General features: G+C 35.6%; 1 pseudogene; it reads left to right on the top strand.

Annotated features, from left to right (window-relative positions):
• Window positions 1–24,164: 24,164 nt before the first annotated feature.
• On the top strand, window positions 24,165–100,555 carry LOC103560839 (small ribosomal subunit protein uS2-like; annotated as a pseudogene).
• Window positions 100,556–144,179: the final 43,624 nt, after the last annotated feature.

Here is a 144,179-nt window from a genome sequence, read left to right as displayed (position 1 = left end):
CAATATATTAAATATCGCTTCATTAATTGTGACAAACGTACCATAGTAAGATATTAACAATAGGGGAAACTGGATTTGGGGTATATGGGAACTCTATCAGCTTTCCACTCTTCTGTACATCTAAAACCATTATAAAATGAGAAGTTTATTTTAAAATACCATTTATAATAATCTCAAAAGATACAACTCACCAAGGAGCAAAAATAATAAATATGCATTGATATTTTGCCAAGACTATGGAAGAAAAAGAAGGAAAGAAGAACTAAGAAGTATCTGCATAGGAAGACTAAAAATTGTAAATTAATCCCAAATTAATCTGAATTACATGCCTAATTACAATTGCAATTTCCTTCAAAGAACTGATAGAATTTATCCCGAAATTCATATTGTAAAATAAAAACCCAAGAATAGAAGTTGACCAGGCAAACAGAATAATTTGTTCCCAACATACCTACAGCTATTTGGGTTCTTGGTATATGTCAGAAGCAGGGAGGAAAATATTGATTATTCAGTATACTGTTCTGAGATAATTGCCCATCCGCATGAGGTGGGGGTTGGGGGTGATAGGTAAAATTATATCTCTACCTCATTCCAAACTGAAAATAATTTCAGGTAAATTAAATAGTCAAATGTGGACAAGTGGATATCAAAATTGTAAAACAGGGGCTGTCCCAGTGGTGCAGCAGTTAAGTGCCCACGTTCCACTTCAGCAGCCCTGGGTTCGCTGGTTCGGATCCCGGGTGCGGACATGGCACCGTTTGGTACGCCATGCTGTGGTAGGTGTCCCACATATAAAGTAGAGGAAGATGGACTGGATGTTAGCTCAGGGCCAGTCTTCTTCAGCAAAAAGAGGAGGATTGGCAAGATGTTAGTTCAGGGCTAATGTTCCTCAAAAAAGAATTGTAAAATAAAAAGAAAATAGAATTATTTTCATCACATCAGATAATTGCCAACGCACAAAGCAGGAAAAGACTTTCTCCTGCAGGTGAAATTCAGGAAACACTGCAATGAAAACTAAAACTATCCACTCAATTAGCATTTCCTAGACATAGTCTTATATTGAGTTAGAAAAGGGAATATAACAACCTTTCACAGAACTGCATTTATAGAGGCATGTTTTAAAGTTTTGGCTTAACTTTAAGAAGATTCGATTTTCTTACGCTATTATGCCAATTTTTAAATATTGTCCCAGTTTCAAACCTACTTTTCTATACTCAGCTTTGTGATACAGAAGCAATGATTCTGTGAACTGCATTTTTTCTTTGCCAACTGCTCCTTGTTAGCTAACAGTCCGGGGTTCTGGGAGGCTGGAAGCTGCGAGAAGGAAGACACAGCCTTCTGGTTTACTTCCTTTTCCTGTTTTCTCTTCCTCTTCCTGTCAGCATCAACCTTGGAGTGTGTTTTTTGTTCATTTTTTTTCCTCTTCACCCTTACAACAGTAGTTTATTCCAATTTTCAGTTTGCCAGCAATTCCAGAACCAGCCTCAAGTGTGCTCACAGAGATGACAGCATCAGCCAGCTGGAGCCCCTTCTGTTGAGGTTGGGGTCCCAACTCCCAAGGGTCCCTCTGCAACCTTTAAATATCAATAATTCTCATACTTCCTTTTGGTATCTGCTTCCCATTGTTTCTATCTGTGTGATTTCTGTGTTCTATTTTTGCCTTTTTAATTACTCTATCGCTGGTTAATGATTGTTTATATTGAATTATTTGAGTTAAAATAAGTGGGATTGTACTTCCTTCCTTCATCTTTACTGATTCAAGGGAATTAAACTTCAAAGTTTAGTTTGGTTTTAAGAATACTTTTCTTACAGTAATATTCTTTTCTTTTACTTATTTCTAGAAAATTAGAACCACATAGGATACCTGTTTCTCTTTTCACCTTAGCAACCTAAAAAATGATCCAAATATATGGTGGACTTTTATGTACTGTATAAATAAATATCTAATAATTCTACTAAACGTACTTTTCAGAGATCTAAACGGTGGCCCATATGAAGCTTTTGTCAAAGAGGAAGCTTACAGACCCAGAAAGAGTCAGAGAAACAAGTTCAATTTTGGTACCAATATGACTTACCAATGTCTTGATTATCAGGAAGAAATCTGACCAATTATTTATTACATAGTTTGAATCCATCCAATATATTACTAGTATATTTAAGTTTTAAATTGGATGCTATTTATTTAGAGCCTTTGCAACACGCGTTTTTTTAATTAATTCGTGAAAAGATATGATTTTTTAAATTGTACAATTCAAAAGAGTTTAAAGACCTCTTGTGAAATTATTATATTGATTTCTTGATTTGCCTGCATGAATTGTGTTAATTAAATTTTAGTCTTTCAAGCATATGTTATGGTTTAATGCACTGGCATATAAAATTTTATGTAGGATTCAGTGTTCATAATACTCTCATAGGATTCACTGTACCACGGAAATTAAACTAATAATGCTGAAAAGGATGTTTACCTTCAAGATCCCTGTGGCACTTTAAAAGATCAATCAACTTGGCACTTTTGAAAATTTAAATTAAATTGATGATGTCTCATTACACTCTCTTTGATGATTATGATTGCGTAGAAGCAGAATTTAAATCTTAAGGAAACCAGCTCTCAAAGGCGAACTAACAGGAAATGTGATAGATGCTGAATGGAGGCATTGTGACTTTTATTCATCAAGGATTGAGTAATTATTTTAATTTTCTCTTCATTGCTATCTGAGGTACACCTTATGAACTAAAAAAATATTAAAAATAAGATTGAAAGAAATGCAGGTGAAACTTAAGCAAAAAATTGCATGTTTACTTACAATACTAATTTATCATTTATATAATAATTTTCAGAATAACTCCAAATTTATTTAACTTTTAAACAATAAACTATGAATTAGTATATATCCACATTGTCTATATGTCAAAGTACAAATGATGCTTCTAAAATTACTTTTTAAAACAAATGAATTTTCAGCTAATATTACAGTTTAAATAATTAATATTTTATAGATATAACTTGGTAATTTCTTCCCTTTAAGATTTTGTACTTATACAGTTTGAAGGAGAAAAAATTAATCATCCTTTTCATTAATAATTAATCATAATCAATTAATAATCATTAATCATAATCAATTGATGCAAAAGGACATTTTCTTTTTTTTTTTTTTTTTTATTTTTTTAAAGATTTTATTTTTTCCTTTTTCTCCCCAAAGCCCCCCGGTACATAGTTGTGTATTCTTCGTTGTGGGTTCTTCTAGTTGTGGCATGTGGGACGCTGCCTCAGCGTGGTCTGACGAGCAGTGCCATGTCCGCGCCCAGGACTCGAGCCGACGAAACACTGGGCCGCCTGCAGCGGAGCGCGCGAACTTAACCACTCGGCCACGGGGCCAGCCCCCTGCAAAAGGACATTTTCTAAAAGTCAATATCCATTATTGAGTTTTAAATCTTAGTAAGTTCAGATTAGAATATTTTCTTTAATTACGATGCACATTTTCAAATTCCACTCTATATTTTAGTTAGTATGAGAGAGATGATAATCCTACATTTTGAAGCTCTAACAATTTAAAAAGTAAGATAAAATTATGAAGTAAAATTAAATGAAGATGAAACAATCACTTGCATGTAATACATATTGTGCAAATTGTTTCAGTAACCAGTTAAAACTCTGTTTAAAAAGGATCATATTTAGAGCCATAACAAGAAAATATAATTTAAAAATAAATTTTAAAATAAATTTAAATATTTAAAAATAAATTCATCAGGAAATGAGCAAGACCAAAATGAAGAAATACATAATAATTTATTGATAAGTCACGAGAGATATACATATCATAGGTATGAAAATAACATAAAATCTTAAATATTAGAATCTTAACTTTTTTTATTTGGCAAAAAACACTAGAAAAATAAGTGATTCTCGCAGCACGCACAGCTTCCCCAGTGCCCAGTTCCTGTAGTGAGGTGGGCTTCCCTGGCACCAGGCTCCTAGCAGCACCCAGTAGCCAGCAGCTTCCCCCAACACTCTCCTCTTCCATCTATGCTGTTTTGTAGCAGAGTGTCTTCTGTGAGACATCATCTTTTGAACAGAATTCCCAGACACCCCAGAGCAAGTGTTGCAAGGTTATGGCCTACATGCCAAATCCAACCCACCAGTTTGTTTGTTTTTTTTGAGGAAGATTAGCCCTGAGCTAACATCTGCTGCTTATCCTCCTCTTTTTGCTGAGGAAGACTGGCCCAGAGCTAATATAGGTGCCCATATTCCTCTACTTTATACGTCAGGCACCTGCCACAGCATGACTTGATGAGCAGTGCATAAGTCCACTCCTGGGATCTGAACCGGTGTACCCCAGGCTGCCAAAACAGAGTGCACAACCTTAACCGCCGTGCCACTGGGCCACCAGGTGTTCTTTTAAAGTAAACTTTTATTGAAACCCAGCCATACCCATTTCTCTAGTTGGTTGTACTGGGAACTTTTGTACTGCAACTGCACAACTGAGTAATTATGACAGGGACTATACGGACCACAAAGCCTAAAATATTTACTATATGGCTTTTGTTGAAAAATCTGCCAACCCTTGCCCTAGAAAATGGATTCCAGCAAGATTCATAGATGAGATTTCCAACAAGTTCCACTTGCTCTGCTTTCTCTAACAAGGTCTGCATTCAACTTCTGGGAGGCAGGGCTTCATCCTTAGGAGTTCTAGCTCAGCCCATAGGAGTGGTTATTGCTCCTTAAATCTGCTCTTCATGTATTCTCTAGAGTTCTCTGTGCTCCTTACTAGCCCATCCTTCATAACTCCAATTCTCTGTTATAACTAATCATTTCTTATATTAAACTCTCCTTGTTCAAATAGTCTGTGGTGTCTCTTTTTCATTCAGCCCTGATTGATAAACAATGAATATTATTTTTCCTCCTTTCATCTTTGATCTATATGTCTTTCATTTAACATGAGCTTCCTGTAGACAGCAAAGATTGTTCTTTCTTTCTTTTCATACAGTCTAACCATCTGTGCCTTTTAAATGAGGTTTTGACCATTTATTTTTAGTGTAGTATATTGATATATTTGGATTCAAGGCTAGGATCTTGCTTCTTTTCTTCTCTTCTCTCCATGTATTTTTTCTTTCTTGTTTTCCTCTTTTTATGCTTTCTTTTGGGTTAACTGAGAATTTTTAAAATTCCTTTTGGCTTATTAAGGTTTAATAATTATTATTTTATATATTTTGTCTACTTTCCTAGATGTTTATGACAGGAAGAGAAATTTAGTCTCTATTACTACATAATGGCTAGAAGTTCAAGTCCACAATGGGTGTTTCTTTTAAATTATATTTTTGGGGTTTTTTTGGATTTGTATAAAATTACTTCAGTTTCGTGTAAAAGAATAAATGTTCAAAACAAGAAATAATGATAAACAAATGAATAAAAGCCTAAGTTATAGAAGAAGAATAGTTCTAAATCAGGCTGTCATAAAATTTATAAAACTATGTTAGAATATAGAATTAAGCTAGAAAACAAATTTGCATTAGGATAGGAACAGACTAACGTGTCATTCCATTTAACTGAATACGCAATACAGGATGAGATGACAGTATGAGAACTTGATAGATGATAAAAGCAGCAGTTTGTTAATGTGGGAGATTAATGTGTAACTGCTGGTACAACTGGTTATATAAATGGAATAAAATGAAATTAAACTTCTATCTCTATCTTACAAAAATAAATTCAAAAGACAACTTCTTGAAAATTATAGAAAAATTTTCAAGAAAATCTAAGACCTAATGTAAATTAGAGGTCAGGGGAATGTTGCTAACTCTATTAGTTCATATAGGCTAGGGTTTTCTTCTATAACAATCCCAAAACCTTAGAGGATTATTTAAAAAACCAATATCTCATCATGCTATATATCCATCACGGGTTGTCTGGGGCTGTCTGCCATGTATCACCATTCTTAAAACAAAGCTGATGTGAAAATTGCCACCATAAATGATATTGATTTCTGTGGTATGCCAACTATAAAAACTCTCCTGAAAGAGACCTGCTTTTTCTGCTCGCTTTTCATGGGCCAAAGTAAGTCAAATATCAATGCTCCACTTTAAAAAAAAAAAAACAAGTAAATGCCTAATATATGCCAAAAAAGGGAACTGGAAATATTTGTTCAATATTTCTAATGGATACCTGGAAATCTCTCAAAAAACCTGAAATCCTAAAAACTATTGAAGAAAATAAAGATATTATTGATTCTACTAATTATATATATTTGTATTGCCATAGATCCTCTAAACGAAGTCAATAGATGAATGAGGGATCTGAAAAAAAATTATAAAATAGATGACTTACCATTATTATTATCTCTTATGTATAAAAGTAATTGAAAACTGGCAAGAAAAATATGCAAATGCTCACAGCCACAGTAAAATTAGGCAAAAGGTAACAGTAGAGAATCCATAGTGATCAAATACAATATCCAATAAACAAATGCAAAGAAACTCAAATTTACTCTCAATCAGGACAATGCACAGTAGATTATCAATAAGCTATATCATCGCTTCTGGATAAAATAAATAAATGAAAAAAACTATGCACCTACGTCTGGTGGAGATATGAAGAAAATTTACTGACAGAAAAGTGCAATCTTACCATCTTATTAGAAAACAGCATTTATCTATTAAAATTAAAATAACATACCGCATATGAAGCAAATTAGAAGAGAAAGAACTTGGAGTTCCTTACTCCCAAGCACCCACTCCACAGAACTAAAAGCAATGATTGAGAAAGGCCTATTCTATGGACTAAATTGTGTCGCTTCAAAATTCATGTTGAATCCTAGCTTCCGGGATTTTAGAAGGTGACTGCATTTGGAGATAAGGCACTAATGAGGTAATTAAGGTTCAATAAGGTCATAAGGTGGGGCCCTAATCCAGTATGACTGGTATTCTTACAAGAAGATGAAGATGGTACAAGGAATGTGCCCACACAGAGGAAAGACCATGTGAGGACACAGCTGGAAGGCTGCCATCTGTAATGGCTTACAGAAGAAGAGAGGCCTCAGGAAAAACCAAACCTGCCCACATCTTGATCTTGGACTTCAGCCTCCAGATCTGTGAGAAATCCATTTCTTTTGTTTAAGCTTTAAGATGTCACTTTCAAGTTTAAAATACCACTCAGTCTGTGGCATTTTATTCAACAGCTCTAACACCTATGCACTTGTACAAAGATATTTTTAGCATTTTTCGCATTAGTAAAAACTGAAACTAAATAAAAAAAATACACATCTACAGGGAAGTCGCTAAAAATATTATGGTACTTACAAAATATGGTGAGGGACTTACAAAGAATAACTGTATATATACACCAGATGCCATGGTTAGAGTTCAACCAAGCATTTTGATGTGAGAAAATATAGGTGTAGAAAAATCCCTATAATCTGATCTCATCTGATTTTTGCAAGTTTTTGTAAAGACAAACACACTTTAAAAAGAATATAGATGGGGGGCCGGCCTGGAGGTGCAGCGGTTAAGTGCTCATGTTCTGCTTCGGTGGCCCAGGGTTCGCCGGTTCGGATCCCGGGTGCGGACATGGTGCCTCTTGACAAGTTATGCTGTGGCAGGCGTCCCACCCAGTCTTCCTCAGCAACAAGTGGAGGATTGGAGGCAGATGTTAGCTCAGGGTTAATCCTCCTAAAAAAAAAAAAACGAATATATACATAGTATATTCATTAGATGTTGCTTCCTTGGAGAAATCTTCCTTCTTCCCACAAGTCTAAGTCAGTGTCCATATTCCTATTCACATCTTTGTGGACTGCCTCATGCTAAATTAGTGGTGCAATTTCCAAAGGTTAACAAATGAGAGAATTAAGAGGTTTGAAAAAATCTGACTACAATTATTCTTCAAAGTCACTGTGGAAATATTTGTAACAGAAGCTGAATTTGTACAGCAAAGCTTTATTATTCTTGAACAACAATAAATCTGCAGATTCTATTTATCTTTCTTTGAAGGAGTCAGAAGTCAGAGGCCAAGTGACAGTAGTTACGAATTTAAAAAGATAAACTTTGACTACACAAATTAGATAATACTTGAGGAGACAATTTACTTTGTCATCTCTCAAAGCCAGTAAAATAAGTTTATCAAATTAGTTGTAGCTAGAAATCTATACACTATATTGCATAGCAAAATCATTTATGTGAGTTGGAAGAATGTCACATGAAACTAATTTTCTTACCCAGCAATTTTAATTTATGATCTTGGTAACAAACAAATAAACACACTATCAAGGAGAATCTTTTCCGAAGAATATCCTCATACAGAAATTAGATAAAACCATTTTCAGACAAGATAGTTTAAACAACAAAGAAAGAAAAAAGGGAAGAGAAAGAGGAGGAGAGAGAGAGAACAAATATTGTCTTCCTAAAATTTCAGTCCTCATATAATAAAAATACTCAGAAAAATGAAGCTGAATGATAGCACTAAGTGTACTGACTCTATCCTGCTTTAGAGGCCTTTCATTCATTTTTTTCCTAGTTATTGCATTTTTATTCTAAAATTTGCATTTGGTTCTTCTTTATATCTTCTCTTTCTTTTCATTTGTTTTTGTTTTTTAAATTTCTTTTCATTTGTTTCAAGCATTTCATAATTGCTCATTGAGGCATATCTATTATGGCTGCTTTAAAATCATCATCAGGTTATTCAAACGTGTGTCATCTCCATTTTTGAATCTCGTGTTTCAGCAGGCATCCGTCACTGCTCTTGTGGGTGAAGATCGATGCCATCTGGTTACCACGAGGCAGGTGTGGATGTCCAGGCTCCCACGGGGTCTCCACTGACACTGCTGGGGGAAGAGGAGGACAGGAGTGTCGCTTGTTCCTGCCTGGAGATGGTGAAAGTCTGGGCTCCTCTCTCTGTCTTCTCTGGCACCACCCTGGCAGGATGTTGTGTGTTGGGGCACCTCATCAGACTGCCCACTGTGGAAGTCTAGGCTCTCCTTTGCTGGCAGGGCTGGAAATGGCCACAGATTTTGTTTCTTTGTTTTCACTTGCTCATTGTGTGTGGTTAGTTGGAATAGAGTGTTTATCGTCTAAAAGTCTTCTGTCTTGCTAGGTTCTTTCTTTCCTGGATTTTTGGCCAGAGAGCCCAGGCTTTTGGGGGTCTTTTTTTGCTGGCACATGTTAGCATTTCTAGTTTCTGGCCTCTCCAATTCTGAGTCAGGATATACGAGGCGAAAAGAAAACCTAAGGAATTCAGCACTTCAGGGGTTGAGGTCCCTCACTGATATGCCTTCTTCCCTCCACCTCTGAGAGCCTCTGTATGTTTGTTTTATACATGATGTCCAAGCGTTGCAGTAGTAATTAGCTGGAAGACTAGGGAAACATATGTAGAAATTGGAATTATACTGTTTTACAAATGCTTAGCCATTCTTTTCTCTTTTTCTCCCCCCTGCTTTTTCTCCCCCAACCAACCCAGTACATAGTTGTATATTTTTAGTTGTAGATCCTTCTAGTTGTGGCATGTGGGATGCCGCCTCAACTGGTCTGATGAGCGGTGCCGTGTCCAAGCCCAGGACCCACACCGGTGAAACCCTGGACCGCCGAAGGGGGAGCGCACCAACTTAACCACTTGGCCACAGGGCCGGCCCCTCATTCTTTTCTCTTTAAGTTTGCAAGGACATATGAGGAAAAATTCATCAAGAAAATGGAGACTCTTTTATCCAGTTTTTGTTTGTTTTTCTTTCTGAGGAGGATTTGCAATTTAATTATCCTTAGAAATTATACAAGAGATTGTTCCAGAAGTTGCCTTACTGCTACTGATATATGACCACTCATTGCTGTCTCCAGCATGCCACTTCTCATATTCCACCATTGGAACAAGAGTCAAAATGAACAGATCTCATCCAGGGGCCGGGGCAGTCTAAGCCAAACTAGACAGTTGCTCACTTCTTTGGTTTTCTTTTTACTCTGTGCTAACTTTGAGCATTTGCTAGTCTCTTTTCCTTTTTGCAGACTTCTCTTCAGTGGAGATCTTAAGTCCTTCTCTGGCTGCTGCTTTCTGTGTCCTCCTATCACAGATGGTAGCCTGCCTGTGATATGTGAAAACCCTTCCACCTCTATTCTTTCCTCTGCTCAATTAGATGTGCTTAACCTATGTTTCTCTCTCCAGGGGCTCTTTTTTGACAGCTAATTATCTAATTGAAACTGATAATACACTGGGTTGTTAAACCTCCTAAGTCATATACTCCGATTTAACAAAGATTTTTCTGAAGGCTGTGTCATAACTCAGAGGAGTTTCCGCAACAGGAGTGTCAGGTGTGGTGCTGGACCTATGGGAGGAGTGGGTTTATTGAAGAGATTGATTTTGAGCTTAAAGGGTTTAGTATCTTGTAACTCACAACTTATAGGTGGTGCTCTGGCTGTGATGGAAGGAGGCTTGTCCACTGTCTCGTACCAGGTAAGCAACCCGCTTCTGGGGAAAATCAGCATCCACATCCCATCTACGTGTATTGGAAGTGCTTTGAGAGCAGAGCATCACCGACAAATAGAAATTTACCCCCGCATTCACGGTCCCTTCTCCTGTTCCCTATTTTGATCAGGACTAATGCCTATTTTAGTTTCCATAACAAGCATTCCTAACATTTTGATAGAGCACAGGAGAAGGTCTTTTTTTTTCTAATGACTGTAGTCTCTGAAAATCAGCACTATCCTCTACTCCTTTAGAATTGCTTTTGCTGGAAGGAATCATAAAGTCAGGATTCTACTAAAAATAAACAACCAACCAAAAACTGCTATTGTAAAGCAAAGACTTAAGATATGAAATGAATTAGTCAAATCATGTTTCTCTCTATTCTCACTTGCTCCCTCAGTTAATCACTCCCTCCCTCTCTTTTAATTTTCTTTCTTTCTTTTTTTGCTGAGGAAGATTTGCCCTGAGCTAACATCTGTGCCAATCTTCCCCTAATTTGTATGTGTGTTGCCACCACAGCATGGCCACCCATGAATAGTATAGGTTCATGCCCAGGAACCGAGCACAGGCCACTGAAGCAGAGCATGCCAAAGTTAACCACTAGGCCATGGGGCTGGCCCCATGATTTTCTTTTTCCTTCTTTTTTGTTCCTTTTGACTCCTTTCTCTCTCATACCTTCCCTACTCTCTCTGGCCTCCTTCTTCTCAATCTTGGCCATTGGTTATTCCCTAGTTAGTCTTATATTTACCCATAAGGGAAGAGTGAGTTATGACACATGAACTTCAGATAATTCATGGTCTGGCATTGGCATTCTAGCTCAGGACACTACTCTATCCTTCACAGACCAGGGTTGAGGTCCTGTAAGCATCACTTAACTAAATATAAATGGTTCTCAACTCTTGCACTTAGACACAATCTCGGCCTGAATTCCCTTCCATGCAACAGACATGTTTCATAGATTATACATAGATTGAAGCAGATCTATGTCAAACTATTTCCAAATAAAAGCATAGACAATAAAAATCCTTACAAACATATTTTAACAGGTTTTTGGAAAGAAGTCACTAATGCATATATTCTAGAACTGGGGAATACTTTTCTCCACTCTTTTATAATTAAGCAAATAACCCATATTGTTAAAGGAAGACCGAATTCATCTTAACTTAATCCTTCGAATACTAACTGATGCTTTTATTGGGCTCCTACTATGTCTAAGGCATCACGTTAGGAAAAGTCCATAAATTGTTGTCCAAACAATAAATTATCAAGGTAGATTTTAGAAATCCATTTTAAGTGTTGAGGAAACTGAGTTTCACTGAAGTTAAGGTGCTTGTCCTTAAGTCATAGCTGCAAATGGTAAAGCTAGAATGCAAATAGAATTCTGTCTGACTTGTTCCATTACCTTCAACTGCTTCTCCAGCTATGAAACAGAGTCAAGTACAAATTGAGGCCAGACTTTAGGGCCCATGCAAAATCTTGTGTGCATTTTGTAATTGCAAAGTGAACTTGGTGGCTAGAACTGCCTGTACGTGTCCAGCAACAGAAGAGGCAGCCATTCCAAGATGCTGGTCTAAGTATGTCTTCGTGAATGATGAAAAGACTTTGTTCTCTTTGCTTTTTGCTTTGCTGCCAGCCTTCCCCGTTTCCCCTCTTCCTCACACTGGTCTAGAGGAAAGGAAAGACAAAGGTACTCACTCCAGGCAATATGAGTGCATGATCAGCTCGCTTAGCAGGGGGGCAGAAAGAACTTAACTACAGAAATCGGATTGAGGATCATCTATGGATTTCATTTTCTATCTTCCCCCAAGAAAATAAAAAGTTGGCAATATCCGTATCAAAGGCATCACTTCTTTTAACTAATTTGCTTATTAGGATTCCTACAATACTTCCACTCTAGATATGTTGGGACATTTTAGAATGTAACATCTTTTCAATGTGGGAATTATATTATATATAAAATGTTTATTAAATGGCTCTATTTGGACTGTTTTCACATGATCATGTATAAGATGATCAAAGGACTCTAAATGTTAGCTAACAAATTTAAGAATTGAATGCTTATCTTTAGACATGACATTGTTACATTAAACAAAAGTACTTGAAGACATGTACTAGTAGTCTAAATTTAACTTTACTTTTATCTACATTATGTTATATTTCTAATTTGATAACTTTGGAATCAGTTACAGAATGCAATTTTATTGATTGACAGACCAGTTGAAAGAAATAGAAATGTATAAATGTGTATTTCTTAAAAATAATTTATAAGTACACATTCATCTATGTGATGTCCAATATTGTCACTATCACGTTATTTTTTAACACAAAGTAAGATATTTGACAGACTATAAAGACCTTTAAAATAATCACAAATGAGAGAGGTTGATTAAATTAGGAAAATAGTACTGTTGTTTTGATGAATTATTTTACATAATATTCAAGAGAACAATTCAGAAGCTGTCTTACTTTCAGTCTCAAATTTGCTCACATAAATACGTGTTAGAATAAAGCATTAGCATTTAGTTTATACATCAAATTAAATTCCAAACAGATTGCTGCCCTTGACTCCTGTCTATAAAAAAATGGACATCTGCCATGGCCCTTACCCTCTTTAAGGGCACTTTGTGGCCACAAACAGATCATTTAAACTCTCTGAACTTCTGCTTTCTCTTCTTTAAAAAACGATAATAATCACCGGTCTGGTCTATCTCAAAGGTCATTTCAGGACCAAAGATGTTGATATAAATAAAAATGCCTTGAAGAATTATGTAACACTATGCAACTGGGGGTTATTACAATGACTATGCAATGACTAACAATTCAGTTAGTCGTGGTACGAGTTATTGATGGTCACTGGAATAAAATTCCAAGTAACTGATTATACTATTTTCAGTCACTCTTCAACCATTGAAATACATCACATGTTCTCATGCACATTTATGTAGAAGAATAATAAATGGTGCTGACATTGCTTGATATGATAAGTCACAGTGTAGAATATACCTTTCTTTCTTTTTGTTTTTAAAGATTGGCAACTGAGCTAACAACTATTGTCAATCTTTTTTTTTTCTTTTCCTTCTTCTTCTCCCGAAAGGCCCCCAGTACATAGTTGTATATTCTAGTTGTAGGTCCTTTTGGTTGTGCTATCTGGGATGCCTCCTCAGCATGGCCTGATGAGCAGTGCCATGTCCACGCCCAGCATCTGCACAGTGAAACCCTGGGCCGCCAAAGCAGAGCACATGAACTTAACCACTCACCCGTGGGCTCCCCCTTTTTCTTTTATTTGTGAGTAAGACTGGCCCTGACCCAATATCCATGCCAATCTCCCTCTGTTTTTTGCATGTGGGACATCACCACAGCATGGCTTGATGAGCAGTGCATAGGTCTGTGCCCGCGACCTGAACCTGTGAACCCGGGGCTGCCGAAGCAGAGCGAACGAACTTAACCACTACTCCACCAGGCTGGCCCCTGGCTATTTCTCTTCTTAATCATACATGAAAGTATAATGTATCTTTCCATAGATAAATAGATAAATGATAAATTGATTGATTGATTAATATTAAATAAGCACATGATTTACATTATTTGTAATATTTTATTTATATCTAGTTCAAGGTTGTGACAAAGGTTTATTTCTGGTTTAAGCTTTCAAAGAGATCCACTAAGGCATACTAATTTTGTTATTTTACTTTATAGAAGTATAGGTAATATCTGTCATAGCTTATTTTTTTAAAAATCAGTAGTTATTTTATACACATATCCTTTACTTTGATGATTATGTATTACCCCTTTTATGATATACTTCTAATATGCTTTGGAAGAATTACTCCTCTCTGTTTTTATTACACATATAACATTTATCAGAGGAATGAAATTGTTTGTAAATATACCCTTCACTCCAAACGGATTGGGTTCTTTGAGAGCAAGAAACGTGATATTTTTTTTTGGATCAGCAGAATCTACCCCATTTCTTAGGTGCCTACTCACTTAAAAGTGCTTGCATGCTGTGAAATTATACAGAAGTAGCAGATAAAATTAGTATGGAATTAAATATATTTGGCATTAGAAATTGATAATTTTCAACAAGGAAATACAGAAAAATTGATAAACAGATAAAAAGAATCATAAAGGTACAGCAACTTAAAAAATCCACTCAGGCATATATTTTTTGCTACCCCAAGTATTGCTAATTTACAAGACAATATAATAAATCATGTTAGACTTTGATGACAGCAAAATGAAAAAGCTTCAAATTATTTCCAAAAATTTATTTTACATAGCCCTGAAGTGTGTAGTACAATAAAAATCCTTACAAGTATGTTATGAAAGATACATGTTCATTATTAAAGTACTGAGAATACAAATTATTTTTATTTTCCTCTTTTTAAATATTTTCCAGAGTAATTTTATCAATATGATTTATTTTTAAAATTTATCTTTATTATTGATTTTTTGCTTGTATTTTGGGAGCTTGCAAAGGATTTAATTACCTAGTAAAAGTACTTATGTGGTGCTCAAGTCCAAAAGTGTGTGTAGATGTGTGTGTGTGTGTGTGCGCACATGTGTGAAAACACTCAGTCTCTCTTGAATATGTAAATAAAGAAAGAATAGTCATTAGAAAATGTTCATACACTGAAAGAAAACTCAGAATAACAATTAAGCATCTTTTTAAAAAACGGTTTATGTATGAAAAACTAAAATATAAAAATGAGAGCTCTAAGATATTTTTCCAGACATACAAACATTTAGAAAAGTACTTTATTAGCTAATTGATATAGTTAACTGAATGGTTTCCATTCTTATTTTGTGATATCTCCATTACTATGAAAATGTGAACACTTTGAAACTTAGTTAGTGGGTTTAAAGAAAATAAAGTCACCTTTTTCATCTCAGAGTTAACTGTGAAGCAGCAGGAATGTCCTAATTACCTAAGGGGTTGAAATTATTCATGCATGGCAAAGATTTAATTGATGTAGGTGCGTCTGATAAGTAGAAGACAAAACCAGCTCTGAAGGATTCTTTTCTCTGAGGAGCTGATGGAATTCTGTGTTGACAGTAGGGAAAATAAAGAACCTTTACTTTTCTTATCATTTTTTAATTTGCTCAGTAAAGCTTAATAAGTTACATCTGTCTCGAAGGGCTGGTTCCACAGCCTCAATTTATTGGTATGAACTTAGATATTATATTTTCACACATTTAGATACGCCCTGTAGGAGAGAGCAAACTTTTTCTATAAGGAGTCAGATACCAAAAATGCAGGCTCTGCAGACCACATGGTTTCTGTTGCAACTATTCAACTTTGTGGTTGTATAGAAAGCACTTAGACAACACCTAAAGGAATGGTCTAGCTGTGTTCCAATAAAACTTTATTTACAAAGCAAGAAACTTGTCTGAAGGCCATCAGTGATGACCCCCAGATTAAAGCATTTATCTCTGCTAACATGGCTAGAATGTCTAATGTTTTGAAATAATTTTATCTTCTGCTCATCCACCTCATTCTTTTCAACATCAAAGATATAAAGTTCTAATGAAATTGTATTCATAGAATTTCAATATATTCAGCACTGAATTTATTGAATCTATTCCCACATGGCTTTTCATAATAGGAAGCATTAATTTTAAAAAGATTGGATATTTTGGTAAGATTGTTCTGTAGTCATTGTAATTTCTAAGTAAACCAGATTTTCCCAGTGCACTGCAGATTTCCAAGCCATAATTTAGAAGATATAAGCATGTTCAGTCAGTCATTCTGTTGTCACACAAAGGGCATGATCTGTTCTCCACAAGACAAAAGCCAATCAGTCAAGAGGCAAGATGGTGGTAGAGAAAGGACATTTTATTAAGTGAAAAGCCAGCTAATTGGAAGATGATGGATTCATGTCCTAAAGAACCATCTTAAAGAGAATATAGAATCTTTGAAGCAGTTTTATAGGGCTAGTGGGCTATGGAGGAGGGACCCCAGAATGTTGACCATATGGCACTACAGACTGGGGTTGCCATACCATCTGGTGTTGTACACTGGAGGGACACCACACCAGACCTTTCACCTGTCATTGATGATGTATGCCAGTATAGCATCTCTCTGCAGGGGTCATTGGAGGAGAGAGTCAAGAACGTTGTCCATCTGATGCCATAGACTGGGGGTCGCTACATTTATAAGACACTCAAAAGAACGAAGTTACTGTCTTATCACAGTTTGGAGGCATAAAGCTAAGTCGGGGTCATAAGTCATAATGCATGCAGTTTCCTTTATGTTTCAATTATTTATTATCTAGTCTGCATTCAAGTGAGTATGTCCAGCTGGCTTAATTTCTTAGAGGTTATCCATAGTTACAATATGGCTCCCTTTCTACAAAAATGATTTTCCTTATGTCAAGCTTGTGTTGAGCACTGAATTCTTGAACAAATAATGAAAGCCTTAAAAAAGTCACATAACTTCCAAAAATGTCAGATTCCATTAAGACACTGGATAAATGTGATCTGTTTTAGCTTATTGAGGGACTCAATATACAAAGAGACAGTGATCAGACCACATAGGAGAATAGAACTCTGACCCACAACCTCTGCAGCGACCAACCCTGGGAAGCCAAGCCACAACCTCTGTAGCAAATGGCACAGAAAGGTCATAACATGATCAATGATGACCAGCTTCCCTAATCTTTGCCCCTCCTTCCAATACAGGACTAACAAGAGAAAGTCAAATATGCTCCACAAGTCAATCAAATAAGATGCCTCACTTGTAATTACCCTGCCTCCAGCTTCCCCATGCCAACAACCTCCAGCTAGAACAGTACCTGAAGCCTTCTTTTTTTTTCTTTTTCCACTATAAAGCTTTTCTACTCCACTGCCTGCTTTTTAGTCTCTGACAGACATAAATGACAGGGCTGACTCCTGTGCTGTAAAAAACTCTGAATAAATAGCCTCTAGCTGGTCTTATTTGGAGGAGACTTTGTGTATTTCCACACCATAATCTTCACAAAGAAGCACAAACCTCAAGGTTGGATAGCCTGACTTCAAGTGGAAATTCTACCACTCATAACTTGGTGACATTGGGCACCCTTAAAGCGTCACGTGTGTGACACAAATTCTTATTTGAAAGCGTATTTGAAGCCAGAGAAAACATAACAATATCACCAGTATACAGGGCTAAGCTGACAAGTAACAAATAGAATGCATTGGTTGAGAGATGCGTGGTTTGATGGACGGTTCCAAGCCATCCAATCTCAAAGGATTATGTCTATCTTCTTCTAGGATGGCTCAAAAGTTATTTTTCCTATTCCTGAAATCTTTCCCCAACTCCCATCCAACCTCTGATGACACCTGAGAATATATATGCTTCTTGTTTACTCCCCATTCTGGCCTCACAGTGGAATTCTTTGAGGGTCTTTGGAAAAAAAATACCGATGCTTGGACTCCACTTTGAAACAGTTGAGTTAGAAGCTGAGGGTTAGGCTCAATACAAATCAATATTTTTTAAACATCCTTTTGAACAATAATATATATACAGATAAGATCACATATAATCAATATCTTAAAAGCTCTCCAAGTTGCTCATACTATGATATAGCCGGAGCTGAGAACCCCTAGACAAGACAATAGTAAATGTTTCCAGCTATGTACGCAAGGACACACTGTGATCAACTCACATAGGTAATCCACTTATAAATTTGCATTGTTTCATAATATTTTGTTTTGACTTATTTTTCAGTAAATGTCTTGATTATATGTTGATCAAGGTGGACATTCTTTAACATTTTAGTCAATACCAGTATGTTTCCATTTTTAATAGTGCTTGTATGAAGCAATTCCCCTGTTGACAATTTTTTTAAAACATTTTCCAATATATAACTTCTGCGTACATTACTGTGCCTACTAGGATGTGTACCAGGAAATATATTTAAATAACTACAGAAGTATGCTGATCTTATAAAAGTCTACTGTAAAAGCAGCTTGCATCAAAATTGTGGGAGAGTAAAGGGACCCTTGTTAAAAAAAAATAGCTAATCTGAGATTTGCTCTAAACATATTGAATTAGAATCTATGAATGTAAAACCTTGAAATCTGCCTATTAGAACTCCAAATGATTCTGATGCACAATAAAGTTTCATAATCCCTTAATTCACTTTCAGTCAGTTCAATATTTACTAAATTCCTAAAATGTTCAAGATAATGTGAAGGATAAGAAAAGAAATGGACATATAATCTAGCATCTCAGTAATTTTATAGTTTATATTTTAATTTCTTTCTTGGTTTAACAACATCCTTCAACCCATTAAACAAGCATATTTTGCCTACGAACTTTAATTATGGCATCCTTTACCAACCTCATTACTTGGTTTTTGGCTATACACCGATATAACTCCAAAAATATGGTTGATGGGCCATCAATAACAAAAGGTTTTGTGCATTTTTTCAACACCCCTTTCCAGTTACGAGGATATTATTTGCAAAAATAATTTATTTATATAAAGAGGTAGTGAATGTCAGGCACTTCTCAGTATTTTTATGCATTATTTAACTTATTCTGAAATTTCTCTGAATATTATTATTTCTATTTTATAGACAAAGAAGCTGGGATGTTAAAGAGTTAAAAAAATCCATCAATGCTTCACAAAGGAGCAGTAACTGGAATGATATATCACGGAAATCAATGTGCTCTAAAGGTCAGTATACTTATCTCAGTGTTCTACCGTTCAAACTGAAAGCTGGTGACTCAGCCTATGCTTTACTTTTGAAAGTGGATTTAATGAAGATACTAGAAATCATCTTTCTTATTTCTGTGTTTAATTCCAAAGAATTTATAAAGCAATATGTATTGAAAATTACCTCAAAACTCCAAATTTATTGATACTTTCTTAGTGCCCATTTCAATGTACACTCTATTTCTATTATGTCATTAATATATCCATCTTTTTATGTACATTAAATATTGAATAACTTCAGTAGAACTTCAAGGAATTATTTCACAACAAACAATTACATTAAGGGTTAGAAATTCATTGGAATTTCCTCAGAAAAGAAAGGATTACATTTTTAACCATGAGTAGCATTTTATTATATCTTTAGTGAATAATAGAGAAAGTAAGAATATTAGTGATGACAGTACATACTGATTATGTATATCATTTTATGTCTGTAATATGAAGATGAAATAAGAATACACTAGTTTCAATTTTGTCTCAGAATCTGTCCTTTAATTATATGATGTAATAAATTCACCCACTTCTTTATGTTACAAACCATAATTTCTCATGTAATTAGTTCCATTAAAGGTTATTTTTGGATGATTGCAAAATTTGTCTATCTTCAGCAAAAATAAAACTAGAGACCCTGGGACTCTTAAAATAACAAAAAGAATTTTTTCTATAAAAAAATCATTGTTTTATTTGAATAGTGTTGGAAATTTTTTATGTTCAACATTTTGAATGACCAAATCACATAAAGATTTATGCAGTTAATAAAAATCATAAAATTTTATTACTGGAGGAGACTAAAATCATTTAGTCTGACTCTGTTTTGCCAGTAATTAAACTGAAAGCTTTAGAAATGAGTGACTCGATGAAGGTCAGAAATCCTAGATGTCAGTAGACTCTAGATTAACAACCACAATTTGTACAATTTTTCTGCAATCCATTGTTCCTGAAGTAGGTCAAATAAAGAGTGTAGATGATACAATGGATCAAGTTCTATTCTTAAAAAAGAAATGAAAGCTAACCCTTATGGAGGACTTTCCTTAAGTCAGACATAATATAAAGCACTTCAACATGGACCACTTATTTAATGTTCCTCATAGCTTTATCCGATAGGCGTCATTGTTAATACCATTTTACAGATGGTGAAACTGAGACCTAGAAAGATTAATTAAACTTTCCTAGGTCACATAGCTAATAAGCATCAGACACAAAACTAGAAGCCAGGCAGTTGGAACCGAGAGGAAATACCCTTAGACCCCATCCAGTCCCGCATCCATTAGCCAACCTCTTAGTCCACTTGACAAATTAAAAGATGTATCACCCTCCTTTTAAAATGTACTAATGCCCACGTCTATCAAATGCCCCAAACTGGTAAGGCTACTTATATGTAAAGTATTGACATAGAGTACATATAAAGTAAAACTTTTTATTTTTCCAGGCAATAAGTCACTTGTGGGCCACAGTTGACCAAGGAATGGTATCTAGTATTTAATCTCCATACAGAGAGAGCAAGAATGACTTAGCGTTTCTGCCACATAAAGACTGGATATACATATAAGTATTTCTTATTATTTCTCTATTTTGGAAGTTCTCCTTCAGGATGAAGTTAAAGCATAATTAATTAGGGAGATTAACCAAAAAAAAAGTGTCCTTCCATTTCATTCTGTGAAAAAACATAAAGGACTGACAGATGATCTATCTGTACATGTTTAAGTCCATATTTCAAAAATAGCTTGTGGGAAAAGAACCAAAGATATGATTACCTCTATTCTCAAAATCGGTGATTTTTCTATTTTGAGGTCCAAGAAAATCTAGTTTCATTAAAATTTCCAAGAACAAAAAGCAGTTAGACCCTACTCCTTTCTACATGGGGGCCAGATAGCATGTGCTCAAACCCCAAAAGTTATATAATCATGGATGAGACACTTTATACCTCTACCTTGTATCCTTATTTGAAAAGCAGGGGAAAAAATGATAGCTATTTCACAGAGTGGTTCTCGAAATTAGTTGAGTTTATAAACGTGCTTAGAACAGAGGTAGATGCAGTGTGAAGTGCTACATAAATGTAACTTTCCTTGTTATATTTTTTATTTATGTTTTTAGGACTTTGAATAAAAGTTATCATTTTATGTATGTACCTATAACCCAAAATCCATCACTTCGAAAGTATATTTCCAATGTCATCAAAACCCTTGACGTATAGTTTACCTTTCAGAAACCTAACAGCTATTTTGTAACCGAAAAAGAGCAAGACCTGCTCTGACAGTCTTGGGACTATCTTCAATCTAATGTTTCGTGGCTGAAAAAGAGCTACATTTATAACTAATGGGATATCTATCCCTTGGGAGTCAGAAAACATCACTTTGGTAATAATATTGTATTTCTAGAATGAGTATCTGAACCACAATATTAACCCTTGCACATTCTACACCATGTCAGCACGGCTTTTATGCTATTACATTTGAAAAACTGAAAATTTTGAGCAAACAACTTGAGCTTATTTCTTAAAGATTCACAATATCAAATAGCTATTCGGGCTTTTTAATATAAGCTGAATTTATTTGCTGTTTGGATTTCACTTGAGCTTGAAAGACTGATTTCAGCATTTTTGAGAATGTTTATAGGAGAAAGGAGAGTGACTGACGGGGGTGGTGGTCCTAGGATTTATCTAACTTGGTGAAATGATGGCAAAAGTCCTCTGTACTAGGGTGGCTCCAGGTCTGAGTTTGTGCTGCTCACGTTGTTGTTTGGCCCTGTCCATGCCCCCAGGGGCATATACTATAAGCCTGAACAGCAAAAGCACAAACACTTTCAGAAATTGTTTTATTAAAATATTTAGGAATTTGAGGAGAAGAGCTTGCAGGTTATGTGGCCTGATTACTAAAAAGTAGAAAAATAGGAGGGAAAGATTATTCTCCTTATTGAAGTGAGGAGACTATGAGAATCAACTCAGAGGCTGTTGGAGACTCGGAGAGAAGCATTGCAAGTGGAACAGCAAAGGGGACCCTTCTTGACCAGGAAAGTGGATTAGTCTCTGCCCTTTGGATGAAGACCAAAAATAAGCAGATATTAAAGCAGAAGCTTGGGTAGCAGAGAAAGAATGGTTCATATGCATGAACCAATGCAGCCAGAGGAAATGGAAGCCTCCATATGATAGCCAAGAGATTAAATTCTCAATCACATTTAATTTCTGCTTTTTCAATCAAATGAATGGAATTAAAATGAGCTTGCTGCGAGCTTGTGTGATGTAGTGATTAAGAACCCATTCCCCGATCAAACTAGATGGGTGCAAAGCCTGACTTGGTCATTATAAATGAGTATGATGATAATACTGACTTCAAAGGATTGGAAGGGAGGCTAAATCAGTTAATTTATGTGTGCAACTGAAGTATTCAAACAACGCTGTGGGAAAGAAAATGGGACAACCCATTTGGAAACTAATCTGTCAATTTCTCATAATGGCAAATATCCATCCATTATATGAACCTTCTCAGGACTTATTCAAGAAAATTAAAACGTATGTATGCATAAAAAAATACCTGATGCTAGAATGTATCTTTCTGAAAGTGTATATAAAAATATTTAACATTAGCAGTGATTTTTCTTGAAATTGTAGAATTATGGTTGATTTTTATATTCTCCTATTAATCTAATTTGAGGAAATTAATTTTAGAAACTTTTTTAGTGTATGTAATAAGTTTCATTATGTTTCTCTAATAGTTATCTGACTTTACCACTGGAGATATGAGAAATACAGTAAAGATATGAGAAATACAAAGAGATGAGATATGGAAATATGAGATATATAGTAAAGCCCTATGCTTGTCATTGACTCGCCCCAAAATACTCTCTTGTACATTTTTCACAGTATTGTGGTGTAAGCACAAGTGTTGAGAAACTACTAGGTTGTGAGAAATCTCTGAACAGAGAAGTTATTTAACCCCCTCAAAAAACCCTGTGCCTTAAGTGCTATTATTTCATTGGAGAAACAGAAAATTCTGAAGCAAAGAAGCTCCATAACTTCCCCAGTTATGGAGTAAATGCTGGAGTCAATATTTAAAAAAAACAAAAAACAAACAAAGAAACTAAATAGCTACATGAACCCTAAAGTCTATGTTTCCTTTGTTTTTCCATACCCTTTCACTAGTTCATGCTGGTTTTTTTTTTTTTTTTTATCATAAATTGTATTTCAACTCAATTCAGAAATGGCATTAAATGAATGTCTCAGTCAGCTCTGGCTGTGATAACAATATACCATAGATTGGGTGGCTTAAGCAACAGATGTTTATTTATCACATTTCTGGGGGCTGAGAAGTCCAAAATCAAGAGGCCAGCAGATTCAGTTGAAGGTGACTGTCCTCTTCTTGGCTTGTGGAGAGCCACCACCTACCTCTGTGCTCATGTGACCTCTTGTTTGTGCCCACGTGGAGAGGCCTCGCTGTCTCTTCCTTTACTTATAAGGGCAGTAATCTTATTATGAGGGCTACACCCTCAGGACCCCATCTAAACCTAATTACCTTCCAAAGATCCCATCTGATTATTTCTGATAATTTCCAAGTTGAGTAGGAGAATTAAGTCATATATAAAAGTAAAATGTCATATAAATATATTTTTTAAATAGTCCAGATGAGAATCATAATCAACTAAAAACTGATACCATAATCAAAAAAAAGAACAGCAAAACCTTTCTATAGGCCATGCAGTCAACAAGCGGTAGAGCTAGGATTCACAGCCAGAGATGCCTATACCAAGCTTATGTTTTTCCAACTATAAGCTGATGCCTCCACAGATGCGTGTGTGTGTGTAGGAAATTAGGAAAGGAATGTCAAGATAGAGGAATGGTTGTGTGGCAATTTTAGATAGAAATGTCAGAGAAATGGCTTCCTTTGGAGCAAGACCTTGAATGTAATATATGAAATAATGGATCCATGTAAAGATCTGAGAGAACGTTATTCTAGGAAGAGGAATATGAGGTGGAAATTTTATGAGCTGCGAAAAATACCAATATGACTTGGATGGAGTGAAAAAGCTAAAATATGATAAGTGATAAGAACAGAGATGATAGAGACAAGACCGTGCAGGGGGTTACAGGTAACGTCAACTATTGGGGATTTACTCTAAGTGTAACAGGAAGCCACTGGAGGGTGAGTGTCTCTGACCCAGGAGTTAGAGAAGCTGAAAGACGGCTTTTGGTGGAAGCTGGAGGGACTGCAGGTACAGCTTCTGCTTTATACCAACAAGATGTGCCAGCAGATCTGAGACAAAGTGTGTTTCACACGCAAGCACTGACGCCACACTGATCTTCTAAGCATAAATCAACATGTCTGCTGCTTCACTTCTGCCTTCACAATCACGTGTGAATTTCTAAAAAAAATCTAGTGAGATGGATGGATGGATGGTTGAATGTATAGCTAGATTTCCTTTCAAAAGAAAAGAAAAGTGATGCAGCCAAAAAAGAAAAAAGCTTTCATCAAGGAGAAATTGATCAACTTGGTTGAATGCTGTTGTGTCATCAGTAAAATGAGGACTCAGAACTGGTCTTAGATTTTATCAGTACATTGGGGATTAGAAACCTTGACAAAGATGGATTCAGGGATGTGGATGATACTAGGTTAATAGAGACAAGTGTAACCCAGTAGAAACAATGGATATGTGTATCTCTATTGAGAAGTTTTGCAACAAAGAAACACAGACAAATAGGCATCAGAAAGTATTTCTTTTTAAGAAGGACAATATTGAAACAACTTTGTATGCTCATAATCCATTAAGGAGGTAGAAATTAATGACTCAAATAGAGAAGGCTGAGGGGACACAGTCCTGATTTGCTGAGAGGTGAGGGGATCTCCTCATCCTCATTTTGATCTTCGCTTGTCCTCTTCTGCTATTGTCTTTGTTTGTAGAAATAGTTTGGAACTTTGTCTTGTTTCTACAGCTTAGCATTATTCTCTCATACGAAAAAAGTAATTTTCCTCAACAAGATTAAAATCTCTCTTTTTCTTTCTCTTGGGAACATTTTATTTGAAAATAATAGAAAATTTGCAGAAAAGTTGCAGGAATAGGAATAGTATAGAGAAACCATGATTATAGTTTGTATAAATTTACCTAAGGTTAACGTTTCACTTAATTGGCTGTATCATTTATTATTTATTTATTTATCTTTTCTGAACCTTTTGAGAGTAAGTGGCATACATCCCAAAACTTATTCTTGAATATTCCAATGTATATTTCCTAAGAATAAGATATGCTCTTACCTGACCATGATACAGTTATCAAGTTTAGCAAATTTCACAATGGTAGAATATTTTTATCTAATCTACCATCTTAACTTCAATTTTGTCAATCAACCCTCTAATGTCCTTTACAATGCATTTTCTTTTTTCTTTTCTGCCAGTACAGGATCCAGTATAGGATTAGTCTTGGATTCAACTGTCATGTCTCCTTCAATCTGGATTAACAAAAACTGTATCTCACTGGTTATGTAATCGTTGATAAATGGTACACCTATCCATGGCTGGCTAATGCATATGTCATTCAAGAAACCAGGCAATAGAAAAACCAACTACTATTTATCTGGACATTTCAATTGCATGTAATTGCCCACAGCAACAATTATAAATTCATCTACCCAGCTTTCTGGTCCTGTATAATATATTCTCCCTCTAATTATCTATGCACTGCTCCTTCTGTGGAGGTGTCAACTTGTAGTTGGAAAAACATGAGCTTGGTACAGGCATCTCTGCCTGGGAATTGTAGCTGCACTGCTCGTTAACTGCACAGCCTATGGCAAGTTCTTTGTTTTTTTATTTTTTGATTATGCTATCAGTTTTTGCTTGGTTATGATTCTCATTTTAAAAATATATTTATATGACATTTTACTTTTTTTATACGACTTAATTCTCTCACTTGACTTGGAAATTATCAGAAATAATCAGGGCCCGATGTGTTGAACACACTGAGCTGTGAATGGTTTCCATTTTTCTTTCTTCCACATAATGCAATTTACCATCTTAGTGTCAGTCATCATTACTAACAACTAAATATTTTTCAAATATGTTAGTAGAAATACATTTCATCATCAGAATATTTGTCAAGTGACTTAAGATGGTAATGGTTGAAATAAATGTTGTGCAGGTGTTCTCTGATAAGCCTGGGAATGTCTTGATGTGAGACTCAATTTATGAAGCCAGTTGTCAGTGTTCAAATATGTGCCACAAGCTGGTTGTTCTAACAAGGACAAAGAGTTCAAATGCCTAGAACAAGTGTTTAATTACGAGTCAAAAGTAATTTAGTGGTTCCTGAGTATAGAGTTTACTAATGGCACACCAATTTGCATTTAAATACTGTCAAGCTCATTGCATGATGAGAAAGTCTATTCAAAGATAAACTTTTTGATGAAATGTGTGTGGTTGATTAACAACTGGCAATAGCCCCAATATTTTGCAGATAAGCTATTGACACTGCCATACATGAAATTACACAGAAGTTATTTTGTCAATGTAATTTTTAACCTACCAAAATATATAATTCATAAAAATTCACAAATACAATATCAAGAATTTTTAACAGAGTAGTAAAGATTTACATATGAGATCTATATCGTTGAATTCTTAAAATGACGTCATAACAAATTAAGAAGTAAATGCATGCCAATCAAAGTAGAAACATTCTGGTTTTTCATTTATTTATTTTTCACTCTTCTGGTAGACATTGCTTGTCTATGATACAGGAAAGGAAAGGACACATCACAGACCAGCCTTCAATCTTTACTAGAAATATGAAGAAATGAAGTTCTTTGTTTAAGACTGGCAAAGTGTATAAAATAAGTTACTGCACTGATCTTATAATTGATGTTTTCTACTCATTTCAGGTCTTCTGTAAGCACAATACACCTGTAATTTTCTTGAGGTCCTCCGTGACTCAGCCAATGAAAAATCATATTTAGCTCAACAAAAGCAAATAATGTGATTTTTGCAGTCCAATAATCCCCATGTTTCGAATGCAGATTTGTGAAAACACTATCTGTAGAGTCTTAAGTAGTAACAGTAAGAGTTGCTGGCTAAAAAAAAGAATCAGTATGCGGTTAAAAAAATCTCTACAATATTATAGACAAAAATCTGGTGATCTATGGCTAAGATTAGCTCTTTTTTTAATGAGACATACTCTTACTTGGTTTCCATTGAAACCTATCACCAGTTTTAGTTTTGTTTCCAAGTCCTATGACTTAAACTTGAAACACTTTCCTTCTATTCTGTTAAAAATGGTAAAATTGAGGAAAGAGACATTAACGAGAGTTGGATTTAGGGGGAAAAGAATAATTTCTAAATATACTGTTCCCTTTTTTTGAAATAAATGTTACTTTCCTATACTTTTAACATCAGTATTACTCATCTGTCTTTGTTTTGTCCACTAAAGTTCATCTGCCCAACACGTCCATCATATGTAATTGACCGTACTCAGTACCTGCTGTGATGGGTGGCATCATCTCTGTAGTATCTGAATGTGAATGAGGTGGCAAAGTGACCATCTCTCAGCTCAGCGCTGATTATGCATCTATTATTTGTACGAGAATGAATTGAAATTCCACCTGGCAATATCTCTACCGTTGTCATTCTGTGTACCATAAATATTGTATTTTGCTTCAGAATAATTTAGTTTCTCTTTGAATTCTGTGTGCTGGGATGTTCTTTGAGCTGATTCAAGGTAAACCACAAAAATACTTTTGTTTTGATTTTCGATTTTTAATTATTTTGTTTTGCTGTTTATATTTGTTTCCCCTGAGCACTGACCTCTTATCTAGATCAAGTGAGGAATTATAAAGACATGAAGACACGGCACTCAAGTTACTTTTAATTTACTAGCAACTTCTTCTTCCTCTTTGTAAACAACCATGAGACAAATGCTTTATTTACACCTAATTTCTGGAACTATTTCAAAGAGATTTCTTATGTTTTAGCAAATAAATAATAAATTACTTGAAAATTTTCAACAGTTCAAAAAGAAAATATTAAATTTCTATTAATGTTGCCTCTCAAAGATCATTTTAACTTCTCAGTATTTAATGACACTCTTATAAAAGACTGCTGTGCATTAGAAAAAATCCTCAGATAAGAATTCAGCAATACCAGAAAGATTGTAGTGGATTTGGAGAAATAATTGAGTGCTTGACATCTGACTTCATAGGTCAAAACCTGAAAAGGCAACACCTGAAAATAAACTGATATAAAATTGTAAAATTTTCATTGAGAGTCGGGTTGGTGGTTTCATAAAACGAAATGAGTATGTGACCTGGATTTCAGAAGGTGTAAAGAACATAGAAAGAGTTATTTAAGAGACGGAATTCTGTTTACTCCATGGAATCTTGAAACAGTGGAAGGATATGATCAAGGTCACCTGTGGGCACAGTCCAAATGGTCAAGGAGAAGGTGAAACATGAAACAAATTAAATTCTAGTCTCCTAGTTACGAGAAATGGATATTGAGGGCACTCAGGTCCTTCAGAGCTAAAGCCAAACAAGAAGGTTAAGCCCAGGAACTGACTGACTATAACACGATATATAAAATCTATTACCTTGCAGTAATGAGTAATCAGTCGTCTTATTTTTATGTTTATCCCATTTAAAAAACCTACCAACCAATGATTAAGAATCCTATACTGTAAGAGAAATTTCAGAAAATTTTTACCATCTCAAATGGATTAATTATCTATCATAAACTACTTCTGAAAAATTATTTTTTTAAATTTGTATCTTATAGCTTGTATACAAAGAAAATTTTGTAAAAAAAATCCTCTGTATTTGTAAATCGAAATGTATTGTCAATCAAAGAAAGTTTTATATATTGGCTGTAATTAGCAATGATCTTTTCCATCTATAATATGGACATAAAAGTTAACAAGTTAATTCACAAATTGCAAATATCTGTGTATGTATGCTGAGAGTGTGCGTGTGTGTGTGTACAGGCAGTCATGATTGTGAGTTCACATGGAAAGACACATATATTTATGACTTTATATTCGAAACACTATTCTTACACATTCTGTCGAATGAGACAATATGTAACATTCAATGTAACTTACACTTGCATTTCAATTCTAAGCTGGGCAAAAGTTATGGTAAAAAACATCCGAAACTTTAGTCACACAAAAATTTTTATTATATGTTTAACTTTGTGCTTATTTCCAAATTCTATATTTGAAATAGTATATTCAGTTCCTATCACTAATGTATTTAAAACATCTGGAGCTATTTTAAAAGGCTATTACAACAGAAGATTTTTATGCATTGTTTTAATGTGGTCTTTCAAATTTATGTGCCTAAAATGACCCTCTAGTGACCTGTCCATTTCAGTAAGGATATAAATCTGCTAAATTGCATAATTAATTTTTGTCTTTAACTCTCTATGAAGTAGCATGAATTAAGATGATATGATAATATAGAAATTATGTGACTTAGGCCACAACTAAAGTGAATATACATCTCAGTCCACCGCTCAGTGCAGAAGAACAAAAATATTGTTTTAGAAAAAAATACTTTTTTTCATTTTGCGTCTTCTTTCACCACAGTGGTAGAAATCAAATATTTGTGATTCAGGAATCTTCTTTGCCTTAAGGTTGCATTTAAAGTATGCAATATTACAAAGTATGTTGGCTATAGAGGGGGTGGGTGAGGAGCATCTTGTCCTAAGTGTTGTCTTTTACTTGTGGATACCCAGTATCATGTGTGCCCCACTGACTTCAGTGTAAGTGGGACTCAGGTTGTCGCTGAGGCAGGTCTTGTTCATGTATTTCTGCTCTGTTCCAGACTCTGATCCATGGAAATCAATCCACAAATACAGAAAGACCCATGTGTTTAAATTGTGTGTATATGCAACAATGAGAGAGATCAAGACAGAGAAAGAAAGAGAAAATGTTTTACTATTTATTTAATTAACGTTAGGAAAAAATCACTATTTACAAAATATGATCCCACTACACAATTAGAACCATTATTAGTAATGAGCTACTGTAAAAAAAATAGACCCAAAATATACAACAGCTCAAATACAAGAGATTTGTTTTCGTATTTCTTTAAGCGCTCATATAATAATCCAAAACAGTCACTTCATGATTAGATTTTCTCTGTACAATAATCCAATGACTCCATCATTGATAGGGTACCATCAGCATTCACTTGGTAGGTGGAAAAAAGGAAAATTGAAGAGGGATATCTGTTCTTTAAAAGTTTTTTATTGGAAATGTCATACATTGCTTTTCAGACTTTATTTGTTAGAGCTCAATCATAAAACCCACTTAATTCCAAGGGAAGATGAGAAGGTGATCCAGCTATGTGTCTAGCAGGACAAAAAGATCTTCAGAAGACTACTAATATTCTCTGCAAGGATCATCACTTGTGGTTACTAAATATTCCTAAGCCCCACTTTACACATGGAACATACTTATCCACATCCCCAAATAGACAATAGCCCCATCCAGTTGTTACATCTGGCTCATTGTCTGGGACATCTTGGTCAATGCACAGGCTATCTAGCCTGGAATCCCATAAACTACATGGTCAATTATGCACACACACCTTCCGTGTCTAATCATATGTCTTTGTGGAAGAAGAAGAGAATAACTACCAAAAAAATCCCCTCCCATTTGGGAAAGATAAGAATGGGAAACATACAGCAGTGATGGAATCTGGCTGTGTAAGCTCCAAGAAGACTTATCGTTCAGATCTCATGGCCGGAAAAGAAACTCCCTTCTCTCTTTTATGCATATCTGTTGGCTCTGATTCTCTAATATCCTTCTTATCATATTATCACTCACCGTGATGTCTAGTGTTGGTCCGGATAAATATGCCCCACTTGACCTCTATATAGCCCATTTTCTGTTTGTGAATGTTTGATGGCCCTAGAGGTGTTTTATGGTTACAAGTCTTGTGTTTTCCTTGGCAATGAATCACCTAAAAACTTAATAGCCTTCTAATCTATTAACACCATATGCTGGTAATCATAGCCAAAGTTCTTTCTTAGACACAGATTAGGCTTCCTTATAGTCTTAACGTTTTTTCTGTCTCTATCTCTCTGTGTCTCTCAGTATCTCTAAACCCCCTTGGAAAAAAATGTTTTGATAAGAAAAAAAAGAAAAATCCTTTCTTTGATCTGCAGTGTTGATTTGGAGAAGTTTTAAACAATCATTGTAACTCAAAACATTTGCAGCCCTATCTCCTACATTTTGGGATGCAAAGCCAGGCTTGTTTTGTAAAACTGTGGAACCCCCCCCCAAAATAGTATATTCTTTTTGGTTTATGCTTTTAAACCCATCAGTCCTCATCTGAGTTCATTTCTCTTTCTTGTATTCGTATAATGTAAGAAACAACACACCAAGTAATGCTTTGACTCTTCCTGCCAGGTTCTCCTAAAAGAGTGGTCCTTAAGTGGGGGTAAGTTTGTCCTCCAGCGGATGTTTGGTGATGGTGGGAAGCATTCTTAGTTGTCAGCACTGTGAGAGGGTACATTGGCTTCTAGTGCATAAAGGCCAGGGATGCTGCTATTCATCCTACAATGTGCAAGACAGCCTCTCACAAAAAATAATTATCCTGCCTAAAATGCCAATAGTGCCACTATTGAGAAAACTTGTCCTACAGTTACCACCAAGTAGGTACTTGACATTCTCTCTAAATGATTCTATAGGATGATATTTCTGTTTTTTGGCCACTGGAAAAAACTGAGTGCCCATTTCTCCTGCCCAACACCTCACCCCTGAGGCCAAAACTTGGGCTTGCCATCTAACAACCAGTGCCAATACCACGTTAAAGTTTCCTTTGGTACGGTACCATCCCACTTCAAACTAATAATTTCTGTATTACTTAGGGTGAAATTAACTACAGAAAAAAAATGAACCTCATAATATGAAAGAAAGAAATCAAATAGAATAGGACCTAATGTCTTACTTAGATAACAGCCCAAAGTTTCTTAACTGCCATCTCCTGGGACCTCTTGGCATCCTCTGCATATGGATGGAAAAGAGGAAAGAAAGATGGAAAGAGAAGAAAGGAAGCACACCTCCTCTTAAAAATACCTGACCCGGAAATGGATGCATCATCTCTGCTCACATTCCATTGACTAGAACTTAGTCATGGAGCCACACCTGTACACCAGGAAGGCTGGGAAATGTCTAACTTTGTTTCCAGAAAGAAGAGAAAATGCTGATTTGGAGAATAGCTAGCAGTTCCTGCCAGAATGATCACTGCTGATTTTATCTCTTTCCATAAATGAAAATTGTAGGACAATACTAAAATAGAAACTCTGTATTAGTTGCTAACTACTGTTGTACAAATTGCCACAAATTTAGTTTCTTAAAACACACAGATTTGTTATCTTAGAGTTCTGGAGGTGAGAAGTCCAAAGTCAGTCTCGCTGGGGGAAAGTCAAGGTGTCTGCAGGGCTGCGCTCCTTCTGGACGCTCTTGGGGAGATTCCATTTTCTTGCCTTTACAGCTTCGACGGGCTACCTATGTTTCTCAGCTCAAGGCACCACTGTGACTTCTTGTTTCGTTGTCACATGTCCTTCTCTCTCTCTTTTCCACCATCTCATCACCTTCTCTGACTCTGCCCCTCCTGCATCCCTCTTATACGGACCCTTTTGATTACATTGGGCCTACTTGGATAGCCCAGGATAATCGTCCTGTCTCAAGATCCTTAACTAAATCACATCTGCACATTCCCTTTTGCCATGTAAACAAATATATTCACAGTGTTCTTGGGGTTAGCACACGGATATCTTGGGAAGGGGGGCATCATTCAGCCTACCTACCACAAGATCCAAACAAGTGGAGACAATAGCTGCTTCCTTCACTGCTGCATTCTCAGTGTTTAACACTGCACTTTGAACAGGCTATTGATTTGATAGATTTTTTTAAATGAATGAATTAATCAATCAGTCTTTTAAATGATTTATAGTTAAGGCTTATACAGTTCTTAGTCCATTTTTATACGTTGGTGACTAAAACTTCTCAAATTTTATCAAAATATCTTTATGGTTGAAATCAAGTCCTATATCAGAATCTAAATATAGATTTGATGTTGGAAGAAAGAGGAACTGGAAAACCCCCTCTACAATCTTGCATCTATGTGAATCTTTCTAGAAAGAGATAAGTCACTGCATTGGGAGAAGGTAAGCTTTCATTACAAAGGTTCTGTTGAGCTGAAACAGATCCTAGTATAACCTCCTTTTATGCTTTTTTCGGCCTTCTGGAGTCGCATAAAGCAAGACAAATCCTTCTTTCACCTAACGTGTCTTCAAGTATTTTGGCTAACTTATTTACCCATTTCGTTATATTATTTTCTATGACATCTTCAAAATTCTTACATTTAAATTGATTTTGAATCCTTCTAGGTGGTAAAGAAATACTTAATGGGGGCCATCCCCGTGGCACAGCGGTTAAGTTTGCACGTTCCACTTCTGCTGCCCGGGTTTCATCAGTTTGGATCCCGGGTGCGGACGTGGCACTGCTTGGCACGCCATGCTGTGGTAGGCGTCCCACATATAAAGCAGAGGAAGATGGGCACAAATGTTAGCTCAGGCTAGTCTTCCTCAGCAAAAAGAGGGGGATTGGCAGTAGTTAGCGCAGGGCTAATCTTCGTCAAAAAAAAAAAAAAAAGAACTACTTAATGGTAGTGACAAACATAAACATAATGTTCTAGGTTTTATGTGTTCTAGGTTTTGATACACTGTTCAGTAGCAGTGTTAATTAGCTTTTTCAGAAAAATTTACAAATATACTCAATCACATTTTGTTTATTTTACTTATAAATACATTTTACCTCATAATCACCTCCCAATGAGGGAAAACAATCTGTTATTTTGATACAAAATAATTTCAAGCAATATTTTCAATCTAAATGCAGATCACTACGTTTAACCATCTTGAATGCTGTCATGTTGCTTTTGGCTCATTGTTATAGCATACCAAATTAATTTGAATCAAATTTTTTCTAGGAACAAATTTCTTAGAATGTTTCACTCCCATTCTTCAGGTTAAAAAAAATTACTTATTATTGAAAAAAATCTACTTTCTCTATCTTTAAATGTTACAAATGGCATTACTGCAATAAGAAATTTCAATGCTATCTGATGCATTTCTGTGATTGTGGGATCAACTAGAAATAGAACCTTCAAATGTTTTAGTTGATTTGGGTGGATAGAAAAGACACCAGGTTTAAAAAGATGTAAACGAAAGACAAGGCCCCTTCATCAAAATACCAAAAGCAAACAGTGTAATATTTCCAATGTATCTGTCAAACCATAGAACTTAACAGTGTATTGTAGCTTACTTTTAATATCATTTATGGATCATGAACATTATGAGATCATTATGTGATCATTAATTTAAAGATAAAACTAAAAAATCACACTACACTATAGAATCAATATTACAAAAAATATACAATCATTTTTTGAAAAATAAAGTTAGGATGGTTTCCAGAATTATTCAAAAGAATGAAAAATAAAGAAATTAAAATAATATGAAAAAATAAGACATGAATATAACTGTTATACTAATTATATAGTTCTGGAGTAAGACACAGGGACAAATTAATAGAAGCAATGCCTAAAGACTTATTTAAATGATAAGTTTCCTCATATGACAAAATTCTGCAGATTAAAAGATAAAAGTTTTGGATTTTGGAAATAAAGAAAAAACAATACAGATATCTTGAGAAGAAAAAATAGATAAATAAAAGGAACATGCATTAAAAATAAGAAAATATTTTTCAAAAAGTTGTCGCTAGACACGCTGACTGCACTAAAAACTAAATGAAACAAAAATTCATGTTTTTGATAGTTAAAAAAAACAAGCAACTGCTACCAGGCATCACTTATATTTAAGACAAAAGACTACCCAGAATATATAGCTTTCTGAAAACAGTTACTGGAATTTGCATGTACTGTAGCCAACCAGAGACAAATCAGAAAAGAATGCAAGACTGAGGAAAGCACAAGTGGATTTACACCATTTAATTTATTTTTATAAGTGCCTTATATAGACCCCAAAACAAACTTTAAGGTCAAAAAGTATTCTGATAATAAAATATATGTAATAAAAACACATAGCAATTTAATCATGACAACCAAGAAAATGGAAGAGTAATGTGTAGAATTATAATGTTAATTTTCTTATGTTATATGAGAATAAAAGATGCTTCAATCTTGATTGGATAATTATAACAGTGTTTTCCTTAAACATAACCACTATCAAAAATAAAAATCAAATGCATTGTTGAAAGTTGCTAAAGAAAAAAGTAATAGAAATACGGCTTGTAGCATGAAAGAAGAAAACAGAAAAGAGCTTGAATATCATGAAGATAAAGTATGATTTACAGATAAGCTCATGTGCTCGACTAAGAGCAAAGATTTAGAAGTTGGTCCAAAGAATAAAATATAATTATATAAGTATAAAAGAAATGAAATAAAGTTCAAAAGATAAGAGGTTGGGAGTTGAGAAAGTGGCAGAGGAAGCCGAGAGCCAACATTTTGGATCCTGGGCATGGACCTACACACCACTCATCAAGCCATGCTGTGGCAGCGTCCCACGTACAAAATAGAGGAAGACTGACACAGGTGGCAGCTCAGAGCCAATCTTCCTCACCAAAAACAAAAAGGAAAACAAATACAAATTGAGGTAATTATTAAATCCAGGGAAAACAAATGTCTTGAAAAAGAGTTGTAATCAATATATTACTTGACTTAACTCCACACAATATTTACATAGTCATTGTAAATAGCTTTGAAAATAGCATTGTAAATCATATTGAAAGAGCTTCTCCCAATAGTTTATTTCCTGCCCTCCATGTCAGTCTTTGCAGAATATTGAAATGATTTGTCAGAACCGGAAATACTTAGAAGTCCAGGCAGTAAAAAGAGACTTTAGCAACATTTTTCATCAGATGAAGTGAAAATCAGTCTTCAGAAGAATGAAATTTATTAGAAAATAATTGGCAACTTCAAAAAAAGTATACCGTGTTTTAGGTAACTACTGAAAGCAGTTTAAAAGAATCAAACCATGTGAAGTATTCAGTGTGCAATTTAAAAAATCAATCATTTTAATAATAATATAGATGAAACATTTGCCAGTTTTAGCATTCAGAGAAAAACAGATATTCTATAAGCAGAGCAATAGATGTCTATTTAAAACAATATATTTTCCAAAATTTTGTTATCAAAATTTTGCAATTATCAAAAGCATGAAACAACATTTTATGTTACTATTTGAATGATAATCTCTTTGTTAATATGAAAGGATGACCTTTTACATTTCAAATATTAAGATGTTCCAATATAACATACCTATTTACATATAGTAGTCATATTTGATCTAACTCATTTGTTAATTTTTATCCATATTTAACTTTTTAACATTATATTATATGACAAAAATATTTAGGTGGAAAATTTTTATAATACTTGGGAGAATTTTCTAAACCTTTCAGTAGCATATATAGTTTCTGCCCCATCAATTGTTCGCATGTTTTTAAGATTGTCAAGATAGAATTCATTAACATATAACCAAATTTACATCTTTTATCGAAATACTATATAACCTGCATCCCTCGATGGATTAAAGAATGCTGTATCATAAATTGTGCAAATTGAGCCTCTGTTATATAGCTTAGCCAAATCACAGCTCTGCCATTTGCTTCTTATGACAGAATAAAAATAAGGGGCTCATAAAAAAAAAATAAAGCAGTCTGTCATTCTTTCCTAAGAAAACATTTGTCAGGGATGCTTCAAGAATAATTGGGATGAACATGTGTTAGTTTCTACAACCCACTGAGTCATTTTAAGGTGCATCTGAGGGTGTTCAGAAATGATACTTTTTATCATCAACCTAGTTGTGCAATGATGTCTTCCCACAGGTTTTTCAAGCTTGCTTTAAAAGAATTATTTTGCCTGATTTTAAGCTTAAACATTTACTCCACTAAAAGAAGAAGAAGAAACCTTTTAAATTTCCCTCAGCTGACTCTCAAGATTCTAGACTGTACATATTTTATTGCTAAATTCATTGCGCTGTGATTTATGCCGACAAATATTGTTTGGAGCCCTATTGGATTTTAGAAAAATGTAGTCTAGATTTTAGTTTTTAATTTCTCTGCTAAATAAATTCATATTTTCCTCTGAGAATGTGATGCTAACATGCATAATTTGTCAGCAAAAGGAATGATCATATTTCAATTAAACGATAGCACTCATCAGTTTCTCTTGTTTGTATTCTTGTTAATTTCTTCCAATTATGTGTGATCCATAGCTGAGCAGAGGCGTGCCTTTTCATCTTTCTGGCCCCTACAATGCCTTGCATATAGCTCAATATAAATTTATTAAATTCAAATATATGTAGATAATTGTTTTCATAAAGCTATTATCTGAAGAAAAGATTGACAACAGCATTATTGACCATCCATATGCTATTAGACTCACAGTAGCTTGTTAAATTCTAGTTACCGCCTTTGACCTGGTATATTAAAATCGCTTTTTGATGTGAAATTTAATTAAAGAGAAGGCTAACTTTATTAATGAAAAGCTGCAAGATTAGAAGATTTTTATTTGATGGAATCTAATTTTATAATCGCCGACCTTCAGCCAGTGTTGATAACTTCAAGTAGAGTGCATCCAGGAGTGATAATATGGCTGCCAATCATGAGTTACACCTGGTAAACGCTGTTAACTTTTTCTCCCCTCTTGCTTTAACCCATTCACTCTGCCGCACCTGCTGTGAGTCCTATTCTTTCAATAGCGTCTACAAACTGCTTTACGTAGATGTACAAAATGTCCTACCAATTAGGAGAAGCAAAATGATATCATATAAAAGGATGAATGAGACAGGTCCTTCCCAGTGACACATTTTCATATCATTCTGCCTCTCAAATATTCAACCCAAAATATGCACACGATTGTTAACCAAAGAGCAATTTTCCCCCAAAATCAACTCATGCAATATGATTCCAGACTAGCCTAATTTGTCAAAATAGAAGTGTAATCCCCATGGTTACTTGAATGGCACAGGAAATAGTCCAAAATAGTTATTTAATGAGTATTCATTGAAACAATAGATGTGATTTTTTCTAAACTATAACTTCACTATAGAAATACTGTGTTATTAGTAGCCGAGGTCCTAGACTGGTGGCCCAAATTTCTGAGCATGTGACTTTACTCTCTGACTAATTGCACTGCAGGTTCAGAGTGTTTCTTTATACCAAATTTTCTCTGTTTTGTTGGTATTGATTTATAAATAGCTTTTGAAACCTTGAGATCCATAAATATAGTCGTTTAAGATAGACTCATATTTCTCTCTCACATAGCAGTCCAGAAGCAAACATCCCAGGACAAGTAAAATGATTCAGCCATCCTCTGTATGTGGATTTCATCTCTGCATCCAAACGAGTTGACGTAACTTCCACTTTCCCAGTCAGCAGGAAAAAGAAACACAGAAGACACTATAAATGCTCATATTTGAAGGGCATAGCTGGAAGCACGGGGATCGTGCCTGTTCACATTGCATTGGCCAAAATTTCATCACTTAACCAGAACTACAACAAGGAAGGCTGGGAAAAAGAGCCTAGTGAGGGCCGGGTAAGGGGGATTTGTGTTCAGCTAAAAACCAAGAGTTCTAATATTAAAGGAAGAACCATAAAAAAATGTAGGTGAACAAGTAAACCTCTTTGCCACATTGTGCTTCTTACTTTGTATAAAGTAGGCCATGAGAATATTTTGCGTAGATATTAGCTTCATTTTGAGCTTCATTGAAATTGATTAAATGATAAAAAGCATAGTTAAAATGTTGTGGTTTTCTAATTTGGGTACTACTGGTTACTTTAAGTATCATTTTGGTGAAGGTGCTATTTCTATAAATGTCTTAAATTCTTCCTTGGGACTTATCTCTTGTCGAGTGACGAGGGTTCAGAAGATTTTCTTCCTTTTGTAAAAGAAAAACGCACTGCTCTCTCTCTTTTTTTTTTTTTGGTGAGTAATCAGGAATGGATCAGACAGGCTAAGATACAATAATAAAATTAAGTATAACCAAGTTTCCTTGTCAATCCATGCTTTCAATCATATATAATTAACACATTTTTAGAAAATTAACAATTCAATTCTTAAGCAACATTTATTGGTTATCCAGTCAATTTCAGATGAATATATCACCTTGGGACGATGGAGAAAACAGAGCTTAATTATATTGGGGTGGTACAGCAGGTCTCTCACAAGAGGTAAGTGTTAAAGACCCAAAGGTAAGATTGAAGGGTGAATATATGTTGACGAGCCGATGAACGTGTAGCTAAGAAGTGTGTGATAGGAAGAAGATATTCTCAGCAGAAAGACCCACTGTTACCAGCTCTTAGTTAATATCAGTCCTGATATTAGTTCCCCTACAGTGAACCCAGCATATACGGGTTAAAACTAAAAGCAGGCATTTCCAGTTCCCTGGGTCTTTAGTTACACTCACACGTAAATGTTCGTTTCTTTAACCTCTGACTCCTTGAACTATAGAGCCAAATAGAAGTTACAAACTTAAATTCCAGATGACCTCACACTGGGCTCCCAATAAAGTTCTAGCTAATACCAGGACCTTGAAGTTCTTTTACAGAGAAACTAATGTCCAGAGAATATCAAGAAACCGAAGCTTCCCAGGCCCAACTCCTTGGCTTTCTGACGTCAGAGCCTACCTTCCACCATGGAGATAAACAGCCAAGGACACTCATCTGACAAACCTTTTGCCTCCTCCTTTGGAAACAGCCCCAGACACAGGCCAATGGGAAAATACTGACCAAGAAGTCTATGGCCTGCCTCCCCTACCTAAAATCCAAAATAAAAACCCCTACCCATGTCTTAACGGAGAATAAGAAACTTTTGGGGCACTGGCCCTTGCTTTGCTCCCTCTACCTGGCAAAGTAAAGCCCTTTCTTTTTCATGCAAGACTCTCTTCTTGTTATTTGGATTGGCATTGGGATCAGAGACCGAACTTTCAGTAATACCACTTTAGCAATAGGATGTTCTGAGTTGAAATTCCATTGTTTATCTAGGAAATTATGAGTTCAATCTAGATTCTATGTCCAGAATATACAGGGATTGGGGGTAATGAAGAAAAATAACTTATTCTAAACCTGCAATCTCAGTTCCGTAATATACTGGTCCTTTCACTATATGTGACGGACCAGCCTCCATGTTGCACAAATAGGTAGGGTTGAGGCAGGCAAATGGTTTTTCATATTCTTCCTTCTCCTACTCCCTTCTTTCTCAATTTCTATGCGTATCTTCTATTTGTTGTTTTTCACACAAAAAAAACTAGCCTCTGTTTTTCTTTTGAACATCTTCAAATTTGGAAAATCTGCCAGCATGGTCTAACTAAAATAAAGATCTACCCATGTAAATTTGATGCATACAGGATACAGTCCAAGGTCCTTTATAAGGCATAAAAATCCCTCCATGTTCTCACAGTTGGTTCCCTCTACGACCTGACCTCCAATGTCAAAGGAAAAGCTAAATTAAATGGCTATTAAGTTCTATTTTGAAATGAGGTTATATTTAACCCTTAACAAATATTCACGCAAATTATTTCTTCAGGTGTTACAGATGGCTACCCTCCTCTGTCCTTCCTTTTTCTAGAGTTAGCTTTTACTAGCAAATAATGGAAAAGTTAAAGTTTTGTATCTGTACATACCCATACTTGCACAGCTATGCACTCTGTGGTCCAATTAGAAGTGAATGAAGTGGCGATTATTCAAATTACATGCTATGTTCTCTTATTCTTTTTATTATGGTTTAATGCTGTCTTTATATTGAGCACATTTTGCACGGCTCACAGTAGAATGGTAAAGGAAAGAATACGAGTTAGGAGGTTGAACACAAGCCATTTTCTGAAACCAGGACATTACCAATCCCACACACTAGGAAGAATATTTGCTAGCAGATTTACAATTTTGACCAAAATAGAAATGCTCCCAAATCATGGCATGATGAACTGTGAAACTTTTGACAACAGTTTGTACCTTGGAACTCAGAAACCTAGACGTAGCAGAGGCCATGTAAGAAACAGAAAACATACTGGAAACCACTCCTCTATCAGAGAACAGCAAAACAAGAAAACTGATGGAGAGACTGCATTGTCAGAGCATTTTTCTTTAAACCCACTCAGTGGAGCGAAACACAAAGGCAAGGCTAAAGTGGAATAAAACATATGACAAAAACATGGTAACCACAGTTGCAACTTCTGATAAATGTTGCCTGAGTAAGGAAAAATAGTTATAATTTTTTTTAAAAGTACAGTGAGTCATGGGGCTTTTGTTTTATCCTTGCTTCTTGCTTAATTGGCTTAAACTTCCTAAAGTAGACCACAAAGTGAAATCTGAGAGGCTGCAAATAGAAGGAAAACGTACACAGACTGTTACCACAGTACTCAAACAGCCCATAACCACTCTACAATTTGCTTTATTCTCTTCAAAATAGGGAATATAAGTTATAAATAAAAAGCCTTCAAATGCAAAATAAATAGAAATATTCAGTCAATATTGAAGATCAACTGGAATTAACCAGGTGTCAAAGAAGATTCAAAAAATTATTGGGAAAAAAATTGCGCCAATCGATTTGTCAGAGAAAAGTGATTCACATTTCTCTTTAAAAAATGGTACGTTCGGATGGTACTATCCCTGATCAGAAAAGGGTCGAATCAATGGATGCCAAAATGTTAGAAAAGTTGAAAAAATAAATAATATCAATCCAGTAAGGGGACTATTTATATTAGCAAATATAACTTTGAAATTATTAATAAAAATACACTTTAGAAGAAGACTTTCTTCGGGAACTTTATGAAAAGTATTTTAAAAATATAGTGATGCTTTGCATGCAAGGAAAACAATGAGATTAAAAATTTTAGGTAAGATGATACTAAAAGAGAGATGAAAAAACAGAATAAGATTAATAAGCAAAGCTAACAAACATAGGATTTTAGTTTTAAAGTTATTTTCCTAGTAGACTTTTCCTGAGTCCCTAAAGTAATTTCTATTGGTACTCTTTTTTAGAAACTAATTGTATATGTATGTAGTTTTTTGTTCATGTACCTCTTTCACTAAATTATGAATTCAAAGTAAGATCCATATTCGTTTCACTCATCACTCAATGAATAGAGTATTTCTTATCATATGGTAGGTGCTCTATAAATATTGAATTAAATGCATGGTTGATCTAGAGGAGAGCTGACACTTGTAAAATTCATTCTTTGCTTTTTGTATTTACGAGAAAGGAAAGACGCTTAACTACTTAGCAGCAGTTCAAGATATAGGATTAAGTGCCATGTTTGAGTGGTCTCTTTTCCCAAATATAATTGAAGCTATCAAAAGGAAAAAAATTCCTAATAGCAAGGGTACAAGCAATATTCCTAATACATTCTGAGACCATCTTCTGTATTCAGAATCGCAAGGGCGAAGAATGAGAGAGAAATGAGGGACAAAAAGTGGGTAATCGTTTAATAAAACATTTTCAGGAGAGCTGATCCATATGACAAAGTTTGCAAAATCAAGGAAGAAAGAGAGAGAGAGAAAAAGAGATGCATAAAGAATGAGAACTGCAGAGACAGAGAGAAAGGGAAGAAGATATTTGGTCATGAATTTAGGAACATTCTTTTTTTTTTTATTATTGAGATACAACATTATTGACATACAACATTATTGACATACAACAAATGACATAAAACATTATATTAGTTCAGGTGTACAACATAGCAATTTGATGTTTGTATATATTGTGAAATGAGGAACGTCCTTCATAGAGAGGCAAATGATTGGTGACTGGAATCTCACCAGTACCTGATTATTTGGTGAAGTATGCATAGTTGTCCTTATAATGTACACAACACTCGTTTCTTCTTTTCAAATTATATAATAAATCCATAGACCCAGGAAAATAACAATACCAGGCAGGATTCAATAGAAAGAACAGAATCTACTATGGGCATTTTTGCTGGAAAATTTAATACATGGTACTCAATAAAATGTCGTGATAACTGGAGGAGTGGATTATAGTCTGCACATACATACATTACTTCCCAAACATGATCAAGCTGACTCGACTTGGTTAGCTAGCTACTCTTGCATTGGACAACGTAAAGTAATGTACACCAGTAGAAGAGAGAAATGAAAGAACACATGTAGATTAATATTCTAACTTTGAACAGTCAGAAATATTGTTCAAACTTGATAGAACAAGAAATAAGAATTTATGTGTTTTATTTAAATTTATAAAGGTAACTAAGTAAGATAAGAACCAAAAATGCTACTAAAACTCTTGCCAATCAGACAAAGGAGGAGGGTAGGAGAAGTGGAGCGAGGAATAAATAAGCTATTTTCTTCATATTTTATGATAAGGAGACAAATTATACAAATTAATTTAGTCATCAAAATAAAAAATAATAGAGCTTATTTATATCATTTGGAGTTTGGAGAAACCCACCTAAGACAAAATTCAAACAAAGTTACAAATAGTTGCCTCTTGGAAGTAGGATTGGAAATCCTGGGAAATAGAACCTGTGATTTTTGCTTTCAGAGTTGCCAAACTATGTGGTTGATTTATTTTGATTATATTCACACTGAATTTTGAAAATTTTAAGTACACATGCTACAGTGTTTACAAAAAATGTAAGAGCCAGAGATCTGTGTCAGTGATAAATATTTAATGAAAGTTCAGATTCTGACCTGATAGTCCCAGTGGTTTTGCTGGAATGTGTGCTGGAATGTGATTGTTTTCAATTTTGTTTCCTGTTTAACAATAGATAGCTTCTGTTGCAGACTCATAAGTTTAACTGTTGTATTATAACCATATTATATGTCATCAGCGAGGTTATGACATTTATTTATGTAAAAAACAAATATTTAGTTGATGTTCCATGTCTTAATTTAATCTTTATACATCTTCCATTTTTATGTGCTTAAATGAGCACATATTGCAACAAAAATGTAGTGATAAGAAAAAACCCAAAACACTATATAAGAAAGGAGACCTAAGACTCAACGGATGTAGATTACGAGTTCATATTCTTTCCAATCCCCGCCGGTGGTCTTTGTCATGCAGAAAAGTTGTTCTTCCTTACTTCCTATTTTTAACTTCTTGGACACAAGATCTTTTCCCATAAGCCACCTTTTTCTTTTTTCTTTTTTTTTTTTTTTGATAGTAGAGCTCTATTTCCAGGAAACAGTGTGTGAATATTAATTAAACAATGGCGTGTTAAGTTAAAATGAACTGCCGAGGTTCAGTACTAGAAAATGAGTCACGGTTAAACTTTATTTTCATCATTGTTCCTAAACTAACATGAACTATTTTAGAGAAGCTTTCCATGAAGTTCCACAACACTGCATATCTTATTGACACCAGAGTACTCATAGCTTCAAGATATACACTCAGATTTCTGCAGACAATAGTCAAAATAGTCCTTGACCTATAAAACTGTGCAAGTGCCAGACACGGTAACACAAAAGTCAGGAAAAGTTTCAGCACAAGAGTGTTCTCTGCTTTCAGGTTGGAATTTCAAAATTAGAGATTGTGAAAACATTTTTATTTAGAATTTTATAATAATAGTGTAAACATGTAATAATAAAAAAAAGGGGAGGAAAGTAAAGTGCTTTTATTAAAAAAGCAAATGGGGGGGGGCGGTGCCAGCCCAGTGGTGCAGTGGTTAAGTTCGTGTGCTACACTTCAGTGGCAAAGAGTTTGCAGGTTTGGATCCCGAGTGTGGACATACACACCGCTCATCAAGCCATGCTGTGGTGGCATCCCACATACAAAATAGAGGAAGATTGGCACAGATGTTAGCTCAGGGACAATCTTCCTCACCAAAAAAAAGAAAAAAGGAAATGGGAGAAACTTATTAACTTAATAGGAAAAAAATGAAATGTCTATAACACTTTTAACATATTATTTTATGCTTTGTATAATTAAATAGAGAATAATCTTGGGAAACATAATTTTAAACATGGAATATTACTGAGTAGGTCTGATAAATTTTAAAATATATCTACAAATGATATAAACAAAACCATTTGTTTATTTCAGTGAAGCAATGCCAAAATATATTATGGACATTGGGCCAAAGCAACTATAATTGCTAAAATATTAATTATAATTTTTTTTTAGTTTTTGTGCATCAAAAATTTCACTACACTTTTCATAAACACACTAATCATATAGCATAAAGTAATTTGGTAATCACAGATCTTCAGCACTAAGTTTTGTTACTTGATTGATATTTTTTTCTGTTAAATTCATGCAGTCTGTGTGCTGCCAGTGTTGCAAATATCTTGTAAGGTAAAACTTGAAAACTCTGCATAAGAAGATATTATGAGTCTACAGAGAAACATACAAATAATAGATTTTGCTGCCTCATCTCATTGAAAACATTTATTACAAAGCAAGTTCAAATATAGTTAAATCTCAATAGTTATAACAAATGAGCATGGTAATTGCAGGCAAAGACAATAAAGCCAGCTTTTGCAGTGTTGCTTTGCTGTGATTTTTTATATCTGATAGAATGTATGTCTCTGTTGAGATTTACACGGGAGTCAGGCAATTGAAAATGTATATCAATTGTGAGATAAGACCCCGTGCTTGACATACTTGACAAGGAGGAATGCTGGCACATTACACAGTACGCTTGAAAGAAGATGGAAGTTTTATTGATGATTAAGAAATCAGAAAGATTTCTTGCCTATGTACTGTGATTCCAAGAAGCAGATAAGAACGAGCTCTTCAGACATGACAACTGAGTTAATCTCCTTATTTGACTATGCACAGATATACATTTTGACCCCCACCCCACCATTAGGTTCAAAAGTCTCTTTTTGATGCCCTGTGACCTCAGATATCCGACAGAAAGTTCCAGATAAGAGCTCCAAAATGTACAAAGGCACTTTAGTTAAAGCACTATGTGCATTATATAAGTATTCACTAGTTTTTAGGCATAGCAACATCCTAAATATTGATTCAGTTTTGTAATAATAAAAATGTGTAAGATTTTTCTTCTCAAACTGTACTCAAAAATGAATTATAATAAAGCCTACGGTAGCAATATTGCTTTCCAAATAGCATTATTAAGGTATTTCTCATTCAGTTATCAAGTGGCTCATTAACATTTGAGGAAGTATTCATTACAGTTCTCTTTCAAAATAGAAAATAGAACATTTTATTGAAAACAATTTGTTTTTAATATTTGATAGGGGTATGATAGAAATAAATGATCAATGGGTACCAAGTGCAAAATAAAAATAACCAGTAGGATACATAAATAACATGATATATTATTTCAGAATATAACTAAAGATATTAAAATTAATGTAAAACTCAATATTTACTGAGAGGACAAACCACTTATGGTGCTTAATTTTTCCCACACTACTATTCATAAAAAGTAACAAACAATAATTACAACTAATACACTGCAGTCTTCCAATAATCTATCTAAAATGTAGCTGTATATTGACACTGGCCATAACATTATACATCGAGCAGGTCAAAGTTTACGCTGTATGTTACTATTCATCATTTTAAAAAAAAGAAACAATTTTGAAGGCATGTTATGTGACAAGCACTACTATTCTAATCTGTGAGAATAAAGGAATGATAAAGACAAAGACCCTCCTCTCTTAGTGATTTTCTCATAAAGAAGCCAATAAAAATGACAGAGAAATAAATACATAAAGTGAGGTAGTGATCAACACTATAAAAACAAATAAGGCAGGGTAAGAGAGCTAACGAGGTAAAAATTGTTATGGCGCCGTGTTACCAACGTATTTTTAAATTCAATATATAACTTAAATAAGATGTATACTGCTACATCTGTGTTGATTCATGTTCTAAAATTGAATGATGCCTGGGAATTATCAGTAGAAACTATCAAAATTTAGAAAGCAAAGAACTAAAGCAATTATAAAGTCATTAGACTGCAAAAACATAAACTATCTCTACAATTTAAACTGCCTGAAATAATTAGCTATCTCTAAAAGTTTTGAATACTTGATAAATCACTGGAATAGTGTTTCTAATCTCTTTCATATTGTTCAGTACTGCTACAGAGACAGCATTTAAACTTAGCTGCAGGTTGGGAAACAATTCAAATCTAATGCTAACGTCATATAATTTCAGCTTTTGTGTGTGTATGTGTTTTTCCATAGGAGTTAAATTGAGCAATTAATGAGATTACACTGGGAACAGACATTAACCATCTTTTCAAATAAGACCAAAACACTTTACAAATATAGAAAATAAGCAAGCTGTCATTCCACAGACCAATTAAGTTTACTCTAAGTGAGTTAGGGGTGTTATATTGGTGTTATGTTCTCAATGCCAGTCATAGAAAAGTAATTGGCAGTGATTACATTCTAAAAGTTACATTATTAAGGATGCTTTATCCTGTCTTAACCAGCATTTTCCATCTGCTCTTTCCTGCAGGCTATGTAACTCTGTTCATGCTAACCTGATTGTACAATAGCTGGATATGGAAGCAGTGGGTTCATTGCACCATAATTTAATAGCAAAGTGGACCAGTATCATACGTCTTTGATCAATTGGACAGTATTTTTCTCTAAGGAAAAAAACATAGGATTAGTCAAGCAAACTTGACGGGGGAACTGAACTTTGAAGTCCCTTTTTTTAAAAGATGTGTTTGATAGAGAACAAATCAAGGTTTTTGTTTCATACAAGAAATTCTTATTATAGAATGATTAAATTACATGGGGGAAAAAAGGAAGGGACAATCTATATCAAAATATAAGGACCTAATTAAAGTGTTTATACAATATACTGCTTTCTGTAATAGTGTATTAGTTTTCTATTGCTGATGTAATAAATTAAAACAAACAGTGGTTTCAAACATCATAAATTCATTATCTTACAGTTCTGGAAGGGTTCTCACTCGGCTAAGGTCAAGCTTTCTGTATGGTTCTGTTCCGTGTGGAGGCTCTATGGGACAATGCATTTCCTTGCCTTTTCCAGCTTCCAGAGGTCAAGCCCATTCCTTAGCTCTTAACCCCATTTATCCATTTCTAAAGCCAGCGGTGGCTAGTCTTTCTCACACTGCCTACTCTAATTCCCTACTTTCATTGCCACATCTCCTTCTCTAAGCCTTTTAAGGACGCTGTGATTACATTCAGCCTACCTCCATCACAGAGGATAATTTCTCCATTTGAAGGTTTTTACGTTAATCACATCTGCACAATCCCTCTGGGCCATGTTAAGGTAAGATATTCACTGGTTCCAGAGGTTAGGACATGAACACATTTGATGGTTATTATTCTGCTTACCACAAATGGGGTTCAAGTATGTTAGTTTCTCATACATTATTAGAATCAGTAGGAAGTCAATGAAGCGTTTTAGGCAGAGAACAAATATAACTAAGTTTATCTTTGATAGAGATCACATTGGTGGCAATGTTGGAGCACAAATGAAGAGTAGGCAACAGTTAGGACGCCATTGCAGTCATCCAGGTGTGAAATGAGTGTGGCTTAGACTGGAGTGATAGTATTGAAAATGGAGTAAAGGAGAGCGCTTAAAGATTTAGGGAGGTTTTTAGAAATTAGAAATATGAGAATTTGTCACAGGATTGGATGAGGCACGAGAATAAGGTGGCATGACTATGAGGTTTCCGGTTTTAGCAAGCAAATGGATGGTGATGCAATTCAGTATGAGAGAGCACTGGGAAGAAGGACTCAGGGAGGGGGAAGGAGGCTCCGCCCCCATGAGTGTTGGAGTCTGGAGCATCTCCGGTGGAGTCTGGCCACGGCATGATTGGCAGGTGGCCAGCCAGTCTTGGTGGAAGCAGTCCTCTTGCCCACTCCTGATCCAGTTATGTAGTGACCCAGGCTTAGAAGTTTAAAGGTTTAAAGGCCTTTGAGTGTCACAGGCAGCCTCCCTGGATTATGATGGCTGAGTCATGGGAAGCGGAGATGCCTGGCTCTGAAGCACGTGAGTCTGGAGGCTGGTCATTGGGGGAACCTGGCCGCAGAGGACACTGAGCAAGGGGAAGTCCTGAGTCTTGAAACGCGTAACCCTAAGGGTCTGCACACGCCCCTGAGCATCCTCGTGCCTAGGGAGCCCTTCAGGACAGGCTTCATGCCTGCGGGATCCTCTCTTCCTCCTTTCAACCTTCTGGAGTCTAGCTTTTGTCGGCTCTGGTCTGCTGGAGGACAAGTAACTTGTCTGAAGACAAGCTATGAAATCCAAATTGTGCAATCTGTGTGACTCTTCATACAAATTCAGGTCTCTACAGGCATTTAAACCTAGCACTGCATGGAAAAGTGCATGCTAATAATTTAAATTTTAATGTTTCTTTGTTTAAAACAGCATTACATAGCAAATACCATGAGAGTTCCAGACAAAGACTGCAAGAAAGGAAAAGCTTTCTATCTTCCTACTTTAACCACACTTACTCTGCTGCTCCCATTTTGAACAAGGAACTCTCATTGTCGTCCTGCACTGAGTCCTGCAAATTATATAGTTGGAAGAATTAAATAGTGAGGAAGAGGTTGAAGAGAAAGGAGAGGGCAGCATTAATTCATTGTGTAAGCTTCCTGCAAAAGTTGGGAGGCAGGAGGGGCTGGGCCTACGGCAGACGTAAGTAAAGAGCTTAGTTTTGCACATGGGCCATAAGTGGAGAGCTAAGCCAAGAGTTAGAGGGTTGCCATGTAAGCCATTCAGAAAATAAAATTCTAAGGCTTAAAATACATGGAAAATTATCTGTTTAAAACTAGAATTATGCAATGCATTGATTAGAAAACTCAAGAAGAAAATGCTGTCTTTTGAAGCGTTAAAAGGTTGGTCTTCCATTGACAAGAGAAATAATATACAAAGTATTTACTCACATGTGCTTATCTATCTTTAATTGGGAAATGTTTTACAAAATTAAAAATAGCTTAAAATAAAACAATTAGTCATACAAAGAGAACAAAGAACATCTATAAGGATCTTAGGGATTATACCTTACAAGGCATTTAGATGGACTAATTACTCGTTAGCCTACTCTAGTTCAGTGAGATAGAAGGAACCCTCCCAGTAGTCAGACTCCTTAATTACTAAAATTAGACATTATCAAACGGAGTAAAATTTGTTTTAATGCAGATAACCTCAAAGGGAATTGATAGATTTTTTTCTGACTATGATGATTTTCTTTTGCACAGTTCCATCGAATTGAATCTTTAGGCTATTATTAATTTTGTTTACTAAGTGTTTGCACTTGCTTTAGTTACCAACTGGTTGATTTTAAGATCGTTATGATTTTAGGGGGACTTTTTTCTATCTCTTGTTGTCTCATTATGCCACTAACTTTGTTATGGAGGCCCGTTTAAAGGCTTCTTTGAAATTTACCTGATAAAATATAGCAAATCAGAAAACCATCTCTCTTTATTTTACACCATATCTCTATTTTGCAATTTATTAAAATTAGAGATTCTCTACTTTTATTTGAGATTCAAATTAGTATATATGGATAAGGACCCAGGAACAAGCATTTCATAGGGCATGTTAGATGCACACAGGCAACAAGCAGAACATTCTTTCAGATATACTGAGGCAAATATTCCCTATTTGGTGTTTAATAATCTATGCTTAAATATGTAGATTTTTTTAATGTGGACTCTCCTGGGTTAATATTTCTCGGTTTTTAGTTGGTAGACTTTTGAGGCAAAGATAAATTTGTAAATTTTGTCTCTTCTTACCTCTATAGAAAACACATACAGAAGTACACACAGCACACACACTATGTATTATAATCAACTAAATTATGATAATTTTGTTAATTTCTATGAACAAATGCTTTTAAAGTATATGCGTGTGAAAGATGTGATAGAGTTCATAGGAAAAATATGTTCCCCTTTATAGAGATAACAAAGCAGTAATCACATCTTGAGCGGGAAATATTCTTCCAGAATATCCATGAAAATGCTCATGTATAACAAGAGTTTAGCTGTATGATATAAACATTCCTCGGCCCCACCAGTATGTGTGACTGCTTGATTAGTAGTGGGATATACTCAAATGGCCACTTTCCCCTATCTTGTCTGTGTTTTTGCAATTTGTCTGTTCAGAGCTGACCACTGTCATTACAGTTATATTTAGACCCAAATTCTGTGATCACAGAGAAGCTGCTGCTGTTGTAACTGCGGATAAATCATCTCCTCCTGTTTCAAGACCAGCCATCCATTCATTCAGTTACATTTATGAAGTGCTTACCATGTTCTGGGCAAATGGAGATAAAAATTCTTCTCTCCTCATAGAACTTATATTCTGGTGGGGGCCATAGACAGTAAATGAGTAAATACTTGATATTCATATGTGGTATGCGGAAAGTAAAATATAGGGAAGCAGTAGAGAATGATGGGGACGTAGGGAGCTCTTTCAGACTGGGTGAACATAAGTTCTTGCTGATGAAGTGACATTGAGCAAAGATCTCAATGAAATGAGGGAGAAAGGCAGAATGTCATATAAGTGGAATCATACAATATGTAACATTTTGAGTCTGGCTTATTTCATTAGCATCATGCATTTCAGAGTCATCTGTATTATTAAGCTTATCAGTAATTCGTTTCATTTTTATGATTGCTGAGTAGTGGTCCATTGAATAGAGGTTTCGTAGTTTGTTTTCTCGTTCCCTAACCGTGGGACATTTGGGTTGTTTCTTCCTTGGTTAATTATGAATAAAGCTGGTATATACAATCACAGACAGGTTTTTGGATGAACATAAGTTCGTTTGACTTGGGGAATCCCCTGTGAGTGGGCTTGCTGGGTTAGCAGATGTTTAACTTGATAAGAAACTGCCACACTTTTCACTGTGACTATACCATTTCACATACTCACCAGCAAGATACGGGAATTTCACTTACTCTGTATATTTGTCAACTCTTATGTTTTCAATTTTTTTGGTTTTAGCCTTTCTAACAATTCTATAGAGGTATTTCCTTGTGTTTTGAGTTGCATTTCCTGAATGACTAATGATGTTGAGCACCCTTTTTATCTTCTTTTAAGGGTCTCCTTAAGTCCTGACCCATTTTTATTTGGGTTGTTTGTTTCTCATTAAAGAAGTTTGAGAGCTTTTTATATATTCTAGAAACAAGTTATTTAACCCATAGCTTGTTTGTAAATATTTTCTCCCAGTCTGTATTTTGTCTTTTAGTTCTTTTTTTTTTAAGGTATACTTTTTGATGAGGAAGATTGGCCCTGAGCTAACATCTGTTGCCAATCTTCCTCTTTTTCTTTGTTCTCCTCAAAGCCCCAGCACACAGTTGTATACCCTAGTTGTAAGTCCTTCTAGTTCTTCTATGTGGGATGCCGCCACAGCATGGCTGGATGAGCAGTGTGTAAGTCCATGCCCAGGATCTAAACTAGCAAACCCCAAGAGACCAAAGTGGAGCATGCAAACTTAACCACTCGACCTCAGGGCCAGCCCCCAGTCTGTTTTGTTTTTTAAATTTTTTATTTTATTTTATTTTTTTGAGGAAGATTGGCCCTAACATTAGCTGTCAATCCTCCTCTTTTTGCTGAGGAAGACTGTCCCTGAGCTAACATCTGTGCCCATCTTCCTCTGTTTAATGTGGGACACCTGCCACAGCATGGCCTGCCAAGTGGTGCGTAGGTCTGCACTGGGAATTCGAACTGGCAAATGCTGAGCCGCCAAAGCAGAACTTGCAAACTTAACCACTCACTGTGCCACCAGGCCGGTCCCGCCCTGAATCTTTTAATTATTTTAACACTGTCTTTGAAAAACTTCAGTTTTCTTTTAATCAAACAAATTTGACATATAATATTATGTAAGTTTAAGGTATACAGTGTGTTACTTTTACACATTTATATGTTGTAATATAATTGCCAATGTAGTGATATTTATCACATTGCATAATTATAGTACCATGTTAGTGTACATATTCGTTGTACTGTGCATTAGATCTCTATGAGTTATCTACCAATTCAGTTTTGATGAAGTCAATTTTTTTCTTTTTTTCATGAGCCAGTTGAAGACATTGACTTTATCATGTTTTTCATTTCTATTTTATTATTTCTTATAATTTCTCTCTGCTGAAATTACCAATGCATATTGTGCACTAACGCATCTAACGTATTAATCATAGCTATTTTATGTTCCCCAGCTGATAATTCCACACTCTGCCTTTGTGCCTGCTCCTCAGATAGCTTCTTTCTCCATACTTCCACCCCATCTCAGTAGTACACCGCTGTCACTTGTTACTGGACACTTGCGAGCCTGACGGTGGTGGTGGCAGTGCACAGGCATGGGAGAGTCCTTATCTGTTATTCCGGTTTATCATCCATCTTAGGCATGCACAGTGTTCCTGTATCTAGGGAATGGGGCTTCTTATTTATCTTGTCCCTTGTCCTGAAGTAGGAGTTCTTTAACCATCTGGGTCTGGGACTTTTTCCTCTCCTTCCTTTTACCTGAAATCCATTTTCTTAGCCTGTGTCCTATTGTTGACTGAGTTTGCTATTTTCCCATCACTTGAATGAAGAGTTTAAGTAGAGCTGAAGGAGAAGGATCCAGATGAGGCTGCTTCTCTCTCCCACCGTGGCTGGTGCTTACTTCTCCCAACAACAGAACAGCATGAGGGAGACTTTCCTGGTCTCTTGCTATGCCCTAGACCTTTCTCACAACCACTCGATTGGCTCACTGGGTAAGAGTCTGAAAGCTGCTGTGAATTCTCATTGGGGGTGTAGCTCCCATGGGGTCTATTTTCTCACAGTAGCCACCCTCAACATTTAGCAGTTCTTACACAGATGAGCTAAATTGTCGTTACTGATTCGTATGGCACCTGCCTGCTGTTTGCCCCGAGTAGTCAAGTGTCTGTCTCCTGTCTCTCCTTGGTGTCACCTGTCTTTGCTCAGATTTTCGGTGAGTTGGATGCCTTGAAATCTCAATGCTTTGATGGATTTACTAAAATCTCTTAATTTTGTAGATTATCTAGGTTTTTTTGGTCAATGTAAGGGTAAGAATGATGCACTTTCCAGCTTTCTACACCTGTATTTGTTTCCTAGAGCTACTGTAAGGAATTAACCACAAACTTGGTGGCTTAAGAGACAGAATGTTTTTTCTTTCACAGTTCTGGAGAGGAGGAGTCCACAATCAAGGTGTCAGCATGGCCGTGCTCCCTCTGAAGTTAGGGGCAAGCCCTTCCTTGCCTTTTCCAACTCTGGTGGTCCTAGTGTTCCATGGTATATGGCAGTGTAACTCCAATCTCTGCCTTTGTCTTCACATGGCTTTCCCTTTGTGGTCACTGTGACCTCTCTTCTTATTTCAAGGACATCAGTCATTGGATTTAAGGCTCACCCTAAATCCAGGATGATATCATCTCAAGGTTCTTAATTATATCTGCAAAGATACCCTATTTCCAAAGAAGGGTCTAGAGGACAGGAATCAACTACAATATTATAAGAAGAAGCTTTAACTAGATACTGAATATTAGTAAAAGATTATAACTTCTTTGTAAGAACAGAATTTATATGTTTAAAACTAATTAGTAGGGGCCAGCCCCACGGCTGAATGGTTAAGTTCGTGTGCTCCGCTTTGGTGGCCTGGGGTTCGTGGGTTCAGATCCTGGGCGCAGACCTAGCACCGCTCATCAAGCCATGCTGTGGCAGGAGCTCACATAGAAGAACTAGAATGACCTACAACTAGAATATATAGCTATGTGCTGGGGCTTTGGGGAGAAAAAAAAAAGTGGAAGATTGGCAACAGATGTTAGGTCAGGGCCAATCTTCTTCAACAAAAATCATTAAAAAAAAAAAGACTAGGGGCTGGGCCAGTGGTGCAGCGATTAAGTTCACATGTTCTGCTTCAGTGTCCTAGGAATCCCTGGTTCGAATCCCAGGTGTGGACCTATGTGCTGCTTGTCAAGGCATGCTGTGGTAGGCATTCCACATATAAAGTAGAGGAAGATGGGCACAGATGTTAGCTCAGGGCCAGTCTTCTTCAGCAAAAAGAGGAGGATTGGTGGTAGATGTTAGCCCAAGGCTAATCTTCCTCAAAAAAAAAAAAAAAGACTAAGTAGTTCCATGATAAATTTCTTTATGCTAGAAAAATCTGATACTGCCTTATTTTATTTTATTTATTCAAAAAATATATATTAAGGAGGTATTACATGGCAGCAAACAAAGCAGACAAAATTCCGAGTCTCACAGAGCTTGATTTTCTCTCCCAAAAAAAGGAAACTCTTATAACTTTCTCTTTTCAAATTAAATTTATGTTCTATAGCTTTGTTTAAAATATGAGATGACTCAATGATATTTCTTATCCAGAAAACAATTTTTTTTACAATAACCGTAGAAAACATTAGTCTTTCTCAAGTTTTGTTATTCTGATTTTAGAAATGGATAATACTTACTTCAGTTGCTTAACAGAGTGATAGAAACTTTTGTTTGTATCCATCCCAAATTAAAGGACCTCAAAATCGACAATTATCTATTAAAATCAAGTGACATATTTCCTTATGAACTTATTCTAATTGTCTTCACATTGACTTGGTTTCCAATCAATTCTGAAGGTGTTTTTTTCTTTATATCAATATAAAATATCTACAAGATGATATATTATGCTGAACCCCTTAAAGAGAAAAAAATGTTTTACATATACAATGGTAAATATGAAAATAAAGGCAAAATTAATGGGTTGATAGATGGAATGTTAATGAAATAGTGATCTCGGCATTTTGGCTATGGATAAATTTCATCAGTCAGAATGCTTTAAGTCAGCCTAATGGGTAATACCTAAAGCAAGTATTATGATACATAAAAACATTTAATTCCATTTAAAATGTGGTAAGGTTTATGCAAATCAAATTTGTTTCTACATGTATAACTCACATGTTCTTATAATAGTGGGAAAGCAAAAAAAGAATTTATATATTAGATGTCTGAATAAAATAAACCCATGTGTCAATGTAAGGTATGATTAGATGATTCACTTCTAAGAGAACTTTAATTTCCAGATTTATGGTTTTAAGTTTTAAAATACCTTATCCCATGTGATGGCTACTATGTGCTTTGTCTCAACTCTCTGCTACTTACCTATCTTAGAATCAGCATTTTAAAGCAGAAAATAACTGGCTGTATTATTTCAGGCACCACCTTCCCCCACCAGAATGAACTAGGAATCCCATAATTAACCACTCTGTATGGAACTGGATTTTCCTCCTTTATCCTTCAAGATGGTGAACCGCCATCTTAATGGTGTCAGTGCTAGTTTCATAATAACTGTGGTAACACCCAATTCAAAATCCAAAGGACAAAAGTATATCTCTTTTGTTAACTGTAAAGATCCTGCCCATTGTATTACCTAATGTTTAAATTGGCTACACACACTGTGATACCATGAGGAAGCTCAGATATGTTTTCTTTGAACCTCTAAGTTTGACTCTCGTATTATCTATCACATAGCTACTGAAGTTTTATTAAATCTGCCTATTCCAGAGAAACTTATCACCCAGCAGGGTACATAGACCCTTTTTCAAATGCTAGGGTGTTTTATGTCTTAAATATTAGCCTCAAAGATGTCTAGTTTTATATCGAAATCCTAGTTAAACCAATGGAGTTTGATTTTAGATTAATAAAATATATACCAATCTCTTCACTAGTACTTCAGATGGCCAAGCTCCATTCGAAAGCTTTCTGAAATTTGTACTCACCGTGTAGCCACTGGCTAGCATATTAACGTTGGAAACTATGTCAAAGTTGGTACAAAATCTTCTTCTTGAGAAGGCAAAGAAGGATAAATCCATCCCCATGAACAATTTCTATGGGGATTTATAGGAACCTTTTTGGATGAATCTAAAGAAATGCCTCATCACACTACTGGATTACCAGGAAATTAAAATATCGTTTCATGTTCGAAAGTCAGGAGATAATTCAATAAATCTCAGTGAGGGAGCAGCCTTTTTCACAGTGACCATCAGTCATGTGTGGCTTATCTTCACTTAGATAGAGAAGGCCCAGAGAGAGGTGAACCGCAGATCATTGATCTCATACATTATCACACAAACAATTGTAACACTGAATTTAAGGAGATGATGAAGATGAAAAATCAATAAATAATTCGTCTGTCAATTCTATAGGCCTAGAGATTAGATTGAATACACTTCACTACTGGAAGCAAATTATCTTAGTTTAATTGAATAAATTTGAGTAGGAAACTAGTCAGCAAATGAGTGGCATGTGAAGGTAAAGAGCATAGCAAGAAGTAAGATGACGTTTTGTCCCTAATTCCCAGATTTCTAGTTCCCTTCACCATTCTTGTCCTTAAGGCAAGCACTACTTCAGTTACACACTTACAAACATGCACAGTCACATATTAATACACCATTTTAACCACAAATAATGGTACACTGAATATACTCTTCTAAAATATTTCTTTTACTTAGTATAATGTGAAGATTGTAATATAGTTTAAGGATTGTTATTTTTATTTATAATTCTATCTACGTCCTTCTATCTCACATTTTAATAGCTGCATAGTATTCTCTTGCATGAGTTCACAAAACTTTATTAAATCAATCCACTAATCCACAAGTACGTAATGACGTCCAGATAATTTGTAGAAATTTTCTACTATAAACAGTGCTGCAATTAATTTTCAGGTTTATAATACAGCACATTTGTAAAAATATATAAGTAAGATACATTTTTGGAAGAGAAAATAGTGGATCAAAATGAGTGAGCATTTCAAAATTTGATAGGTATTACTAAATTGCTTATAAAGATAATGTACAATTTAAAATCTTAAAATATTTTTTCACTGAAAGTTTGTGATTTATTATCCAACCTAGAATATTGCCAAATCTTCATCTTTGCCAGTGGTACATGATTACGATATTCTTTCTATTTATTTTATTCACGAGTTATATGGACACCTATGAAGTATTTAAAAGCCATTTGAAGGTACTTTAGCTTCTGGCTATGGAGGACTAACTTATGTAAGACAAATGCTAGAAAAGATATTTAAAAAATATATATGCTTGAAGACATCAGAGATCTAGTAAGACACTGAGGACTTAAGAAATGAAGATACTAGAAAGAAGGGACATAAAGAGTTGTGAGCCAAACATTTTGTGACATGACTCATATGTCAAAGCAGCGCAGAATCTGAAAAGCTAAACAGATCTTTCATTAGTCTCCAGGGCCAGGAAGACAGAAATCAATTTCAGATCCTGTGGCAGTGGAAGGGACATGGCAAATGCTCCAAACTTTCAGATATGACCAATTTCCCACCAGGGGTAATGATGCATCGAAACAGACAAGCCCTCACAACTAAAACAGAACTCCGGATAAGTTTAATTCCTGATTGGAGTAAGCTACACTTTCCTCTGGAGAAATCTGTTATTATTCAGAGCCACACATTATTTCTACATTTTTTTTTACGTAAAAATACCGGCATCCAGTAAAAAGTTAACAGTTATACCAGGATTTAAGTTTCAATCACTGAAAACTAAAAGAAAAGAAAAAATAATACAATAAAAATGTCTCTCTACAGAAGAGTCGTATATTACATTTATTAGACCCATAAATAAGTACATAAACAAAACAGTGTCTCATGTGTTCAAGAACATTGATGATGAGCTGGAGACTTTCATTAGAGGAATTGTAATCTAGAGAAAACACAAGGAGGAATTTCAGAAATTCCTATGTAGCAGTTAAAATGGATGTTGTGAATCCAAATACACTGATTTGGAAAGATCTCGTGTACATTATTCAGTATAAAAAGAAAACGAAAACAAATTGAAGTACGTTTGTTTGCAATAAAAACATACACAACAATGTTAAATGTTTTTGGCCAGTACATGGATCATAAATGTAAATATATAGAAATAGGTTTGCAATTAACATGCCACAAACCACTAACAATGGCAAGTATGGGGAGGGGCCTTCAGTTGATGTTGGTCACCTTATTTTATGATTGATTTGTTTACAAAGTAAATGTATTCACTAATCACATATGTAATTAAAAAGTAATTGTTATACTAGAAAAACATCTGAATACAGCTTCCCTGTACTTCATTTCAGTACCTGCGTTTCCTTAGTCAAGAAAAAGACAATTAACCATGACAGGTCATGTGTTGTCCGTGTTCTCAATTCTAGTATATCCATAGAGAAAGATCCATGAGGTGAGAAAGATTTATGGAGTTTCATAGCTATGGTTCTGGGTGAAGTCCTTTCTCCCAAGATGGCTTGCTGATTTAAATAGAATTAAGGAGACTGTAAATATTGGCAGAAATTGACAGCTGTAGAAGATATAGAAAAAGAGTTGTTACATTTCAAATACTTAAGTAACATGCCTGTGATAGGGATCTTTGGTATTTGAAAACTGATGAGTTTCCGTAGAATCGTATGGGAATCAAATTTTAGTCAATAGAGAATGTGTGACACCAGGGTGCCCTGGGAATGAGGGAAGTCTGGGGAAAGAAAATACATCCTGAGCATGATCTCTCCTTGAGTCAATTTCTTAGCCTTGGGCAAGAAAAGTAACCATTCTGGCCTTTGTTTACTCATTTATGAAACGAAAGATAATTTGTGTTAATTGAAAAAAAGTAGAATTTGGAACTGAGAAGGAGAAATTTGGTAAAGTAGTAATAGAGCCATAATCTGCCTTATTACTTCTTAATATGTAAGAAAACAGATATAAGTCTTGGCCCTGCGTTCTTTCCCACTGAGGATGAGGGAACCGAGATTTTGATAGGGAGAGTTTGCGGACCCAGCTCATTTTTTCCTGCCATGTTGTACTGTGCTCTGATATCAAGATATCTTGTGTAGAACTAATATGATAAAATCTGTGTGTTAAAGAAAACTTGTCTCAAGAAACATCCTAAGTCCACATTTTGGAAAGGATGCACTGTGAAATACATGCACCAGAAGATGCAATTAAAAGAAAAAGGAGGAGGGAGTTTCATTTAAAATAAATTAGGTACGCTTTGTAATGAATTTTCCTATTGAGGAGTCATAATACATGATCATATTAAAAGAACTCAGAAGTACTTAAATAGAGAACATCCATTTAACTGTGTGTGTAGCCCATCATTTTCTAAACATTTTAACAATTGTCTTTTTTAAATTAACTTTTGTTGATACATAATCTGCAAACCTACTACTTCAAAAAATAGTACTTTGTGAAACATTGTCCTGGCACAAGAATGCAATTTTCCCACTTTTATTGAGCTGCACCTGTTAAGCAGCCTATTCTAATCCATTCTCTCGGAGACCCCCAAGTTACCCTGAATTTCTGAAACGAAGTGTAAACAGGAGATAGAAACTAAGAGTCTGTTTATTAGTTCCATCCACAAACATAAATTGAGGGGAAACACTTGACATAATAATTCCTTTCTTGCAGAAGCTCACATTTTCCTGCAGGACAAATATATATGCCAACAACTGAAAAAATGAAAATGGTACAAATGTGAGATTTGAGAATTTCTCTGGAAGCATTTCAATATCCTTGTTCCTGGCAGTTGCTCCTCCCCACACCCTGTCTCCTTTGACATTGACCTCTAACTGTGCCTCTTCACCCTCTTTGTAAATCCAGGCTGCCCAAATAATGCGATTCCCAAAAATGATTTCTTTATTCTCGATAACATCCAGACTCTCCAACGAGTGGTTGCTGTTCTACCACAACCATTCATTTTGTTCCTTCTCCAAAACCTCCTATACGTCAGCAATCACCCCTCTAGCTGAACTCTAAACAGCCTCCTGCTGCTAAAATCCAATAAAACATTTCACCATCCTTTCTCAAGTTAAGTGTTCCTCTGGAGCTTTTTATGTTCAGCTTTCTAGAATAAAAGCTTATGCTAAGGGTGCTCTGGTTGACTTTCTTCCACTAATACTAGTAACATAGTGTATTATCAGGGTATAAGGAAAAGACAGATGTTAAACTCTGCCTTGGGGAATCAGAAAGTCTCACTCGACAAGGGAATGTTTGAGCATCATCTTGAGGGACGACCAGAACTTCGACAGTTGCAACTTTTCACAGTGCTTCTGTTTGGGGAGGGGGATGTATTGTAGGTAGTTTGGATGTTTTAAATAATTTAATTTTGAAAACAACATTTTGAGGTAGATTTTCCAAATAAAGAAACTAAGACAATCTAAGTTCAAGTAACTTGTCCACGGTCACACAAACAGTAGAAAGTCACATGACTAATACACAGCAGAACTTATCTAATTTATTGTGCTGATTAAATAAGACAGTTCGATGCATGTGTAGTAACTGCTCAATAAAATTTATTTATCATTGTGTATTATTATTATGAGAGGAATCCTATGAGATCTGTGAATATTGATAAATTGATTCAAACATAGGATGTAGGTAATAAAGAAATATTTTTTGTTGTTCATATCTCTGAAGTGGGCTCCCCATTTCCAGAAGGTAGTGAATTTAGCTATATCTAGAATTCTAAGTAATATTTTAAGGTAATGGATGATATGAGTACAACCTAATATTAAAAGTGTGTTCTTTTTGTCAGTACTAGCCCCGGCTATATATTTTGAACTAGATGAGACTCACTTTTCTTCTTTGCAATATGGTGATAGCAACAGTACCAGTTGCATTGTATCACATTGAATGTTTGTAACTAAAAAATAACATATATAACATATAAATATCTATCTCACTAATGTGAAGGACAATTGTTGGTTGTGCAAAAGTGCCGTGTCCCTTCATATTGTGAGAGGCTCCCTGGGGAGAGGGTCACCCATTTGGGCTGCTTGAGGACACTTCTGGCCGTGTAGTCCAGAGCAGTGTCAGCCACGGAGGTGGAAGCCTCTATCTGGACGTGTCCATGTTCTCCTCTTTAGTTACTGCAGTGCTCAATCACCTTGTAAGCCATTTCCTTGGTCGCCAGCCGTGCGATCGCCATCTTGAGCATGTCCCTCAGTAGGGGGCAGTACTTGTCAGGGTAGACAGACACAAGGTTGTACAGAGCCCAGGTGGCCCAATGCTGGCTGACAGGGGAGATGCTGTGGGGAATGAGGCGAAGAATTGGCTCAAACCACCTGTGAAGTTCCTGTAAACGACCTGTAAACACCTGCAAAGCACCCAACACAGTTCCTAGTTATAGTTAGTACTCAGTAAGGACTAGTTATGATAGTGATTATTTTCAGAAAAACAGTAATTGCAAATATTGTTCCCTTCTGTATATCATATGTCCCAAATATCCTTTTCCATTTCAAGGAATTATTTTCACAATGCAGGTGTCTCCTTTAAAACGTTCAACAAAAGAAGCATTTGCTTGGCTCCCTAGGGGCAATCTGAAATGCCTGTAAGTGGTTCTACAAGGTTAATATTCGTCGAGTGTCTCTTGTGCATCACATCTTCATGAGTTCTTGATGAAAACATTTACAAATGCATAGATAATGAAGGAAATTTGACACTATTCATTTCAAAAGTAATCAGTCATTATTTTGGCAGCATCCTTATTTTCCTATATCAAAGACCAATTTCATAGATGTAACATATGGCTTCTAGAAGATTTGAAACCATCAATGTGAAAGACTGAGGAAATTATGAACTGATTTATATTCTATATTATTCAACACATTACTGAACTTGTTGTATATTATTATATACATCACATATAGTAATGACAATTGAGAATCAACTTAAATATACAAAAGAGAAAAATGGTTAAATAAATTTTGGATCAAAGATCAACTTCTACGTAATCATGAAATTAATGTTTTAAATAATTATTGAATGGCATATAGAAGGAATCAATGGTGAATTTCACATGGATGATGAGGAATAGAGAGATGCCATGAGTAATTCCTAACTTATTGATTTTCAAACTAAATGGATTTGGGTTTGGAGAAAAAGTTCTATTTTGGACAAATAAGTGTAACTGAATGAATTACTCAGGAACTAGAGAAAAGATCTGGGCTAGGAAGAAAATTCATGTCATCAGCATATACAGGATAACTAAAACCATGAGCGTGAATGAGAAAATCTAGGAAACAGCTTTACCACGAGAAGGAGGCCAAGAAGTCGCAAAGAACCTCAATTTATGGAAAAATTGAATAGTAAAATATATTTATTTTGATTAACTGGCATGTTGTCATTCACAAAATAAGATGCATCATTTCATAATGGATATTTATCTACAATTAGTATGGAGTCTTTCCTGGTCCCTGCTTGGCATGAGTTTGCTGGTTTGCCTCGAATGGGATTGGGAAACTGTTGATACACATGGACATAAGTTCATATATGCCTTTAACATCTTCTCTTCCATCCATGGCGATGTTCCAGGCAGTATGTTAAGAGATAAGTAAATACATGCCACATCCCAAGATCTTGAATTCTCTCCACATCTTGTGCTGTTTGAAACTTCTCGCCCAGGATTGTTTGTTCAAATTTCCAGTGTGTCGTTTACACATGGATACTTCATCTATGCTGGGCCCAAGGGTTGAAGGTTCACTTCAAATGTCTGCCTGACTCTCTTTATTGTTTCCCCTAGACACGAATTTTCCAGAATAAATGATCTCATCAGTCCAAAGTGAACTTCCATTATCAAAAATTTCATTTTTTCTTCTTTTTTTTCTTTTTTTTTTTGAGGAAGATTAGCCCTGAGCTAACATTTGCTGCCAATCCTCTTCTTTTTTGTTGAGGAAGACTGGCCCTGAGCTAACATCTGTGCCCATCTTCCTCTACTTTATATGTGGGACGCCTGCCACAGCATGACTTACCAGGTGGTGTCAAGATCCACACTCAGGATCCGAACTAGGGAACCCTGGGCCATCAAATCGGAACATGTGAACTTAATCGCTGCACCACCATGCCTGCCTCCATTTTTTCATGGTGTTAATCTTTCTGGAACTTAAACAAAAAAAAAACTGAAGACAACATATTTGGATTTTAAAGGCACTATTGAAGGCAGAGAGGAGAAAAGAGGGGAGAGTCCCTGTGGATATAGAATGCCCTCAAATCTTTCTTTGCTCACTCTTGTCAGATGCAGTCTTGGTTTCTTCTGAGACTTAAATCACCAGCTCCCTCTGGCGGCCACCTCCCACATCCCCTCCAGGTCTCATTCCTCTGGACACATGGGACCTTTCAGTCTCTCCTTCCTCATTACTTTCTTCTGTTTCGCTCTCCATGAAATCTCAAACATTCTGGATGATTTTGAAGGGTCTTTGTTTTTTAAATTTCAGGAGAAAAAGTGCTAAAAAGAAGAAAAAAGACACACTGGGGACATGTTATAAAAATACAAAATAGCAATGGAATTCTATTTATTTGCTTCGTTTCTTCTTGTCATTTTGCTCTTTCAGTAACGAATCTCTTGTTTTTATATCATAAATGAGGTGTATCCTTTCACAGCATCCCATTTACTCCTTAGGCTGGTGACCTTTCTAAAATGTTTTCGTAATCCACTGGATCCCCAACTTCTTCTCTGTTGCTTTTGACTGCTCAAACAGAAGAACAGATATCACCAGCTACATTTATGGAATGCTTACCATGTGCTATACACATAAAAAACTTTATATGTGTCAACTAACTCAATCTTCATAATAAACACATTTTGCAAAGAGGAAATTTAGGTCTAGATTAAATTGCCCCCATTCATATAACTAGTGGTGATAAAACCAGAATTCAACTCTTGACCTCTGACACCAGTGACCTGGATTGAACCACTGCCTTCTGTTGTAAAAACAACCACAGGCAGTAAAATCTGCTAATCAGCTTGCACGGCGGTCTCACATGAGGTTAAACCACATTTCAGAGTAAATTATAGCCAACTTTTCCAGTGTATTTCTCAGAGCACATTCCCGTGGGCTATTAACAGGTATTACAAGGGGAAAAGAATTGCCTTGTCAAATAAGTTTGAAAAACATGGGATTAATAAATACTAAACAGTTTGTTTTCAGGTCTTTTAACACTTTTAACATGATAAAGTGCATTGTGACTCTAGCTTTGGGATAGTTTATGCATTGTTTAACAGATATATTTGACAATGAAACACACTGTTGAAAGAACATATATTTAGTAGGAGTTTAGACACCCATTTTCAAAAACTAATGTAAATTGTTTCTCCCTCTCTGACTATCTCAAGAAACTACTGTTTCACTCTGGAATAAATACTCTTTTAAATCATTTCCTCACATCAGGAAATTTGGTCCAAGATTTGAGACTTGGTTAGCTTGAATAAGAATAAAAACTTTACTTTTAATGCTTCCTAATTTATCTTCACAATATACAGCCAGAGTGTCTTAGATACGGTAAAACTAGCTGCTCTGACATATAGACGCTAATACCTCAGATAAAATAAAAGTATTTCTTGCTTATGTCAGAGTTCAAAGTATTGCTCCACGTGAGCAGATAACTCCTCCCATGTGATGATTCAGATGCCAGGCTTCTTCTATCTAGGGTCACGTTTAATTTAATTATAGCTGATGAAAAAGAAAATGTAGGGGATGAATACCAGTTTCTTAAAAATCTTGGCCTGGAAAGGACACACATCCCTTCTGCTCATACTTCATTGTCAAAGGAAAAAACCAGTTTTCTACCCACTCCTAGATGCATGAAGGCTGGAAAATGGAGTGTCTAGGAAGCTACTTTTCAGGCATATTTCTATGAGGTATAAGTGGAAATGTAAAACTAGGGAGATGTTAGTCATCTCTACCACAAGCATGGCAAACATTGGCCAATATCGTCTCAACTTCTACATTTCTGTTTAACATACCAGGTCCCTAAAACAGTGTGGCAATTCACAAAATTGATTCAATGAAATGTTCAAATTCCCATCACATATAAAATGACCAGTAGTTATCACTACTATAGTACTTTTGTGAATAATGGATCATTGCTGAAAGATTATTTCCATTATATAGGATTTTCTGTGTGTATATATATGTATTTCTTGTTACCCATTATCTTTGGCTCTAAGTTTCCCAAAACTTTCTTTACTTTTTCAAACTTTTTGGAGGTTGGTTAAACTCTATTTCTAGAGGTTACTAGTAACACCAAATTAGTTTATTGCATGGTAGAATTCACCAGGATGTACATAACTAGGCATCTGTTGGGGAAGAGTGGAAGTTAGAATGAATAGAGGAGAATGGAGAACCAATCTCCTGAAGTCAAGGGCAAGGAAGGAAACTAAAGAATGGCCAGGGCTGGCTCGGCCATAGTTTCCCAAAGAAAATTCACTTTGAAGAGTACAATTCAACCTCTAGATAAACAGTTGAAATAAGAGATCAATATAATCAAAATAATTTCCTTGTCAACCTTTCACATAACAACCTGTTCTTGCTCTTCATATAAGTTATGACACATTGTGGTTGAGCTAGGATCAGGGATCCTATTTAGTTTGTCATCACTACACCTGGTAGCTGGCATAGTGGCTAACATAAAATAGAAGCTTGATGAATATTCATTGAAATATGAATTATGAATAAACAAATGAATGGATACAGTGAATGTGGATATTTAGTGAGCACATGAACACATAACCAAGGATCTGGAAAAAGCCACAGTGATTGTCCCAAAGAAGAAGACAATCAGAGTGGGCTCATAGTATCCCATTATTCTCTCAAATAACATCTATAACTTAATTTTGTGTAATTGCCCTTCATTTCACATTTTCTTTAACTTAAGTAGCAATGGAGTCATATTTGTCTTATTCAAAGTTATGTCTATAGAATCAAACAGCATTTAGCACATAAACCCAATTTCTTAAACAAATAAATTCTGCCTTGAGGTGAAAGGTCCCCACCCCAGTCTTGGGACTATGGATTAGGTTCTATTCTATGGAATAGAGTTTGAATGAGACCACTGCTGGCTTCTAGTCTTGAGACAGAGGCCTGACGCTAAAATGGCAGAGAGGAAAAGAAGGAGGATTAAGTAAGAGACGCAGAAAAACTCTTGCCCATCAGGAAAGGACTTAGACCCAAGACTTAGGAGCCATAATCAGAACCTGGGACCCAGTTCCAGCATCAGACTGGCCTCAGGTGTGGTTGGACACTCAGGCTCAAACTATAGAACTGAGATTGTTGAAATTCTTACTGTTTCAGTTGTGAGATATGAGAGTGGAGCTGAGCCTGAATTTAGGGTATCAAATAGTGTTACCTATGAGCCTTAAATTTTAAATGATGTGAATAAATACAGACAGTGCCAGAAAGTATTAGCCATTTAAATTATTTTATCAAAATATAGTCTCGACTAGTTAATACATTTTATTCTTGCAATTTGTTTCAATTCAACACATGGTCTCCCCAGATGCTAATGCTGATGCATGTAGTGAAAGTCAATTCTAAAATTGCTTCAACGGGGCTTCTTCAAGCAAACTAAGAATCGAAATGCAAGTCTAGAAATGCAAAGGAATAAAGATATGAAAGTAAAAAATATTACTCAGAAAATAGGAAAGAAAGTGAACGCAATTCAAATATTTCCTTTCCAGCAAATTATTGATCAAGATTAGTCCAAGGAAGATGGGTGGTTTTGCCATCTCTGTGGGTTGGAGGAAATAGCTACCTCAACAGTCCAGGTTAGATACACAGCTTAGAAATAATATGCCCTGCACTTCTGCTTCTAAGCTTAACTGATGTCTCAAAGTCCACTCTCCCAAGACTGTTATATTAGAAGGGAAGATAAGGAGAGTGCATCAAGGCAGAAAAATCACTATGATATTGGAGAAGTTATTTAACTTCTCAGAGCTTCAAAATTCTCATTAAATAAGGATTATTAGGATTTTGAGGGAGCCTGATGAATAGTTAGTTCTCATCCCAAGTGAATTTGCTAAAATTGGTATCCAGAATTAGGCAGAGTGAAGCAGTTACAGACAATGCTGAACTAAAAGATAGTACTTGTTTCCTGTAGGCAAAATGCTTCTTTTAGCCTTTGGTTGACAGGATAGGAATTAAACTAAACATTAAAGTTTTCACATCTCCTCATTTTATTTCTAGGGTGTACATTTTTTTTTGTCAAATACCAACTGCTCTATGTAGGGATTTTTAATTAACAATTATTACATAACCATTAAATCTTTTGATAATAGCATAGATGATTGCACCCAAGATGTAAATCCATAATTATCACATCTAAAACTTTAATAATTTTATGTTTATTTCATAATTTTACTTTTGTTAATGAGGTATTTATTGTTTTTTTTGTCCTTGGCTAATGGAACTTAAAAGTTGCGGATGCATCATAGTATCATTACCCACTAGGTACTTGTTGGATTGTTACCTTATTGATGAAATCACCTTAGGACAAGGTCTCCATAACTATACCTCACTGGACACCTACAGGATAAGTCTGCCTTTTTCCAAATTGCAGCACATAGTAGATTGTTTTGTAACATATCTCCTGCCTGTATCTCCTTAAGGTTAAGTGTTCTTTTATGACAAGCCAATTTTACAAGATATTTTGGCTTCTGTTGTATCATAGGAAGAACTTTGCTGATTGGCAATTAGTGTTTTCCATTTTTGCAGTCCATTTTGTCTTTTCTTAAGATCGCTCATGTTGGAAAGTGAAATGTATGAATTTGTCGTTGCCTCAGCAATCATGTATTGATCTATGTGTTCTCCTTCTGCTCATTTTCTGTAAGTCCAAATTGCTCAAGTCCTGAAAGCTCTCAAGACAGTGACCTGAAATCTTAACAGGTTACATTACCTCATTAAGCAAAAGAAACTGCTCTTATTCAAAGTCTGCAGATGCTGACATTGCATTTATTCAAAAAATTATTAATGTTCGCATGGAAGTGTGGTAGGAAAGACATTGTATATTTCCAGACTAAGGATTCTCTAACTTTTCATGGGTTATAACAATTTCACCCATTAGTTATTGCCTTTTCCTTGAAAAGTAAAGATTAATGATGCTAAACTGATACATTTTAATACAATCAGGTTACACTTCTTTCTAACTCTACCTCAGATGTTGATGATCTGGCACTTTTTTTTTTTTTTTTTCAGAAATTCCACAAGTTCATTTGAAGGAGAAAGACAACCCTTAAATAACAGGGCAATTATTATTTTAATCAATAGCAGTATTATATATTAAATTAATCTTCAAAAGTCCCTGAAGCTAAAATTTCAAAACTCATTAATCAATTAAGCAAAATAGTGCACAGTCTTTCACAGCAATCTATTCCTGAAGGTTGTTTGAACTGTTTTCTGAGAATGAAAACTTAACGCTTTATTTTCATTTCCATTGGGTAGTTTTATTTTCCTGATAAATGTAATTACCCAATATGTAAAAATAATATGATGGTATAAATATGAACATTCTCGTGTATTTAAATAGTTCTACGTTGATCAGAGCACAGTTGTAAATCTGTAAAGCTGCTTTTGTTTATCAACATGAAGGATGAGGTGATTAAAACATCCTTGCTTTCTAAAATCATAGACTATCGGAAACTTTGCTGTTGAAATCACAGCAGAGAGAGCGGAACATGACCTTCTTATCTGAAGCATCTGGACCCTGTGGACCACTTTGACCCAGAGAAGCAGCCTTGGTTTCTAACCCAGGTGCAAAGCTTCAACAGCTTTTTCAGACATATTCTATGTTTAGTTTCCAAGAACATAGCGTATTGAGTCTGTTTCACAGCTCTGCTAGCAATCAGATTACAATATCCCTATGAGAAACTGAAATATTGAAAATGGGACACAACCAAGGTCACACAACCCTTCAACTTTTTGCTATTTTCTTAGTAATTTCTTGGCATCTCATACTCAATCCAGAGTTAATCCTTGCTTTCCTGGAATCCCACTGTACAGTATAAACGCAAACCCTTTAAAAAAAATCTCTTCCTTCTTACTGAGAAATCCAGTCCAGTTTCTCATGATGTTTTCTCTTCCTTGCTGCAGAAAGTTATAAATGTAATAAACTTTGTTTCACCATAGGTGTGTCCCTGGTGGTCTTCATCTGATGGACTTTGTCAGAACTCTTAAGTGAGCCCTACAGCTTGCAGAACACTGCTAAAACTGTTAATGCCAAATGTTTAGAAATAAAGGAGTAATTTAACTGAAGTGAAGTGAAAGAAGTGTGTAGACCTGGTAAATATCAGATTCAGTCACATCTTTTGGAACTAATCAAGGATCATTAGATACTACAGAATAAGTTGCCAAGTAAGTTTTTCTGCCTCATCCAAACTATTTAATACATGTGTCTCCATTTTGCTGTTTCTTGGCTATGGCTAAGTGATCAGGCTGCCCTTGAATTCTTTTTCGTAGCACGCCACATAAACCGGCTCCCCTCAGAGATCACATTTTTGCTCCAGACTTTTTCCAATACTCCCCGTATTCAAATATGCCTACGTTACCTTATTCTTCCAGAATATTCTTCTTAACATGAATTAATTGAGTTAATGTTTCAATTTGGAACTTTTATATGTCACAGAACAGGAAGACTGAATGATTCACTATAAATAAGCTTTACCAAGGGACAAATGATGTCATTTTATCTAGTCATTTCTTTTGAGGAAGATTAGCCCTGAGCTAGCATCTGCCACCAATCCTCCTCTTTTTGCTGAGGAAGACTGGTCCTGAGCTAACATCCGTGCCCATCTTCCTCTACTTTACATGTGGGACACCTGCCACAGCATGGCTTGACAAGCAGTACATAGGTCTGCACCCGGGATCCAAGCAGGCGAACCCCGAGCCACTGAAGTGGCATGTGCAAACTTAACCACTGCGCCACCAGGCTGGCCCTGATGTCCTTTTAGAATTACTCAATGAATAGCACAAAATTGTCATTTCAGGCACATTTGAGATAATACAGATTTTAAATACTTTCCAATATTCCTCTGGAAAAGTATGTGCAAATGTGGAGGCAAGAAACAGCTTGTCACCTGCTGTTGCTGGCATGTGGTGTGCAGGGAAGTGGCTGGTGAGTAGATTAGAGAAAAGCATAGAGCATGCCAAAGCATTTGAACTTCACTTTCAGGCACAGAAAAATGCTATTCATATCTGTAATGTGGAGAAAGATGTAAATCTGTTTAATGCTGTTGCAATGAGCAGAAGTATGACTAATGGATAGCAGCTATAGCTGAATTCTTGTTCAATATAAGAAATATTTTTCTAATAATTAGAACTGTCCAGGAAATAGGATGGGCAAATTAGGCTGAGTGCTTCGTACTTCCTAGAAGTAACCAAGGAGATACTAAATGTCTACGCCTCAGGAAGGCTTAAAAGCTAATTTCTGTTTTCAACAGAAGGTGAAACTTAGCTTGCAATTCTATGATTCCGTGATATTCTCTGTTGGGATTCTAATAAACTAATAAGTGTGAATGTTCAGATGGACACAATTGCGCCAACTTTACTAAGCAATGAATTAACACATAATGGAAGATTTTTAAAGTTACACAAAACAGTGACTAAGAATATCTGCTGCCTTCCCATGTGGCAAGAGAATAGGAAAAAGATTTAACATCGGAGAGATTTTTAAATGTGATATTGCTTCCCATAGAAGATTTCTTAATTGCATTATCATAGAAAAAGTATAAATTATGTTAATTACATTTTAATCATATATTATATAGTAATAGCTATTCTATTATAATCCAACCATAGATTTATTATTCTATCATGTAATATCATCCATAACAAACATTTTGAATGCCTACTGGAAACTAGGCACTCCAAGACATTTTACACATGTTGTCTCTAATCCACCAACCAACCAGAAAGATAAATATTATTCTAATTTTACGGATCACAAAACCAAGGCTCAAAAAGATCAGGATCATCACAGAGTTAATAATGGCAGATTGAGAGCTTTGTCTCCCAGCCCAATGGCACGTGCAGATAGCAGAGAAACCACGTAATTGCTTTAAAAGTGTTACTTAATCTTTCAAGACTTTAACATATTTGCCAAGAGGTTAAGATTAGCCTCTTACTATCATCAAGGAAGTGGAATTTTTGTTGCTTTGTTCAGCACTTCCCTTTGTAGTTACAAAATGGCAATATCCTAAACTCTCAACCCAATCAATCAAACGCAAATTGACTAATACCTATGTTTGGAAATAAATATCAACAAAAGCTCTGGAAAAAGAAGTATAAGTTAATAAAAATGAAAATTTTTTTTAAATAATTTTGTTTTTAACTCAATAAATTGAAATAACTGACATCTGGCAAAATTGGAGTAAAGATGTTAAAAACTCTCCCACAATCATTCTTTAAGACTTGCTAGAATGGCAACTGCTGTCACTTCCAATTTTCTCTGCAATGTATCTTCTGTTTTTCTTTAGTAGTCACAACTTGCGCTCTGATCCTGTCCTAAGTTCACCAAGTAGCCGCCTCTTTCACTACTCTTCTGAAGTGTTTGAATTTCTTATAATGCTACTTTTCAGATATTAAAATGATATATCTTAGGGCTGGCCCCGTGGCCGAGTGGTTACGTTCATGTGCTCCGCTGCAGGCGGCCCAGTGTTTCGTTGGTTCGAATCCTGGGCACAGACATGGCACTGCTCATCAAACCACGCTGAGGCAGCGTCCCACATGTCACAACTAGAAGGACCCACAACAAAGAATATACAACTATGTACCAGGGGGCTTTGGGGAGAAAAAGGAAAAAAATAAAATCTTAAAATGATATATCCTAGATTCGATTGAAATTTAGCCACTTGCATCATTTTTCAGTGTGACCAGCAGTTAAGATCTTTTATATGAAAAAAATGAACAGCAAAATGTAAATGAAGAAATAGAGTTGATTCACTGTGTGTTAATACACTATTGCGTTTGCAGAAATAAGAAGTATTATTTTAAACGTCAAATGTTACCAGCATTATTTTCTGGTGGTTCGATGATTTCTATTTCTGCACTGGAAATCAAAGATAGTCACAGAATATACAATGTACACGCAGAAGCAAGAGTCAAGCAAACAGAAATGAGTAAGGATGCAGCAATATCATGAGATGGCTGTTATTATTATAAAAGGAAATTTTATAAAAATGGATGCTGCAAATGAAATTAATTTTAGGATTAGAAAACACCTAAGTAAGTTAAATAATTCTAGCATAGTTTTAGTCACCTGAATTTTTAACAGAAGAAGTAGGCTACTGGGCAGTGAAAGGAACCAGTGTAATAAGGTGGGAAATGGTTTCTAAAGAGCAGCTCATTACATATTTACAAGTGGTGCACAACCCAGGAGCTTGGATGGATAACACTGTTGGCAAAAATAAAAAGCAAGTATAGATTTTAGACTGGAGTGAGCTAAAATAATACATCATTAACCAAAAAAATAATTTATTGTAAATTAATGCAACTGATTGTTTAGATCTTTTTCTTGGAAGAAGGAGAAAGTAAGATCTTGGGCAGGCTTAAATACAATCCTATAATAGTGGCGATGGGATAGAAGGAAGAATAGAAGGAAAGGAAAGGAAATGCAGTGAAACAGGAATATTTTTAACTTTCCTAGTCAGCTCCAAATAACACCAGGGAAAGAGAGTTATTTCTTGGAGCAGTTTATAAAAAGTAAGGTGAGGGGCCAGCTGTGTGGCGTAGTGGTTAAGTTCAGTGCACTCCATTTTGGTGGCCCAGGTTCACTGGTTCGGATCCCAGGTGCAGACCTACACCACTCATTGGCCATGCTGTGGTGGTGACCCACATAAAACATAGAGGAAGATTGGCACAGATGTTAGCTCAGGGTGAATCTTCCTCAAGCAAAAAGAGGACGATTGGCCACAGATGTTGGCTTAAGGTGAATCTTCCTCAACAGAAACAAGCAAACAAAAAAAGTAAGGTGAGTTGCATGAATTTGAGTAGGTCATTACTAAAGAGATTGAAATACATTTATATAGAGAGAGTAGTGCAAGAAAGTGAATGAAAATGAGCTCAGATTTCAATAATTATTTTATTGAGCATTAACACTGAAACTTTTCTATAAGGACAATTTAGCTATTTCTGACATCCTTACGATATCCAAGACTATTTATTGTTTAACATGTGTGATGGTTTTGTGTTGTGTCTACTTGGCTAGGCTAAACTACATTCCCCAGAATTCTCGCCCCTGTATGTTTTTGGTTAGGGTAGTCTACTGGAGAATTCTTGAGGGGATTTGGAGGGTTGAAATGAAGCTGCAGCCATTTTGTAGCTCACACACATAGCTGCTTATCTGCTGGTTCATCTTGTTGGCATGAGGTAGCAACTGGGCGTGCAACAGCTCCGCCTTCCCCTTGATCTTCCTTCAGCTTTTCCAACCCCCTGGCCAGGCGTGTGTTTAATTTCGTGGTGAAAGGTCACAAGCAGTGACAGCCAACATGGACTCATCCTGTCTGTGTGGGTTCCAGCTTCCTCTTGCTCTCTCTCTCACTTTACGTCTATCTTGCCTTCCTAGCTACTGACGCTGTGGCCTTTCAATTTCAATCTCCAGCATGAAACATGAAGACGACAGCCCAGCCTCCTAACAGTCTTATAGAAACTATTTAGCCAGTTCTCAAACTTGTGTAAGCTCAGATCCCTGTAACACATCCCTTTGTGCATACGTGTGTGTATATTAGTTTGCTAGAGTTGCCATAATGAAGTACCACAAACCGGGTGGCTTAAGCAGCTGGAAATTATTGTTTACAGTTCTGGAGGCCAGAAGTCTGAAATTAAGTTTGCTTCCTTCTGTTGGCTCTAAGGGAACATTTGTTCCAGGCCTCTCTCCTTGCTTCTGGTGGTTTTGTGGCAATCTTTGGCATTCCTTGGCTTGTTGCTACATCACCCCATCTCTGCTTTCGTGTTCACATGGCGTTGTCCCCGTGTGCAAGTCTCTGTCCAAATTTGCCCTTTTTATAAGGACGTCTCTCAAATTGGATTAGGGGCGCACTCTACTTCAGTATGACCTCATCTTAAGTAATTACATTTGTAACGACTCTATTTACAGATACAGCAATAATCACACTCTGAGGTACTAGAGATTAGGACTCAACATATGCATTTTAGGGGAGGGCAATTCAATCCATAACAGTATGTAGGTATATAAACACTTACATATACCGAAATATGCATAAATATACATACATGCCCAACACACTTCCTAGTGATTCTACTTCTCTAATTGAATCTTTGATGATAAGCCATCTATGCCATATATTTTCAGACTTGCATACCTTTGTCGCGACTAGAAATATCTTCTTGCCATTTTCTTCCTAGAGAATCCCTACTCCTATTCCAAGATGGAAGTCAAAAGTCACCTACAGAATATTCCTTCCCCATTACTTTACTGGGTCAATATTGGGGGCAGAATTAATTATACTATGCGTACCTTAACTAACTAACTATATATATAAATTATATAATTATATAATCATTTATTGTATAATCATAGAATCTATAATTGTATAATCATTCAGATGTTGAATGGTATAAACCAAATCTTCATAAAATAAAGCAATAATCCAATACCATCTCCAATAATATTGTCAACATTTGGAGGATAAAGACTACAGTTTACTCCATTTGTGTGCATAGTACTTCCCATAGGGCAAGACATCACAAATACTTAAAAACAAAACAAAACTGCTGAATTAAATACAACTTGGGTCAATTGAGCTTTTCAAACTTCTGATTAATAAATTGCAATCATATCAATTTGTATCTGGATAATGCTTAACATTTTTAAAAACACTTCCACAGATTTAGAATGTCAGGGTTCTAGTCTTTGTTCTGATGTTATACAATTGAGCTGGAAAACCAAAAGCTATATTTCTCAGGCTCCCCACAGCTAGAATTCAACATGCGAACTAGATTGCACCAAGTAGACGCACTCGGGTAGCAGTGCGCAATGTGAGGTGATGGCTCCAAGTGGGGAGAGTGGGTCTTCTGGAAAGCATGAATATTCTAGAAATGCAGGCCCCCTCGGTAAGCTGATGGAATTTATAGCATCTATTCCCCGCTATCAGAGGCGCCGAGCAACAGCAGAATTACAGTATTGTTGGATACTTCCTTCAGCTGCTCTGTTTCCAGTTGGGTAACATTCGAGCTCAAGTCTTCAGCAAGAATTTCAGAACTACCTAATATCTTTCAGTAAATCCTTTCTGCTCCAACTTGCTATGTTAGACTTTTATTTTCTGCAAATAAGAATCTTGATAGATGATCTATGAAAAGAAACTTTTCTCTCTCAATTATTTGAATCAGGAGACATAGATACTCTTCCAGATGATGGCAGGTAAGCACTGTGGTTATACAGCCTCAGGAACTGGGGCGGCCATTAATGGATCATATTCAAGATGAGTTTTCAGGGGAAATTGTACAAGATAAAGAAAGGAACAAATTAACAGGGAAATGCAGACAGAGGCAAAAATATGAAACTGCCACAGCCTATGAGAAACAGAGAATAAAACATTTGCTTTACTTGCCTATTCTGGTTTCCGAAGAAAAAGTTTGAATTAGTTATTTATCTGTAGTTACTCATAAGATAATAATATAATATGTCCTGATGATACCCTTAACAATTAAATTCCATTTTCTCAAGCGAGCTTTAGTGGCCTAAGATCTTACAATCCAAAGAACCTGAACTAAACTATATGATCTATGATACCATCCTGACTCATTATTAATAACAGGAACTTGTATTTTCATAATAATATTTCTATACTTTATAATTTAACTCTAATATGCAAATTGTGAATATAAAGAACAATTTTACTTTCTCTGATAATGAGGAGAGAATCTCTTTCTCAGGGCTTATATGAATTTTAATTCCAACTGCATAGGAGAAATTCTCGAACCAGAGACATGTTTACTTTTTAAAAGTGTTGTATATTCTGCTTTTTAGCTCAAGGCAAATATGTAGGCCCATTAGGAAATATGAGGAAAAATATCTCACAAATGTTAAATGCTTCTGCTTGTTAAAAGAAAAAGTAGAAGCAGAAATAGAATTAGAAGCCAGGCATCAAGTATAATGATTAAGTAAATTGTGAAATACGTTCATAATAAGATATTGTATACAGCCATGAAAATGAATAAATTACCACTATATGCAATGGCATGGATGAATTTTGACAGCATAATGTTGACATTATAAATGCATAGAGTTTGACCATCTTTGCATAATGTTCAAAAATAGGCAAAATTAAACCACATTGTTTAGGGGAAACTTAGAGAAATGTCAAAGCTATGAAAAAGAAAGAAAATTATTCTCATAAATATTAGCATGCAAAAGTTACTTCTGGCAAGGAGGAAGGATAAATGGTCAAAAAAGAACCTTCTGGCTGCTGACAATTTTCTCTTTCTGTGTGGTCACTGGATACTACCATGGATGTCTGATTTAGAAATATTTGTCAGACTGTATATGTATACGTATATTTCCTACTATTTTCTGAATATGTTTTAAATGCTAATTAAAAGGGCTTAAAAAAACCCCTCAAAACTCCAAGGAATTGGAGTTCCTTGATTCCAAAGACATCTCAGAGATGTTAAAGCCTATAGTAAAGACTGTGAAAGTGAATTATTTCATCCAAATTTCAACTTCAGTGTTTTTTTCTAAATTTTATTTTTAAAAAATTTAAAATTTAAAAGATCTCCATCCTGAGGCGCAGATCTCAGTTTTCACTAGTCCCTGCCTTAGGGAGCATCCCCTCGGTCACGTGCTTTCTGTAACTCCTGTTACAATGTCTGGCTCTGCTTAGCTTTCTTTCCTACACAAAGGCTAAGTGTCCCCACAGCTTCTCCATCCTGCTTCACCCTGCCTGAGGCCAAGGCTGATTCCCTCAGCTGAGAGGCTGTGTTACAGGGTGGGGGATCAGAATTGGGCATCCCAAAATGTGCCTCTTTGGCTTGATTATTTTTAAGAACAAAAGATTCAGAAAGAAACTTTGACCTTCCCCCTGACTACCTAAAAGAATTTAAGATAGAAGGCCTGTGTTAGGAAGGAGCTAATACCAAAGATAACTGTATTGTAATATGAACTAGGTGTGGTAGACAGGGAGGAACCTAGCAAGGCCCATTTGATCAAAGTCCTCTCCATGTCCCATTGTCTCTGCAAGGCATGACAAACATTTGTTTATCAAACATTTCCTTTTCTATCTCCATGTGAATTGCCTTCATCCCCTTTGAACTCCCAAACCACTACCCCCAACATCCTCCTGTGTCTTTAGGAGAAGATGCTATTTAAGGTAGTGGCTTTGGCCATTTTGGCAAGCTACTCAGGTTTCCTGGGTTCCTCCCATGTATACATGTTATTAAATTTGTTTGATTTTCTCCTGTTATTCCATCTCATGTCAATTTAATTCTTAGACCAGCCAGAAGAGTCTGGAGAGTAGAGGAATATTCTCCCTCCCCTACATAAACAATAAAGAAAGGACTTCTGTGACATTCCTCCTTTAGCTCCACTCATCCCTACCCCAAGCTCTCTGGGAGCTGAGCTGGGACTCTACTGTGATGTTACTCTCTGTGATGTTACATAGGACCACACCTATGACTCTGAGAACTGAAAACTGCAGTTTAGAGACATATGACATATAGTCCTTCCAAAATTCAGAAGAGGTGCATGCCAACTTTTGGCATCATCTCTCTGTAGTACAAAAATCACTATGTCTCGCAACACTTTATTCAAAATATGTGATGAAGCTTTGAAGTAATTTCCCTGTTTCACTGGAAATTACCTCTCTCCTCTCTCATTCTCTTTTCCTCCATCTCTCATTCTGTCCCAATCTTTTAATTGTTCTTGTTGTTTTCTTATGTTTCAAAGGCCAGAAAAAGTGAAAATATCTTTATGGCAACAGCTTTAACTGGAAGTCTAACTAAAGCCCTGACATAGGGTCATCCTTCTTCTTTCATTCATGATGAAACAGAAGCTTAAAATCTGAGAGGATTAACATCACAGCCAACATATGGGAGAATTAGAGTTCAAAATTCAGGTCTGTCTCCATAGCCTGTGATTTTTACTACTATAGAGTATGATCGCCAGAGACTGAATTAGTACATTAGACCTCAAGGATCTACACTCATCTTCATTGGCATTATTGGCACATAAAAAGCTTCTTCAGTCACTGCTACATCTCCAGTGCACACATTGGTAAGGCTTAGTTGGTGTATGTAAAGAAGGAATATAGCACTTGAAGCCATGTGAAAAAAGCAGTGTTTAAACTACCAAGTAAACTCAAAAGAAGAGACTGTGTCCATGCCACTTGTGCTGTATAAGTAAATATTTTGGTTAGTTAGGAATCTGGGGGTCATCCTGGTCTCCACTCCTTTGTTCCTCCTCCACAGCCAATCTATCAAATCATGTCCATTCAGCTGGCTAATAGCTTTCCTAAGCTGTCCAATTCTCTCCATCACCATGCACGACCCTCTAAGCCAGGTGACACCAATTCCTGTCACTGCCTCTAGGACCTCCTTTTGTTTTTCTTTTGTGTTCCCTATGAACCCACTCTCCACATTGTAGCCAGATAGATCTTCCTAAAACATGGAAATCTCATGCCCCTCCCCTATTTAACACCTGTGAATAGATGCCCAATTGCCCAAGTGGAATAGCTCAAATGTACCTATGGCTTGTAAGACTCTTCATCACCTGGCCATGATTTCATGCTTCCACTTCCTTGTGTTTCTACCCCACTACTTCTGCCCTTTCATGCTCCCAGAGCTGCTGTCTGGCATTTCAGTTTTGGAAGTCTGCCATGCACAGTCTGGGCTCAGGACCTTGACAACGTGCTGTTTCTCTGACATGAACAGTGCATGTCCTCTCTCAGTGGCCTAATGCTCAGTAATACAATGGCTCATGTAATTATGCCTCTGCCAGGGCCTTGTTTATTACCCATCTTATGCCCTTTGCTACCAACAGACCTGGAAAGAACAGGGATTCAGTGAATGTCTGAGTTAAAACAGGAAATATTTTGTATACTTTTAAAAAATATGATTTTAGGGGGCAAGTCCAGTGGCATAGTGGTTAAGTTCATGTACTCTGCATGGGCGACCTGGGGTTCACCAGTTCTGATCCTGTGCATGGACCTACACAGCGCTCATCAAGCCATACTGTGATGGCATCCCACATAGAAGAAGTAAAATGACTTACAACTAGGATATGCAACTACGTACTGGGGCTTTGGAGAGAAAAAAGAGGAAGACTGGCAACAGATGTTAGCTCAGGGCCAAACTTCTTCACCAAAAAAGCATACCCTTAAAAAATATGGATATGATTTTCACCTATCCCTCAGGTCAGTAAGGGAAAAAAGTGGTTTCATAATACAGGCAATAATTCGTTTTAAAATGTTACTGTACACTTACATTTTTATATTTGAAAATAATAAAAATTATTAATCTTTACTCTGAATGTTTCTGTGTTCAAAGAAGCTCCAGATCTCTTATTTAAACACTGCCAGTGTCAATCATTCTGCAAAGTATGAGCTGAAGATGAAAAAATTCTATAAAAATGAAAATGGTAACTCAGTTTTACAAACAGCGCTTTAGAGCGAAAGCATTCATCCTTGCTGACTGAAAAAAAAAGTCAAGGAAAGAAGGTTTTATGACTTTCTATTTTTAGAAAACCACAAAATGTATGATAAACATGTAGAGGTATGGTGCATTTGCAAAAAGAAGAAGATTTGAAATAGTAGTAATAGGGCTGGCCCTGTGGCCAAGGGTAAGTTCACATGCTCCGCTTCAGCAGTCCAGGGTTTCACCGGTTCCGATCCTGGGAGCTGACATGGCACCACTTGTCAGGCCATGCTGAGGCGGTGTCCCACATAGCATAACCAGAAGGACCTAAAACTAGAATATGCAACTATGTACTGGGGGCTTTGGGGAGAAGAAGAGGAAGAAGAAGAAAAGAAGAAGATTGGCAACAGATGTTAGCTCAGTTGCCAATCTTTACAAAAAAATAGTAGTAATAAAGAGAATAACTAGGACTCCTTTACCTTCCTATAATTATGGCAAATGAATAACTAGCTATTTACTTTGTTAGTAGAACAAAATGCACTTAACCTAATGATCTCTCCTCTTCACTGTAGTCCAGATGGGAAAATTCCTTTATTTATAATTAGCACTAGCTTGCAAGTCCTTCTGTTAATAGAAGCCATGTATTAGTCATCATTGAGCTCTTCACAGAGCTCAGGAAACTGCATTGCTCACTCTCACAGTCAGGAGCATCAACACTACAGGGGCCAGTCACTCACCCCAGAATTCTGCAGGCATCTTTGCATTTCCTCACGCTGAGGTCTTATCAGTCACTGAGTTCTGTTGCTCCTGCCTCTAATGCTTCTTGATTCTTGGCACTTCGCTGCATCTCCACTGGTACAATCGTCTTGAGCCTGGGCATCTGCAGTGGCCTCTGAATGGTTCTTCATCTGCTCTTAACATCCCCTTGTCTATAATCTTCAGGGAAAAGGTAGTATGATTTTGGAGACACAAATATTACCTACTTGGCTCTTTTTCTCCAGTCTCAGATGTGTTGATTTTCTTTGATACTCCATGAAGTACACCATAATTTGGAGCTTTGACTGACATAAGCTGAATGTTCAATTATCCCCAGATTCACATTTACTATAACTATGACATAGAGTTTATGCTATCCAGACTTTTATTAAATAATGGTTGGAAATAGTTATATTTGACCTATCCAAAACATTAGATTGTAGATCATTTATCATTCACAGATAACTGATGTTGCATAGATAACGTGACACAGGTTAATCAGTGGTAAAAGTATCATAATTAATGTTTGAAGAACATATCGAGTGGTTATACAATAGTCATGATGCATAGTCTGGCATTTAATTCTTAGCCTAATTGCAGATCTTTTTCAGTAAATGTGATTTGTTGCAGGATCTTATTCTTCACTAACTTAATTAAATAGAAAGATAGGACATGTGTGCAACTACTTGAGCTAATCTCTCTTCTTCGTGGTCGTTGCTCCACTGATTTAGAGGTTTGTTTCTCTATAACAGATTAGCCTTATCTCCTGGTCCCTAGCATTTTTCTTGCTCATTCTAGTATCAATCGCATTTCAATAGCCGTGAAAAGACTTTCTTCCCATCAGGACCTCCAAATATTTATTAGGCTCCAAATGCAGTCTTGCCCATGAAGTACCTAAGGTCTTTTATTTCAATGTCTTTTACTATTTTTCTTGGTAGAGTAATTGATTAACACAATGTATTGCCCCAAATGTCTTATTTTACAAATAATCATCTAGTACCTCATAAGAGTTGGAGCCTCTTCCATCTCCCAGTTAGTTCCCTGGCCATGAACGCTTGCTCATGAGTTTTGGGAGATATTCTTTGTAAGTATTAATTCTAATGTGTCTTTACTTTTTCTATTTGAATATTATTAGAATTTTAAGAGACAAGATGGATTATTAAGAGTGTGAATTTTGGAGCCAGGATGCCTATATCCAAATCCTCACTCTGCAATTTTTCAGTCATTGTGAGACTTGAACAAGCCACTTAACCCTTCTATGACTCAATTTTCTCATCTGTAAAAAAAGGTAGATGGTAAGCAGCACCTAACTCACAGATTGTTGATTATTAAGTGTGTGAATGTAGGGATGTGTTTAGAAGAGTGCTTGGCATATATGAAATACTCCGTATGTGTTAACTATTGTTATTGTTATTGATTATACATGCAAGTAGGCAGTCAAACTCATAAGAAGCCAACAGTTTTTAATCTAATAGTTATTTATTTTGTTTATCTAATTTTATAGAAGAATGCAAGGTAGGAAATAAGGCAAATACATCATTATTTCATTGAGAGTCCAAGCAGCTACCCAAGTACATAATTTCTCTTCCCGTGATGCATATGATGTATGTATAGCTGTCATGGACAAGAGCCATATGGTACAAATTGTATCCTCCACTTCCCACCAATCCTTAATACTGTTCTAGTCATGCAGGCCTGAGGCTCGGATCCAAACTCATACTTTCCTCAATGCAGGTGCTGTTCCATTTGACAAACGAGACCAACACAACATCCACATTTATTTTAGCTCTATTGTTTCCAAGGAAACAGTGGTATGGGAGTCTGAAATCATTCTAGAAAAGCCTTCATCAGCCCCAACCAGCCCAGGAATTAATCATTTATTCAAAATGTGTTATTTTATTTTGGAAAGAAATTCTGGTTAATATAGAAAATACGTTCTTGCAGAAAGTGGAGTAAATGTTTTTAAATTTTAGTTAAAAACTGAATCTTAGATGTAGAAAAATTGAGACAAATTCATATATTGGCCTTCTTAAGGACTCACTAGAAAGAATGTTCTACCCCAGACCTTTCTCTGTTTCTCAAATTCTGATGGCTATAATATGTTCATTAGAAGTACATAATTAGGCTATAGGTATTGACCTATGTTAATATATGGATTATCTTGGAAGAAAGAAAACATTAAAATTCCTTCACCATTCATTAATATCTGATTATATGTTTTATGATATGGATATACAAATAGCATTCTTCCAACTAAAGACCTGAAAGCTAACTAAATGGATCATAAGTCAAGGAAGGTTTGATGAAAGAGGTTCTGATTATCTATTGCTGTATAACAAACTACCCTAAAACTTACTGTTTTAAAACAACAATGGTCTTATTACATCACATGGTTTTGTACATCAGGAATTCACAAAAGGCTGGGATGGATAATTCATCTGATCCATGTGGCATTGATGGACATCAGTGGTGTTATTCAATTGGCAGAGTGTCTGAGGCCACTTCACTAACAAGTCTGGTGTCTTGACAAGGATGGCTGGGAGGCTGTTTTTATTAAGGTATCATTAGAATCTTATGAAATAAAAAGTAAGCAAATTGTATTTTTATTAATTTTTAGTCAGACTTCTTACATGAAAGCTCAGAACTCCAACAGCAAGCGTTCCTGCAAACAATGTTGGAAACTACTTGGTTTTATAACCTGACCTCAGAAGACACATAGAATCTCTTCTGCCACACTCCATTGCTGAAGTATTCACAAGCCTGCCCAAACTTCAGGGGAGAGTATAAGGAGATCCTCTCTATGAGAAAAATGTGAAAGAGGTTTTGGCTGTGATTTAAAATAATAACAAGGGAATTATAAGAGATGTCTCACATATGTAGGACAATTTGGGGCAATATATTTGAGTGGAGTGTCCCTTGCCAGGAGAGAGGGAACACAGAGTACATTTTTTTTGGTACACAGACCTGCATTCTAGGAAGTAGAAGTGTATGATTGACAAATTGCCCTTTCCAACTTCAGCTAGAGGTAAAACATACAGCCAACAGAAATGCCTCTGACTATTAACAAAACCAAAGCCAAATTCCAGAATTGGATAAATTGATATGGAAGTTTAAAAAGTGGAAAGCAAATGATTCAAATAATTAAATATTTTATTAACTCATTCATCTAAAGGACAGAATAAAATGTGTTAAGCTGATTGCATTGAGATTTTTATATTTTCCCCTCCTCAAATTTATGTGCTTTACCAAACGTAACAAATTCAACCCTCAAAGGTACCACAATGAATCTAATGTTTGCGGATTAATGCACAAAGGCTTTTGTAATCATTTGCTATTTCTCTGCAACAAACACGTTTTTATTTATGATAATGACATTTCTTTTTTTTTTTTTTTTTTTTGAGGAAGGTTGGCCCTGAGCTAAAATCTGCTGCCAATCATCCCCTTTTCTGTTGAGGAAGATTGGCCCTGAGCTAATATCTGTGCCTATCTTCCTCTATTTTATATGTGGGATGCCTGCCACAGCGTGGCTTGATAAGCAGTACTAGGTCCACACCCAGGGTCTGAACCGCTGAACCCCAGGCCACCAAAGCAGAGCATGTGAACTTAACTGCTGTTCCACCAGATCGGCCGATAATGACAATTCTTTAGTAAGCTATACTGTAAAGTATGGTTTTATAAAGAGACAAAGACTATATTTTAAACATTGAGAGTGCGTTTCAAGAACAATGAAGGACAAGGACAGATCCCAAAATAGTTAGGGGGGATAATACTCAGTGGACCTATCAATTTATCCACAAGTTAATTAAATAGTTTCCTTTCAGTGATACCCACAGCTAATAATATCCACAGCAGTAATATAATTTGCAAACTCTCAACATTTTTGAAGTCTTTAAAGTGAAGAACTAATAACAGCGTAAAATGATTAGAAAAAAAAATCACACTGGAATTTTGAAGACCCAGATAGTCCAAGTTAATATATGTTATGAAAATTAATATAGATGTACCCAAACAGGTATTTATATACATATATTATGGAATATTTATAATAGAATTTAATTTTAATCAATTTGTAATTATACATTTGTATAATTATATATTTAATCTTATTAAAATATAGGGTTCATAAAAACTGGGATTTTTTTCTGTCTGGTTCCCTGTTTCCTAGTGACTAAAACAGTGGCTAGTAGATACTAGGGCTCGGAAGGCATTTATTGAATTAAGTCTGATTTCCCCACCGTATCAACCTCAGGTCCTGAACACTGTCTGGTTTGCTTGCCCTGTAGGAAACTCAACATTTTAATCAATGAGCATGTGTGTATCCACAAAAATATAGCTCTTCTTTGTCGTAATCACTTACCTCCTTTTCATGTGTTGTCTTTACTTCTTTTGTTAATAGCTAGCAATGCTAAATGAGAATTAATTTTCCTTATGCTATTTTTATTGCAGCTGAACTGGAAGCTATTTATGAAACTTGGTTTTCAAATATTTTAGGAATTGACCAAACCAATTAAAATTTACCAGTTTAGGGGCTGGCCCGGTGGCACAGTGGTGAATTTCTTGCGGTCTGCTTCAGCAGCCAGGAGTTCACAGGTTTGGATCCTGGGCACGGACTTCACACCATTTATCAAGCCATGCTGTGACAGCATCCCACATAAAACAGAGGAAGATTGGCACTGATGTTAGCTCAGCAACAATCTTCCTCACATGAAAGAAAAAATTTACCAGTTTATTCCATTGTGTAAATATGGAACATATGCTATTTTCTGGATCAATAAAGAAGAATCAGTTGAACTTTGCCAGACATTTTTGAGATGAGGATAGATGTCCTGCAATGAAGAAGAAGGTTAAAAGGCCCTTAAATAACATACAACCTCTCAGTTGTGAGCTTGATATTCCAAGGCCATCTAAACATTTGCTGAGGCAAGTCTTTCCTGAATAGCCATGATGTATTCAACACTGCTGTAATCATTATGGCAGATGAAAACATACATTACAACTCTGAAGAGGACATTCCAGACACATAACTAGTAGAGAATGGTGTAAGACAGTATGCACAGATCAGGCGAAGAGTTCTGAGAATGGGGAGAATATGCAGGCTAGGAGGACTCAGGAAAGATTTCAAGAAGAAAAATACAGGACCTCACTGGGTAGAAGAGGCAGAGAGGATAATAAACTGATGCTTTAGTTTAAAATCTTATTACAATTACCATTCTCTTTGGGGGTTCAGGATTTTATACTTTCTATAAACATGAAAGCAACTATATTTAAAAAGTTTTGTTTCAAAACATGAAGTCAGGAAAATCCAGTTATGGCCTTATGGTCACCTTGCTCTGTCAACAAGCAAATTTCAAGCCTCTCTAGTTGCCTGTCGTTAGTCATATTCTAATTGTCCTCCAGAGGCCTGTTATGCTTCACTCTGCTGCTCCTGGTTTTTCCTGAACCCATTCCACTGGGCCAGCTGTTGCCCATATTCTCGCGAAAGACTCCCTCGGTCCCTTTACAGAATCTCTATTTACTTCCCATGTGATCTTTGCACAGAGGATTTCTAAGTGCCAGGAGGTAAGAGAAGATAGACCAGAATTTTCACTCCTACCGCCATTTACGGACCATGGACATTTTGAGAAACTACTACTGATTTTGCTGATATCATCTGGCTACTTCTCATGCCGCCTTCCTTCACAATGTCAGACATTCCATGAGAACATTGACACTGACTTGCAGTCTTTTTCTTCCTCTGAATTCCCAACAGCCCATCATCCTTCATGCTGTGAAGATAAAAGAGAAGCATACCGGCCCCCTTGTTGTTTGCCTTCCATTCCTAGTTGGCCATTGTTTGTATAACCCCACAACCACTTTCTACTGTTTTAAATTCTGTATTCTATTTTCTCACCACAATTACATTCTCTTTCTACTTCTTTACTCCTTCATACCTAAACTTAAGATAAACATCAAATTCTAAATGCTTGAAATGTTTCCCCTCCTACCTAACTTTGAATCAGACTCCCATTTGAGCATTAAAATACCACGGAAGTCCACATCTCTGTAAATTCTTTGACACTCTTGACCTGTGTAGAATTAATGACGTCCTTCTGTGTAATCATATAGAATTTGGTTCAATTTAAAATGTCTGTGTTTGTGCCGTTACTCAGTTGGCCGGTGAACTTGACCTGCCACTTGGGCCTTATACATCTTTCAACACCACTAATCAATAGTAGTAACTCAAAATGTTTTATGAAAGCTTGATTATAGACTCAATATACTGAATTGTTTTGTTTCTATTATAATTTTGACATTGTTAGTGGTGAAAACAAGTAATTACATCAGTTGATATTATTATCGAGATATTGAGTTGATATGGCCTGATAATAATTTTACACGTTTTGTAATATTTATATTCCTACTAATTATTAGTGTAGGTTTCCTTCAAAAATAAAAAATACATAGGAATAAAATTCTATGTTCCCTTGTTTGTTAACACTCTTATTAGGGAATGTTAAAGTCATCTCCTTTACTTAACATCTCCCCCACCAGCTGTCAGAGGAATAGAGAACAAAAATTGCATCAATTTTATAATTAATGCATTTTAGTCTTTCTTTACTTTTCCATTTCCGTGGAGGGGAATCGGCCTCCATATCCCAAACAGATGTTCCTCACCAGCTTGTGAGACTGCATTCCCATAACATGCCTTCTCGGTCTTATTCCCTAATGTCTGAGGCAACATAATTTTCCAGATTGCTAAGCAAGAATACCAAAAAAGCTGAAGATTAATAATTTTCGTAATTTTGATTTTGTCTACATTTCCTCTCCCATCACTTTTCTTTATTTTCTATTTCTAAAGTTTCAAATTTCTCGTGAATGATTGTATATATATATATATATATATATATATATATATATATATATATATAACATATATATCTCTCTCACAAATAAAGGAACACCATAGTTTTTAAACATAATATGCTAAACATTTCCAATTTCTTAGTACCAGGATTTAACACAGTACAGGAAATGGGTATACTAAAGGGTGCACTAAGGGGCTAAGGCATATTAATGCATTTTCTATCTAAGTTATTATGCAAAGATTGCCTAATAATGGGATTCAAACACAGAATCAGTGTGTCACATGAAATTTATGACTATGTATAAGCCACACAATTTCTCCTTCTTACTTCTGGTTTCTATAATACAAAATATCGCTCTATGCATGAGACATGTAATCTTCTTTCTAAACAAACACTGAATATTTTATATTTCTTAATTTATGTGACAAGAAGAAACTATTGCCCAGCCTACCTAGTAAAATCCTGTTGTCTCGTCCCTTCTGAAGCATTGGCAACTCAAGGAAATTAAATTGCCAAATTTTGTTTTTATTTCTGTTCGGTGACATTTAAACTTCCTCCCGTGATACGCTATACAGGTTTTCTACTCAGGTAGGAGTCAAGGCCTCTGTAATCAGTATTCTGTTTTATTTTTGCAAAGATCATCTACTTATGGACACTCATTAAAGCATGATGAGTCAGATATGTTCTCAAGGTATATTTTAAGTTAATTATGTTCTGAACTCTTACCTTTACTGCTTGTGGCATAAATTAAAAGAATCTGAAATAGATTCTTTTTTATGCTCCGAAAAACTCTTTTTGAATTCACTTTAAAAGATATTTCCAGAGAAAAATGCATCTGATTTGAGATCTGAATATAAAGGAGAAATGCGATATCTTGCAAACACTTTACCACAGAAAAAATAACAACGATTTTATTATGGCAGAGGGTACATTTCAAGGTCGCTGCCTTGCTTTACTTCTGAAGTTTTTTTGGCAGTTGGGAGAATATACAAAGACTCAAATGCTGGCTTCTTTTAAATGACATTCAGGATAAAGTATTTGATCAGAGGAAGAAGTGCAAACTCTATAAGGAAGGCACATAATCTGAATTTGTAATGCTTAACAACCAAACATTTTACTGTAGTGTAAATAATATTATGTGTGCAGACTTTTCCTTTTAATGTCTGAGACCATGTTTTCTATTTAAGAAAGAATAACCAGTTAAATGCCAAGCCTACATTGAAATTCAAACTTCTTTCTTTATTAAGGAAACTCGAAGATTTGTTTTCCTATAGTGTATTGAGTTCCTAACCAGAGATAGTGAGGTTCAAGAAATTCAATGGTTTAATCTTTAGTCAGATAGTTAGAGAGTCTTTTATCTCAAGCCTACTTTTAATTTAGTTGCATTGAGATATCATATCAAATTAAATAAATTCATTAACACTGAAATACAACATTTCAGCAATTCACTAACCCAAATGAGGACAGTGTTCTAAGCACACAGTAAAGTCTCTCAGAAGAGGAGAAACTCATTAAATTAACATTACACCCTTCTCCTAGAATTCAGAGGGAGCAGGGAAGGAAAAGCTTTCTTAGTGATGTGATTTTAAAGACTGTTTTAGTCGAAAATATCATCCTCTTCTCTAATACCCTCTCTAAGCAGTGATGATATCTAAAATCTCCATGGAAAAACTCTTTGGGTTCAGGAATTTAAAGACCTCTTATGAGCTGTATATTTAATTTAATTGAATGGCTGAAGAACTAGTCATTGAGATCCAGGTTCCTGTCTTGTCACCAAGTAATCTTAGCAAAGGCACTCAGAAACTCATTATCTCAATGTGTAGTATGTGGTTGTATTAGATGATATCCGAGAATGTGTTTAGCTGTTTAGGTTTAAAATCCTGTGAATCTATGATGAGCCTAGCAATATCTAGGACTATTAGTTAATACATCAAGACTGCTTCCGTCATGAGCCTCATGAATTAAGTTGTTGGATTAGATTAGCTGAAGTTAGTTGTCTGGTGATATAGTAGACAAAGCATTAGTGACAGATGACGTTGCAGGAAACTATTAGCATCACAAAAGAAAAACAAGTCTTTTAGTCTGGGTCACAAAATGGTTTGGAAAAGAAAAACATTCCTTTTAATCTGGGTCACAAAAGGGTTTGGAAGACAAGACAATAATCATTTTATTGAGTTCTATATTTTAAATCTCTCTCTCTCAATATATTTTGATGTGTTGATGAGAACTGTATTTATTCCTTTTTTCCCATAAGGCATAGCCTGGATCAAAGTAAGTGTCCTTTAAATTAATGTATAATGGGATCAATCAGTCAATTAATATGAAAGCTTAGATGCACAGACATGCCTGAGTGAGAAGCCTAACAGACAAAGTTGCTGGTCATTTAACTGCTAAGTCCTTGAAATAATTAGGCTTTCAAGCAAGGAGCTTGTAGAAATACAGCAAGATTTCAAAAGAGAGAAGTAGTTCAGAAAAACATCTCTAAAAGTAAGATTCTCTTAACTGTACAAATATATCGTAACTTTATAAAGATCTCAGATTAAGAAAAAAAAATTACGCCAACAGTGAATGATGTTGTTCTGTGAAGAGAATAGCTAGAGATGAGGTAAGATGGCAGCTAAACCAGCTGTAATTAAAAGTATGATAAACTGGGATCCTCCCCCATCCTTTCTATGCTCTGCCTCTTTCTCCTTTTTCCTGGAGTCCTCTATAATCTGACAAGTTTCCATCTCATGTTATATACACTAAAGTCCTATCCATCTATTAAAAAATTTGACAGTGTGTTTGTGAAAGATGACTTGAATGGAGCCACATTAAAATAGAGCCAGAGCGAGGCGGGCCAGCCCGGTGGCGCAGCGGTGAATTGTGCACGTTCCTCTTCTCAGTGGCCCGGGGTTCGCTGGCCAGGATCCCGTGTGAGAACATGGCACCGCTTGGCACGCCATGCTGTGGTAGGCATCCTACATATAAAGTAGAGGAAGATGGGCACGGATGTTAGCTCAGGGCCAGGCTTCCTCAGCAAAAAGAGGAGGACTGGCAGTAATTAGCTCAGGGCTAATCTTCTTCTGAAAAAAAAAAAAAAAATAGAACCAGAGCAGCCATTTCAGAGGAATTGCCTTGCACCTCTTGTCTTCTTTGTCTTCCAAACCGGACCAAACCACTGACATTCCAAGAAGTCAAAAAGGAGAAGAATATCCTGTTTGTAAAGACCGATGGAACTGACTTTGCTGCTGATGGAATCACAACTATCAATGAAATACAAGTCTAGCCTTTTGCCTGATGACTGGATCTCGAGCCAATCCATAAAGTAGATCGAACCTAGCCTTGCCTCATGTAGCACCAATGAACACTTCATTAAAACAACTCACCTCGTCTTCTTCTCTTTTCCCCATAAAAACCCTGATCCCCTCTCCTGTAATCCATACACTATTTGGATTTATACCTCAAGCTGTGCTCCTGAATTGCAATTCTTTGATCCCAACTTTGTCTCTTAAGCTGGTTTTTATTTTTGTAAGTTGACGTGTTTTGTTTTGTTTTGTTTTGTTTTGCTCAGGAAGAGTCACCCTGAGCTAACATCTGTTGCCAATCTTCTTCTTTTTTTGCTTGAGGAAGATTCACCTTGAGCTAGCATCTGTGCCAGTCTTCCTCTATTTTATATGTAGGTCACCACCACAGCATGACTGATGAGTGGTGTCAGAATCTGAACCCACCAACCTGGGCCGCCAAAGCAGAGTGCGCTACACTTAACCACTATGCACCAGGGCTGGCCCCAAGTTGACACGTTCTTAATTCATCTAGGGACATAGGAACCTATTAAAGACTTAAAAAAAATCTTCAATCCTGGAAATAATGACTCTCTAATTTCAGGGCCTGCAGAGTACCATTGATGGAAATATTTGGTGCAGAGAATCTTTCAATGACCCGGAAGATCACTGTATACCATAACTTACACTCACCTGGGCTATTCTCCATTTGAGAAGTGGATGTGAATATTGGAGGTTCCCAATTGCAAGGCAGGCAATATCATATATTTCTTTGTTAACACCAACAGTACATATCACATAGTAGCAACTCAATTTTCTATTGATTCCTTTCAGGTTATCTCTAGTGCCCATGGAGCAGTGGGGCAGAGAGCTGAGAATTCTGAGCAACTAATGGGCTATGTTCTATCTCATGTTTAGTTACTAACTTTGAGGCCCTGGACTGTCACTTAATCTATTAATTTTCTTCACTGAAAGTTTACTTATCAGAGTATTTTAAGGAACAAATAAGAAAATTCATATCAAAATTCTTCCACAAATATAAAGATATTAGCATTAGAGCTAGCTTTAGTTAAAATATCCCTGAATGATAATTATACTTTAGAAATAAATTAAATTCTAGAGTGGTGTCATCAAAGCCTTTTCTGTAGTAATTCTGCATGTAGTTTAAACTGAAATAGAAACTCTATACTCACCAGAGGAGCTGGTAGATAATACCAGTAGAATGGAGAGGAGAAAAGACAAGGTATGAGATAACATTGAATAAGATGACAAGGAAAAAGAAAGAGAAGAAACAGAGGGAGCAGAAAAAGAAGGGAATCCATATGGAAAATGTAAGAATATCTATTATAATAGACCTATGCCTCTAGTGATTTTGAAACTTCCCTTGCACAGCAGAGGCCAGGACCACGGAAGATTCATAAAGCAGAGCATTGCACAGAGGTCTCCAGCGCCTAAGTATACTGCTTAAAAGAGAAAGACTTTTTCTCTCTCCTTTCAAAAAGGGTACCGAAATACAGAAAATCACTTATTTTATTTGAGTCCACAGCAGCATAATATGGAAAAATGCCTTAACAATATATGAAAACAATCCAGTCAATGATTTTTTACATATATCTGATTCTACTGGGAAATAAAGAAATATGAATTTCAGGAGTTTCAGCAGTTTGCCTTGTGGTGCTATGCAGTGTTTAATATTTGATTAAAATGAAAATAGGAAATCCATATCAAAGGTGTTTTCATCATTATTTGTTTGTGTGCAAAAAATATCACTGTTGTAATGTGTCGAGAAGTAATACCGTATAGTGGTTACAACAGAATAGTATGGTGACTAGGACACAATTCCTGAGGCCAGGTTATGTAGGTTTTTTGATGGAGGCATGTGCTCACTGTATAACCTTGGGCAAAAATACTTCACCTCTTTTTTCCTTAAATTCTTCATTTTTAACATGAAGATTATAATAGTGGTGTTGTGAAATTTATCATATGAGGCAGTTTGTACAAAATATTTAGAAGATGTAAAGCTTAATAAGTGTTAGTTTTTAAATTTATTTTTAAGTGACAATATATGAGTAAGTTAGCATGGATTTTTATGGATTTTTATTATGTTTTGATACTTCAAGTGTGTTTTTAAACATTTCTCCCTCAAATAAATTTCAAAGTCTAGAATATAAAAAAACTAATTACCTAGGGTAGAAAGCACTCCTGGAAAACAAAAAGAAAAAGACTAATTAGTTTTCAGGTATGTCATAGTTTCAGTAAAGAAAGGTGTTAAGAGAAACGATGATATTCTTCTTCGTTTCTTTATTAATATTTTTATTCATGTACATTTAAAGATTAAGCATAGTTTTTAAGCTAAGAATCTTCATCAGCTACATGTCTGCAGCTTCTTCCCCATCTAGTAACTTGAATTAGTACATAGAATTATCAAACTCCCTCACTTCTTTAACTAATTCACTTCTCATTTTGTGTTGCATTGTAATTGCTAGATTTTCTTTTAAAAATTTCAGTTCTGATTAGTATTGCAAAGTCTTTGTCGTCTCATCAGATTTCATTTCGTACAGAATTTTAATACATAAATAGCATAATTTTATAAAAAGATATCCTTAAAGAGTATCTTTCAATACTGATTCTTTCTGTATACTAATGGCTAGAGTAATGAGAAAAATAAAAGATTAAGTGCCTCAGGATAAATCCTTTCATAGACTATTGAAATATAATCCGCAATACCAAAATTCAAAAGCTGGAAAAATAAATATAAAACAAATGCAAAATATGAAAGTTTCTCTTAATAAGTTATCAAAGACAGAGGCAAACAAGCAAAGGCAGCTTGTTTACCATATATGTCTTCTCATTGACTAAATCACGAGGTAGCAATATTCTTATAGGCTCATTAAGGATTACAATTTAAAGAAACACTGATTACAGATATATATGCAAAACATAATTGATTTCTGAAATGATATCTCTTTACTGATAAAACAAAAGCTGCTGATTTCCTTCTCTTTTTAACCATTCTTTTGATCTTGTGCTGTGTAAAGGAGGAAAAATGGTTTTACCTCTACCCTTCTAGATTTGTGGCAGGTACCCCCAAATAATAAAAGACAGATTAAAAGGAGAAAAGCAAATGGTTTAATAACATGTATACCTCCTGTATAAGTGGGAGATACCCAGAAAAACTGAATAACTCCCCAAAATGGCCTAAGCCATCACCTTAAATACCATCACCAACTAAAGACAAAAGAAGATATTGAGGGTGGGGAATCAATTATGGGAGATTACCAGGAAAAGCACGGTAAAGGAGGATAAGGTTGTTAGGCAGATTTAAGTTGTTGCTTTCTCCATTGATGAGTTTCTAGAGTTTTAGAATTGTTCTCCTCTTCCTAGTACACAGAGAGATACACCCTTAGAAATGGAGATTTCTCTTATAAATGTAGATGTCTCTTCCAAAAGGCTAATGTAGAGGAGGAAGAAATATTCATCCACCCTCTGGGTTCTTCTGGCTGGTTTAAGAATTGAATTGATGTAAGAAAGAATAACAGGAGAAAATCAAACAAATTTAGTAACGTATACATGGGAGAAACCCAGGAAAATTCAGTAACTTGCTAAAATGGCTGAAGCCACCACCTTAAACACTATCTTCTGCTAAAGACAGAGGAGGAGGTAGGGGGTAGTGGTTTGGGAGTTCAAAGAGGAGGAAGGCAGTTCACAGGGAGATGGAAAAGCAAATGTTTAGTAAACAAATGTTTGCCGTATCAGCAAAGACAATGGGACAAGGAGGGAACTTTGATCAAATGGGCCTTGTGAGGCTCCTCCCTGTCTACCACACCTAGTTCACATTACACTATAGTTATCTATGGTATGAGATCCCTCCCAGAACAGGGCTTCTATCTGGAATTCTTTTGGGCAGTTGGGGGGGGGGGGGTGAGGTCAAAGTTTCTTTCTGAGTCTTTTCTTCTTAAAAACAATCAAGCCAAAGAGGCAGATTTTTGGATTGCAAATACTGAACCCCAAGGTAACTTCTGCAACACATTTTCAGAGCTTTTCCTATATCTGCTGTTTCTTAAAAAACAATCAGCTCAAAATAATCCTTATGCCAAAGAATCATATTCTGGGGTGACATATTCTGCTCCCTTTCAGCTATTACTGACTTTTCAATTATTCTAAGTATATTAACCTTTACTCAAAATAAAGTGAAATAAAAGTACTTTTCAAATAAAGCCTATCAGAAAACATGTCTGAAGAATGAGGACGAGAAGTGAGAAAAACCAAACATTACCTAAAGAATGTGATTTTCTTCCTCAGCCCTTCTTACTCCCTCAATACGCAAATAAATTTGCCCAAATATCAAATTCAGTCCCACAGAATACAGCAGTATCAGGAAGAAAATAGGGTCTAGAGTCAGTTTTGCCAAAATATGCTTCCCCAGTAACTGGTGTTAAAAGCTTCAAAAGGACCTTGGCAATTCTCTTATCTGATACTGGCTATTATTACAACTATCCCACAAACAAGAATACATATTCTACTGCCCTCACTCTGTTCTTTAGCTCCAAATGGACTACCCACAAGCATACTTTACTCTACTATGGTCGCAGTCTAGAACAAAGGTATTTCTTACCTGTTGTTAAACATCAGAAAGTTACCTGCTTGAGCAATGGTGAGATCCTTTCTAACAAGAACCCACCTACAAAAGGAAGTGAAAAGATTTTAAGACTCTAAATTATCCAGAAGATTTTATGAGGTCCCAATTGTCATAGTGTTATCACCAATAATGAGTCTACAGATAAGAAAGATAAGGTGAATTTTACTTGAACCAGGCTGAGGACTGTAATCCGGGAAGGACGTCTCCACAAAGGAAGAAAGCTTTTCAGAGAAGTATGCTGTTCAGTACAGTTTTATACCTTTGTAGAACAAAGAACTTGCACCAAATACACCCAGGACACGCGTTCATCAAACTTTCAAACAGATATTCAGTTGCAGATTAGCAGGTCAACATGGCCCTGATGTCCAGAAAGGAAACTTATCTTTAGGTGTACTGACACTGGTCTCCTAGGAAAGGAAGTAGGCATCCTTATAATCAAAGAGTGCCTTCTTTTACATTAAGATAATGTTTAATGCATTCTTTACGTTAATGATTAAAGCAGATGTACCATGTATGTTTGATATGCCATAAGTCAGCTTTTCTAGTTCAACTTGAATCAGATTGAAACCAGAATAGCTAGAATAGCTACCCAATATACCTCAATATGTGAAAATTTCTTGTCAATACTAACACATTTGTTCATTTCAACATATAGAAATAAGGTTATAGAGAAAATAGAAAAGTAAATTGATTTGATCACATGTTTATATTTTCTGCCGTGTATTTTCCAACTTCTAATGTCTCTGAGTAAGGTTGCCAGGATATACTCCACATAATGGAATCTGGCCAAGTGGCTGGGGGTGAGAACCAAAAGATAGCTTTTGGTTTCCTTGTCAAACATGTCCTGTGTGATGTGGCTACATCTGCCCAGAAGAAAAGGCACATTTTTTTGCTCCCTTGATATACCCAAAAAGGGTGTCTTTTTGCAATACTTCAAGAGAAGGCTATTTTTTGTTCTTTGTTTTGCATATCAGTACCAATTGCACTAGCTGAGGCTCTACAAAAAAGAGCAGTTAAAGTAGATCAAAAAATGAATTTCTTTTTTATGAGGAGTATCTAGCTTAGTGTCTGAAATACTAAAGGGGAGCAGAAATTGCTACCCCAAAATATATCTCTTTGGCATAATAATTATTTTAGACTGATTATTTTTAAGAAATAGCAGACATAGTTAAAGCTATAAAAACTGAGTGGAAGTTACATTTTTGTAAGATATATTCATATCTATTAGGGAAATCTCCATTTGTAAGGGTGTCTCCCACTCTCTCCCAGGAAGAGAAGGATGACTGGAACTCTAGAAACTCCTATCAATGGAAAAGCAATGACCTAAATCTGCATAGCAATCTTAAACTTGTTTACTGCGCTTTTCCTGGTAATCGCCCACAACGGACTCCCACTCCCAACCTCTTCTTTTGTCTTTAGCTGGGGAGGTTATTTAAGGTGATGACTTGGGCGGTTTGGGGAGTTACTCTGTTTTCCTGGGTCTCTCCCACGTATACAGGCAGTGTATGTGTTATCAAACCTTTGTTTGTTTTCCTCCTGTTAAACTGTCTTTTATTACATGGGAGTCTCTGCCAAGAACCTATAATAGCAGAGGGGAAATTGTTTTACCTCCCCTACAATACGTATCCATTAAAAGAGTAAATAGAAGATGATATTGAGACAGGAACCAGCCTAATGACACAGGGCCATATGTAAGCCCCTGGCCTAACAAGATAAGGCCCCTAACCAATCGTCAAACTAGGAGAATCAGATAGAGGCCACCGAGACCCACATTCTGCAGCTTCTGGACTTTCCTGGGCTTACGCATGCACCCTAGCATGCAGGAGTCCACTGAAGGTGACCCTAGCCCTATTAGCATAGAAAAAATCACACCCAGGGGTGGAAAGCTGGCATGCTAGTGATACATGCATTGCATGTACTGGCATGCTATGTGACAGTGTAGGTGCAAGCACAAGCCCCCTCCCACCACATGCCATGACAAGGACCTCTTCCTCAACCTTTGCCTAAGAAAAGCCCCACAATCCTGCTCCTTATGAGACAGTCACTTGCCCTTTCCTTTTTGCACAGACTCCCTTGTGCCACTCCTGTGCACAAGTTAATAAACTTTTACTTTTCTACTCCTGTTTGTTGTCTCTCTTTCTTTTTATCCTGAGGGACAATAAGAACCCAATGTTCTGGTAACAATATGAATGAATTAATAAATAAAATCTTAACCTTGTAAGAGTGAACAAGTGAAGAAATATTGAATAGATATATTACCCTCCTGTTGATGCAAATAATCTATAAACAATTTATAAATCAAAATTGGGGTGAGTTTATTATGAGCCAAATCTGAGGACCATACAGCCCGGGAGAGTCCTTCCGCAAAGGAATGGAGCACTCCAAAGAAGTAGGGGTGTACAGAGTGGTTATATACCATCGAGGAGTGTGTATCACATATGATTAGAAGATCCCTCTTCCAATAGTCAAGAGACTGCTTTGCTGGTACAGCAATTCAATGAACACAGTGGGTCACTAGTCTCAAGGTGCGTGGTCACAGGGCAAGAGCAGCAGGTTAGCAATCAGTGCTTAGTTTGGGGGGAGATGCTTATCCTTAAGGAAATCCCAATGTAGGGGAAGTTACATCCTTATCTTTAAGGGCATCGTTCTTGTCTTTGGGACGTAGTAAATACTTAAAGCATATATACAATGCATGCTCAATGGCTGAGTTCAGGCTGAATTAGTTTTACACCAAATGGCTTCCTCACATACTCCAACATCCTATTTCTTATCATTTGTTTATCATTCCAAACCTGGTTCCTTATCCTAGCTCTGAATATCTTTGGCAAAATGACTTCTAACAGGACATAATAATATATTCCTTATTTCACTGAAATATTTTGTCTTGTTTTTATAATTTCCTAACTAATTTTGCAATTGTTGCATAGAATATTCTTGTAGAATATTTTATAGAATAATTAGGTTGTTTAAAGTTTTTGGCTAATAACAACTTTGCTGAAATAAATATATCTTGTATATTTCTGTGATTATTATGAGTAGAGGACATTTGAGCTATGGAACTGATGGGTCAGGAAATATGTAAAATTTTTATTTTCACATATTTAATTATTCTGATAATTTTCTTTTATGAAGGTTGAACTAGAAATTATTAATGTTTTCAATGTTTGCTAAATTGTATAATGCTGTTTTGACTTGCATTTATTTAATTATGTATGAATTTATGCATCATTATGTTAATTTGCATGTAAACTTCTTAGTCATTTCTATTCTTATTAAATTATTCATATTTTTTCAAATATATTTATAAATGGCCCTTCCCCCAACCCTGGAAATGCTATAGGAAAAATGGGAAAGTTGTTAGCATCAAAGCTTTGTTTAACAACTAACAAAATTATGGTAACTCATGAAAGAAAGAAATAGGTGGGTCTTAGTGTTAAGGGTGGAGTCTCTGCTAACACTGTGATAGGAAATGAGAGGTTATTCATATTTAGCTCATTTTCAGCCTAGCTTATAAATATAGCAGGGCAAAAATAAATAAATAAAATTTAAAAAATGAAATGCAATGTAATAAATTACATTGGACTGCAACCCTTTCTGTCCTTAAGGGAGGAACAGAGTAAAGCCAGAATAAAAGAGAAATCCCTATGTTGTAAAAAACTTATTCCTTTGAGTATATACCAAACTTTCAGACAAAAGCAGATGAAAGACAGGAAAAACATTGTTTCAACCTTTGACACAAACATTTTTCAATGCCTCACTTTCATCGGACAATGTTAAAATACATAGCATGAAGGCACCCCATGCATCTGTTTTTGTAATTGGGTTGTTTTCTATTTGTTGTCTAGTACTTCCTGTTATATTCTTGATATCAATACTTTTTTTGTTATGTGCATTATAGGTATCTGTGTAGCTTGTCTTTTACAGAGACAGTTGCTGCTGTCAGCTCATGCCATTGTCGCCATCAAAAACCTGGCTGATGTCAGTGTCATATCCTCCAGGTATACTGGCCAGTGAGCTGTGCTGAAGTTTGCTGCCCCCACTGAAGCCACTCCTATTGCTGGTGGCTTCATTCCTGGAAAATTCATTAACCAGATCCAGGCAGCCTTCGTGGAGCTGAGACTTCCAATGATTACTGATCCCAGGGCTGACCACGAATCTCTCACAAAAGTGTCTTATGTTAACCTGCAAACCACTCGTCTGTGTAACACAGACTGTCCTCTGTATTCTGTGAATGTTGTCATCCCATGCAACAACAAGGGAGCTCACTCATTGGGGCTGGTGTGGGGGACGCTGGCCCAGGACATTCTGCACATGCATAGCACCATCTCCTGTAAACACCCGTGGCACGTCATGCCTGATCTCTACTTCTCCAGAGATGCTGAAGACATTAAAAAGGAAGAGCAGGCCACTATTGAAAAGGCTATGACCAAGGATGACTTTCAGGGTGAATGGACTGTGCCAGCTCCTGAATTGACTGCTACTCAACTCAAGGTACCCTCTCTGCCTATCCAGCAATTCCCTACTGAAGACTGAAGACTGGCCTGCAGCTCCCACTGCTCAGGCCACTGAATGGGCAAGAACAACCACTGAGTGGTCTTAAGCCATTCTTCCATAGACTCTAACACAGAAATGGAAATAAGGGTAATGGAAAAGAAACAGTTTCTAAAAGGAAAGGAAAACAAACACACCACTCAGGTGATTCTCATAATGCATGCAGTGAATTCAACCACATTAGAAACCAGCTTCAGTCACCACGTGCCAGTGGGCTTCCACTTTTCATTTGCCTAGATTAGTGAGAAATTTTCTCAGATAATGAATAAAGTCACTAATGGTTATATCCACTTCATAGAAAATACTCAACATTTGTGTAAATAATTTAATTCTTATTATCTTAGCTACTTTTTATTTTGTTTTCTCCACATTTAAAGAAAGGGATCTATCTTACTATTAGTTCATGTATGATATCTCACAGTTCTATACAAAAATGAATCTCTTTAAAAATATAAAGACCTAAGTAGCTGGAGGTATACCTCATATTAACATATAAATTGTAAAAGCTTTCTATTTTCTACATTCATTCCACAGTATTCCATATGGAAATAGTAGTGAAAGAAGTTCTTTTTCTTGTGACTTCGTTTTATCTGTGTAAAGGAAATGCTTTCTGAATTATTTGCTCTTTTTCCCTATTCACAGATTGACATGCCATATTTTGAAGCATGTCGTCAGGGCCATATTTATCCTTGGGTTTTACATACTGAGCATATATCTTCTGGTAAGTTGCACCTTTTGTTCTTTCTTTACGGCTTTTATGCATTGTTGTTGCATTAGTACAAGGCTAGCTATTGCTACCAATGCCCCACAGAGAGAATGTTTCAGTGACTTCCTTGACAATGCTGGAAAGTCTTTGTGTAGCATTCATTCTGCCTTCTAATTCTGTGCTGTTCGTGTCACCATGTTCCAGTTTAATTCAGGTTGGGTTATTCTTAGTCTCCCAGTCTCTAATCACTAGCTCTTCCACCTTTCAAATGTACAAATACGAGCACAGCTTTTGTCTGAACTCACACAGGCTTGATCCGTCTCTTGAGTTCATATCCAAAATAGTTTTTGACATTTGCTACAAACATTACTTCATTGTCAGCCCCAGAAACAATTGTCAGAAATTTACTGCATAATTTTGTAGGTTTTTGCTTAGAGTAAAATAAATTTTGTTTGGAATAGACCTATCAAAAAACATGCAATTAAAAAAAATAATTCAACAGAAAATAGAAGTATTAAAATAAATCCATATATTAATACAATTATTTAAGTGTAATGAATATTTATTGGTGCACTAATTGGAAATTTGTGAAAATATGCACTTCAAGGCTTCCATAATTTCCTAAGGTAAATAAGAATACAAGAATAATTGATAAAACTTTCTCAAAAGTAATGCAGTGCAAATAAGGATGATTTATAAGTGAAACTTTTCGAATTATTTACAATCAAACTTTGATATTACTATTAGTCTTTGATTATATTATATTCATTTGAAATTATAAGCTGTGTTTCTTTAAACAAGATGCATTTTGTAAACCCTACAGCAATGACAAAAAGAAAAAAACAAAGATATAATTACTAAGCCAATGATAGCAGTAAAACCGCATACTAAAAAGTATGAAATTAATCCAAATAAAGGCAGGAAAAGAGCAAATAACAAAAATAAAAATAGAAAATGAAGAGCAGATGGTGTATTTAAACTGAATCATGGTGATAACAGTATTATGCATAAACGGTTTAAACCGAGGGAGCAAGGCAGAAATTGTCATAATGGGGATAAAAGACTAAACTTAAGTTTTCCACTGGAAAATTACTTTTAAAATGAGTACATCATTTAAATATAAAAGGATAAAAAAGATACATTATGCAAACACTATACAAAAGCTACCCAGAGAAGTCACGTTAGTATTAGACATGGTAGAATTTAGGACAAGAAAAATTATTATGTATAAAGAAGAAAACATTATAATGACAGAGGGGCAATTTTTAAAGAGGAGACAACAATCTTAATTTGTATGTACCTAACAAATATATTTTCTATAAAGCAAAAATTCATAGAACTGATAGGATAAATAGATAAAACTACAATTATAGATGAAGTTTTCAATACTTATTCTCAGTCCAATTTGAAAAACATTATACCACTACCCTTAAATTGTAGAATCTTACAAAAATGTACATTAATTTTCCCCTTCCTATCCTTTGCTTTGGACAACATTTCTTACATATTTAATGTCTGCTTGTGTTATAAACTACACAATACATTTTGAATATGATTTTATATATATTTGGAAGAGCTGCATAATTCTCTGGATCGATATATTATTAAATGACCAATGGAGGATGTTACAAAACCATTTATCTGGAAAAAATGCATGCAAAGTACAAAATAGACTAATGAATTTTAATGTAACAAATTGCAAAAAGTACATTGAAATAAGCTTCCATGTTGAAATTAACCTGTAAGCAGTTACCACTTGTCAAGTTTCGATATTATATCAAAGAAAAATATCCATAATTATCTGAAAAGGCTTTCAAAATACTCCTAAATTTTCAAATTACCTGCCTGTGTTAAGATCAGATTTTCCTCATATATTTGAACTATAAAAAACATAATGGACCTAATGCAGAAATAAATGTAAGAATTCAACTATCTTATATTTACACAAACATTACAGAAATTTTGTAATCTAAAATGCTGCCACTCTTTTCCTCACTATTTTATGTGTATAGTTATTTTTTTATTCAGGTGTAATTGACATGCAATGCTATGTTAGTTTCAGGTGTGCAACACAGTGATTTGATATTTGAATATATTGGGAAATGATCACCACAATAAGCCTAGTTAACATGTGCCACTATAATTGTTACAAAATTTTTTTTCTTGTAATGAGAAGTTTTAAGATCTGCTACCTTAGCAACTTTCAAATATAAAATACAGCATTATTAACTATAGTCACCATGTTGCACATTACATCTGCATGATTTATTTATTTTATAACTGGAAGTTTGTACCTTTTGACCCCCCTCACCCATCCTGCCCACCCCCAGCCCCTGACTTCTTTATCCATTCATCCATCGATGGGCACTTAGGTTGCTTCCATGCTTTGGCTATTGTAAGTAATGCTGCAATAAACATGGAGGTGCATATATCTTTTCGAGTTTGTGTTTTTGTTTTCTTTGCGTAAATACCCAGAAATGGAATTGTTAGATCATATGGTGCTCTATTTTTAATTTTTTGAGGAACCTCCATACTGTTTTCCATAGTGGCTGCACCAACTTACATTCCCGCCAACAGTGCATGAGGGTTCCCTTTTCTCCACATCCTCTCAACGTTTGCTGTTTCTTGTCATTTTGATAATAGTCATTCTAGACATGAGGAGATATCTCTTTGTGGTTTTGATTTGAATATAGTTATTTTTAATTAAAATGTTTATTTACATTAAGATATAGCAATATAGTGGATTTTTTATTAATTTCAGTTAATTAAATAGGTACTAACTTTTTTTTTTTTTAATTGTGGTAAGAGCACTAACTTGAGATCTACCCTCCTAACAAATTTTTAAGTGCACAGTACAGAATCGTTAAGTATAGGTACGATGTTATACGGCAGATCTCTAGAACGCGTTCATCTTCCCAACTGAAACTTTATACTTGTTGAAGAGTAACTCCTGATTTCCCCATCTCCCCATTGTCTGGCAACCACCATTCTCCACTCTGTTTCTATGAGCTTGACTATACTAAATACCTTTTATAAGTGGAATCATGCCAGTGGAATCCTTCTGTGTCTGGCTTCTCTCACTTAGCGTAATGTTCTCCAGAGTCAACCATGTTGTCATACAAGGCAGGATTTTCTCCTTTTTAAAGGTTGAGTAGTATTCCATTGTGTGTATATGCCAAATGTTCGTCATCCAGTCATCCATCAATGGACATTTAGGTTGTTTCTATATTCTGGTTACTGCAACACCACAATGAACCTGGGAGTGCAGATATCATTTGAGATCCTGATTTAACTCCTTTTGAATATATACCTAGAAGTGGGATTTCTGGATCACATATCAGTTGTATTTTCAGGCTTTTTGAGAAACCCCAATGCTCTTTTCCATAGCATCTGGCCAATTTACATTGCCAAGAACAGTACACAAGAATCTCTATTTCTCCACATCCTCACCCGCACACCAGCTTTTGGGTTTTTGATTTCTGCTATCCTAACAGCTATGAGATAATATTCTACATAAACAAAAACTCTTTTATATCCTCAGTGATTTTGTATGTATGCAAATATGTCCTGAGATCAAAAACTTTGGGAACCATTGGTATAGATTCAAAGTCATCTGTTGTATTACGTTTTTTCTGTCTAAAGCACTTCCTTTACCATTTCTTGTATTACAATTCTGTCAACAAACCCTCTCAGCCTTTTATATTAGTTTTTGCCTGCAAGAGTGTTTATTTTGAAAGATGTTTTTCCTGGGGAGAGAATTCTGCTACCTTCTGTCTTTGAGTGTGAATCTGTACATGAATAGGTGAAAATTCCTGAGCTAAGCAAAGAATATCTGGCAGTGGAGAAAAAGGAACTGTTGGGATACTGTTTGTTTGGCTGTTTTTCCAGAGCTTTAAAAAATATTCCCTATTGTCTTCTGACTGTATAATTTCTTACAGTATAGATGTCTGTGAATTCTTATCCTTAGTATATGAGATGTCTTTGCCCTTTAGCTGTTTTTAAAATATTCTTTTTGACACTATAGTTTTTTAAATTTCATGATGATCTTAGGTGTGGCTTTCTTTGTGTTTATACTCCTTGCAGTTCATTGAGCTTTTTGTATCAATAGGTTTGTAATTTTCATTAAGACTGGAAGGATTTCTGGCATCATCTCTTCAGCTTGTTTTTTTGTTTTTTTCTGTCTCTGCCTGTTTGTTTGTTTCCACCTTCCTTTCCTACCCATATGATACTAAATCCATAAATGTTAGATAGCACAAAATTGTCTTAAATTACACTGAGGTTCTGTTCATTATTTTCCATCTATTTTGTCTCTGTGCTTCATTTTGGATAGTTTCTATTGCTTTGTCCTCAAGTTCAATGATCTTGTCCATGATCCAATCTATAGTTAATTACATCTAGCAAATTTTTATTTCAGACACCATAGTTTTTATTTCTATAAATTACCTTTAGTTCTTTTATTTTTTTCCTTTTCTCTCCTCATTGTGTTTAGGATTCTCTTTAAATCATTGAACATATTTATGATAGCTATTTTAAGGTCTCTGTCTATAAATTTCACCTTCTTTCTCAATTTTAGGACTATTTATATTGAGTCATTTACTTCTGGTTTTGCTCTTAATATGTTACTTCCTCACATGAGTAATATTTTTTTATTGAATGTCAGATATGGTGAATATCATGCTGTTGATTGCTTGGATTTTGTTGTGTTCTTTTAAAGAGTGCCTAAGTTTATTTAGCAGGTATTTACGTTACTTAAAGATTAAGCAGATTCTTTGATGCCCTTTTAAAAAATCTTTGATAATATGTATCTAGTGTACCTTTAAGTATAATTTTGTCCTACTACAAAGGTGTGACCATTTGAGACCACTGTTTACTTCTTCAAATATTTAATGAGATCTTTGACTTTGGCAAATGGAAAGCTCAACAGTTCCCAGTGGAACGGAATGATTCTTTAGTGTGTAGCTTCTTGACAATTGTTCTTTCCCTGACTTGTGGAATTTCACCCTATTTATCTGCAAATTGGTACTTAGTTAAATTTTTTAGCAAACACATGCATATTTCTGGAGCTCTTTCTCTGCATACCTGCCTCTTTTCTGGTACTTTGGCCCACAAATCCCAGCCACCTCTGCCTTCCTAAATTCATTTCTCTGCCTCCTTATTGCAGTACACTGTCCTCTACTTGCTCCTTGCAGTATTATCTGGAAAGTGCTCCCAGGCAGAAAGTCAGGGTAAACTTTTAGCATTCACCTAATGTGTTTTTTCTCTTATCAATCACAGTTTTGTGCTCCTTGTAGTCCCATGTTTGAAACAATTGTTTCATATATGTTTTCCAATCTTTAAACTGTTTGTGATAAAAGGAAAAATCTAATACCAGTTAATGGTTGGCTCGTTGTCAAATGCAGAAATCCTTGTTTCACCTTTTCCTTTCATTACTGTTTTCTCTAATTTACTTAAATATAGAATTTTCTCTTGAAATTAATTTTAACTTTGTATTAATTTTCCATTTAATAACATTTAGAACAAGAGGGAAAATAATGCATTGGGAAGTGTTTGCTGCATAACAATCTGAAATATCAATGGCTTAAAATAAGCATGTATTTTTCTTCACATACAAAACCGCAAATTAGGTGAGATATGTCTGCCTTAGGGTACAGGCTGGCTGCTTTTAGGTTCAGGTTTCTGTTTGGATTCAGATCTGTTCCATGTGTCTCCACATTTTCCTTGGACAAGTGGCTACCTGAGATGTGTTATTCTCCTGATAGACTACAAGAGCACAAGAGTGCAGGCCATCTTTCCCAGGCATATTCAACATCTCTTTTCTCATCATGCTCAAGAGCATTTCACTGGCCTAAATATGCAACATGGCCAATCTCAAAGTCAACCTGTAGGAAAGCACATTCCTCCTACCACGAAGTCATGGCAAAGACAGTGAAATATGATGCTGACACAAGACTCCAGCGAAGAATTGGAGATAACGTTTCCTAAGACGTTAATGGGTCTCTGCATCACCTAGCAAAGTTGAGACAAACGACACTCATACACTCTTGTTATAATATTTTTCTCCATTTAGTTTAATGTGCATTAGAAAATCAAAAGTGTCTAAAAAGTGTTTAACCAATAGCTCCATTTGATAATAGAGAAACTTAAATACTGTGAGAATAGAGTCTCAGAGTATTTAAGCACTTTTCTAAATTTGTCAAAGTCATTGATACCTGACATAGAGATATCTGATTTGACAATGTTCCTTAATTCAATGTTACATTTACTTTCTCTTGCTATTCATGGTAACTGTCAATATTCCAATAAATTTCTATCAGACGGGGTGCAGGCAGGAAAAGATGCAATTTCTAAAGGATTTAAGAGAAATTAAACAAGTTTAAAGAGAGTTTAACAAAGAGATTCTTAGCAGAAATGGGAGCAGTTTCAAAGAATCCACAAGAAATGATAAAGAATCTGTTTATTAACTGCAGGAAGTTATCACCACCACCAGATCTGAAGGGGCAAAGGAGGAACAAGGTTCTAGAGACTAAAAGAGCCAAAGTTAAGGGGGAGGAGCTTTAGCCTTCACAAAATGCATCCCAGTAGCACCCCAGAATCCCTACAGTGAAAAAGGAAGGTATTAAGAGGAATAAATAAATAAAATTCTCTCTCCTTCTTCTTGCTCTTCAGTTTCCTGTCAGTGCCTCCCACTAGCTGAATCCAACTAAAAGCCAGCAGGCAATGGGGTGTCTGTGAGGCGGTCAGAAAGGCAAGCCTCCGTAGGCTCAGAGCAGAGGGAGAGGAGCAAAAAAATGACAGATGGGTGACAAAGAATAACCAGCACAGCCTTAATGCTTAAGGTTGTGCCATCTACAGAATATTGTGAAAGACGACGTGAGTGGAGCCATCTTAAAATAGAGCCAGAGCAGTCATTTCAGAGGAATTGCCTTGCTCCTCTTGTTTTCTTTATCTTCCAAGCTAGACCAAACCAACGACATTCCAAGAAGACAGTAAGGACAAGAATATCTCATTGGTAATGACTGGTGGAACCAGACTTTGCTGATGACCCCACTGTTAACCAATCAATGAAGAAGTCTAGTCTTTTGCCTGATGACTGAATCTCAAGCCAATCTATGAAGCATAAACCTAGCCTTACCTCATCTAGCACCAATGAACTCTTCCTTAATACAATTCACCTCATCCTCCCCTTTTTTCCGTAAAAACCCTGAGCTCCTCTCCTGTAATCGGGACAATAGTTGGGTTTCTACATGAATCTATGCTCTTTGAATTGCAATTCTTTGATCCCAAATAAACACTTTTCCTCTTAAACTAGTTTCCGTTTTTGTAGGTTAACAATATAATCATCAATTCATTTAACAAATGGTTATTGAAACCCTGCTATGTATTGGATTTGTTTCTAGGCATTGAGAAGGCAGTATTGAACAAAACAGATAAAATTCTTTCTTGGAACTCATGTTCTAGAGATGGATTCAGTTCATAAGGAAGATAAACTAGTATAATTATATTATATTAATAGTGATAAATGCCAAGAGAAAAATCAGGGAAGCGGAAAAAGAATCAGATCTTCTGGGACCTTGAGTAGGGTGTAAGACGATCTGACTTATGTTTAAATAAGAAAACTCTCACTACTGAGGTAAAGCTTAACTAAAGACGGGGAAGGTCTGATAAAAGTAGAATTTTATAAAATATTAATTACATAATAGATATGTTCCAGAAACATAGTTAATTTTTGTCACCTATTTAAATAGCTCAAAAGTAAAGAAAAATCTTTAAATCTTTTTAGATTTCAAATCTTCAGATTTTAGTGGCAATTTTTTGCATAAGTAAAATAATTGCATCCTAATTTATTTGTCTTGTAAATCCAGATTTTTAGATATTGGTTTCCTTGAAGTGAGACACCAATTAACTGAATATAAAGAATTCTTGACTGACATGAGCTGACGTAGGTTTGTAGATAGGCCTGTGCTACTTATAAACATTTACAAGAGATGAACTTTAAAGTAAATTATAGAAATTTGAAGAAATTTTTAAAACAGCAGGAGATAAAAAGATCCCTTATTTGGAACAGATGAGTGGTATATTACTTGGAAGATGAAATAAAGAAGTAGATAAGATTGAGTACATAGATATTTAGATATAAACTTTTTATATCTTCTGAAAATGGTGATTTGGTTCTTACTCTGTAAGCTAAAAATTATGCAATTCTCAAAAAATTACCTATTATTGATAATATAGAAAACATTCATTTGATTTAGATTTTTTCTTGTATGAAAATATTTCCAGCTATTAGATTTTCCAAGAAAATTAATACAATAAATAGCCTTCTAAGTAATTTATTATGTGATAAAATATTTTTATACGTTTTAAGAACAAAACCAGAGCTCAAAATATTTCACTGCAGCCTATAAACTCCAGTGCTAGGCTCTCTGGAATAAACACATGCAAATATTTGTTAGAAAAGAATTGACAACAGGCAACTCTCTGTGTACAAGGAGAGCATAATTCATGCCAATGCTAAAGACAGGAATGCCATTCGGTAAGCTGGTCCCATGACACTGAGTTAAGCATTGTTGTTTTGGGAGCAGCATGGGAAGAGCTGGAGCTCCAGCTTCACCGGATGCTGCATAGCGAGAGTTTTCCACAGAGAGCCAAAGAGAAGAGGTGAACAGCGGCTTCATGTTGCCTATTCTTCCAATTTAAAGGACCTCATGGTTTCACATTAAAAGCTCTGTCTTGGAACTCTGTGGATGTAGATAAGTTCTCACCCAAACAAGAATTTCATCCAGAGCCCTACCTGCCTGGGATGCTTAGTCCATTTGGGCTACTAGAACAAAGTACCATGGACTGAGTGGCTTATAAATAACAGAAATTTATTTTTCACAGTTTTGGAGGCTGAAAGTTGAAGATGGGTGTGCCATCATGGCTGGATTCTCGTGAGAGCCCTCTTCAGACTGCAGCAAAAGAGCTGGCTGGCTCTCTGGACTCTTCTTATAAGGGAACTAATCCCATTCATGAGGGCTCCACTCTCATGACCAGTTAGCCCCCAAAGGCCCCCACCTCAAATACCATCACATTAGGATTAAGGTTTCAACATACGACTTTTGGTGGGGGGGGTTGGTGGGGTGGGGACACAGCAGACGTATTAAACTGAACTTAATAATATCCTTGTATACAGCTTATAGTGTATAAAAGTGTATTTTTCTTTTTATTTTTAAATTACAAAAATTCTCAACATACATTCATATAGATGATTGGAAGTTAATTATTCCACTGTGTTTTTCTGCTTTAACTTCTTGAAATCCCTTCATAATTCCACCAAAGAGCTCTTTAGTTTTAAATTTGTTTTAATAGCACGTTTCTCCAAATGACTCTCTCCTTTAAAAAAATAAACTGTGGCTGCTCCCCCCACCGCAGCAGCTGAAACAAGTGAAAGGAGCAACTAAACTCTATCTCCATGCGGAGGCACAAATCAACATCATCAAGCAATATGAAAAAATACATTAAAACTCCAGAACAGAAAGAAAGTAACAAATACACAGAAAACAATCCCAAAGAAAATGAGATATATAACCTAAATGATGATGACTTCAAAACAGCCATCATTAAAATACTCACTGAGTTAAGAGAGAATTCTGACCGACAACTCAACGAGTTCAGGAGCTATGTCACAAAAGAGTTTGATACGATAAAGAAGAACCAAACAGAAATACTGGAAATGAAGAACACAATAGAGGAGATTAAGAAAAATCTAGATGCTCTGAACAGTAGGGCCGATAATATGGAGGAAAGAATTAGCAATTTGGAAGATGGCAATATAGAATTGTTGCAGGCAGAGGAGGAGAGAGAAGCAAGACTTAAAAGAAATGAAGAAACTCTCCGAGAATTATCAGACACAATTAGGAGATGCAACGTAAGGATTATAGGTATACCAGAGGGAGAAGAGAAGGAGAAAGGGGCAGAAAACCTATTCAAAGAAATAATGGCTGAGAACTTCCCAAATCTGGTGAGGGAGATGGATCTTCAGGTGACAGAAGCCAATAGATCTCCAAACTTTATCAATGCAAGAAGACCAACTCCACGGCATATAGTAGTGAAGCTAGCAAAAGTCAACGACAAGGAGAAAATATTAAGGACAGCCAGGCAAAAGAAACTAACCTACAAAGGAACCCCCATCAGGCTATCAGCAGATTTCTCAGCAGAAACTTTACAGGCTAGAAGAGAGTGGAATGATATATTCAAAAATCTGAAGGACAAAAACCTACAGCCGAGAATTCTCTACCCAGCGAAAATATCCTTCAAATACGATGGAGAAATAAAAACTTTCCCAGATAAACAAAAATTAAGGGAGTTCATTGCCACAAAACCTCCTCTTCAGGAAATCCTCAGGAAAACCCTCATTCCTGAAAAATCCAAAAAAGGAAAGGGGCTACAAAACCAAGAGCAGAGGAGATAAGTAGAAGGACAACAGCAGAGAGTAGCAGCTCTACATCAGAACAGATTAAACCATGGGACGAGAAACAAAGGAAACTGAAGAAAAGCGGAAAACAAGACATAAAATGGTAGTGGTAGGCCCCCACATCTCAATAATCACTCTAAATGTAAATGGATTGAACTCCCCAATCAAAAGACACAGAGTGGCAGGATGGATCAAAGAACAAGATCCAACAATATGCTGCCTCCAGGAAACACACCTCAGCCCCAAAGACAAACACAGACTCAGAGTGAAGGGATGGAGAACAATACTCCAAGCTAATAATGAACAAAAGAAAGCAGGTGTCGCTATACTAATATCAGACAAGGTAGATTTCAAAGCAAAACAGATAAAGAAAGACAAAGAGGGACAGTATATAATGATAAAAGGGACTCTCCACCAAGAAGACATAACACTTATAAATATATACGCACCCAACACAGGAGCACCAAAATTTGTAAAGCAACTCTTAATAGAACTAAAAGAAGACATCAACAACAATACAATAATAGTAGGGGACCTCAACACACCATTAACACCAATGGACAGAACATCCAGACAGAAAATCAACAAGGAAATAATAGAATTAAATGAAAAATTAGACCAGATGGACTTAATAGATATATATAGAACACTTCATCCAAAAACAGCAGGTTACACATTCTTCTCAAGTGCACATGGAACATTCTCAAGGATTGACCATATTTTGGGAACCAAAGCAAACATCAATAAATACAAGAGAGTTGAAATAATATCAAGCATCTTTTCTGATCATAACGCTATTAAACTAGAAATCAACTACAAGAAAAAAGCAGAGAAAGGTGCAAAAATGTGGAGACTAAACAACACGCTTCTCAACAAACAATGGATCATTGAAGAAATTAAAGAAGAAATCAAATATTATCTGGAGACAAATGAAAATGAGAACACGACATACCAAATCATTTGGGATGCAGCAAAAGCAGTCCTAAGAGGGAAATTCATCGCAATACAGGCTCACCTCACTAAACAAGAAAAAGCTCACGTAAGCAACCTCAAACGACACCTAACAGAACTAGAAAAAGAAGAACAAACAAGGCCCAGAGTCAGTAGAAGGAGGGAAATAATAAAAATAAGAGCAGAAATAAACGATATTGAAACAAAAAAGACAATAGAAAGGATCAATGAAACAAAGAGTTGGTTCTTCGAAAGAATTAACAAAATTGACAAACCCCTAGCCAGACTCACCAAGAAAAGAAGAGAGAAATCGCAAATTAATAAAATCAGGAATGACAGAGGAGAAATCACAACAGATACCAATGAAATACAAGAGATCATAAGAGAATACTATGAAAAACTATATGCCAACAAATTGAACAACCTGGAAGAAATGGACAAATTCCTAGACTCCTACAATCTCCCCAAACTGAATCAGGAAGAAATGGAGAATCTGAATAGACCAATCACAAGTAAGGAAATAGAAACGGTAATCAAAAACCTCCCCAAAAACAAGAGTCCAGGACCAGACGGCTTCTCTGGAGAATTCTACCAAACATTCAAAGAAGACTTAATACCTATTCTCCTCAAACTGTTCCAGAAAATTGAGAAAGATGGAGAGCTCCCTAACACATTCTATGAAGCCAACATCACTCTGATCCCCAAACCTGACAAGGACAACACAAAGAAGGAGAACTACAGGCCGATATCACTGATGAACATAGATGCAAAAATCCTCAACAAAATTTTGGCAAACCGATTACAGCAATACATCAAAAAGATTATACACCATGATCAAGTGGGATTTATACCAGGGACACAGGGATGGTTCAACATCCGCAAGTCAATCAACGTGATACACTACATTAACAAAATGAAAACCAAAAACCACATGATCATCTCAATAGATGCAGAGAAAGCATTCGACAAGATCCAACACCCATTTATGATAAAAACCCTCAGTAAAATGGGTATAGATGGAAAGTACCTCAACATAATAAAGGCCATATATGATAGACCCACAGCCAACATCATACTCAATGGACAAAAGCTGAAAGCCATCCCTCTGAGGACAGGAACAAGACAAGGGTGCCCACTTTCACCACTCCTATTCAACATAGTTCTGGAGGTGCTGGCCAAAGCAATTCGGCAGGAAAAAGAAATAAAAGGAATCCAAATAGGTAACGAAGAAGTAAAACTCTCATTGTTTGCAGACGACATGATCTTATACATAGAAAACCCCAAAGAATCCACAGAAAAACTATTAGAAATAATCAACAACTACAGCAAAGTAGCAGGGTATAAAATTAACGTGCATAAATCAGTAGCATTTCTATACACTAACAATAAACTAACAGAAAAAGAACTCAAGCACTCTATCCCATTCACAATCGCAACGAAAAGAATAAAATACCTTGGGATAAACTTAACCAAGGAAGTGAAGGATCTATACAATGAAAACTACAAGACTCTCTTGAAAGAAATAGGCGATGACATAAAGAGATGGAAAGACATCCCTTGCACATGGATTGGAAGAATAAACATAGTTAAAATGTCCATACTACCTAAAGCAATATACAGATTCAATGCTATCCCAATCAGAATCCCAAGAACATTCTTCACAGAAATTGAACAAACAATCCTAAAATTCATATGGGGCAACAAAAGACCGCGAATTGCTAAAGCAATCCTGAGCAAGAAAAACAAAGCCGGCGGAATCACAATCCCCGATTTCAAAACATACTACAAAGCTACAGTGATCAAAACAGCATGGTACTGGTACAAAAACAGGTCCACAGATCAATGGAACAGAATTGAAAGCCCAGAGATAAAACCACACATCTATGGACAGCTAATCTTCGACAAAGGAGCAGAGGGCCTACAATGGAGAAAAGAAAGTCTCTTCAACAAATGGTGCTGGGAAAACTGGACAGCCACATGCAAAAGATTGAAAATTGACCATTCTTTTTCACCACACACCAAAATAAACTCAAAATGGATCAAAGACCTAAAGATTAGGCCTGAGACAATAAGTCTTTTGGAAGAGAATATAGGCAGTACACTCTTTGACATCAGTTTCAAAAGAATCTTTTCGGACACTGCAACTCCTCAGTTGAGGGAAACAATAGAAAGAATAAACAAATGGGACTTCATCAGACTAAAGAGCTTCTTCAAGGCAAGGGAAAACAGGATTGAAACAAAAAAACAGCTCACTAATTGGGAAAAAATATTTACAAGCCACGTATCCGACAAAGGGTTAATCTCCATAATATACAAAGAACTCACACTACTTAACAACAAAAAAACAAACAACCCAATCAAAAAATGGGCAGAGGACATGAACAGACATTTCTCAAAAGAAGATATGAATATGGCCAATAGACACATGAAAAGATGTTCATCATCGCTAATCATCAGGGAAATGCAAATCAAAACTACACTAAGATATCACCTTACCCCCGTTAGATTGGCAAAAACATCCAAAACCAAGAACGACAAATGTTGGAGAGGTTGTGGAGAAAGAGGAACCCTCATACACTGTTGGTGGGAATGCAAACTGGTACAGCCACTATGGAAAACAGTATGGAGATTTCTCAAAAAGTTAAAAATAGAAATACCCTATGACCCAGCCATCCCATTACTGGGTATCTATCCTAAGAACCTGATATCAGATATCTCAAGAGTCCGTTGCACCCCTATGTTCATTGCAGCATTATTTACAATAGCCAAGACGTGGAACCAGCCTACATGCCCAGAAACTAATGATTGGATAAAGAAGATGTGGTATATATACACAATGGAATACTACTCAGCCATAAAAAAAGACGAAATTGGCCCATTCACAACAATGTGGATGGACCTCGAGGGTATTATGTTAAGCGAAATAAGTCAGTCAGAGAAAGACGAACTCTATATGACTCCACTCATAGGTGGAAATTAGTATATTGAGAAGGAGATCTGATTGGTGGTTACCAGGGAAAAGGGGGGGTGGGGGGAGGGTACGGAGGGGGAAGTGGTGTACCCACAACATGACTAACAAAAATGTACAACTGAAATCTCACAAGGTTGTAATCTATCATAACATTAATAAAAAAAAAAAAAAGAAAGAAAAAAAAAAATAAACTGTGTTTTGGGGGTTGGGGGACACTAACTAAAGTTCTATCCAATTTACATTATTGAACAGAGCATAGAATTCTATACTGGTATGTATCGAATTAGTTTTATGTTGACCATGATTTTTATTTATATTACTGAATATATACTGAATATATATTATTGAATATCACTTTTTTTTTATTATAAACAGGGCATGATTCTACAAAAGCATCTATCATCATGCTTACAGAAACCAAAAATTTCCAGGAACTATCAAGGATCAGTTTTTCAAAGGAATAAAATGAAAATGAAAGTCATTCCTTATCTTCCACAGGAATCCGACTTGTCATATTACATTTGATTCTCTGTGTGGTTTTATACTCCCATGTCTGACAAAATTTTTCATATTTATTAATTTTCACTGGTTCCACAGGGCTAATTTTTACCTACAACATAAAAGCATTAATATTTCAGTTTCTACCAGAGAAGAAAATTTTGTAGTTGATCAAGCTTCTCTCCTAAATTAAGTACCCCCCTCTCTGTCAGTGCTCAGAACTTAATTGGCCACATTTTTGTTTGTTTTATTTACAATACAACAACATATCTCAATAACTAGTCATTTTAAGAAGAATCAACACAACACTACCAACAATAAATCATTTAAAGGAATCTTCTGGATTTGACTTTTCTTCTGAATGTTCCCTTGCATGACTTTTATTTCCAGGTTTACTATTTCTAGTCTCTTATCTGTATATGTTCTAGGGAGACATAATTTTCTTTAAGGTAGGAAAGTGGACTTTTATTTTCCATTTCCTCCAAAAAACAGTCTAACAACATACATACACACATTTTGGCATGATTATCATCAAGATAATCTCCATACCACTTCTGTAGGTGAAGGAAACCCGGAATCATATTTTCCTCCTTTGTATCCCTCACAATATATAGACTGGTTCTTCACATATAAAAGTCTTTCATTATATTCTTATTGAACAGAATTATGAACTGATGACCCATCAAACATTTTTGAGCAATGCCCATGTATCATACATGCTCTGGGAAAATTGAGCAAATTTTCCACAAATAATATTTATAATATAGATCAATACGTAAGTAAAATTTACACTTCTCTTATTCAAACCATAAAGATTAGAAATATCACCTAAAATCTTGAGAATTCTAAGTTTTCAATATGAATTATACACAACACAATTCAAAATGTCTTATTCTAAGATTTAATTATGAGAGCTTTATAAATCTGTGTTTTTGATTGGATTCAGATCTACTCCGCTATCTATCTAATGTTTGCTAGTAAGAATTCTGAATATAATTCAACCTCTGGTCGATCCCCAGAAATTTGATTCTTGCCCAAGTAGAGTGTAATATTATGTAAATATTTGTTGTTGTGCCTTCTTGTGAAAAGACTTCACATGCCCTTCTACTGCCTTGTTGCCGCTACCCTACCCGTGAGAGGAATGAAATATTCCAACCATTGATGTTGCTGTCACCAGTAGACTGTTAGTTTATGGATTGCCTAGCCCTTAAAAAAAATATGTATACATTGGCCATGTGACTTCCTTTGGTCAATGGAATGAGTGGAAATGACGGATGCCTCTTCTGAAACTAAAGCATTAAGAATCATTATGATTTTCCTTCATCACTACTCTCCCTCTTGCCATAAGCCAGCATGTCTCAGATGTTGCCTGGAAGGAAGAAGTCACACAAAAGAGACCCAAAACTACCTGTAAAAGCATGTAATTTGACCTAGAAATGAATACTTCTTGTTGTAAGCCACTAAGAATTTGAGATTGTTTTTCTATAATAGCATATTGCTGCAAAAGATCACAAATATATTTTCATTTGTTTATACACAATAATTGGAAATGATATTACTTTGTGCAAACAGTATTTTAGAAGATACACATACATATACACATGTAAAACCATGTATGTGATTATGTATAATATATATTTAAATAAGTATGTATTTTATACATAGAGAAATTTAATATGCATTTTATGTATGATTATGTATAACTGTATGCATAAAAATTAAATACTTATTTCTTCCTCTAGTTAAGGGAAGAATTTTTAAAAATTGGTAATCGTTTTGCTAGTTGAGGGACAGTTTTGAAAATTTACTTTAAGAATCGATCATTAATATGATGACAATAAAAACAAACTTGTAGCCACACATCAAATAATATTTGTTACATTTCTGTTGTTAATTCTCCAAGTTCGTTTATGTTTTCTTATGTTATATTGGCACAAGTATGACTAAGACAAAATTCCTGAATATACAGTGCTGTACTTCTGAAAGGTTTTCCTTAAATTTGATGTTGAGTAGAATTTTGAATAAATCTATTGACACCAGCTGTCCATTTCACCTTGGATAAATTTTCTAACAACCCTGTTTGTTCAAGTATTTGCCTTCTTGTAGCTGGGGAAAAAAATCTTGTGATCTAATTGCTTAAAATAGTCTCTTTTTGTAACTGCAGTTTTTACTGGGATTTTAGAAGAGGAAAGAAAAGAAGCAGGATATAATAGAGAAAATCAGAGAATATCACATGTAGCATGGGTTTCATGGAATTTTGTATCCGTCGTGAGCATGTGTGTATTGTGCCAGGGTGTAAAATATATTTTCTACTGTGGGCTCCTCCTTTTGCTGAGGAAGCCTGGTCCTGAGCTAACATCCGTGCCCATCTTCCTCCACTTTATACGTGGGATGCCTACCACAGCACAGCTTTTGCCAAGCGGTGCCATGTCCGCACCCGGAATCCAAACCAGTGAACCGAGAAGCCGAGAAGTGGAACGTGCGAACTTAATCGCTGCACACTGGGCCAGCCCCTATCTATGTTGCTTATGCTTACCTAAAGCCATATCTATACATATTCCAATTATTGAAAACCTACTAAGTGTCAGGCTCTGTAGTAGACCTAGCTGATGAACACAGGCTCTGTTCACCAGATGTGCAGAGCTCGATGGGGGAGCGCTTCAGGCTGAAGGTCTTAGGGGTGTCAAGGTGCCAAACATGAAACTCTCTGCAGATGACTGACAAGCTTCTCTTTCTACACCGCATCACTCTCTCTATCCTCAATACCACGTTCCCAACTCCCTTCTCACCTTAGTCAAGTATTTATAGGGTGCTTCAGTGTATTACCTAAGATAGCTTTTTTTTAAGTGAACTTCTGATATTCACTAATTATTGAGAAGAACACTAGAGTGGTTAAAAAGATGGACAAATTCACTATTCACTGTGTGATGTTGGGCAAGTTCCTAAACCAATCTGTACCTCATTTACCATCTACCTCCCATATAAATGGGACGTAATAATACTGCCTATGGGGTTGCTATATTTCTCTCTTTCTGTCTATATATATGTAATATTTATAAAATACATATAAAATGTTTATTGATCTGCTTATCTATGTTTCCTATCTATATTTATTTATCAATCTTGTTTTATAAGTTTTTAACTTAGTAATACTATAAACAAATGCTTATTGACAATACTTTTATTACCTATGGTTTATGTATTACCTTATATTTTGTATGTACACACATGTACGTATTTCTGTGTATACAAACACATATATGTGTACAAATATATTGTCTACAATATATATTTTATGTTGCATATTTATATATTGTATACAATATGCATAATTTTTATACATTTATTCTATATATGTATATATCCAGTTTATAGAATATGTGTAATATAATTATTCTGTGTACATATACACATTCAATACACATATAGTTACTATATAAATAATTATTATATTCAAACTACAAAAGTAAAATTTCAAATTCATTGAATTTTACAGATGAAAAGACCTCACCCAGTCTCCTTAGATTACAGATAAAGAAATTGAAGTCTCCAAAATTGAAAGTATCGTTTAAAGTTAATAACAGGGATAAGCCTAAACCCTAAGTCCTGATTCTAGCTTGATGTTCTTGCCACTTCAACATCCTATTTCATCCAAGAGATTCTAATAAGCTGTTCCTGGAAACTCCCAACCCCAGTAGCTTTAAACTAGACGATTTGATTGTTGGCTGTATTTTAAAAGCCATCACTTTTGCTTGAGGTGTCACCTAACACAAATTATTTCTTATTGGAGTTACACAGAAAATAACGCATACTATAAAAATTGCTTATAGGTTGTTAGATTACACTAAGTAAAAAATGTGTGAGAATATTAACGTGCTTAATTGCTCTTGTGTTTTTAATCGTTCTGGCTTTTTAAATATAAAATGCATCATTTCACCACCACTACAATTCTTTGTCAGGCTAGACACATACACAGCTTAGTGGATATCCTGATGCTGAAAACGTACTGTAGAATTTTTTCGTTTAGCACATAATTATTGAGTGCTTGCTTCTTGACAGGACCTTATAACGTGGCAATATATGACAAAATTAATATTTCCAGTATTCCTCTAAAATTATCACTACTATAATATTCAAGTGCATTTGACTCATTAATTTGTGGAAAGTGGCACTTTGTATAGCCTGCTGTTTTTCTCTCAGTGACTAGGGAGGACTAAATATATTAACAAAAATAAATTAAGCCTTTTAAAATGCACAAAATCCCTGAGGAGTTTAAATCAGAGTCTCTAAAATATGATCTATAAAAGAGAATTCTGACATTCACGTATATGTCGTTATAAAATCAAAGCCTTCACACATGCAATTATGCCATTTTAAAATATAGACAACTTTTAGCAAAACTCCTTTTTCAGTCTTGCTTTTAACATGAATATATTATTTTATATTCATTTTACATAAATGTAAATATCAAAATAGAAGGAATGATATAAAAAAATTATATGATTTTCAGCCCTTGTGGAAGCTAGGAGAAAAATAAGCCCTTTGAAAATCTCAACAGTTTTCACAGTATTGTTTATTATAATCTCTAATGTCTTATTCTTTTCTCTATACCAGATATTCTTGTAGGGCAGTATTTTTCCTTATAACCAAATAAGATATATCTTTAAAACTCATTCAGCAATATTTACTGCTTAGTAACAGAATATGATCAACATTGTTAACATTTATCATATTACCTCAGATCTGTATAAATTAAACAGCTGTTCCTGAGATCCTGAATATTTCTTCACAAACTCTGACTTGTTTTAAACGACTTTTACTCTAAGTCTCCTAAATTGTCATAAAAATTAGACTGATTCTCTGCCCCTCTGAGACGAGGATATAAAGGCCCATCCATCATGGTGTATCTAATTAAGAAACTAAGTTAAGAGGTGTTTGAACAAGATATTTGAAAATCTCAGGGGACCAGACAATTGAATTGGTATTTCAGACATATCAAATTAGTTAATGATTTGGGAATCTTTATTCTGCAAGAGTATGTAAATTAAAAAAGAATAATGAAATTCATTAAAGCTTGGTATCAGGGTAGAAGAAGGACCCTGTGTACCACCGCATGTAATTATAAGCACCTGCTCCATTCAGATAGGACAGGAGAGCGGGGAAACAAAGAAGCAATTTGAACAGATTAACTTTCATATTGGACATAGATAATTACAATTATTTTTCTTTATATTTTTAGGGTATCTTTCTCATAATTGACAAATCCATATTTGGTAACCAGGCTTGTATTACAATTCCTCTTCACCATATGAACTTGTCAGATAAATGCCTTGCCATTCAAAATGACAACAGATATTGAATTTTCTCTTGAAATTTGACAAAATATTTTATTTATTCTGTCAGCCTATTTTGATACTGAAAGAGGCAGAAGAATAAAACCATACTCTTTATCCAAAAGCATGGAGTGAATGGAATATTAAATCTTACCCAATAAATAACTGGACTGGAATATGAATTCAAAATGCAAACAAAACCTCTTTTCACCTTCCAAAGCAGTGTACTCATGGTTCTTTTAAAGCAAATAAAATGAGAATGTAACCAATGATAATATAATTTTGTTAAATAAAGTAAAAACAATAATTTCTTCCATTTTGTATCATTTCTGGTTGCCCATCCAAAAACATTCATTTTGTTGTGCATCATTTTAGAAACTTAAAACTCTGATGACTTATAAAAAGTGTTTTCAAAACTTGGGCACTTGTAGGGGCTGGCCCTGTGGCCGAGTGGTTAAGTTCACACGCTCCGCTGCAGGCGGCCCAGTGTTTCGTTGGTTCAAATCCTGGGCGCGGACATGGCACTGCTCGTCAAACCACTCTGAGGCAGCGTCCCACCTGCCACAACTAGAAGGACCCACAACGAAGAATATGCAACTATGCACCAGGAGGCTTTGGGGAGAAAAAGGAAAAAAATAAAATCTTTAAAAAAAAAAACAAACAAACTTGGGCGCTTGTAGAATATGCCCGAGTTATAAAAATAATCCTCTTTTCCTAGACTTTTGTGTATGTGAAGACTGTAGCATATAAAAACTAAATCTTAGTTTGAACCAGTGATACTCCACTTAAAGTTATAGTATTCCAGGGGGTTGTAGAATACTAGCAAATTCCCTCCCAATACCTCTCTCCTCCATTCCCCTACCTTGTTATTCCCTCCAATCCAGCAACCTCTTTGGTACATATTTGACTTTTATGAAATTTCTGCCTCTAATTATTAATCTTAGTAGCACAGAAAATTGTAAACATTTGAAAAATAGCATTTATTGTATCCATGAAATGAATATTGGAATCATGCAATCGTTATAGGTCAAAATCAAAAAGGATGAGAACAGGCTTAAGTATTCATGTCTCAATGGGATTCTCAATAAGATGGAATGCATTCAAAGGAACACATTAACAGTAAAACTGGAAACAAATATTCCAAAGATGATAACAGTATTTATAAAGGAAAAAATTTCCTCAAAAAAAACCCATAAAAGGCATGAACAAAGTTTTATGAGTAAAGATGTCCATTGCAGTGTTATTCCCAGTAGTGAGAATGATGCGAAAACAGCAGAGGGAATGCATAAATATACAGTGATAAATCCACCAACTGCAATATGCTAATTAAACAGGTTTTAGAAGAATGTTGAATGACAATGATGGTGTGCCAGCATCACATGCTTATTGCATTGCTCACGTTGCCTTGAAAACACTAGAATACATGTTTACCCTTTAAAGATATTATTTTCTTTGTGTTTCTTTGAACAGGTGATGTTTTTTCAAAGGGGGCAATGCCACCATGAGATGAGGTAATAAGATAAAGCTTTGTCAGAAGAATCTCTTTATTGGATAAGGTTAGCAAACTAATGCTGTCAGAGATTGTATTACACCATCCCTTGTGCATGCTTGTACTGCGATTTTCAGGAAAGATCATTTCAGAGAAGTAAAGAATAAATTGCTGCATTCTCTCTCCAAAATCCTTTTCGAAATAGATTTGACACTTGAGTGATTACATCTCTAATGGAGACCATGATAGAATATGTGAGATTAAAAACTCAACAGCTTCATCCACAAGGCACTGAACAAAAGGGGTCAACAGAAACACGGAACCCCCCAAATCAAACCTAGATAACTAATCAACTTAACTCTGCCCTCAATATATAGAGGTTAAGATCTGTGCCTCCCACAGTCTTTGTTGTTCGGGTTTCAAAACCCTATAGTTTTTCCTCCTATAAAGATCTTATCATTTTGCTCAGGAACTTGGAGTCTAAAATTAGTAACATCTGAATGTAGGAAAGTATACTTGTAGAAATAAAACTTTCTGATTCTTCTTAAACTTCCAAAAGAGCTGTTAGAGGAAAATGTGCGAAGAATAGTACTTGCCAAGTTATTGTTTAATTTAGACTTTGAGATTTAGAACCTCAGAGGAGATAACTAAACAGTGAAATGACGAAATATCAAACACTAATATTGTATTCTATTATAATTTGCACATGGTTAGGCTCATTCCCACATTTTACTTTACAAAATTATAACTGCAAGCATGCATCCCATATGGGTAAATAAGACATGCCACAAATCAATTATCTTCTGAAAAGATACTCAAAGATTCTATTTCCCATCTAAAATTCTATCCTTCAGCTAGTTAGCCTTACAAATAAACATTATTAACAAATAGAATTTAGATAAAGAAACAAGATGTCCAGCAAAACGATTTAACTCAGTAATAAAAAATATTGCAATCTGTTTCTTGTTTATTGTGGTCAGAGTTCAGGTATTTTTATGTTCATTTCAGTATTTTGGTTGCCAGAATTCTGAAGAAGTAGAGTTGTAATTCTTTCTGATCATTGTTTTTATGCCCCTCCAGACACTTCTGCACACGGTTTCTTCTGAGATTACAACTGAAGGTATGCATACTAATTACTCCCAATCTTGTCTTTCATTGTGAGTATTAACCAAATGTATAATATCAGCCCTCCCAGTCTTCTCTCCCCAGAAAAGGTATCTTTTCTTCCATTAGAGCTGTATTTTTAAACAAAGACCTCACTTCGGAATGACGGGAAATATTTGTTTGTTTGTTTATACATTATAGATACCTAAGTACTAACCTTGACCTACCAAATCAGTACCTTGGATGGAGAGGGGCCAACATGTGTATTTTTCAACAACCCTTGGTTAAGAAATCACGCTGTAAAGAAGAGAGATAATTGTATGCTCTTCTTGGCAGCTAGAGTTTCCTGCTGCTGTTGTCTCTGTTGCAGCTTGCTCTGCTGCCAGAGTACCTCTTTCAGTAACAGGTATGGCAGGTCCACTGCTGGCAAAAGCTGAGACGAGTGCCAGCATCCTAGAGTTAGGGTCTTTATTGATGCTGTTGCTCTCTTCACACCATTAATTCTGGCCTGAGGCCAAAAAAGGGATCCTTTTAAAAAATGGGATAATTTTCAAAATCAAAGAGTATTAACCTCTCAGTCCTAATTTACAGTCTAACATCACAGTGAATAAAACTTGCCATCACACAGTAACAGCTGCTTGCTTGTACTAGAGTCAAGCATTGGGTCTACTCAAGAGAACAGGAAAGGAGGCAAATTTCCCACAAATGTCCAATAAGCAGTGAATGCTGAAGCCAAGAGTCATGACAACAGTCCACAGTGCAAGTCTGTGTGACTCAAAAACCAAAATGGGGAAACACACCAAGAGGAATGAGTCTAAGAGTGTTAGCCAGGTTACTATAATTGACGTTTGTCATATTCGTGATCACCTCTGAAATAGTGTTTCCACAACTGCAGGAATTTCTGTGAGTCTGTCTCTCACAAATAGAAACCAGATTTCTAATTCTCCGACTCTCTGGCAAATAAAAGGTGAATATGTGATCGCCACTCTGTCAATCAGACACGCAATAATTTGGTTTATAGTAGGTGACTGGTGGCAAAGACTTCGTGCAAAAATCCAGTGTTGCTAGGATGGTTGGTAACAGAGCACGAGAAGAATATGAGGAGTTGAATGATTGATTAATTTGCTGAGGCAGAAGTGGAATGGGTGCTGGGAAGTGGTTTTATAAAGGTGAACATCTTTCATTTACGCGTGATGATGGAAAGTGCAAGACCAGCTGTTTCCTCGAGAGGCTGGTTCTCTGGTGGGACTTGGAGAAGTGTGTCTGGAGGACGAGAATAAAGATTATTCCTGGGTACTTTCTATATATCGAGCTCTTCCGAATATTCTTTCATAAATCCCATTTTTACATAAATGAGGCAAAGTGTATTTTATCATTGCAAGTAAGTTCCCAGAGCATACATAAGTGGGATTGTAAGCTGTTACAGGTAACATATCTTCAATACATGAGAGAATTGCACTTGGTTATCTGGTTAGGTCAATCCTGAAGACAGTAAGAATTCGGCTAGCATGAGACTATCACATGGCATACAATGGCAAAATAAATAAATACACTTCCTATAACCGCTTTGAATAAAATACATGTGGAGAACCAGGCTGTAGGGGGACCAAGAGGCTATTCAGATAAATTGTAGAAGAGTGATGGATTGATTTCATGCTTTTAATTGTGCAGGAAAACTTAGATAAAATGAATGATATACTCAAAACCCTAAATTCTAAGATCAAGGCATAGTCTGAGAACCATGAGATTTGTATAAGCATTCTAAGCAATCTCTTAATATTTGCTGCTGGAACATTAATGCAGCCAAAAATTAAACTAACATTTGATTCTGTGAATTGCTGGAGTTCAATTTATTTTTTATATAACCATTTACCAGATTTCTTAAGGGAAAGTTAGGTCATTTTTAGAAAAGAAAATATATAGTTGTATGGACTTTATGGAATGGAATGAAGACATTTGAGAAGATGCAGATGATTCGTTTCCCTGAATCCGCAAACTTCACTGAGCCTCCCTTGCTAACCTCTTGCTCTGCATTATGAAGATGTTCCTACCTTGTTTTAAGATCCTGTAAAAATCCCTGCCTGAGACAGTTACCTGGAAAGAGGAATCCAATTTTTCTTCTGTCCCACCCTCACCACCTCACCTTGCTAAACTGATAAATAGAGTCAAATCCCAGCATGAGCTTGGTGTGAGGGAGGTAGCGCTTAAAAAGGCAAACTAAGAAAAAGTTTTCACAGCAATATACACATTTGTAAGATTTTTCCAATCAGTTTGCCATACATCCATGGAAGATATGGGACAGTAGACTCTAAGGATGCTAGACACAAGAGGGAGAAATACAGTTTTAGATGAGATTGAATTTACTGATATGGATGCAACTGCCAGATAGTCTCAATGTGTTAGCACAAAGTTCTGCAAGTAATTGATTAACATTGCTTAACTGAAAGCTGAACTCATTTGTGACTTTGCTAAATGAAACTAAAATGATAGAATTCCTTCATATAATGTGGAGAGTTAGAAATGTTAGAATGGATGTATTATGTGCAACATTTTTCCCAACACTTAGCTATGGTCACAGAAAGCCACAGAAAAGAGTTTTATCAAAAAGGCATTGATAAAAACATCAAAGAAGGGAAGAGTAGTATCCCAAAAGTACTATGGTGGCTGTTTTGTTAACATGAGGAAGGTAGATGGATGATGAGATTTCCACGGAAAAGGATTCTTGAGAACAATTAGCATGTTTTAACTTCAGAGTGAAGTGTGCTCAGTCACAGTAATAAGTAGCGGGGGTCTTTGGAAGTGTTCGCTTGATCAAGGGATCTCTATGATAAAGATGGATGGTCAGACGCTGAACTATTAATCTTTACCGCTTCCCCAAAATAAAACAAATAAATAAAAAACTATCTCTAGTAAATGGAAACCTCACTCAAACCACCAAGATAGTCACAATTTTTAATTTAATTTTCAAATGTAAGTCAATTCACAGAATAAAAATGCAATGAAAGAAAACTCTAATTTCAACTCTGACACGTACTGAACACACTACTAAATAAAACATGGGCCAAAGAAGAAGTCTCAAGAGAAGTCAAAAATACTTTGAGTTAAATGAAAATGAAATACAAGTTATCAAAATTTGTGGGATGCCAAAAAAGTGTTGTTTGCAGGCAAATATGTAACATTGAACGCATATATTAGAAAAGAAGAAAGATCTAGGATCAATAACTTAAGTTTTTACCTAAGCAAACTATAAAAAGAACAATTTAAGCCTAAAGCAAGCAAAAAAAAAAAAACAATTAGAGTAGAAATAAATGAAACTGAAAAACAAGATATCAATAGAGAAAATCAATGAAACTAAAAGTAGCTTCTTTGAAAAGATCAATATAATGTATAGTAATCTAGCCAGGTTAACCAAGAAAAACAGAAAGAAGACAGAAATTCCTAATATCATAAAAGAAAGAAGAATCATCACCACTTATCCCTTTGATATTATAAGTATGATAAAGAAAAATTATGAAAACTCTATGCCCGCAATGTGATAATTTAGAGGAAATGGACCAATTCCCTGATAGACATAAACAACCAAAACTGACATAGTAAGAAATATACAATCTGAATAAACCTATATCTAGTAAAGAAATTGAGCCAATAATTAATAACTTCCAAAAGAGAAAGCACCAGGTACAGATGGTTTTCCTGGTGAATTTTACCAAATATTTGAAAAGAAATGATACCAATTCTCTACAATTTTACCCAGGAAATAGAAGTAGAGAGCCACTTTCTAACTTCTTCTATTAGATCAGCATAACTCTAATGTCAACATGAGATAAAGACATTATAAGAAAGGAAAATCATAGAACATGTCTCAAAAAAATAGGAGCAAATATCCTCAACAAAATATTAACAAATCTAATCCAACCATGTAAAAAATGAATTTTATACTTTGCCCAAGTGGGATTTTTTTTTTAAGTATACAAGGCTTGTTCAACATTTGAAAATCAAGTAATGTAATCCATAGCCTCATGAGGCTAAAAAAATAAAAATAATATGATCATATCAATTAATGCCAAAAAAGTCATTCTACAAGATCCAACACCTATTCATGATAAAAATGCTCAGCAAATTGCACATAGAAAAGAATTGCCTTAATCTGATAAAGATCATCTACAAAACACATATATCCAATATCATCCTTAATGATGAGAAATTGAATGCTTTCCCGCTAAGATTGGGAACAAGTCAAGGATGTCCTTTCTCACCACTCCTATTCACCGGTGTAGGAAATCTGAAATAATGGATTAAGAAAAGAAATGATATACATACTTGGAAATGAGACATGAAACTGTATTTGTTCACATACAACATGATTACCTATGTACAAAAATCTCAAAGAATAGACCAAAGACTGAAATTAATGAGGAAATATAGCAAAGTTATAGAACATAACATTAATATATGTAAGTCAATTGCTTTGTCAATACTGCAGCAATGAGCAATTGGAATTTGAAATGAAAAACACAATACTGTTTAGATAGCACCAAAAAATGAAATGCTTTACTATAAGTCTAACAAAATATATCTAGGACCCAGATGCAGGAAACTACAAAGCTCTTATAAAAAAATCAAAGAATATCTAAATAAATGGAGAGACATTCCATGTTCATGGATTGAAAGACTAAATATTGTTAGATGTCAATTCTTCGCCAATTTTCCTATGTATTTAATACAGGCCAGATCAAAATACCAGTAAGCTATTTTGTGGATATTGGCAAACTGATTCTAAAGTTTATTTGGAAAGTGAAGGGGCCAGCTTCGTGGCTGAATGGTTAAGTTTGCATGCTCTGCTTTGGCAACCCAGGGTTTCACCAGGTCGGATCCTGGGCACAGAGCTAGGACCGTTTATCAAGCCATGCTGGGGCAGTGTCCTGCATAGCAAAACTAAAAGCACTTACAACTAGAATATACAACTATGCACTGGGGGCTTTGGAGAGAAGAAGAAAAGAAAAAGCAAAAATGATTGGCAACAGATGTTAACTCACTGTCAATCTTTAAAGATAAAGAAAAAGAAAGGCAGAAGGCCCAGAATAACCCACATGATACTGAAGAACAAAGTTGGCCGAATTACACGAACCTGATTTCAACACTTGCTACAAAGCTACATTAATCAAGACAGCATGTATTTATGAAAGAATAAACACATCAATCAAAGGAACAGAATAGAGAGGCCTGAAATAGACCCACATAAAAATAGTCAACCAGCTAAAATTGCAAAGGCAATTCAGTGAATAAAAGATAGTCTTTTCTATAAATAGTAGTGTAAAAATTGGATGTGCATATGCCAAAAAATAAAAATAAATAAGAATCTGGAAATAGACCTTATGCCTTTCAAAAAAGTTAACTCAAAATTGATCATAGACCTGATCGTAAAATACAAAACTACAAAATTTCTAGAAGATAACATAGGAGAAAATCTGGGTGTGCTTGAATTTGGCAATGAGTTTTCAGAAATAACACCAAAAGCATAATCCATGAGGGAAAACACGTTGAATGTATTAAAATTAAAAACTACTCTGTGAAACAGCCACTTTTGAAGACAGTTCTACCATGTTTTACAAAATGCATCATATTCTTATTATATAATCTGCTAATGGTGCTCCTTGATATTTACCCAAATGCGCTGAAAATTGATGTCACCACGAAATCCAACACAGGGTATTTATAGACACCTCATTCATAATCACTAAAAATTGGAAACAAGATGCCCTTCAATAGGTGAATGGTTAAACACACAGCACTTCCATATAAGGCAAGATTATTAAGAGACAAAAAGAAATGAGCTATCTAGACATGAAAAAACTTGGAAGAACCTTAAATGCATGTTGCTGAGGGAAAGAAGACAGTCTGATGGGTACATACCGGATGATTTCAACTATGTAACATTCTGTAAAAGGTAAAACTACAGAGGCCATAAAAAGATCAGTGGTTTCCAGGGGGTTAGCATAGCAGGGAAGGAAGGCAGGTGAAGCACGATGAAACACAGGGGACTTGGGGGCCACTTGAAACTATTCTATACAATACTGTAATGGTGGACATTATGCATCTGTCAAACCCATATAACTGTATGACCCAAAGAGTGAACCCTAATGTTAACCATGGCCCTTGGTTAATAATACCAATATGTCAATACTGATTCATCAATTGTAACAAATGTACTAATGTGTGCAAAGGAGGTATATGGGAACTCCGTACTTTCTGCTCAATTTTTCTGTAAACCTAAAACTGCTCTAAAAAATGAATCTATTAATTAAGAAAAAAACTATTAAACTCAAAAAGATATGGAGAAACCTTAAGTGTACACTGCTAAATAAAAGAAGCCTGTCTAAAAAGTCTGCATAGTGTATGATTCCAACAAAACGACTTTCTGGAACAGTTACAACTATAGAGATAGTAAAAATATCAGTGGCTGCCAGGGGTTTGGGGGATGGTGGGAAAGAAGAAGAGGTGAGGCACGAGGGATTTTTAGGGAGTCAACTCTTCTTGAAGTCATTGTAATGGTGAAATCTGACATTATGCATTTGTCAAACCCACGGAAATTTATAGCACAAAGAGTGAAGCTTAATGTGTGCAAATTTAGAAGAACCATTGAGGAGTTTAAGGAATCCCAGCAAAGAATATAGACTCTGACAAGACAATTGAACTGTATTAGAAATTCATGAAACAACCTCACTGAAGGAAGTAGGAGAAAAGGTGCTGACCTCAGTAATCTTGGAAATGAATTGAGTCTGTAAGTGAAAAGCAAAAAGAACTGAGCATAAGCACTTTACTCTGACCGATAAAATATCCCAAGGGCATATGGGTTAACAATTTTGATACTGCTATATATGTATACTGAAACTGAAAAATTATCTATATTGATGACAAAGTGGAAGCCAGATTTCTTACTTTTTGAGTTAGAATTTACAGATAAGCAAAGACAGAAGGCCAGAATGATCCATGTGGTGATGAGTTAAAGTTGGAGACATCATTATGAACTCATGTTTAATTTAATATAGATACAGATGGTTAGATTTAGATGTTTAGAGATATGTGTACATACATAGGTTAGTATACACATGTATTTTCTTGCTCAGGTAGCTGAGAAGACCTAAAAGAGACAACACCCCAGTAGCAATGAGCACACCTTTGATGAAAATTGAGTAAACAAATACAGTCTTCAGAAGATACTCCCCAGTGTTTATTTTTAGTTTATATTAAGGTTTCTATATTTATTCAAGTAAAGTCTAGGAAATGTCCCTTAAATCTGAGGTACTCCATACGAACAAATTTATTTCAATGGGTAAGCTTTAAATCCTGTATCATGATACCAAAAGAATACCATACATCACGAATAATAATATGATTTCCAATGAGGTAATAATGCTCAGTAGTTTATGTGCCAAGCACTGTGTTACTCACATGAAGAATGGGGATGAAACATAAAGAGATCGTACCCTCATCTAGTTTGCAATGAGTAGAGGAGACAAGAACACATGCATATAAAATTAATACAATAAAGAAAGTGGTAAATTAAATGTCAAGAAAAATATAGTAAAAAGCTATGGAAGAACAAAATAGATATAAATTACCTTCAGAAAAAGGAATCAAGGAAATCTTCCTTAATGGTAGTATTTGATCTGGCATTTGATCTAGTAATTATGAATGAGTAATATCAAGCTTGAGGATTTATTTTCCATCTTGAGTGTGATTACATCATTGTTTTCATTTTGTTACACATTCTATTGAAAGGCTTCTTTATCAGAACAAAATTCATGCATCGAGGTGTTTTGTTTTTGATCTATAAGATGATTCATTGTGTAACAGTTATCAATTTGCATAACAAACCACCCCAAAGTAAGTGGCTTAAATAAGTACCTTTGACTTACCTCAGTGTTCTGTTGATTGGCTGTGTGCTTCTTCTGACCTGACCCAGCTTGGGTGATGGGCTGAGCTGTCTGATGTCAGCTGGTAAGTGGTTGGTGGCTAAAAGATCTGGATAGCCTCGCTCTGCCCAGTGGCTGGCAGGCATCTTAGTTCTCTTCTGTCTGGTGTCTTATCCACATCTGCAGGCTAGCTTGGCCTGATTCACATGGTGGTCTTAAGAATGTAAGCAGAGGAAGAAGTCCCTTTATTGCACAAGTCCTTCTAACCTTCCTTTGCATCACATTTTCTGATGTCTCATTGGCTAAAGCAAGTCACATGGTCAGACCAAAAATTAAGAGGTGGAGAAACAGACTTCACCTCTAGAAAAGCTGCCACATTGCGGAAACCATGAGCGTAAGAATGGGGAGAATCTGCGCCATTTTTGCAATATCATCACACAAGATTTCTTGGAAAATAATTGCTGAATAAAAAATGGAAAACTTGGGCCTGTATATGCTTTACATGCTCATATTTACTCTTGATAATATAACAAAAGGCTATTGAAGCTTTTAGAGGTATTGTGGAAAATAAATATGACAAATCTCCTGTATATAATAAATGAAATAACATGTTATGTTTGTGAAAAAATTACTTGAAAATATTAAATTCACCTCTGATTCTAATCTTACATGTACAAAAAAATAAAAACACTGAAATTAAAGATAAATATGATCAATATATTAATAATATACTCTGTCACTTAAATTTTGTTGATCCTGTTCTATGTGTCTATTGGAAATCACGTTAATGTACTGTCAAGGAACTTAGTTAAATATGACTTTTTACCTGCGAATTCTGAAAAGACCTCTGTTCACTGTATGATGCTTTAATTTAGGAAGCAGAATCTTAACTCAGATCGTCTGGTCTAAATGTCAGCATTTAACAGTTCATCTGGAAGGTTCTTTAACTTAATATTTGATGCAAATATCAAAAGAATTTGTTGAAGATGATAGAATCTAATCTATTAAAACTTCCTAGTTCATAATACAGTTATATATAACAAAACCAGATATGCCATACCTTATCATCTCTAATTCTTCCTGCTGAACTGTGGCTGTGGGAAAAGCATCTCCTGTTCAGTCTGAATTCACCTCTTGGTGCCCCGTATTGCTCTTAATCCAACCAACTGCTCTAGAATGTGAGTTTATCTGAAAGATCATTCTTTTTTTTGCGAGGAGGGATTCGCCCTGAACTAACGTCTGTTGCCAATCTTTCCTCTGTTTTTTTTTCTTTTCTCCAAAGCCCCAGTGCATGGTGGTATATCTAGTTGTAAGTCTTTCTAGTTCTTCTATGTGAGTGGCCGCCAAAGCATGGCAACTGACAGACAGGTGGTGTGGTTCCAAAGTGAACCCCAGCCACCAAGGTGGAAAGTGTGGAAATTTAACCACTAGGCCATTAGGGCTGGCCCAGCAAGATCATTCTCAATTATTCTTGTTTGTGTCTATGCACTCGTTCAAAGTGTGTTCCATAAGTACTGAGTGCTGATCACTGGCAGGCTATGAGAGGGTTTATTCCCCTCAACGTGTTATTTAAAATGTTGCTCATGGCCTTCAAATGGTAAACCTCATATCTCAGTGCTCTACAAACTTTTGATCACATTCCCTTATCCTAAGAAGCTTTTAGCATGTGTATATTTCATTTTTAGATTATATACATGTTCTACTGCTATTCGCTAATATTTCCATGAACACTACAAACTTGGAATATCATTCAATAATTATAATTTTAGAAGTAAAGTGATTTTTCTCATAATCTTCTCATTTTGTATGTTGTGGCTTATTTCTTGGCACCATTATTGTTGTCACCATCCAATGAAGGGCTTGTATTAGGTACAGGAAAGTGAAAATGTTGCCATTTTTTAGTTGTTTGTTAATACTCAAAACTATCTCTTTTTTGTCGTTTCTTTCCATGAATCTTTTCAAGCACACGCCCATTTTGGGGGACCAGTTTAGTTAGAAGCCATCTGATATGTTTGGAATATTTATTAGTTTTTAAATCTTTGTAGGAATCTCATCTCCTGCTTGGAATTTGAATTGAAACTAGAAATGGAACCAATTATTATCAGTGCTATTTTTTGAACGCCTAGCATATGCTTCATATATTTTATCTTCTTTGAGTCTAAGCTCAACCCTATGCAGCAAGAATTAGTCACAGTTTTACAAATGAGGAGATAGAACTTGCAAATAGATCATTAACTTCATCAAATTACACAAGCTGGTAAAGTAATGTAGCAGAGCTGGGATTCAAATCTGGATCTGTCTAAACAAGAAAATCACTGTTCTTTACACTATACTGACAATTATTTGATGTCTCTAAACATCTTTCAGCAACATTACCTTAGACATTTCCAGATACAGTTAGAAAAATGCGAGACATTAGAGGTACAGAAAAAAAGAGAAAAAAATAGCACCAGCCCTTAAGAAGCTGAGAATCTTAGAAGGAGTCAAATAAATATGTACAATAAATGTAATATAATAAACATAGAAAGAGATAAGTCCTAGGTAAAATGGAAGCACCCAAGATTGGTATTTAATCTAACAAAGAGCTAGAAAATAGTCCAGTCGATATGAGTAAGAACGCATTCCAAGCAGATGGAGGGAAATGGGAGTGAGAATTAAGCATGTTAGAGCACCACACAGAATTCATCAGCCTCAGATGTTTTAGTAGGATGCTCACAGGGGATCCAAGGTAAAGAGGGGCAAAAGATGAGGTTGGAGAAAATGAAGGCCGGTTCATAAAGAACCTTCTATGGCATACTAAGGACATCAGATTTTATCTTGAATTATCCTGAAATCTATTGAAGGATTTTAAATAAGAAGTTACTTCATCAGATTATTTCTTTTAAAAAGATCACTGTGTAAAGTAATGTGATGATTGTATCAAAGCAGGAACACAAGTTGGGAGATATTTTAGAAATCCAGGCTAGATGTGTTCTAAGGCAGAGGCATGATGTCTGAAGAATAGGAAAGGAGGAATAAATCAAGGAAATAGAATTTTTTTAAAAAAATCAATCCCTTATAGGGTGATATATAGAGAACTACAGAATACAACGGGAAGGTAGAACTTGATTAGATTTTAAGTTTATTACAGGATAGGCTGTGAAGTGTTGCAGTGATATTCAAATGTGGATAAATATTTGAAGAAATAAATGAAGAAATGAATGAATGAATGAATGAGATGCCTAGTCGGCAATCAGACATATGCACCAGGATTCCACAGAATATTCTGAGCTTCACAGAAAATTTTGGTTGTTATTAAGCTATTAGTGGCAATTCCATTAACTTGAGTAAGAGCAATCTATCAAGGAAAATTATTGAGTGTTTACTATGTACCGGGTACCATTTTAGCTGCTTTATGCATATTTCCTCATTTAGTTCTTATGACAAATCCTATAATTTTACAGACGAAGAAATGGAACAATGAAGCTAATACTTATGTAGATAAAAGCCATTTAAATAGTGGTTTGCTTCTTTTCATACCTGAGTGAATTTAGCTTTTTGAATATAACAAATATCACTACTATCATGGAGAATTTGGCCTGGGCTTACTTAGCTTCTTGGGGGACTTCGAATCTTCTCATAAAACAATCAATTTATAGAAATTGTGAAGCTGGAAAAATATTTGGACATAGAAGTCATTGTCAATGAGCAGTGTGCCATCTTTTATTTGTTTTACTGCCTTTTATTAAGAATATGATTGTTCACAAATTGTACAAATATATTTTCACTTATTGAGAGAGAGAATTGGATATGTAGGTTAGTCAATTTTACATGATCTGTATAGTTGTTTTTACTCTCTGTCGCTGTCATAACGTCTAAGAATTAAGGGGCATTATTCCTGTTACTTAACTCTCCTGATATTTGGTCCACCAAACGTAATGACAGTTCTTTCTCTTCCAAAAGAGGAAAAGAAGCAAAGGGCAAAGACTGATGTTGGAAGAAACTTAAGAGCAGGAGATATCACAGCTGAGGAGTATAAAGTTAGAAATAAAAGTGACAGAATGGCAGATTCTATAGCCTCACAGAGATGAGTTTGCTTTCAAAGTAGAATATTTCCCATGATAACAGACAGGAGAATGCTATACCCTCATGGTTCCCAACCTGGGGCGAAGTTGTCCCACAGGGGACATTTGTCGGTGTCTGTAGACATTTTTCACTGTCATAACTTGGGGAGGGAGTACTACTGATATCTACTGGGTAGAAGCTAGAGATGCAGCAAAACATTGCACAGTGCACAGAACAGCTCCCACAACAAATAATTATCCCATCCCAAATGTCAATAGGTCTGCTGTTGAGAAACCCTACTGTAGCCCCAAGGTTCAAGTTGAAAATAATTTGAATAAATGTGCAGTCCAAAATAAATAACTGACTGTCATCAAAACCTTTTCAGCCAGAAAATGTAGCTGCTTTAGAAAGTTTGTCGTAATCCTTTGTGAATTATACCACAAAAGAGAGAAAAAAGATCATTAGAAACCAATGGAAATGAAACCATCGGGTGATACACTGATAGTGAAAACAGTTTCTGCCTCCAACAAAAACTACTTTATTATTTTGTTAAATTATAATTTTTAATTAAAGTTTAGAAGATGAGTTTGAAGAAGATGAAGTCAAGAATGATTCACGTGTTCTTTTATTAAGAAATAATATGATCACAGAGACTGAAATTCACTAAGTAGAGCAGCATGTGTGTGAGAAATAATTGCAATAAACTTACTTGTACATCAGTAAAGTAATTATATTCAGAAAGTTGCATTCTTGTTTTTCTTCAAGTCCGGCTATTCATTTCCAATTGGAAATAAACCATGCCCCAATCCCTTGGACAAGAAACAAATAAAAACAGCTTTGCAGGAGACCACCATCTATTGTAAAAACTACTTGTTTCTCCACAGATTGCAAATAATAGAGAAATGAGCAGAAGAGTGATTTCTTTTTTCTGTATCTAGTTATTAGATTATGGTAAGTGGTTGTGAAACAGCTGTTCCTGGGATGGAGGCTTTGGGCTGAGGGAATAGTTGCTGCCAGAAAAGGATGCTTATGGTGAAGTATAAGTAGACATAGCTCTTCAGGCAGGACCATTGTGGTGCAACAATGATTCCGTCTAGGTGCCGAGATGCAGGGGAACAATATTCAGACAACAGAGGTGCATTGTTTGTTCCAATCTTTAACCTCCTTTATTAAAAGCAAAACTGTAGAGATTATAATTCTCTAAATATATTCATCACATTAGAAAGACTGAGCTATGATCATGTTAAAATATTGAATTTTCCTATCTATCCATCCATTCGTCCACCCATACATCCATCCATCCATCCATCTATCCATCCATCCATCTATTTTTGCTTTTAGCCACACAAATGAGAAACTCTGCAATTACTTCCAGAGTCGTTTTTTTCTCTTGAGTGCTAGCAAATGGAGAACTTTTTCTTTTGAGGGGTGGGGTAGTATGGCTCTGCATTTTACTTGCCTTACATTCCATCAAGGTTATAAAGGAGGAAGAGAGGTTTATGTGACTAGAGAAACACAGAGCCATCTCCTTTATTGCAGTAGGAAAAAGATAATCTGAAGTGATTTATCTAGAGAAAAATCAAAATTATAGTCTTTTCAAGAGATACATTTGTTTTTAATTAAACATCTCTACTTTCTAAAATTATGCTTATCAAGAATTAAGCACTTCCTTAATGAATAAGATCATCCATTATTTTACATAATCTATACCCAAACTTTTTGTTTCATTTTGGATCCTTGGAACCAAATCATCTACTACCATTGCTATTGATGTAGAGTTGACTCCTAGGAACTGAGTTTGAGCCTACCTATTCAGTATTTTGCAAAATGAAAAACAGGATGGGAGGCCAGAAGAACAAGCTTTATTTCTTTAGAATGGGTGCTTAATTTCATAAGTATGTTCATAAGAGGGAATGTCTTGAATGTGGAGACAAGGAACTTCAAAGTCTGAAGACACAAGCATTTGCGGATAGCTTGGCTTTTGTTGCTACGCTTTGGAGAGAGTCGGAAATTCATTTCAGTCGTCCTGGTCCCTTTCAAGACCAGGACTATGTTCTAGAGCCTTGAGGGAAGTGGAAGTAACCTTTGACAAAATACATATTACTGCAACTGCCTTTGGTAACTGTAATCACATTTCTCTCCTTTCAAGATCATCAAAATCCTCAAATACAGATTAAAACTCAAAGAGGTTAAAATAAATACCTATAATAAAAATCTATGCTATGTTCAATTTTATCAATTAAGTTGGATTTAAAAAAAAAAAAAAATGAGTAGCTCTGTTTAGCTCAGTGAGAAGATAATTTTGCTGTCACGAGACCAGTGCTCCAATTTGATGTTGATTTCAGCATAATTGTCCCCATTGCTTCTATTTCTCAGTTTTCCCATCAGTAAAATTGGGATAACCTTTGTCTCTTTTTTTCTCAAGCCAATCCTAACATTAGTCTTGGGGTCATGCATATTTAGGTATTAAACCCCTGGGAGGAAAAAAGAAAGTATAGAATAATGCTTGCATTTTAGGGAATTTATTTTAGAAAATATAATAAACATCAGAGCTTTAGAATGTTAAAAAAATACATATATGTCAATATCTATTTGTTTTTCCGTATAGAACTTGCCTTTCTCATTATCCCAATTTTCCTACTGTCCAATTTCTTACAGCTCAAATGTTGAAAAGTCAAATTCAGTTATTTTTAGTAGTATCACTTTCTATGAATCAAACTGAAAGTCAAATTTGTTATGAATATAGAGAACCACATTCTTATTTCAGATAAAAATAAAGATAATATGTAGAAAGGTTTTATAGGAGTTTTATCATATCGTTAAAGCAGAGTCCCTCATATAACTTAGATTTAAGTCATCTTCTAAGGTAATTGCATTGCCATCTATGTAGGAATGGTAGATTGAGTCATAGCTCATTTATCATCCTATTTATAGAGTTAAAAATGGAACTTATTGGGCTGGCCCACAAATTTGGTAGCCTCAGTTCACAGGTTCAGGTCCCAGGAATGGAGCTACACCACTCATCAGCCATGCTGTGGCAGCGACCCACATATAAAATAGAGGAAGATTGGTATGGATGTTAGCTCAGGGCTAATCTTCCTCAGCAAAAAAAAAAAAGAGAGAGAGAGAGAGAGGAATTTGTAAGTACAGAATCTTAACTTCATCAACTTCATAAAGTTTTTTAATAAATGTATCTGGCCAACTTTGAACCATCCAGTATCCTTGTTGTTTATAAATAAAATGGTGACAAAAAAGGTTTTGCCAAGGACAAATATTGCCTCAAGAAGAATTTAGCTATCATGAGTTGAGGAGTTAGTTTGTGAACTATCTGTAGAATTTCCATTTCCAAAGGTGCATTCCACAAATCTCCAAGGTGATGTGCTCTCCAAGGCACATTAGTGAATATCGGCAAGGTTTCCATTTTCCTGACAGAAACAATTACAGATGCCATGCAAGAATAATTTCACACAGAGAGTTGAGGCAGCTATCAGAATTCTCTTAGGTATCAGTTGCAAATGTCTTATGCTAATATTATTTAGCTTTTCACTTCTCACTTAAAAAATCAAGTTACTGAATTCAGTGCATTTCTTTTGTTGTCAGTGTAGTTTTAAAAAAGAGAACAAATATTTTTTAAAAAGGTGAAAGCAAACTTATGTTCACTTCAAAACTATATGCTTTAAAACAAAATTCTGCAGTGTGTTTTCACCCGGGAGCTCTTGTATTCCCTATCTCGTTTCAGTAATGAAAAGAAGAGTTCCCATCTGGCCATCTCAAACGTGTGGAGCTTGTGCTTCTCTATATAAACGACAACATATGGAAAGGGAAGCTTGCAATGGAGTGAATATTACTAGAAATACTTAGAGAATTTATTCCTCTCAAAATGTGTATTCTCTGCATCATCTAACACATTACTTCTAACTTCTAAAAAAATTACAGGAACTATGAAGTCATTTTTATCTATCAAAACACTCCCAATAGTCCAAGAGTATACTTTAAAAAATTATCATATTTGATGGTTTCTTTTAGAAATTACTAAACATGTTTGTATTTTTATCTTCTTCTGCCCGAGAGCCACTGACATGAAATTAAAAATTAAATGGTGTTAACATAGAAGTATAAAGAGAATGGTAGATGAAAGTTTTCAACAGATTTTTAAGTGGTGGAGACAGAGGAGTGGGAAGTGATTTAACAGGGCAAAGAAGGCTACAACTAGAACTTAGGAAGAAGAGGGGCCAGCCTGGTGGGGTAGTGTTTCAGTTTGCACACTCCACTTCAGAGGCCCAGGGTTTGTGAGTTCAGATCCGGGACATGGACCTGCACACTGCTTATCAAGCCATGCTGTGGAGGTGTCCCACGTACAAGATAGAGGAAGATTGGCAGAGATATTAATTCAGAGAAATCTTCTTCAAGCAAAAAGAGGAAGAGTGGCAACAGATGTTCGCTCAGGGCCAATCTTCCTCACCAAAAAAAAAACCCCAAACACAAACAAACAAAAACATATGAAGAAGAAATAATGTTAAGAGGAGAGACCATTCACTCTGTGGAAACCTAAAACAACCCTTGACCTTAGAACTGATAGGCAACGTAAGGCAAAAAATAAGGGAATATATTGAAATATATGGAACAATCTGTTACCCTACCAATTCTGTACTTAGTTGCCTATACACACTCCAAATAAAAGGGGCTTATTCTTCAGAGAACTCAAATTGGATAGAGATCATTTGAAAGCTTAAATGGTCGGCTCTTGCTTCTCACCCCAGCTGTAAACACACATCCTTCCTAGTCTGCCAAGTGGATTCCTTGCCTCAATAAAAAAACAAAACAAACAAAAACACTGTGAAAACAGATATAATGTAAGAAATAGAAGAAATAAAATTTTAAAACCCCTCAGTGTAATACAAGGAGACATTACATTCATTAAAGAAAGCAATGACAAAATGATGTTCAAACAGGCCTGTAACAGAAAAAGAAATAAACTCTTTGAAATTAAAAATACGAAAGCTAATTTGAAAAACATTAAAAACCAGGTGAGGGGGGTCAGCCCAGTGGCTCAGTGGTTAAGTTCATGCATTCTACTTCAGCAGCCCAGGGTTCACCAGTTCGGATCCTGGGAGTGGACTTAGCACCATTCGTCAAGCCATGCTGTGGCAGGCGTCCCACATGCAAAATAGAGGAAGATGGGCACAAATGTTAGCTCAGGGCCAATCTTCCTCAGCAAAAAAGTGGAGGATTGGCAACAGATATTAGCACAGTGCTAACCTTCCAAAAAAAATAAAAAACAAGTTAGAAAATATAGTACAATATCACAGAAAGAGAGCAAAAAGTAAAGGAAATTGAAATTATTAGGAAAAAATATTCAAATCAATGTGGAGGATCCAACATTTCTAGCAATGTCAGACAGAGGAAACATTAGGAAAACACTTTTTTAGACAAAATAATACAAGATTTTAGATTATTCTAGAACAAAGGAGTTTCCAGATTAAAAATATATATCAAGTGCCTAGGAGAGTGAAAAAAGGGAGACCCACTATAAATATACACCCTTCTGTAATTTAGAACACAATCGATAATGGGCGGGAGAGAGTAAATCAGAGTCAAAATTTACAAATACATACGAATAAATTTCAGGATGACATTAACCTTTTCTTCCAACAATAATGAAAAGTGGAAACTGTTAGAATAATATCTTCAAGGAAATGACTTTCAACCTAGAATTCTATTTCTATCCAGACTACCAATCTAGTGTGAGGACAGAATGACCTTAAAAGACTAAAAAAATTCTTTCCTTGTACTTTATCTCGAGGGAAACTCCTGGAGAATGCCAGGCCAACCCTCTGAACTGGGCTTTATTCTGGGTAAGATCACTTTCTGCTTTCTGAAAAGCTTTGATTTGATGCTTTCTCTTTCTCTGCCCAGCTATTTAATTTCTCATTCTGCACTGATACCTGGTGCAAAATGCCTTGACTCCATAGACAAATTGGATTCAGGATGGTTCAGTAAAGCAAGTGCCCTGATCAACAATTTAGCAAAATCCTTTTCCCTAGGCGGGTGTCAGATAGACCCATATATATTCACAGTGGACATGCATCAAATTAAAAAAAAATGTATTCCAGTTGTCACTAAGATAATCAAACCCCTGTTCCTCTGATTTCATAATCACAAGAAAATCTTCAGATAAAAATGTAATTGTCTGTGACCTTGTGAAAACACTGATATTACTGTCTGCTTTACTAGTAATATATTTATCAGTTAATAACTTGGAATACTTGCTTATAAATATATACATAAGTAAAAACAAACTGTCATGAATCACTAATAATTTTTTCCATTATTTTATTTTCTCTACTTTTGTTTTTTAAATTCTTTAAATGAATTGTTTAAACTCCTCGGGTCTACGTTTTACCATCTACTATTCATTAACTCCATAGGGTATACCAACACATGATACATTAATTTGAACAGGTTTCTTTGACAGATCTAAATTAGTTTGTAGAGCCAAATACACTTATTCTTTCTTAATTATAATAAAATTTTTAGTAATTTTAATGATGATATTTTTATTAAAATATTAAATAATATCTAATAATAATAAAATAAAATGAATGTTTGTTGTACACGCACAACAGGCCAAATACTAGTTAATGTTTTGCCTTTATTATCTAAGCTCGATGCTGCCAGCAGCAACCCTTACTATGAACCTGACTTTCTCAGCCTCTCACTTACACACATTGTTTCCAAAGCATGAGGAGAGGCCCTAATCACATATTTTGGTAAATTTTGCAGAAGTAAAATATTTTAACTGCCATCTGATATGGCAATTGTTTCTTTCCAAGATGAATTATCATCTGTCAAAGTTCACTTGAATATTGGTGGCAATAGAGTGGCCATCCTAGTGGTCTAGATAAAGAGAAGTTGAGCTGGGGATCCATTTGGTTTGCAGCATCTTCTTTCTATAGTGAAGTTATTGTTAGCTAGCTGGCCTGAAGCAGAAATGCCTTCCAGAAATACTCCTATCGCCCAGTGTACCAATTCATGTTGCATCATGACTGGAAGACCACAGAGCAGACATTGGTCTATGGAGCTAGTCGGGAGGGATAAGGTTGGAAATGTCCAAAGCCAGATGGCAGTCTTTGGAAAATTTTTCCGAATCTTGTAAACAGTATGAAAGCTTAATAGGAGTTTCCCTCTATTAAACAATACCAAATTTGCATGTTACCAAGTGAAAATTATGAATTTGAAAAAGAAATCTAAATCAATGATAATAAAAGAGTTGATAAACCATTCCAGAAGAAAGACTGAATTGCCTTTCTATTTTCTCTGTATAAAATATTACAAAATGCTGGTTATATTAAGAAATAATAAAAATATATGAAACCAAACACTGAAAATACTACAGAGGTAAATGAGGCAATTAATTTAAAAATTCTATTATTTTTCTGAGAATTGTAATGAAATGTTTATCAGATTTTTAAAATGTATAATTTGATATGATTTCTTTTCTCATTATAAGCATATTTATTTTATTTTATTGCAGTAACATTAGTTTATAACATTAAATAAACTTCAGGTGTACATCATTATATTTAAATTTCTGTGTAGATTACATGGTGTTCACCACCCAAAGAGTAATTACAATCTATCACCACACACGCGTGCCTAATCATCCCTTTTGCACTCTCCCCTCCCTCATTCCCCCTGGTAACCACCAATCTAATCTGTTTCTATGTGATTGTTTATTTTTGTTTTTATCTTCTACTTATGAGTGAGATCATATGGTATTTGACTTTCTCCCTCTGACTTATTTCATTCAGCATAATACCCTCAAGGTCCATCCATGTTGTCACAAATGGCAGGATTTCATCATTTCTTAGGGCTCAGTAGTATTTCACTGTGTATATACCACATTTTCTTTATCCATTCGTCCCTTGATGGGTACCTAGGTTGTTTCCAAGTCTTGGCTATTGTGAATAATGCTGCAATGAACATAGGGGTGCATGTATCTTTACACATTCATGTTTTCATGTTCTTTGGATAAATACACAGCAGTGGAATAGCAGGATTGTATGGAAGTTCTATTCTTAATTTTTTGAGGAATCTCCATGCTGTTTTCCATAGTGGCTGCACCAGTTTGCACTCCCATCAGCAGTGTATGAGACTTCCCTTTTCTCCACATCCTCTCCAACACTTGTTATTTCCTGTCTTGTTAAT

The sequence above is a fragment of the Equus przewalskii genome, chromosome 31, assembly GCF_037783145.1.
Source record: "Equus przewalskii isolate Varuska chromosome 31, EquPr2, whole genome shotgun sequence".
In the NCBI taxonomy this organism is placed as follows: Eukaryota; Metazoa; Chordata; class Mammalia; order Perissodactyla; family Equidae; genus Equus; species Equus przewalskii.
Note: the sequence above shows the minus strand (reverse complement) of the source record. Positions and strands in the feature narration are given on the sequence as shown.